Raw genomic sequence first — 121,896 nt, forward strand, 5'->3', positions numbered from 1 at the left:
AAATAGTGCCGATCCTTTTAAGGTTTATGACGCGAAGAAAAATATTTCATTGTACTAGACAGGTCGAATAATCAATATAATCAGGCCTTACTTCGCGGAAATCCATATTAATTAAAACAAAAAATATTACTTTGCTTATCCGCGAACAGATAACGTGCATGTTAAATACGCAAATAAATATAACGGGTTAGCACTGATGGGGATGCACTGACTAGCACGTTATCTTTTCGCGGATAAGCAAAGTAATATTTTTTGTTTTAATTGAAATAGGTCGTCCAACTCGGCCAACCCTCCATACAAAACCAAAAAATTCTTTGCATGAAAAAGTTTTTTTTTTCTACTTTTACCTAATTGCAACACGATACCGAATATGCTCTTAAACGGATCATCACTATTTTTGTTATACCTTGTATATTACTATATTAGGGATCGATAATTTTATAATTCAGTACTTTGGCAAAATTGGTACAGTCGAACACAATACAATGAAGCACGTATCTGTTCTAAGCTGTGTACAAGTCACGAGGTCCAAACTAACTTACACGGGAGCCAGTCGGTCCTAAGATAACAATGTACAGTCAGATTGCGAATGACATTGAGGATGTACGTTTGTTAGTTCCCTTTGTAGTCTCGTCGCGGTGGTGTATGAATAGGGTCTGACAGTACTAGTGATGGGTAGTGAGAATGTGCAAGTTGCGGAAAGTTAAATAATTTTTTCGGAAATTTCACATTGTTTTCACAGAAAGTTAAGGAATATTATTTAAATGGAATGGAAATATTTCAATGTGAAAATTTTGAAATTTCGGAAACTTCATTACTTTTCCAGGTGATGAGAATGATGAAGAAAAAACTTTATTATCTGAGTATTATTTTCTCGTATCTATTTTTCTTCATAGGCTCACTTTTATTTATTTTTGTTATTTAATGGTTTCATTTGATTATACCTACTTATTCGAATCTCAAACCTTACAATCATTTTTCCTTACAGAAGATTAATAGTTTAGGTATATGATCAACCTAATGCTAAAATTTCGTCATCTTTCCTCAGAAGACAATACAGGATGTGTAATGTGGAATATTTCCATATTACCAGCAACGTGACGTCACTAGACATCACTTCAAATTCATGCGTAATTGTTAAGCAATAGCGTAAATTACGATATGGCGGTGACCCTTCATTTGTAAGATAATAATGGTTTAGTATAAAGGTCAGGACTACAATGATATGCTGTTCATGAAGCTTCAATAAGGGTTGTATTGTAGCTAGACGATGATATATACGAGTATCACACAAATATAAATCCTAATAATATAATATAAGTAATGTATATATGTACCTACGCCGTAGCGTTTGTGCGGCTGCTTGGGAGTTTGTATTCCTCAATCAATTCTCATAAAATATTTGAGCAGCTTTGATAGTTTATATACTTAGATATTAGTATCAAATTATAGTATTTTTCAAACTCGATGGGTAGGGCATTGACATATATCTAGGACGGGCCTTACGGGCACTAAGAATGGTGCTAGGTCAGTGGTGTTACTCACGAATTCGAGCTGATCGTGCAGTCTAACGCAACTAGTTGCGCCCAATCGCGCGCGTGATGCGAATTCATCAACCAATCGCGTTGTTGTTAGATTGCACGATTGCCTGGAATTCGTGTGCGTGACACCGCTGTACTGCAAACTGGCCCCAATCTTATTGCCGGTAAGGCGCGTCCATAGGTATATTTCAATGGGGTAGGGTGACAGGTATCATCTCCATATAGCCTAAAAACGCCAAATCTCGCAAATTTTATTGAAATGACACCGTGTCTCGTTTGACAGTAGGAAAAGGAGATTCTGTGCGGACAACTACGGGGAGTGATATTTGCTTTTGTATCAATTCAAGGACTTTCTTATGGTATTAGTAGAATAATGATATGTCTCTTGTAGATTGTGACCAACGTATTACTGATGTTCACTCGTAATACTGATGTATTACGAGTGAACAGTGATCCAAGGGAATCGTTGATAGGTAACACGATATTAAGGTAAACTTAGTGTGAGGAATAGGGTCGCTATAAGGGGAGGTTTGGAGGCGATTATTAAACTCTAAGGAAACCGGTAGGGCTAAGATGGTCGGTTTTTTACCATCTGTCATCATGCCTGTCACGTTATAACAAGTATAAAATAATAAATAAATATTATAGGACATTATTACACAAATTGACTAAGTCCCACAGTAAGCTCAATAAGGCTTGTGTTGAGGGTACTTAGACAACGATATATATAATATATAAATATTGATAAATACTTAAATACATAGAAAACACCCATGACTCAGGAACAAATATCCATGCTATTCACACGAATAAATGCCCTTACCAGGATTTGAACCCGGGACCATCGAGGAGTATGTAAGTGCGATAGTGACGCATGATATGACAAGTGATAAAAATGTGACCATGATACCGCCGCAGATGGATAATCATGTAAACTAATGTTATATGTTAGTAATAAAGTATGACACCAGTAATAAGTTATCGTCATCTCACCGACGTCCAGCGGTGGCAGCATGGTTCCATTTTTATCACCTGTCACTATGCCCGTCACTTTCGCGCTTACATACTTGTTAGAACGTGACAGGTTTTATGACAAATGATAAAGAGCCGACCATCTTAGCCCTACAGCCGTGGTAGCATGGTTCCATTTTTGTCATTTGTCACTATGCCCGTCACTTTCGCGCTTACATACGTGTTAGAACGTGACAGGAATGGTGACAAATGATAAAGAGTCGACCATCATAGCCCTACTGGCCTCGTATATGTATGTAGTATGTTTACATATCGCTTTCCTGTATCAGTAAAGTAGTCAACACATTCGATAGGTTAATAAGTATGATGAGGTTGACGACAATATGTGCTCAATCGTATTCTAGTCGCGGTTTAATAATATCACTTTCTCAAGTCAAAATAGGAACGCCAACAATACCAACAGTATCCTATAAATTATCGACCCTCGACTATTCTCCTTGTTTACTGCCCCGTGATAGATTTTCTGCGCGAACTTTTTTGAGCGACGGTTCATATTCCCCTTTTCAGATCCGGGCCTGTCTACAATGCTTGTAGTCAGTCAAGGGTAAAATCGCAAGTAGGTATCATAGATTACTTACTTCGATAAAACATTTAAGGCGACTCGCCTTATTCACCCAAAATGTTCTTTTTTAAACTTTGATATTAAAATGTCAGTTCAAATACCACAATTATTCCAATCGATCTGTTACTTAGTAAAGTACATAATTGGTACAAAAGCAGAAGGATAAGGCAATCAAATCTCCTAAAATAATCATTTTAATACCTAAAAATATATTAAAAACCAGCTTAGACGCTCCCATATTAACCTCATAAGGCCCACCATAGACAATTTTCCTTATTGTAATTTAAATATTGTTCTTTAGTATTTATCATGCTCTGAATGTAGGTAGTTGTTGTTCTAAAAAGTGTGCAGAAAATGATACGTTTCTGCTCTAGGGCACTGAACTTTCTAAGTATGTTTTTTCTATTTTTTACGATATTCAATTAAAAATTTTGGTTTTAAATGGATTTGTTGTACAACTTCCATTATGATAACATAATAAAGTCTTTATTTACAATATCAATATACATAATGGATATATACAGGTGATTACTATAACTAGCTTATATCTAAAATAGGCCCTTGAGGTATTGTACCAAGGATGCTGGCGGCATTTCCTCGTTGTATCGCAATACTGATACGTTGTGCGAGGAAGCCGCTAGCTCTTCGGTCACCAGTTACGTCAATCAGACGTTTCGCGATTTGTCCAAAAAACTTGTGTGCGCTGGGACCCCATGGGTACAAAATGGTACTCCCTACCGAGGCTCTTATATTTATTACGTTTACAATAATTAACTCCTCATTCTATAAATAAATATATTTTTACCTTAATTGTTAATTCAAATTACCCTCAAGAAAAACTACAGATTTTTTTACTTAGCCGTAGCCGTGTTTGTTAAATGCATATGTATTTTACTTTCCTCGTATTCGAAATAAAAAGTAGAGTGTTTAACTCGGGTGAAAGGCACTGAGTTCGAGCACCAAACTTCCTCGGCAGAAATGGGTGCCTTTCATCCCTTGGTTAACAATCTACTATAAATGTGGCGCCACAATACACTGCTAACAAATTTTTGGCTTAGATAAACAAATCAAATCACTGACAGCGCACTTCACTCCGTCAAAAACATCTAAGTTCATGTCGTGTCCTTGTGCTACCCTAGTTCCACCGGAGAAATTTATTTACAGCTGCCAGCTGAACACTTGCAACGTCTCTCCCATATGAGATTGTTCTCCTTACCTCTACGCTCCATAACTGTAGGTATATGATTTCTTCACCTGTCAAATTTAGGGAACACAATGTTTTCTTAGATTTTACTTATAATAACCTATATAATCAATGAGTCTTTGGTAGTTATTACGTGTCGCCGTCTCGTCTATACTTCAAGTTTCAAGAGTCTAGAGGAGGAGATCTTTTGTAGAAATGTACGACATTTTACGAAACAGTTAGGTACTTGACCTATATAATATTTATAAACTGAAACAGAAATCATATACCTACTAAATAAAACGCGGAAAGCCCTCAATTTCAGTTTATAATTTATATATAGGATTGCTATGTGTGATTACTTAAAAAATACAAATTATAAATAAATTGATTTGTTCCACAATATTTTTTTCATAGAATTTGTATTATTTTTTATAGAGTTTCCATTGTGTATCGTTTTACGTTTTCACGCGAATCTATTTTAAAAGGCTTAGTAATTTCACTTTTTGGAATCTTTCTCTTGCTCGGGTATCAATATTAACGCGCGAGGTTAAACAACAACTTTGCCCCCTTATAAAACAAATAACTATTATCAAAGTTGCGTTGTGGCTTTGTGGCTATTGAATTGAATTTACACACTGTATACTGCTTGCGGTCGAAATTGGACCAAGCGACGAAGAGGCGTCTATCAGAGTACCTAATAATTACCTATACAAATAGAATTAAAAAAGCCATTTGTTAATTTAGTTAGAGCTCTAAAACCTTATTACATTACGCGTAGCGGCTATAATGCGATTTCGCGCTATGTATCCAGGTTCCTATTTTACATCCCAACTTTTTAGACAAGACAAATTCGACCTAATTGTGATTTGTGCGCGACCCCGCGCCCCGGGCGATCGGCCGCAGATAAGGCAGCGTTTGCACGTTTCATAAATGACACCTTTTTGTAACTATCAATCGTGAAAATGGGTTAATTTGACCCATGTGACTGTTTGACTATGGAGGTTGTCAATTTGTCCAAGTATAAGTAGTGAAGATAGTGTACCGAAATGTATACCTATAATATGTTACACTTAGTATTTTCCTAGCGTCGTTGGTGTGGAGAAAAATGTTGTGTTACTCGATAGCAAAATTTGTTTCCCCTTCATGCCCTGAAACTATTGCAACGTTTAAGATTCCAATTTCGCTTGCTCGGTTATCAATATCAAGACAAGCGGTTAAACATAAACTCCCCCCTACCCTCCCCAATTATTTTATATTTAAAATCTTTATCCCAGGTATATCACAAATAGTGTACCTTTCTGACAGTAGTAAGATTGTTCATTTATCTCTTACTGATAATTATATATTTACATAAATATGATTTAGCCTATGTAAATTCTAACACTGAATTAGCAGTGAAAATCAATGTTTATTTTTTTCCAGAAGCAGTAAACAATTGTGTAACACATATATTAATTTCAGGCAAAAAGAAAAAATCATGCATTTAAGGGTTAAGGTGGTGGAGGAATGGTGAATGAGTATTAAGTAGTGTGGTTGAGGCCGCAAGCTAACTACATAATTAGTCGAATAGATACAGGTTCGCAAGGCGCACGTCTTTCATTTCCTTGCCTCGCTCCGTACCCCGTCTAACAGTTTCAAAACCTCTTTTCTTTATTAGCATTTCACCTTCTAGTTACGCTAGGTAACTTGGTAATTCGAGGAACCAACAATTGTGCCGAACATAGATTCCGCCGACGCGTTACCGACTATTTTACACCCTTGACAAGGGTTGTCATGCATCAGCCCTTGTTGGGAGTAAGCTTGAAGCCGCTAGCATAGTGTGGAGTCCCGCTGAGAGTACGTATGCCTTGCTTCTAGAAAAGGTACAGAAGGCATTCCTAGGATTCCTGTACAAAAATGTTTACAAGTGTTTTCCATTTTTGTACCCTACAAAATTTCTGTTAGGATCCCTGGGATTCAACTCTCTGCAAGGTGAGGCGTAACTATCATCTTCTGGAAAAGGCTTGTGCAACTTTGCGTGGAGATTCCGACTTCATTTTCATTCATTCATTGTCGCTTTGTACGTCATTTTTTTGTAGTTTTTATTTGACCATTCTGTTGCCATGCATGATTTATGTATCCATGCCAAATTACAGCTTTCTAACGATCACGGAGCAAAGCCGAGGACGGACGAACAGACGGAATGGCGAAACTATAAGGCTTTCTAGGTAACTACGAAGCCCTAAAAACGACTACATACAATCTCCCCTTTTATCTCTTTATCATAACCAACGGGAAAAAAGGGTATCTTTGGAGAAATCTATCCATCCAGGAAATGTCAGGATTTTTAAGATAATGTCCGAACTTCTGTCAGGATCTTACATTTTTTCATATGCCTACCCTACCCTTGACTCCTAACAAACTTTCTTCACACATAACGGTCACAGCAGCTGCAGACTCCAAAATTTTCCAAATGAATAAATTATCCTGCGCTCAAGCTTTTCTTAACTAGATAACAGTCTTCTCATTAAAACTGAAGATGAGCAGATGAGCACGATCATCTCGCTGTACATAATTAAGCACCCGGACTCGAGCGACGAAATAAAATATGCACATCTGTCGTAGATTGAGAAATCCCAATTCCAAAGAGAAAGTTTCAAACTGAGAACCTGTTGAAGACTTTCAAACTACTTTAACAGCTAGAATTGCCGTTTGTTCCTAACTTATCATGTAGAAATATTCTGAGTGAAATTCGGAATTGCAGAATTTGTGGTCTGTCAGTTTGGAACTTGTAATCTTCAGTTGGGTCTTAAATTGTTTATGTACAAATATTCTTTTTGCGAAATAAACTGTCGACTTAACTAATTGGGTACTTGACACATGTTGAATATTATAACAAAATTTAGTTAAATGGATAGAAAATGAGCCATCCATTATAAAAAAGTGGAATTTAAAAAATTATATTGAGCTTATAAAACAATACAAGGCACTGAAATCTCAAAAAAAAAATGTTTTTGTCTTTCAAAAATAGAAAAGAAAATGGTACTATTCGATTCTTTACATTTTATTGAAAAATAAATTGTATGACAACTATGCACATAAACGCAATATTTCAGGGCCAAAATGGCAATTTCCTTGATCTTCCATACATTTAGGAAAAACTTATATGATGTGACGTCACATCACCTTATCATTTTGTTAGAGGCGTTTCAATCGTCGAGTGCGAGCGTCAGACTTTAACTCTCATTTCTGATCTTTGTGTTGCTTAAATGCTATGAGTCCTATATAGACATTTGATCCTCAGGAAAATCAAGATCGCTTGACATTATTTACAAAAAACAATCAAGTAGCCAATTATAAACAATATGTGTCAATTTTCTCATCATCTCTTTTCACATACAGGTGGCAGGAACAGGCAAGTGGCAGAAGTGTTCGTGAAGACCGGACGCTCCATCAAGGAGTTAGAAGATGAGATGCTCAATGGACAGAAACTGCAGGGCCCCATCACCGCCGAAGAGGTCAACATATTCGTGTGGATTTTATAGCCTATAAGACTTTTGGATGTGTCCACAGGAAAGACGTGAACATGGTTTTGAGTTTGACTCAAATCGACCTATTATATTATTATTTAGCTTTATTTTCAACAGTTAACTTACTTTCGAGCCTTGGCGTTCTATATTTATTTACCATTTAGTGAAGTACTTTTTACTGCCAACAATCCACTGCCCAATTCCAAGTGCAATAACCGAAAACGCTCAAACGGGCTTGTATAAACATAAACAACTTACGTTGGAGTCGGATGCACAAATATTTTTGAACAATGTCACTGGTCCGAGGGAGTCATCTTCCTCGACAAATAAACCTAGGAAGCAACGGATATAAAGAACATGGCGAGTGCAGGATTAAAGTGGATTTTAATTAAAAGTTTTGGAAAAATCTGAATGATAAACATGCCAAATCCATTAAAATTATTTTTAGTCACTTGCGCGACATGTTTCGGAGTGCCTAGGACTCCATTTTCAACTACCAACAGCGCATGAGCGAGTACGTTCACGATGGGCGCGAGTTGCGTACGCGATTATTGTAAGTACTGTATAGTAGCAAGAGATTGATAGCCGCCATACCTTTGTCCTATGATCTGTTAGATGGCGCCACTTTTTCATATTTAACAAATTAACCACATATCAGTGAAAGAATAAGGATCAAAATAAAATGGCGTTCTGAAAGTTTTAATCGTGTGTCGAAAGATGGCAGTAAATTTACTGTGGCCACAAAGTTTTCTTTGACAATCCACCTCTATTTCAAATCTCTTTGGTGGTAGTACTGTGAGTGAAACCATAAAATTATCTTAATGTTAGTATGTTTCACGACAGTTTAGACGACGACTTTCTCATTGCATCCATCTTACCATTTCTGTAGAAAATGCCATTTACTGCGCTATTAATAAATCTATCGAACAATTAATTACCTTTGTAAAGAAGGAAAGGAAGTTAATGATCTCAATAAAATGAGCTTGTATCCTCAATTAATTGTTATCATTATGGAATGTAGCCGGAATAATAAAGGAATTAAATGGAGACAGCACATCATATACAACTAGGGTATACATTTAACTATTTTCATTAATTAATTTGAATAAACTGAAATCATAAACTGAAATAGATGTCAAATACTATAGAAAAATTTACTAAGTCCTCCAGCGCTCACATATGGAAACATTGCTAAAACGCTTTATATATTCAGAGAAACGAGGACGAAGACTAGACATGTACACAAGTTTTAAGACACCTACTAACAGAAAATTCCCAAAAATTTTACCAATGCCCGCTATTTGTCCATATCCAGCAATCGGCAATATTTACCGTGAGTCGTAGTCGAAGTTTAAAATGTATATGTTTAACTTGTTATAGATATGATACGAACATTACATGACACAACTCGCAGTCGCGACTCGCTACTCGCGATCAAGTCTCGTTAATATCATATTCGATTCAATATCTTCGAATAAGCCTAATCGTTATCTTTTTTGGGAGCGTCCAGTACGCAGTCGCCACTCAAGAAACTTTCTGCCCTAGCAGCCATCAGTTCTACGGGCAATGTACACCGCCCACTGCCACTTAAAGTGTAGTAACTCGGAGCTATGTCCGACGCATATTGCTTTTATTCCACTGTCCATGTGCATTGTCTCAAGACATTAGCAATAAGCTTATACTTACATGAAATAAGTATGTTTTTTTCTCTGTTTGCGGGATTTTTCAAATGAACTGGCAAGGCAATGGCCTTAAATGTAGCTATCAAGCAACTTCGTAAGTTGATCAGACTTCAGAGTCATCCTGAAGAAAATTAAAGAGGTTTCTTCGAGGGACTTTATTATGGCGTTCTTGAAAACAGGAGTTTTAAAAGGTGAGTAACGTGGTAGGCTTTCATAGGCTAAGGTTATCATCAGACAGAATGTATGCGTATTTGACACTGATGTATAGGAAAAAAGAGCCGAGCAAATACGAGACGCTAGTATGGTTTTTTTTTTTTTTTTAACTATGAAGTACTTACTGCCCATATGAAAACGATTCGAAGAATGGGAACCGAAAAGTTCTGGTTTAGATAAGTTCTCATTTAGATATCGTATAATTGACAGAAGCAGCTCGATTCGAGCAACCAATGTCACTTTGACGGTAGAAATATCGTAGATAGATCTTATTGGGATCACAGCGGAATCATAATAAACGTTAATTTAGACATGTCAGTTAGTTATCGATCTTTCCAAGATCTTAAACGTGTCTTAATCATTCTTCGAATCGGGCCGATAGTAGGAGTATTCAACGCTTATGCTCACGCTCAAGAAAAACTGGGCGTTCCATAGACTTTCATATGGGCAGTACTTCATACTCGTAGTTAAAAAAAACTCGCATCTGCTTTTGCTCTTTTTATTATATAAAATATATTGCGTTTAGTATTTTATTGTGTTAAATCTCTTATAGTCTGCTATAAGTAGGTATGTGTGATATCCATTTAAACGTAGCTTAATACGGATCTCGTTATAGGCCTGAGGCGATCCACAGGAGTGATATGAATAACGTCTTGAATGCAGTCAATCCAGAGACAAGCAAATAACAAAGAATGGTGGTGGAATACAGTACTATGCAGTATTCCGTAACTGTGACTACCACGGTATTACATGAACTGGCAACCACGTGAACAGGACGTGCGTGATTTTTGTTAACAGTACTGCAATGACAACAAAAAAAACTGTGGTTTTCATTCGATTGATTTTTATATTTAATTGCAATTAAAACACTAAAATAGTAAAAATGATAATAAGTAGAACATTTAAAAAGGGTTAAGAGGGAAGAATAGCTTTACGATCCTAGCGGAATAACGGTACTTTTTCTATGAAATTCCATTTCGCGAGAAAACGTTTTCCACTAACTAAATCTTAATGAAAATGATTTGCACTTTGATTTTGATGTCGATCGCTTCAGCATAATATAATCTAGGCCAAATTTTGAAAAAAAAAGATAGCCTATATACCTAGTTATCATTCTGTCAATAATATACTAAAAATCATCGGGAATGGAAAATACTCGTATTTAGAAGTGGAAAAACGTTTTGTCCTTTTTTATGGACGATCACGTGGTGCCTATACTTCCCTCTTAAGATAGTTACCAGTTTAAAATTATGTAAAGCAATTAAACAGGTAGATATATAACTTATTCAAAACTTATATTTTTTATCGTTTTTATTTGCTTAAAAGTTATTGCACAACAAAAATAAGTACAAATGGCAGGCTCAATGCCTTAAAGCATTCTCTACCAGTCGACCATCGGGCAAAATAATTAACAGGATTTACAGTATATTAGGATGTTTTATTACTTGGGGTGGATTATTAATTTAATCTTTTGGTTATCTAATATAAATATGTAGTATGTGTATATGTAAATACTTATGTAGTTAGTTAATAAGTGTGTGCACACTAACATTAGTTGTGAAATTTAATGTGTTACTAACAATATTGATCCTTAGTTGGTCTTCAATAAATGCAATTTAATTTAATATATGTTTTTTCTTATCAATATACAATATTAATAAGCAAAAACATATGACACTGAAGAAAGCAACGTTGTTTCCATATTTTGGCCTGGGGTGTGTATCGCTCCAGACTTTTTATGAAATTGGCAATCTTAATTATTACCTCGTCACAGCCCGTGGGTAAACAACGGAACATTGCCCTGTGTGCCCAACTTGACACAATGAACGTCCAAGTTTAAACCAGCCTGAACACAAATAAGTCCTCTGCTAACATTTGCGGCGTTACAAACCACTGCCTAAATGTTTGCTGGTTACTCATCAAGATTGCATTCTGAAATGTAATTAAGACAGGGCTTACGCAAAATTCAAGTTTTTATATTGATTTTCTACACATTTTTACACAAACACAAAGACAGATGCCATGAAGCAACTCTCACGAAAACTCAACTATATTTACAAAAGCCAATAACTCCAAAATAGTGGTCACTCCATACATCAATTTCTGTACCAAAACACTTATTTTCGAAGTCAACATCTAGCATCGAGTAGTGGAATTATCAGTACCGCTCAAAGAAAAGGTACCCGCCTGCATAGAAATTTGGATGTAGGGGGGTACTTTTTCTCTGCAACTGGCCGTACCAAAATAGATGTTTGAAGTGAGCAGACTATGCTTACTTCTTATTTCTTTATGACTCCAATCAAAACCTCGAAATGTTAAAGATGCCTCGATGGAAAAAAATACGAAAATATGTCTAATTTTCATTTATTTCCAGTTGTATATCGTTACTCTACAGACCAGGCCGCGTAGCCAACGTGCATATCGTTCACGCTCCGTGGCGAACGAAACGCAACTGTCAGTCGCACTAATATGGAAGAGTGATAGAGAGAGATAGCTACGATACGCTACGGAGCGTGAACGATTGTAACGTTGGCTACGCGGCCAGAGATTTCAGTAGCGGCTAGTGATTATAGCCGAGGGATCTGAGGAGCAATATTATATTCAGAAGCATATTTTCTGAGTAATTGAGATAAATGGTAAAAAAACTTGTGCGGTGGCTATATCTTCCGTTGCAATTTCGCGCGGCGCGCCATATGTTTTGTTTCCATCTAGTTTCCTGGCATTTCTCCCTCTTAAAGTGCCGTAGGTTAAGAGCGGAGGTGCGGAGTTTTTGAAAAATCGTACTGCTTTTTTAGATAGTAATACGGTTGGCAAAAAATTCATTAACAATCTTGAGGATTTTGTCTAGAGATTACAGTGAATTCGAATTCAGATTTTTTGACTTTCGCTCGGTAAAAAATCACGAACATCTAAAACCCACTTTAAATTTTTTTTTAAATTCATGCACAAAAAATATGAAAATTCCTTCTAAACATGCGCAATTTTATCCTTTATTGTTGAAGATTATCTGCTATCTGGACATTAACCGGGCTCCAACTTTGTATAAATGAAGGATTAAACTGCCAAGGGCGCTCCTTAACTTCCTTCCTTGTCTCTTCCTGCTATCCTTCATCTTTGTAGACCCTATTGGCTATCTGCTATCTGGACATCTGTGCTCCAGTGTTTGCTTTTCATTTCTCGCAGCACCAACGCAGGGTGCGCGCGCAGCGATCGCAGCCGCGATAGCTTTGAGCTCTTATCTCGATCGCGACGTGGACGCGCGCCCTGGATGCTTACGCATAAGTGGCCAGTGTTTAAGCCCTTTTTACCCGACAGCGCGACGCTAAGGAGAGTAATGTGTTTAGCAGTTTATGTATGAATGACCCTAAAGACCAAACGCGTGTGCCGATTTTGATGATTTTTAAATAAATCGATTTGTCTTCAATTAAGGATTTCATCCTTAGGTTTCGTTGATCGTTTGTCATTTTTAAGTACTATTTACTGCCGTCATACAGTTTTTACTAGTACGGAGGAATCATTTCCTACTCTTACGAACAAAAAGCTGTAAAGTTATAATTGTATTAAAAGGAAATAAATAAATATTTAAAATCCATAACCATTGACATATATCTAAGGACGGGCCTTACAGGCACTAAGATTGGTATTATTTCAGTGATATCACTGACGAACATTTTTGGCAAATAGAGACAAAGTATTTTTTACATTTCATATGTTGTTAACGATGTGCTGATATTCCGTGAAAAGAAAACGATTATCAGACCCGAAATCGGGGCTGATTTCGGACATCGGGACTGAAATCGGGAAGGGTGGATATAATTGGCGCTTTACACTGTAGGGCTAAGATGGTCGGTGTTTTATCATTTGTCACTATGCCTGTCACGTTCTAACAAGCATGTAAGCGCGCATGTGACGGGCATAGTGAAAAGTAATAAAAATGGAACCACCGCCACCGGTCATGTAGGCAAAATTATACGAAATTTTTTTAAATGTTTTTTTATCGATCTTATAAGATCGAGAAAAGGCAATTTCGAACTTCAACATTCAATCCCCAGTACATTGTTAACGATATAACTTCTTCAAAAATAAAAACATTTAAAATCTTGACATATTACTTGGTTTATTTTCGCTAAAGAATCGCCGGTGCTAAATCAACATAAATGTTGGTACTTACTTTAAATTCGTACCTAGAGTGAGACCAAGCTAAGTTGGCAACGATTTTGATAGCCCAGCCTGTGCAAGCGTTAATTAAACGTCATAAATTCATAGAAGTTTGACGTTTAAAATCGCTTGGCTTGATCTGACTCTAAATCCTTCCCTTTTACAAAATAAGTGTTTTAAACAGCGACTTTATTGTCAAACAAAGTATGACTATTTTTCAATAATGCAAGTCTTCACTCAGTTGCTTACGTTGCTGTCCAATCCGTCCACTATTCGTGTCAACTTCTTCATTTCTTTGATCAGTAGTTCGTAAGGATAGTCGTCAGTATTGTTTGAATTGAGAGCTCGAATATATGCTTTTTCACTCGCAGTCAAAGGTTTTTTCCTTGCCCGCCAATCCTGAGCTTGTGCATGAAACATAGGTATATTCTGACATACACAATTCATCCCACGCATTATCCCATTATTCATATTCACACGATAGTTATTTGGTCTGCTCCCACAGTCCTTGTTGAAACAATTGAATTGACTTTCGTCTATTCCTTCGTTATGTGGTGAGTACTTGTTATTTTCTTTAGGTTTTTTATGTTCGTATAATACAGTAGGTACAATAACTGTTGCAGAAACTGGCGTTGCATAAGGAATTTTGTAATTACCGCGTTGATACGGAAAGCGGACACTTTTATTAACTTTATGCTCAATTCGTGTTTTAGTATTTTGTCGTTGTGGAGGATTTATTTTGTAGGGTAATTGATATCCTTTATTGGCATAGTAAGGCTGTGACGCATCCGTTTTAGAGGCCTGCATAGTTTTATCATTATATGGGACGTATCGTTGCATTTCATCCCAATTTTTCGCTCCTTTTTTATTTTCTATATTCGATTTCACCGGGAAAGAAAAATTTCTCGAAACGTATTTATTTTCGTTTTTATTCCTTCGCGAGTTTTGAGCCGGTGTGGATTCTTTGTAATAACTGGTTTTTATTGGTTGTGATACAAATTTGAACGGCCTTAAATTGTCATTTCCACCACGAACAACTGCTTTGGCATTACTAAAATCGTCTATAAAGAATGACCCATGTGTCTTAGTCTTCCACGGCAATCGAGATTTAGCATTTTGTATATATATGAATGACCTTTGGTGATCTTCTTTAGCTGTTTGGCCATTTTCAAATATTTCCGAGTCGTTGATTTTACTCCCAGTTAGATCAACGTTTGCTTCGGTTCGGTTTAAGTATGACGTTTCTTCGGCAGACTCAGTTACAGGAAATTCATCTTCAGTCACAGTTAATTCTTCATTTGTAAGCTACAAAAAATTATGTAATTATAAAGTTAAGTCAATCAATGTTCCTACTTTTAAAATATGGTGAAATTTAACGATCTTATAATTTTATAAATATAAAATCCTAAATTTCTAAGGTCAAATAAGATAAAAGAATAACGACCTCAGTAACGAAGTTATTTGGAAAAACTACGAGTACGTGTATACGTACTCATAGTTTAACACGCGTTTTAGTTTAGTTTAATGTATATTCGGCGTCCCGTCCACGTCGTGTCGGCGGTCCGTATGATGGTTTCTTGAAGTCTCTGTTGGTTTGGCTTAAGGGGAACCCCGCGGTTTTCATCGATTATTGACTAGTTTTCAGTTACTCCTACATTTGCACTATAGAAGAATTATAAGACAAATGGCTATCGGTTATTCAACTTTTTATCTCCATTCTGGTCTGCCAGATTTTGAAATAAATGAACACTTATTTATTTATAATTTTTTAAAACATTATCTAAAAAAAATACTTTTTTCATTATCCGATTGCTGTAAATGATTTTACATGTACGAAATCTACACATTTGGGTTCGTCTTTGACGTTTCTTAAAAGTGGTCAGAGAATTTAATTTTAAACTAATTAACACAAAAGTTATGGCCAGTAAACCAGTTTTTTGGCCTATAATTGACCAACTTTGATGGCAAATACCTCGAAGACAGTGAACTGTGAAGTAAATATGGGATATAGGATTATATTGCTTACAGCTCTTGCTGTTAATATGATACGCTACAAAAACATTAGAAAACTAAGGGATTCAGATCGACGGTCATTGGCGCTAGGGAGCCCCTTCATTTAAAAATAATTTAAGAAATATGTTCTTAGCTTCTTTTCATTACCTATAAGTTTTATTTCTAAATAAATTAATGTGCGAAACTTCAAAAAAAATCTACAAATATTTTACACTAATCCATATAAAAAGGAAAACTGTCATAGGGACTGTCATTCGCTGTGAAAGGTAACCCACATGGGCCGGGGACTAACCTATTGCCATAAGAACGAGATTTGCTTGTATATTTATTCGAATAACCTGACAAGCCGTCCTCAAGGCAAGCGACAAAGTGGGACGTTTTGCCGGCCGTGATCACAAATATTCGTATAAATCAAAGAGTTACTTACTTCCGTTTTGCTCAAGGAAGCAGTGGATCCGACGGAACAAAAAACGTGGAATCCGAAAAAAACAGCGTACGCAATTTTCATTATCAACGCCTGATCGTTCACCGATGGACTAAACATTACTGATGGACGCAGCGATCTGAACGCAGATAGAATGTTGTTTTTGTTGAAAATGCGTTGTTTACAAATAAAATGTACCTATTGCATGCCGGCACTAGATGCTGATGATAATATTTTATGTTTTAGTAAACAAGTGCTATAAATAATTGAGACTTGTTGTGAAAAGGTCAATAATTTTGTTGCTTGATACTGATAACCGATGATGAGGCTTTCTCAAGTGCAGCCTACAATCGGTATTGGATATGGTCACATAACTATAGTGCGGCAAGGACTGACAGATGAGCGTCGCGGCAATGGCGGCGCTGTAGTGGAGTTTCCCAAGTTATGTCAGTTTTTAGGGTTCCGTAGTCAACTAGGAACCCTTATAGTTTCGCCATGTCCGTCTGTCTGTCTGTCTGTCTGTCTGTCTGTCCGAGGCTTTGCTCCGTGGTCGTTAGTGCTAGAAAGCTGAAATTTTGAATGGATAGGTATATAAATCAATAAAGCCGACAAAGTCAAACAATAAAATCTAAAAAATTTTTTTTTTAGGGTACCTCCCCTACACGTAAAGTGGGGGTGAAATTTTTTTTTCGATTCAACCCTAGAGTGTGGGGTATCGTTGGAAAGGTCTTTCAAATCTAATAGGGGTTTTCAATAAACATTTTTTGATAAAGTGAATATATTCGGAGATAATCGCTCCGAAATAAAAAAATTGTGTCCCCCCCCCTCTAACTTTTGAACCATAGGTCCAAAAAATATGAAAAAAATTGTGGAAATAGAGCTTAAGAAAGACATTAAATGAAAACTATAGCGGACATGATCAGTTTAGCTGTTTTTGAGTTATCGCAAAAAGTTTTCCCTTCATAATAAAAAGACTTACTTTAATTAGGTACTGATTACGCAAATTTGTCTATTTGTTTAACTCGGGTGAAAGGTACCGTTTCATCCATTGGTTAACAATTTACTATACTTTAAGCTCCAGTTTAGCTTATTGTGACGGAACCCTACACTGAGCGTGGCCCGACATGCTCTTGGCCGGTTTTTATTGTATTAAATCCTTTATTTGATGATGACTGGTGTATTTAGTTTAACAATACATTATTTTCAACTTAAATATAAGATTGAATCAATTTAAAAGTGTATTTTATCTCGTTGTGTAAGTATGTACTTCATGAAATAGTTTACAATCGTAAATGATATTTCTACCTTTAAAACTTCCTATTACTCGTAATAAATAACAAATTACTTAAACAAATAGGAAAGCCGATTATTATCAAGTGCGTTTATTTCTTGACATACTGTTTTCTATAAGCCATTAAGTATTTAAGATGTAAGTCATCATAGAAACTATATTTTTAACCACGGCCAGCAAAACGTCCCACTTTGTCACTTGCCATAAGGACGAGACTTGCTTGTATACAATAACCTGACAAGGCGTCCTTATGGCAAGTGACAAAGTGGGACGTTTTGCCGGCTGTGGTCACATTTTTGGAGTTTAATGCGAATTCTTCGATCCCGTCGTCAGATCATATGGAGGTAGGGTTAATAAAGCAACAAAACAGAATAAATGGTTAAAAAATAATTTAGTCATATTAAAGCAAGACAAGACGTTCTTACTTTAAGGAACTTTTGAAAATTTACTTGTTCTGCCCAAAAATAGCAACAATTTCGTCGAACACAGCATGAAGATCAATTCCATTTTCGAGCAGAGTATCAGCCTCCTGTTGGAATTGAGGAGTCTCGAGCAGAGCGCTGAATGTAGTTCTCCATTCGTCAGAGAACAGGTTGTCGATGGCGTTCCTGAACTCCTCATCGTCCTCCTTCTTCTGATGGAAGAGAGCGTCCAGCTTTTCTTTGGGGAAGAAGGCAATGCTGTCCTGAATGAAGGAGGTTAGAGAAGTGCCGGAGGCCTGGCGAGTGCGGCGGGAGCTGGGGATGGCGTCTGTGGAAATATAAAAATTTAGTGTCCTTTTAGGACAACGGCGCTTACTTGATGATGATGATACAATGACGGCATAAGGATTAGATATTATACCACAATGGCAGGTTAACCGGCAAAGAAACGGAAATTGCGGCCACGCTCAATCTCAATTCGTCAACTAGGGGCATCATCGAATTCGTCTTAGGGGCACTTGCCCCGACTGACTTAGTGCGTTATTTTTGCAAACTCGACTATCATTTGAACTTTTGTCCAGAGAGCAAACTAATAGACGCTGTTATGAATAGTCCGGTTTTTTCCGGCTAAACAATACCCAAGGATTACGAGTATATCAAATAATATTATATTATATCAATGGGGTTGGCAACTGTCAAAGGTTTGCATAGATGGCGCCATCATAGCTTGCCCCTGTCTCTAGTTTTTTTCTATGAGATTTGGCTTAAAGTACCTACTGGAATCCAGGTCACAAAATTCCAAAAAAAAAAACAAGAATTTGACACAATTCTAGGGATTGACAGGGCAAGCTATGATGGCGCCATCTGTTTAATACTTCGACCGGCCAACCCCATTGTCGACGGCGAGTATTATGTACTATTTAAGACGAAGGTGGAGGATGCGCGCGAAAACACCTTTTCATACATACGTAGTCCTCATTTTCCTCTCAGGATATTAACATTATTGAAAATATTTTGACACAATTTGTTGTATATCGACCACGGCTATGCCACTACGTTTGATTTTTTTCGAATTTTTAATTATTATAATTTAAATAATTGCATGAAAACTGTTTTCCGCTCCTAATTTTTACAATAATCAAAAAAAAAATTTTTTTATTCTACGTCGGTGGCAAACAAGCGTACAGCCCGCCTGATGGTAAGCATTCTCCGTAGCCTATGTACGCCTGCAACTCCAGAGGAGTTACATGCGCGTTGCCGACCCTAAACCCGCCCCCCCCTCGTTGAGCTCTGGCAACCTTACTCACCGGCAGGAACACAACACTGAGTGAGTAGGGTCGAAATCGAAAAAAATCAAGCATGCATAGCTATTGTTAATTTACTTCAAATTATGAAAAAAAAAACTATAATATCAATATACAGAGAAGAAAATGGGGACTAAGTTTGTATGGAGAAGCGGCCGTCCCCTTTCTTCTCCTAGCTTAGTTGGCAGTGACCCTGCCTACGAAACAGGAGGTCCCGAGTTCAAATCCTGGTAACGGCAATTATTTTGTACGTTTATCACATATTATGTACCTGTGTTATGGATGTTTTCTATGTATCTATATCACTATATCTACATATGATATACATCGTCGTCCAGCAGTGTTGCCCGAAAGTTAATTGCAATTGACCATTAAACTTTGCAAATTGAACCGTAAACTGTAACCGTCCGTTAGTTCAGTGACATTAACGTTTCGGCCACCACTGTCGTCCAGTACCCACAACACAAAATTTATTGAGCTTACTAGAACTTACTAGATCGATTTGCGTAAGATTGTCCCATAATATTTTTTTATTTGTATATATTTAGATCAAAATATCAGCAGACAAATCGCCTGATGGTAAGCGATGAACGTCGCCCATGGACGCCTGCAACACCAGAAGGGTTGTAAGTGCGTTATAAATTACTTACTGACAACTTCGTCAAGTATGTCCAGGAAGAAGGTGATGTCAATATTGTCAGCCTCCAGGAAGTCAACCACCTGTAAAAATTAGCAAAACATGAAAGTCAATCTCGCTTGGGTAATAAGGATAAAAGGCCGGTTCGAGAAATTTGCTTTTTTTTTCACATATGACGCAAGCCACGGTGTTTGTTAATGCAGTGGTATAAGAAAGAGATTCGTCAAAAGACCTAAATACCTCCGTGTTTCTGTTCTCATTTTGTTTAAATTGAGTAGATAGAACAAAAATTATGTCTTTCATTCGTCCAAGCGCACTACATATCTGAACCAACATATAAGATTATATGAGGGAGCAACTTACAGCTTGGAACTCAGGCAGAGACTCCATTTCCGCAACAATTTCCTTGAAGCCGGCGGACTGCACGTAGTTCATCGCAGCATTAAAATCGTCGAACTGCTCGTAGGTCGCACTCAGTTCCTCCATTTGCTCCCCAGCCTCTTGTATGATCAAGTCAAGGAAGTCCCGGAAGTGTTCGTGGAAGTCCTTCCTCGGCTGAGGTGCCGAAGCGGCCAGGGCAACTAGAGCGAGCAAGCAAGCGGCTACCTTCATTTTGGAAGACTTTTGACTGATACTGAGCTCCCTTTACATCGGTATTTATACTAAACAGATGAGATTTTATCTAGCCATATCTGCTAACCCAGCGTCACTTGAGATGTAACTTATCAATCTCGATACATTCTTTATGGCTTTGTACACAAGGTTTATTTTAGGAACAATAAAAAATTCTGGCTTTGCAACTTATCCAAAATTCAGCATGATAATGATTGTTATTATCAACTGACAGACACTTGAGCCAGAGCGTGCTATCTTACTTATTTTGAATTATCATCTGCAGTTTGTTATGTAATGCAAAAGGTGACTCATGATCACATATTAGTAGAGTGAGCATTTTAAACTGTCGTAAAGAGATAGTAATATGGCCCCAGTTGTCAATTTAGTTTGCGAATATAACTCATACTACTTCTTGGTATAACTCCACAGATTTCGAGATGAAGAATTGGAAGGGTGTGCAACTGTACACCGAACGAGGAGTGTAACGAGCAAGCGGAACTACCCCAGAATTCCTCAAACCTTATGCACTGACTGTACTTATAAGTCATGTGCATTTGACAAGTTTGGGAAAACCGGACATGAGCAGAGAGTGATAACATATTGTTTCAAGCATTATAGAAATTTCGATAGTGTTTTGTTGTGCCGCTCTGCGGTGATAAGATATTGTCGTGCGTAGAAATTGACATGCAACTGTTAGTCTTTCACACCTCACAGTCTCACACTTCGTATTATTACAAAATCATTAGTTTATTTAGTAAATATTAGGCCATAATGGCTTGCATAACATTTTCGTTCCCATTCAATAATTGAAATATAACTTTGAAACTTTGAAATAGTTGAGGAGTAGCAACCCCACGTACCCGAGGAGGACTCCTGGGGAGTGCAGTTACCCGCAAGGAGGGTGGGTGGGACAGGATTATCTGCCTCTGGCTTGCCTTAGCCGGCCGGCCAGAGTGGAATCGTTAGAGCTATAAGCACCAGGGGTGGAAGTGAAACATGCATAAGACGCGAGTTGGCACAGTGGCTGCTAGCAGCCACATGCTGGTATCACATGGGTATAGTTTGGAGTCCACATAGTCACCTTTGAGACCCTCTGCCAAGCAAATGCTGACAGATTTCGCTTTTCTGTTTCTACCAGTACTATTATTTCGGCTGCTGCAACTGCTGTCATAACTATTATTTCGGTATCAAATGGGTTAAATCAGCCCCCCTTTTTCGCACCGGAAGTGGCCTCCTGTTTTGTACTTTCAGCAAGTTCCACCAGGGCAGACTATCAAATTCAGACTTAGCATCACGTTTAGTTATGGGAAACCATTGTGCAGTCGGCTCTTCTACCAGTATGTATGGTATGTTTTATATATATTATATTTTGTTTTTTTGTTAAAGAAACACCGCCCACAATCTCTCTGTTTTGCCGTAAGGTTGACTGGTAGAGAATGTCTCATTGCATTAAGTCCGCCTTTTGTACTGTAAGGTTTTCTTTTGTGCAAAAAAGGTTAAATAAATAAATACTTACACGAGTCAAAAATACAAAAATGTAAATATCAAAAAATACAACCACTAATAAATACCTACCTAAAAACTAAGAAACCAACAAGTGAGATTGATCAGATTGAGGATCTGCAAAATTTTAAAATGTACTTAAGTAGGCATATACTGTGTTTTTATTTCATCGTGAATTAAATAAATAATAGTAGCCATAGTAGGTAAATCGATGTTATTGGATTTGCAAACAATTTTATTTTTATTTATGGCAACAACATTTCTAACTAGATAAGTTAAAACACGACGTTTGAATATAAACTTTAACGATTACTGAATACGCTCTAAAATGCAATGTGTCACTAACGGAATCCATAAAATAAGGGTAGATAGTGATATTCATAATTTCAATCTGCCCACAAGTATGTACCTGATACATTTTTTGCAGATATAATTAAACATCAGAATAAATAAAACTAGTCAGCACCGGTAAATTTCCCGTGAACGTGGTTTTTGAAAAACATTAATACCCATCCACGGATTTAATACTAGGAAACTGGAAACAGGAATATGGAAAACAGTGAAACATCGAATAATCAAACAGCCAGCGGCTTCATAGACGATTATTCCCATCTCCGCTTATCCTATTATCAGCTACGAGGAAGGAATAATTCATTATCATTCGATCAGTCAAACCGTAAGTCTCAAGATACCCAAGATAACTCAACACTGAATCATACCGCGAGAATGGATGTTTCTGTATGTGAATCACCCGTTGTGCAAGATATATCAATAAAGAATCATGGCTGCACCGAGAGAATGGGTGTATCTGGATCCGAATCATCCGTGCAAGATATAGAAATAGAACGGCAGCGTCGACGTGAATATTACATATCCCAGATACCGGATTTGCCTCATCCATCGTACACTATGGCGTCAATAATAGCGGCTAAGTCTCGCCAAATGGGCGGTAATTTTGCCTATAATAACAGAATTGAAAAAGGCAACGCTGAGATCGAGTTTTCGCCGCGGGATAGGTCAACTATGCTGCCTTGTCAGTTTAAACGTGAGAATTGAAGCTATTTTTATGTGTATTAATATTGTTGGCTTGCTTTTTAGTGACAAATTATGTTGATATATTTTCGGATTCGTAGAAGAAAATTATAAGAAACGGAAATGATAATTAATTACACTCGGCCCGATACTAACTTTAATATACGTCAATTTTTTTTAAATATATATAAAGATACGATATGGATTGGATATATCAGTGTCAAAAGGACGTTTTTGTTTGAGGAAACGTCACTTTTGACACTGACATATTTAATCCATATCGTATCTTTAGCAAATATTTGACGTATCTTAAAGTTATCTTAAAGTGACAGGTAATCTTAATAATTGATATTAAATTCAGAAAATAGAATTATGTATAAGAATAATTATGTTGGGAATGTTAATTATAGATGAAATAATATATTACGACTTTTAAATTTATTTTGATTTGTGTCCTTATGTTACCGCTTAAGTATTTCTTTATTTAACTTAATATCATTACAATAAAAAATACAATACAATACAAATTACAAGGTTAATTTTAAGATGAATAACGACTTTTTTTAAACAAATAATAAAATAAAATTGTATCTAGCATTTATCTTTTTTTACTCATAATACCAGTAAATACTAAACCAGCAACGTCATCAAGATGATGAGACAAAAAAAACGTGTAGTAATTACTGCTTCCGCTGATTTCCCCCGGCGCTGCGGTGCTTTTATGTTTCCGCGTTATTTTGTCTTTTTAAATAACAAAACTTTGAGATATTTCCTTTACTTTTGTTTTATTTAACGCTAATGAGTCTTATTCTCAGTGCCGGATTAAGATATTTTGATGCCCTAAGCATTTCTAAACCATGGTGCCCCCTCATCAAGATTACATTGAATTTTCTTAGTAAATTGAGCGACGTTTATTGCCGCATTACTGCTGAGAATAGACTTTCAATCCGTCACATCATTTTATCACGGAAATTGACAGTACTGCAGCAGTAATGTAACAGTAGGTAAGGTCAAGTGTAAGTAAATTCGAAGACAGTGTTTCGCATAAGGCCGGAAGCCAAGCCAACCAATATCGAAGTGTAAGCGAAGACGTAAGACAGGCGACAGGCCGTACTCCGTACAGGGTTTTGCAACCTCTATAGCTAGAGCTTTCCTGCGAAGCTCATTCATGTGAGGGCAAAGGCCTTCAGTAGGGGCTTAGCCATGTCTTAAATAGCAAATTATTGACCTGACCTGACGTTTCAAGGACGGCGTTGTCCCCATGGTTTCGGAGAAGACTGGGTAAAGTCGACATCATTATCTTGACGTTGGAGGTAATTTTGGAACTTAATCAAACGCGATTAAGTCCCGTTTTCTTAAATAATAATGTGTCACAATTACCTAGGCCAATAAAATTAGATTTTTTCGAATTTGGTCCTAAAAATGCGTATAATCCGAGTTTGCTCCATCCCAGGAGGTGTGCTGGTAAATGTTTCCTCTTTTCAGTTTTTTTCTTGTAAATCGAAAACGGTACGTCCGTTGGAAAAATTGTTCTAATTATGACTCAAATTGATATCTGAGGATCCGAAATGTAATTTAACTATGTTCTTGCAATAAAATTTATTGATTGATTGAAGATACCTTAATATGTATTCGTAGTAAATTGTAAAAAAAAGATCCGAAAACGCCTTACCAGTGTCTGGTCCACCAAGTGCTATGGTTTAGCAATCCAAAGGAAAAAATATCTCCTAAGGATCCCAAAAGGTATGCACACCTCTTGGGATGGAGCAAACTCGGATTACACGCATTTAAGACCAAATGAAAGTATTAAAACAATTTCCAGCTTGCTGGGAATTAATTATTATTTATTATCATTTTTCGATCTAAGTAATTTGATTGGCCTAAATCATGAAACTTTAAATCAGTGTTTTTAAAAGCAAAGGCTGAGCTTTCCACGGACTTTTGACGGATAGGCCAAAGGTCGCGCTGGCCAGGCTTGAATTTGACCAATGACGAGGTAAGAATGGCTGGACGTCTGGAGCGTCCGATCGCGGCGCGTTATCATACAATACAACCAACGGCGAGGTGTGAGCAAAGCAGAAGGCCCAGCTGCGAGAGAGGACTTGTATTTGGATCCATAGCCAAGTGAAAGTGAGGCAGTTTGCATAAAGTAGAAGGCCTAGCGTCGCATAAGACTTAACGCCGAACTGCAAAAGAGTGGCTTGAAATCGAACCTATGTAATCACGGTTCTCCTACTGCTCAGCCTTTGGCTTACCTCGAAAGCGCAACTTGATAAGATACTTTTAGTTTTCGGCCTTCGCGGGGCCCTTTATAACACTTTGACAATTAGGTCGCAGGATCACGGCTCTGCAGAAACTCGGCCTGGCCGACACATCTGGTGTGCAAGAGAGCTAAATTCGCTATCGGTAATCTACGTCGAGAAAATCAGTTGGCCACAAGCCCGACGGTAAAATTGTTTGACCATGAGCTTTGAGGGCCTCCGCGTAAGGTTGGAGATGTGCTTACGTGTCCTCACTCTCTCACGAACCTTCGTTATTAGATGGGTAGACACATACCAAAAAGTTTCGTGTACATAAGTACTACACTACGACTGCGATGCTGATGCAGCCTGTGCGTTTTTTTTCCTACGATTTTGGTGCCCCCCTAGACGTGGTGCCCTAAGCAAGTGCTTATTTTGCTTAATGGTTAATCCGGCACTGCTTATTCTTAATTTGTGAAAACAACGAAGTGACCTATTGTAACAATAATTAACGTACACAATGTACGTAAGTTAAAAGTTTTTTTTCTTCATCTGAACCAGAATAAATTGTGTTAATTGGATTTAAGTAATCAGGCGAGATGTTAAATGAACAGACTAGACCTGAAAACCTAGTAAAAGCAAAGTTTCAAATCCTTAAATACGAATATATTCGTATTTAAGGATTTGAAACTTTGATGACCCCCATTCCAGTAAATATGTTGCAAGTTACAGGCGTATTAGAATTTTAGTTATTTGATCTGTTTCCGATACGATACTGATCAGTCAGTGTCAAAACTGACATCTTCAACCAAAAACGTCACTTTTGACACTGATATATCATTATCATATCGGAAATAGATCGAATAACTAAAATTCGAATACGCCTGATAAAATAAACAAACAAGACATTTAACCGAAAGTTGTAATTTTTTCATACCTAATAATTAAATTTTAAATATTCACCCTTTCTACTGTCTATAGTTAGGGTGTTTTATTAAACACCGTGGGCCAATTAAACCCGACAGATTTTAACCACGCATTCCTGAGTTCATAAGGAGCAAAAAATGTTAAGTATATAAGTTTTGGCCAAATTCGCCAAACAAAATTGTATCTTTTGCCTCACTTTTTTTCCATTTTCTGCACACTTTCCGTTTTTTTTTCACCGAAGTGTTAAATTAAATAACGTGTATTTATTTTTACACCTTGGTAAAAAAAATCAACAAATAAGTAAAGATTTTTTTAAATTACTGATAAAATTGCGAGTTTACTTAAAAACTTTAATGTGACATACATTAAAGTTTTTAAGTAAACTCTTAATAATACTTTAATGTATGTCAGTAGGTATGTCTCAACCAAGTCACAAATGGCAGCGTCACAGCTAAAAAGTCGTTTTCACTTAGTTATAACAGAAACAAAGTTTCTCAAATTTTGTCATTATCTCTAAAACAAGATCGATTTCAGAAAACTTTGTATGACATTTTAGTTTCTAAAGACGGTCAAGAGAACACCTTTAAATATGTTGAGTTTATTTGGCCCACGGTGTATATAGGTAAAAAACTTAAGTAAGTCACCTGTTGTATGTAGTTGTGACGTGTTCGAATAGACATTTGTTTTGTTTGTGTGTCCTTTAAACATGTATTGTCTATTCGAACACGTCACTACATACAACAGGTGACTTACTTAAGTTTTTTACCTATACGTATGTGAGCGTTAGGCTATCTACACTATTCTGTCTCGATATAGTAATCATAATATTCATAATACACAATCGAGTAACTCAATATAAAGTTAAACTACGATTAAAAACCCCGTCCACGGCCATAAGTCATTTCGAGTCCCAAAGGCCCTTTTACTGTTTGAAAAACACTCGCCGAGGCCAGATATGGACTCCACCGGGAACACTATTTATACGGTTTAAGTTAAAAACGAACTGTCAAACAAGTAACTCGGGGGACAAAAGTTCTGAATAACACTAAAGTTTAACGGGTCCTTATTTCTTTTCTGCGTTACACGCTATGGTGAACCTTGTTCCATCGTGGGAAGTCTTTTTTTGCAGTGAAGGAAAACTAGATTGTTTACTAATCCTTTTTGGGATGCTGGAAAATATGTTTAAAATGGATATTTCGTTGCAGTATCTAAAAATGGAATAAAAAGTGGTGCGAATACCTGGCGGCTATAGCAGAACGCTGTTATCCGAATATACTGACACACCTATACAATTTGTCTCCATATACTTTTGACCTACCAGTTCCATGCGATATCGTAAGTATAAATATATTGTAGCTAAATCATCAATCATCTGAATGTTAGCTGCATTAGCAGCGAATGAAACAATGCTCCAAAAGTGTCTGCCATCCCGGAATTATTTTCCAATTAGATATACAGGGTGAGCTTAGCCATTGGACAAACCCTGAAATCCCACGTAGGGTTACTTCTCGGGAATGCTCTGACGTTAATATATTTTTTAATAAGAACAAAAGATAAAAAAAAAAAATTTTTTGAACTAAAGTTATTTGCAATAATCGACAACAAAAAGAAACATACTGTGTGAATCTTTGGCAGTGTTTTTGACAATTTGTTCGAAATATTTGATAATTATGACATTTTTCAAAAGTCAGAAGCTTATTAATGTCATAAATAAAAAAGATAATCAAAAAGGTCGAAGAAGGTTCCATACTATTCTTTGAGGATATTACCTTAGGAGCTACTAACACATACAGGCAGCACCAAAGTAAAAAATGGTAATTTGTTAATTTCTTCGAAACCGCTACACCGGTTGTTATGATACTTTACTGGTTCTAAATACCCATATGCATATGTACATTTCGGCTTTGTCCAATGGCTAAGGACACACTGTATAAGTATCTCTTCAGTTCGCGTTCTAAAAAATCTGTCATATACATGGTTTTATGTCTGTTAGAGTATTGTAGATACTTTTGACACTTAGACTGATCCGTTACTTTTGATAATGACTGTACTGACATATCATTTACGCCTACTATCAAGTCTTTATAAACTAATTATACATTTAAGAGTATCAAACCATTAAATACCTGTCCTCTTCACACTTAATCAAATTAGCATAAGTGCGTGAAAAGCAAATTGCGCAATCAATGGGAAAACCTAGTTCCCATAATTAGACTCGAAACTCGAACTAGGGCTAAATTCAGAAACTGGTATTGATATTAGGACAATACCATGAAATCAAATAACTATACTCCAGTATAGGTAGTGTAAGTACTCATATAATCGACATGTTGCAAATGTAAATTAAAAAAATAAAATTAAATTAAATTTTCAACGTAGTATTAATGCAATTTTTTTTTTGTTTTAATTTTTTTCATCCATCTATAGAAATATTTCCACCATTTCATTATTTTATTATTTATGTGTTTTATCCCTGCCGAACTTATTTAAATAATAGTCACATCATACTTGAACGAAGATATTTAAGTTAATTTTTGACTATAGTTCTGTGATTTTGGACTATACCCAGTTAGGTGGTTTTCATCAGCTAGGGCCAAGGAGGGAACAGAGGCTCGGGTACAGTGCCTCACTCAACCGAATCTCAACATGAGAAAGGTGATATTTGGGCGACTGAGCCGCTGTTCCAGCTGAGCCACTGTTTCCGCCTTGACCCTACTCTTTATGAGATTACAAAATAATTGTTATGGAGTTGTATACCTCTCGCGTCGAATGGTGGTCCCCATGATAGTTCATTTCTAGGGTTCCGTAGCCAAATGGCAAAAAACGGAACCCTTATAGTTATATGGAATACTTGTCACAAGAAACCCTGGTGGCCTAGCGGTAAGAGCGTGCGACTTGCAATCCGGAGGTAGCGGGTTCAAACCCCGGCTCGTAGCAATGAGTTTTTCGGAACTTATGTACGAAATATAATTTGATATTTACCAGTCGCTTTTCGGTGAAGGAAAACATCGTGAGGAAACCGGACTAATCCCAACAAGGCCTAGTTTTGCTCTCTGGGTTGGAAGGTCAGATGGCAGTCGCTTTCGTAATATCTAATGCCTGCGCCAAATCTTGGGATTAGTTGTCAAAGCGGACCCCAGGCTCCCTTGAGCCGTGGCAATATTCCGGGACAACGCTAGGAAGATAGAAAAGATATGGAATACTTGTCACGTAAAACGTTTGTAGATTTTTTTTTTTAATTTAGCACATTTTTTTTTTTTTAAGACATATATTTATATTTTTTTAAGACATAGTGGTCAAAAAGGATCTATCATATTTTGTAAAAAATATGTTTTAAGCAAGTATATGTGCTTAAAACATAGTTTATTGTTAAAAATACTTTTACACAATTTCTAATCGTGGCTCGATGTCAAATATTTAGCGTCAATAAATAAGAAAATGGCAAAACCGCTGTGTACTTGTATGGAATACGAGAGATATTGTAGAATGATTTTTAGATTATATTTATTGTATATATGTTAGTCTGTAGGTATGTATAAACGGGCCTTTGTTGCCTGATAATAATTTATTTTTTATTTGATTTAAGGACTTTTTGGCGTCCTTTTGAGAGAGCTGTGTGAGAGCGCGACTCATTATGAATATCACTACTAAATTACATTTTGAACGTTTCTGAACGATCCTAGTCCCATAAATTAAAATCACTCGGCGCAGTGCGTCGGGCTTTGTGGAGATAGCACCAATTAGTTTCCACGTCCCGCGTAGCCATTCCACGGAACGCGACGCCATTTTCAGAGTCGAATGGAATCGCCGATCGCTTTGGCTGAACGACGCGGGAACGACGCGGTTGACCTGCCTATGACCGATAGTAAGTGACCCTATCTAAAAAGCAGGAGATTCCGGATTTTAATCCCGGTAAGGATATTTATTTGAATGTTTATCACGAATATTTATTAACTGAGTTCCTCATGGATGTTAGCTATGTAGGTACTTACTTTACTTTTTAGCTAAGTATGTATCTAAGTACTTATATATTTATCTAGGTAAGAGTATGTACGAGTATATCGCCGCCTAATATCCATAAAGCTTCGCTTAGTTTATCTAGGGGCTAGGTGGATCTGTATGCAGGTTTGCCCTCAAATATATATTTTTATTTATTTCAGTTTTAATTCTGTCTAATATCTGATGTTAAATGTCGGAGCATATAAAGCGTCATAATCGTGGCTTCGCCTGAATTCCGGCGATCATTAGAGGCAGCCGCGTCGATGCAATTGTCTCACGTGCGCTCCGAGCGATATCATTGTCGCTGGTTACGTTTAGAATTATAGTTTGGCATGCCATTTCCATCAGTAGAAAAAGACGGAAATATTTGAAAAATGTAGACGGGAACTCTATTGTGGGGGCCCCACTTTTGTGGAGGCCCCGGGGCTGTAGCCCCGGTTGCCCTCCCCTTAATCCGGCCCTGACGGGAAGGGTCATACTTCCATACAAAATATGAATTGCGGACCTTTTTCTACTGACAGAGTGGGTTTGCCAGAGTGTAATAGGTCTTCACATTGGATGCTTCGATGTGCAAAAGAGACATCACTGTATACGTGCATAGCGCTGTCTCGTTCTCGCCTCTCGCTTGATTCCATTTGATTGATATCATTGCTCGGAAGCCTCTAATTATCAAACCCCGTTCTCAACCTGCAATTCATAGAAATAGTTGAAAAGTAAATAATAAAAATTCTAAACTAACCAATATCTATCAAAATATCTTTGCCACCCCTCCCCAACTTCGCCTTATATATGCGTATGCCTGTGAAATTAATATAATTCTAAAACACTAACTATATTAATTAGCTGTACCTATTTGTCATTGACCGAGCGTTATTAGCGAAGGCTTCCGTTCCATCTTGGGCAAAAATGCTTTAGTATGTCCGGAATGTCCGGATATTCCCTACACGTCGCGATACTCAACCGATTGTCGTGAAATTCTGTGAGCAGGTGCAACAATGATTTGCTAGATTTTTGGTAGATTTAGTTTTTGTTTTTTTTTTTTTCAAAATGGTGAAGCCATACATTTAATTATTTTAAGCTATGCTCGTGAGGTCTACAGCTCACTGAGCCACTAGTGTAGTTGTACAGTTAGCTGCTGATATTTATGAGTCACTTCAAACAATCATCTATATATTTAGGGTTCAAGTCTATCTGTAGCCGATTATAGGTACCTTAAAGAATGACACCCTAGACCGGGGTGGTCCCGCCCGGAGCTTCCGGCGACTCGTTTTCTACGGAAAACATCACGTGATCACTGGTCATCTGTCATAGAAAAGTAAGCGCTAGAATATCCGGCCCGGACCCGGCCCGGACCCAGCCCGGACTAACGTATGTCATCATTTAAATAAATATTATAGGACATTCTTACACAGATTGATTATGTAAGTCCCACAGTAAGCTCAAGAAGGCTTGTGTTATGGGTACCCAGAGAATATATATAATATATAAATACTTAAATGCATAGAGAACACCCATGACTTGCCCATGGCTCAGGAACAAATATTTGTCCCCATCACAGAAATAAATGCCCTTATCGGGATTCGAAACCAGGATCATCGGCTTCATAGGCAGGGTCAGTACCCATTAGGCCAGGTCGGTCGTCGACTTTTACAATTTAGTCTAACATCAAATCTCCTGTAAGTTCCAGACTATTTATAGGTTACCCCTGAACTTTCGTGTAGAACTCTGAAATCGCACTTACATACAGCTTCCAGTCCTCAATTTCGCCTCCTTAGGGACCAACTTCAAGAATAGAAAGTCTATTCTTAGTTACAGCCAGTAATCTTGGTGCAAAACTCCAGATACATTCAGTTTTTGTGTGCTCGTGAATTATCAATTAGTGTGAAAATGTCATATTTTCATTCGTTTCCCTGAAAATAGTTTCTGCTAAAGCTTAAATCTAATGTAAATAATTCAGCCTATATACGCCCTACTGCTGGACACATGCCTCCTCTCATACGCGAGAGAGCTTGGGCTATACGCTGACTCCAATTCGGATTGGGAACTTCACATACACCTTTGAATTTCTTCGCGGATATAGGTATACAGTTTGGATCACGGTATTTTCCTTCACCGAAAATGTTATATAAGTTCCGAAAAACTCAATGTGTACTCATGGCTACCACCAACCACACTGATATATGTTAACTGTACATCGATGGACAGTTGCAGTATGTTTCCAATTTTATCACTGGTCACTATGCCCGTCACTTTCACACTTACATACTTGTTAGAACGTGACAGACATTATGACAAATGATAAAGAGCTGACCATCTTAGCCCTACAGCAGGATGTAAGCCCGCGATCTCTGCTGCAACCGCTTATAAAGCTTATAACGTTATAAAAAAATAATTGTTCTCGAAACATGTATGAAATAGCAACGGAAGCAACCTTAAGTTTCCGTCTGACGCATTTCCTGCTGTCAATTAGGTGTAGGAATCTACGGAGCTACCTGCTTACACAGAGACCTATATTGGAACGAGAACACCCTTAGCTAGAATAGCTGAGGAGTAAGACATTAGACCGAATACATAATTTAACCGAATTAAAACTGCCGTGAGACATACTAACATTATAGACGAGGGGGGTAAGTAAAATTTTGGATACGAGGGTGGTATTAAGAGGGTGGTGGGAATTAAAGACCCGAGTTTGCAATATTCTTACCCCCAGAGTTACACATAATGTTTTTCATAACACTTGCGAAGAAATAACCAAAATTAAATACGGTGATATATCAAACATTCGTCTGCCATTATATAATTTCTTGATAGGTTAGGCATCGAGGCACAAACCTATTCGGCATTCAGCCACGATTGAAAATTGTGTAAAAATATTTCAAACGGCTGTTAAATTAATCAAATTATATAATTTTAAACATAAATAAAATAATTAAATTACAAACGTCAGTATTTTAAAAGTAATACTCATTTATGCTACTTGGCTTGTATGAATAAGTGACATAATTTAAAAAAAATAGTTATAACTCCCTAGGGAGTTATAGCTTTTTTTAAACAATCCATAACTCCCGCGGGAACAATATAGGCCTTTGTCCACCAGTACACCTGCATGAAATAAGATCTTTTTCGAGCAAGTGTGATGAAAAGATAATTTTACGGCGAGTGAGTTCGTTTTGTTCATCGTTACAAGTGTTGGGTGACCCTAACCTGCAACCATTCCCGCCTGCGCCTACAACAACGTAAAACCTCCCTCAACCAATTTCTATCCTGTAACGTGACAGGCATAGTGACAGGCGATAAAAATGCAACCATGCTGCAGGGCCTGATTAGTACAAAAAAAAGTACAAGAAAATAAAATTTTACGCAAAAAAATGTTGGTCTTTGTATGTAGGGTTGGCCGATGGGGCTTAACCTGCGCCATACAAAAAAGAGGTTTGCGTAAAAAAAAAATCTTCGACTTTTTCCTAATCAGAACACAATACCAAGTCTAAGTATGCCTTAAACGGATCCCCACTATTTTTGTTACATTCTGTATAATCTCCATACTAAATTTCATTTAATTCGTGGTTACTAGAAGATGTAACAGATACAGTGACTTTGGCTTTTAAATAAATAAATATATAATATAATATAAATAAATAATTTAGGTAACAGATTTGGGGGACTCTTTTTGTTAGTTTTAAGTTAGTTTTTATTTATTTGTAATTCATTATATAAATCAAACTTTAGATGTTAAGAAATTATTATTCTTTAAAAATATATATATATGATAAATTAATATTAATTATTTTTATTATTATATTGAGTTGTGGAATTAAATAAAGCTTCTTTAAATAAATAAATATTGCTAATTAAGTAATTCTTATATTAATCTAAATTGTATTTTTTCTTATTTAATGCATGTTCATTATAAGATGTAATGTTTTGAAAAGATGTGTCCCGCAGAGTTTCTTGCCGGTCCATATTGGGATACCCTCCTCCAATTGAGGGGGGATTTAAATCTTCTCGGGTCAGAGGTATAGGGTTAGAGCCGGTGTAGCTTTATTTGACATTGCCTACTTGAATAATAAACTATCTTTATATTTATTTTCATCTTAGACAAATTGACTAAGCCCCACAGTAAGCTCAAGAAGGCTTGTGTTGTGGGTACTCAACAGCGCAATTATCTGGAGGCACGGCAGTACGCCGCCAAGTCGAGCAAAAAAACGGCACGGCCGTACCATCCTTTTCTCGAAGCAGTTCAGGCCATTTTCGACCCCCCTATAAATTCGTTGTGGATAAAACTAGAAGCCTGAATTTTCAGTAACCAAGCAGGGATTGTATAAACACAGTATATTTCAAATTTCATTCAATTTAAACCAGTAGTTTAAGAATTATAACTAGTCAAAGTTTTTTAATTTTGTCACTCACTCATTGTCACTGACCCATAATCAAAACTCTAAGGCACTTCTAGCAAACATAGAAGCTTCAAATGTGGAATACAATTAGTGTTTAGTGTCTAAATCAAGGAAAAACTCAAATATTTTGCAATTTCGGTCCAGTTTTTATTAAAAATGTTTTAAATAAACAGACTTGGCGATCGTACTAAACAATCTTATTTAATATTATATGTATTACTTGTGAGATACATAATGTATTCATGCGATGGACAAGATATTCTGTTTATTTAAAATTCTCTGTTGTGCTGTATTGTAATTTTTATATTAATGTCTCTCCTCACTTGCACTAACACATGTAATATTGACATAACTTATCCTTAATAATTATTTGTAACTTTGATATCATATATTATTTGACTTATGTTGTACACAGACCCTAATTTATTACATGTAAATTTGGTTCTTGATGTGTACATATATTTAGGGTAAGAGTCCAGCTTCAGAACGCTGTAAGCCTCTAATATGCATGTAAACGCAATGACTGTAACTTGTTTTGTGAGCGTAAATAATAATAATAATAATTACGTTATAACTTAAGACAGAAGGTCCCAACTTGGTATTACATGGATCTCACAACTTTTTACGGTAGAAGAACTGAGTTGCGAGACCGAGACTTGTTTTTTTTACAAGTCATGTTATTACCTTGTATAAACACAAGTGCTGCGATATACACGTATCAGCTCCAAGAGCTGCTAGTGTATCAAATAAATAAATAAATAAATGTTTTTGATGGCATACTAAATTAGTCGGAATAACTATGGGTTATAAATGACCAAAGCACCAGTGCTTCTTGTTGAGAAATTTGACAATTTGAAGACAGCCAATTTTCCTTGAATAAATCGTTAAATACTCGTTATTAATAATATGTACTAATCGCAAAGGTCGTGAGTTTTTGGATTCAATAAAACTTAGGAAGGCAACAACGGCAAATTAGTTGGGTCTCTATAACCTTTTCCTACAAAGATTCCTACATAGTTACATTTTTCACACTTTCATTACTTTCCCCGTAAACGCTTAGCTCTAAGAATGTTTACCCACGTAATATCTAATATGCAAAATAGTTAACACTACTCGTGAGCGCATAATATTACGTTGATGTAATAAAAGTTGACACGACACTAATTTAATTCTACGGCGTACAATCTCCCTTAAGAGGAAAGTGGACGACCGCTGCGCCGTACAACATAGTTCCGATTTTCCTCTTTAGATATGAATATTATAGAAACACTCAAAATAGGCACAATGGTTGTCGATTTGCGGAATCTGCTGAGTAAAACTGATGTAACTAACTAACATTTAAAAAACCTAATTATGGTAACACAATTTGAGGTATATCAACTATAGCTAGCATAGCTAAGCCCCATCGTTTTTAGGGTTTATTCGTTTTTAGGGTTCCGTACCTCTAAAAGAAAAAACGGAGCCCTTATAGGATCACTTTGTTGTCCGCCTGTCTGTCTGTCAAGCAAGACCCTTTATCCCGGGAACGCCTGGAGGTAGCGAGTTCAAATTAAAACCATATACATAATCAGGTCTACAGCCCCTTGAAGCTGTGAAAATGTCAAACTTCTAAGCTAACGTAAAAAAAAGATACGGCTGTGTATGCCGCAAAAACTTACATTTTGACACACTTGGAAATCAAATTTTATAGGGTACTTTTGTAATATCTTCTTATACTCTTGTAGTATAAAATCTATGTATATACACAATAAAATCTAAAATCTATAAATTTGTAAAAAATAAATAAAAATAAAAGATAAGTTAAATTTGTATGAAGCCCTCGGTGGGCGAGTCCGACTCGCATTTGTCCGGTGTTTATTTATTTATCGACGATATCGGCCTGTCACTTAGAACAAAAATTTGACAGTTCCGAACAACTGACCGGCCGATATCGTCCGGCAGACTGTTAGTCAGTGGTCGGCTTAAGAGTTATTTACGCGTTTCCTAAAACTATTCGGCCATTGGTTTCTTGCTCCTATCTTTTGTAATGATTAAAAAAATTCAAACGGAAGGGCATATCAATAGTTAAATACTTATATCAAACTGTGTTAAAAACATTACTAACAAATTGGGTCTAAGTTTGTATGGAGCAGCTGTCGACCACTTTCCTCGTAAGTGTTCGTAACATCGAGTCTTATTTAAAGTTAAAAAGGTGAAGTGCTAGGTGATCAAAAGCGAAAAGTAAGAGGGTGGAGGGTCGGGCTCCTCTGATCTTTGATACTTGGTGTTTCGAGTCTCCTCTTCCTGTAATATTTTTACTGAACTCACATTAGCTCCGATATTGGAATTTGGATCTTTGCATACGCGAGTGTGAGTGGTCCTTTATTAAATTTGATATACGGAGGTATGACACAAGAGAGGTTACCGTGAAAATTGAAAATCGAAACGTTATCTCCGTCTTTATCGCACTTGTGTTCGTGAAGGTGACGCAGATATCGAAATTTCGAGTTTCGTTCGCGGTAAGCGCTTAGAATGTTGAGTTTCGATACAGGCGGTATTGAGTCGCGGTTTGAATTTAATAACGAGGTAATACTCGAACATACATTAGAATAATCAAGAGGAAACATGTGTAAGGTGCCTTTTTACTTGTTAAGGTAAACGTGATGGGATGCGACGTGTTATTCCGCAATGTTGTGAGAAATTAAATTTGCTTATTATTTTTTGCTACATATCTATAATGACGGTTACACTTAAACATATTTTTTTTATTTCCAATAGGGAAGCCATCCCCAGGGTACCCATAGTACAAGCTTTGCTTAGTTTGAAGCTAGGTCGACCTGTGTAAGGTTGTCCCCAAATATTTATTTATTTATTAAATATCCAACAAAAGTTCTTGAGTTTTTCAGGGTGCTTAGCCAACGTGCCAATTGTTAACGCTCCGTAGCGTAGCGTAGTCATCTCTATCACTCTTCCATATTAGTCCGACAATGACAATTGCGTTTCGTTCGCTACGGAGCGTTAACGATTTTGGTTAAATGGCTACACAAGCAGAAGAGCCACCTGTATGAAAGTAAGGGCCATACTGGGGCCATACTATATAAATATTGATATTAAATACATTCTCAGTTTCTAAATGCGCCCCGTGGCTGTAGTTTTTTACATTTTACCCTCTTTCTGTGAGGGATGGTCGCTTGGCTCCAGTTTAAATCAGCTCAATCTACCCATGTATCGTTGCAAAGCCTCCTTAGTTGAGGATTTGCAAGGTGGGCCTCATTAGCTCACTATTTGTTTTATTTTTATTTTTTTCAAGCATTCATTTAATATGATCGGATGGAGGGTAAGATCGTATGATCGCAATTGCTACCAAAATAGCAGTAACTTAACATCACTAGCAATACAATGTGTGATGCCTTTCCAACTCGCCGAAAAATAGTACTTACCCGGGTATACCTTGATGGTATGTTGGTTGGTTAGTTCGTGTGGGTAAAATAGTACTTACCCGGGTATACCTTGGTATGTTGGTTGGTTAGTTGGTGTGGGTAAAATAGTACTTACCCGGGTATACCTTGGTATGTTGGTTGGTTAGTTGGTGTGGGTAATATAGTACTTCCCGGGTATACCTTGGTATGTTGGTTGGTTAGTTGGTGTGGGTGAAATCTTGGAAGCTAAATTTGACCCACTTACCGATTTCCGATTGAGCTTAAAATGTGTATACATATGTAAGTCGGGTGAAAATTTAATATTATGGTACCATCAAGCTGATCTTATGATGAAGACAGGTAACCATAGGATCTCTGTGAGGAAACAACGCAACCTAATTGTGTATGGACTTTTAGTATTCATATTTTACAGAAACATTTAGTAATATAAACAACAAAAAACAATTTAATGCATAATATAGACGGACAGAGTGACACCATAAGGGTTCCTTTTTACCTTTTTGTACGACATCCTTAAATTAAATTCAAATTATAAAACAATTTATAACACATTGGTATGTAGGAAGCCACATACGATTGAAATGATGCCCTTACCCAACATAGTTTCAAAGATAACATGGAAAAAACTTATACAATAACGGAGTACGTCGTAATTTTATCGCGGCCTTTTAGGTCAGGCGTCCAATTGCGATGTGACGCGAATAGGAATAGCATCGGACAATATCCTGCCCCTGGGAGCTGGGAAAAAATCACAACAATCCCGCCAACGCCCGCCACGGATTAGGTAAATCCATAGATCTCTTCCTACTAGATCAACCATCAGACTGTTGGCAACTACAACAGCATTCATTCATACATCGCTCTTGCCGATATCATACTGTCGGAGCAATCCGCCGCCATGTACGCCAACTACGCAATTTAGTGTCTCTAATATATATATATATTGTGACCGCTGGCTGCTCGATGATGAGCTCCATGGCGCGATTCAGACTGCCTTTCCATTGAGGTGGAAATGAGTATAGATAAGAGGAGAAGTGCGGGAATCAAGCAATAACATAATTTTGTTATTGCTTTATTTCCGCAAGACTCCTCTCATCTACACTCATCTCCGACTGAAAAGGCAGTCTAAATCGCGCCATGGAGTTCGTAATATGCAGAGAGTTGCAGCTGTGTCACATATTACCACAAATTGGCGCTCACTTGGTCAATTCAGTTGCGTCCACTTTACGCAATGTACTCATGTTAGTTACAAATATACCACGCCTACCGCGAGTCCTCGTAAACGCTTCATAATAAAATAATAAATAAATAACTTGAAAATGGGCTTTTACGTGTTAGCTTCTCCGAAATGTCCGAAATACCATTGTTCCGTGATGGGTTGGGGATTTCGACCAACTTAAGATCACATTCCGTTACATGCAATAATTATGTTAAAATTAAGGTTAAATCATAATTCTGTGGCCCTAGTGAAAAAGGGTACAAGTCTCTGGCAGCGCAGGTGTAAAGGGGTGTAAGTTCCACGTAACACTTATGCCCTTATATACCTAAACTGCCAGAGACTTGTACCCTTTTTCACTAGGGCCACAGAATTATTGTATCAGTCAACCTAACCTCAATAATAACACCCAGTTTGTTGGCAACAATAAAAAAACGTCACTGACTGCATCTTCCGGTGGCGCTATGGCGGGTAAGCTGTGGTTCCGGTCGACAGAGGGCGACACTCCGTCAAATAAAACCGGCCTGCTCGGCGGTGCGTAGCTCTTGCGGGGTTGTCAGTCGACACTAGAACATCGTCTATACTGGAATTGATATTGTATCGCGTGATTTAAAAGCATAATTGTGATTAATATATTGTTCAATAAGATAACTTTATTAGTTATAGTAATCATCTGTATATATCCATTATGTATATTGTTATTGTCAGTTCTAATTAGATTGGTTTAAGTCCTACTTTTAATAGGTATATATTGGGGTTCTTGGTTTAATTAAGTTATCTACCGGCAGTTTTCATCAGAAGTGGGATTCGAACAAAATTGGATACTGTGAATCATGTGACATTGATTCGGGTTCACAATGCGACGTCTATCGAATGTAGTCAACGGGTAGATCGGTCTTACAGATTTACATAATAAGGATGCAGCCTCTCAAAAAAGATCGGGAGCGATATTAGCATTTAGATTGTGCGTAGAGCAGTAATCAATCAAGTGCCTAACTCGCAGGTTCCTAACAAGGTAATCTCCTGGAACAAGTTTATTGTTCTATTGAAAGTTTGGGCAATCGATCATTTTCGATATTGACGCTTTCGATTGTTTGATTCCAGTTTGAGTTGACAAACTTTGGTGTTGATGCTAAACACCGCCAACTTCCTCAACATTGTCTACCATTTGTCTGGCTTAAAAAAAAACGGATGTCTATATCTGATTATCCGTTTACCGTTTCTTAAGTCAGGTTGAAGAAGTTGACAGTAGATTTTACGGTTTAATTGAATTGGGTTAATAGAATAGAAATAAGTAACCTATAAATAGTTACTCTATATCCACGTTGCCATGTTTTTAAAGTATAAACATACATACTTATACCGGTAATCTTCTAAACATTTTGTGTTCTGTTTAATTTGGTTGTTCGAATTATCCCACAGATGTCGTTGTTCCTGACGCAAACTAGGAAACGGTAGTATTTTGCAGAGCCTACATAAGAGCATGTCAAGCGCTGGTGACCTAGCGGTACGGTAAGAGCGTTCACCTTGCAATCCGAAGAACGCCGGTTCAATCCCGGCTCGTACCAATGAGATTTTTGGAACTTATGTATGAAATATTATTTGATATTTACCGGTCGCTTTCCGATGAATGAAAATAATCCCAATAAGGCCTAGTACCATCTGGGTTGGAAGGTCAGATGGCAGTCGCTTTCGTAAAAACTAGTGTCAACGCCAATTCTTGGAATTAGTTGCCAAGCGGATCCCAGGCTCCCAAGAGCCGTGGCAAAATACCAGGACAACGCGAGGAAGATGAAGATAGTTAGCGTAGCAACTTGTATAAACAGTTTCAAAGGACCAGCTCTGAACATACAGATCTTATTTTTTTAAACCTATTTAAGGTAAATGAGATGAATTGGTATTTATTCATCAATCATCACGTAATTGATAGATGTTTTTAGTTCTCAGAAGGCAGTATTGTCTTTATTATGTCAAAAGGAAATTCCTTAAACGACTCTGTTGGTTAGAATTACTTATATTTCAAAGTATACTAAATATTATTAATTTTATAAAGCAATATCATATTTCCCGGAAAAACTGGTTAAATTAGAAACAAAATAACATTCAATATTTTCATCCGTTGTTAAGCTAATTAAGCTACAGTAACATTTTAAATATCTACATAAGAGGATACAGCGAGGAAATGCTGCCAGTATCTACGGCACCATGCCGCAGGGGGATATTTTTTAGTATTTTATTTTAAGTTTAGTATTATTTATTTTTAGATTTAGGTTTTAAGTTTTATAGTGTATTAATTAATATTACTATTTGTAAGAATTGTTGTACCGTTTGTGCCCAAATCTACATAAGTATTTGTATAATAAGAAGCTTATTGTTAATGTATGAATAAATATATTTAAGCTCATTGGAGAACTTAATACTCATTATCTTCGACTGAACTTATAAACGAAAATGTACTCGATATTTTACCTTTTCGGCTACTCATTATATTGAAAGATTTTTATTTAAATACTTATATTATATATTACCGAATATTAATATATTTTTTACATGTTCGAAGTCTAAACCAGACCAAACAAAGACAAAACCAACCATTTAGAGAAGACTGCTGAGCGCTAAAGGTAACGATGCGCAAATGGTTTCGTTTATAGATTTCGTGTTTACACTTTAAATAATGAACACATTTTTGTAGATATTTCTAAACAAACCTTATTATTTTCATAGTTCTTGAGTGTTGTTTAAGTAATTCATCCAAACCACAAAGTAGCCACTTTAATGTATCTCACGAATAGCCTCAGATTACCTTACAAAATGTTCTACCTTTTGGTCTTCGACTCAACCAAAATCCAGTCATTATAGAAATTGTGGTAACTAACAACTTTCTTTAGGCCCAGTGAGCTCAAATAAGGCTTGTGTTGTGGGTACTACTTAGACGACGATTTACATATACAGCGTGTATTTTTGATACGACCGCGTATCCAAAAGGTAGTTGGCGTTTTACACACTTTTATAGGTTTTATAAAAAACAAACGACTTTTGGTTATCTATGTAAAAAAAGTTCAGCAAGCAATGTATCACTACTTTGTTTTAACTCCAAACGTCGCATTTAATAAGGCGACGTCATAACTGTCATAAGTGATCATGATGTACGAAATACATTACCGCTCGAAAAAAAGAAAAAAATAATTATGCTCTGGTAGTTAATACTATATAATAAAAAAAATCTTTCAGACTCGTTTTGTTGCACTAAAACCTACGTCTAGTTTAAGTTTGAGGTTATACCAAAAATACACACTGTATAATAAATCTGTATCTGTGTATGTATCTGTGTGCATTCTGTATGTATGTATCGTCTCCGCTGGCTTGGCCATCTCGAAAGGATGGGTGACGATCGGGCAGTCAAGAGGGCTTACTTGAGTCGACTAACTGGACGCCGTCCTGTTGGTCATCCTAAATATCGTTGAGCGGATAGAGTGGAAGCAGATCTCCGTGAACTCGGCGTTAGCGAACGCTGGCGCGAGTCCACTCTGGAGCGAGCAAAGTGGCGTGCTCTTGTGTTGAAGGCCAAGACTCATTTTGTGTCATCGCGCCAGACAAGTAAGTATAATAGATAGATAAAAACTACTTAGAAAATATCCATAACCCAGGAACAAATATCTGTAATAAATACACAGACAAATTCCATTACCAGGATCCGAAACCGAGACCTCCTGCTCTGTAAGCAAGGTCGATCGCCACCAACATGGCTGGGTGGCCGTTCTATGTATAACGAAATTTCGATTTTAGATGTACGCGGTGGTAGCTCTTGAGTCCATTCATCCAGAAATAACCCGCGATCTTCCAATTGTCGCCATGACTGGCGTTTCTCTCTATATATAAAGTGAGACAAACCGACAATCACAATATAAATTCCTAAGTAATTTACCACGTGTAGTTTTAAGTGAAATTGTATATTGTGAGATAAATAAATCATATCATATCATATCATATATCCTCCCCATCGATTTCGAGCGTTACAATAAAGTTGACCAGATGCATTGTACGTATACGCGTAGGAGAGCTTCGGTCTCTCTTTGTTGTTGGCGTTTGGCATCCAAGCTATTGAGGCGGCTTTGCTCAAAAGATTTAACGTGGTTAAAGATAGGAGAACGCCAAGATGACCTATCTGTAGCAAACTCCTCCCAACGCTCAGGGACGATGTTGCAAGCGTTCAGGTGTCGTTTGAACACGTCCTTATAACGCAGATGCTGACCGCCGTGGTTCCGCTTGCCTTCCACCATCATCTTATTTCATGTAAAACACTTTGGTACCCTACCTAAATACTACTGCCGGGCTACAGACATTGATTGGATCATAAAAATTCGAATTCAGGAAAATTAATCGTCCATCTCAATCTGTAATATTTGAGTGACAGGGAAGCAGAAAGCCAAATGGCGATAACCCCTAAGGTACCAATTATTAGAATGATTAAGGTACGTCTATTAGGAAGCCCTATTTAAATATCTACGCGGCGACACTCATGCGTTAGATGATTTGAAAATTACATAGTCACTGAGCGCTTCATCGCTCATTGAAGAGCGTAAGAATGTAACCAGTGTCTTATAATTAACACTCGATCATCAAGTCGATAATTCGCAAGTGCGAACGAGGCGTTATTAGCTGTAAAACCGACCCCAGATATGTGTGATTTATTATTGGTACTATACTAGTATTTATATTCTAGCTAAAATTATGATAAATACTTAAACACTAAACCCTAATACAAATACATAAATAAAATACAAAACTAACAAAACAAAACTAAACTGGCAAAATAATAACAAATGCTTATTGTAATTGTAATCAGTGTCTGTCGCTCCTTTTGTGACGTGGAATATGTAAATAAAATGTATATAGGTATTTAACCGCGTATATAGGTATGTTACCGCGAATATTCCTGCCTAAGGAATAGGTACTTCCGGGAATGGCACAAACATATCAGGTATTTCGTCTCTTGCACTTGCTTATATAGTTACAGTGAAACCGGCATGATTGAAATCTCAAGGGACCGGCAATTTTGTGTTAATTAATCAGGTTTTCCATTTAAACAGGTTGTACCAATTATGCAAGTTTAAAAAAACGTTGTGTTTTAGAGGTTCTCGTTAATAGAAATATATTGCGTTTTAACAAATTTCTTTTATGGAGGTGCTGTTAAGCATTGAAAGACACAAATCGTATTTACATATACAGGGGATGACTATAGCTAGCTTAAATCTAAAATAGGCTCTTGACGCATTGTAATAAGGATGCTAGCAGCATTTCCTCGTTGTATCGCAATACTGATACGTTGTGCGAGGAAGCCGCCAGCTCTTCGGTCACCAGTTACGTCAATCAGACGCTTCGCGATTTCTGCAAAGCAGAGCATTGAAAGTCGATTTACAAGCTTATGTTCTGGGTTTCTGGGTGCGTAGCTAACTTGCCAATTGTTTATGCTCCGTAGCGAACGAAACGCAACGGTCACTGTCGCACTAATATGGAAGAGTGATCGAGAAACACAAAGCGTTTCTTTGTCGTAGCGCAAGCGATTTACACCTTGGCTTGGCTAGGTACCCTGGTATACATGTAGGTACGAGTATTTCGCCAATCGTTGGCTCTCGGCGAGTTGCGATAAGTGGAACAATGTTGCGCGCAATTTATCAGTAGTATTTTCTAGAAGAGAATGATTCCAGGAATTACTTTTTTTATTCCGCCAGTCGTTGACATTCAGCGAGTTTCAGTAAGTGTTCGTCGGCTCGTATTTGTAAACATGGATGTTCGAAGTTTGAAAGAATCGAAGCGAAGTCAAAACACTTAGACCGCAGACCAGGAGCATATTTCGTCAGTCATCGCCTCCCTGGTGATACTTTGTCAGATGAGTTTAGATCATCATCTTGCTAGACCTTGTTCCCATTTACTTGGGGTCGGCCTACTCTGTTCTTGTCTTCCATTCTGCCTGATTGAGTGCAAGGTCAGCGTCTATATTGAGATCTTTCAGGTCTCGCTGAACCGTCGTTAACCAGGTGGTAGGCCGTCTTCCACTTCCTCGCTTCGTCGTTGGAATCTCGAGGGCTACCTTAACCATGTAGTCTTCTGGTCGCCTCTGTACATGACCGTACCACCTCAGACGTTTTTCCGTCAACTTTTCTGTTATTGGAGCTGCTTTAAAACTACCCCGGTGACACCCGCTGACCAGCGTAACATGCGCATCTCTGTGGTGTGAAGCTTGTTCAGGTTGGGTTTATTTGTAGCCCAGCAGGGCTAAGATGGACGGCTGTCTATCATTTGTCACCATACCTGTCATGTTCTAACAAATATGTAAGTGCGAAAGTGACGCATAATATGACAAGTGACAAAAACACGACCATGATACCACTGCAGCACTCGGATCCGTACAAGATCGCTGGTCGCTTATCGGAGAGCGCACCTACACTGGTTTTTAAGCGTTGGACTAGCCCGCGCTCAGGTGCCAATTAGAATTATCCGACCCTTTTTTTGCAGATAGTGGCACGCGCGGTTGTAGTTAACAATAGACAAAGGATAAGCCGTTGCGGGCCAGCTACAGAGCTAACAACTATACCTATACCTAGGTTCTTCTGGCAATATTTCGGTATCTTGCAAAATTAACTATGGAAAAACCTCAATGCCCTATTAGTATATGTATTTTTCCAGGCGTTTACATCATGTTACGAGTGGTGCGTTATCAAAGGTGAAGCCCAAACACTGTCGTCAACATTATACGTCCGGATATCGGATAGAAGTAAAATGTATAAAACGCCATTTTTTTGTATTTATTTATTCATATGAGATATCCTTATTGATAAAATAAAACGGACAAGTGCAAGTTGGACTCGCCCACCGAGGGTTCCATACTTTTTTGTGTTTGTAGCGGCAACTTAAATACTTACATCATCTGTGAAAATTTCAATCACGGATTATAAGATACAGCCTGATGACGTGATGACAGACGGACAGACAGACAGACGGACGGACAGCGGAGTCTTAGTATTAGGGTCCCGTTTTACTCTTTGGGTACGGAACCCTAAAATCTTAATGCAAAAAAGGCGGACTTGATACCAAAGGGCACTACTCTAGCACGTCTAGGAGCTGTTTTTTTCATAGGTACCATATGACATCCGATATCGGGGAGGTACGTCTATCGGATATCGGATAAAACGGTGATACTGCGGAAGCGAATGTAGTATCCTACATCCAATAGTAGTTCCAAATCTCTCCAGAGTAGCGCTAGAGTAGCTAAGAACCTAGGCGTTATTGACGAACTGAAGTGCGCTGTCTATGATTTGATTTTTTTTTTTTTCAAATATTCTAGGTAATGTAGCGCCGCCTATTTAAGGTTTTTTGACGGACACTTTTTGGTACATAGAGATTGTATTCCTTACAATACCTACCATACCACCATACCTTCCATACTTAACAGTCTCCTGGAAACAGTGGCAGGACGGACATCAATTGACAGTTCAATCGACAACTTTTTTTTGTAAAAAAAAACTTTGTAAGATACGGTCCGATTTGCTGATACTACTATTTGTCAACTATAGTAGAGATCGTTAAAAGTAGTTAAGTACAATTATTTACTGCGTAACAATTGCGTAAATTTGTATAAGTTCATTGTTTTGATTGTATAATAAAATACGTAAAATATGATGTTTTTATTAAATTTTAAACTTTTATTTCATTAATTAATTGTTACGAATGAAGACTCGTAGGGTGTTTTGGAACGATGCGGTCTGACTTATTTCGGGGGTCTATTATAAACCGTTGAATTACGTATGCACTTTTTTTGTCTCTTTCTTTTTGCTAATGACGTGAAAGGGATAAAGACAATAGAATCCAAATATTTCGAACTTGTATTAGGCCCCGCTTGTTGAAATGACATTCGAATCTAAAGGTCACTTGAATGTTATTTTGTCTCACTCGGTGAGCAAAATGCAATTTTGCTCACTGTTTTTAAGCAGCAAATTACCCTTGTTTGAGCTGCTGACGTGAAAATAACTATTTCCCAATAGTAATTTCTAGGTGAGAATAGTTCCGGAAACCTCACTGGCCTTGTAGGTATGTATTTTACCAGGCGTTGGCATTTACGTATTACGGGTGTTGCCATTAGTGTTCGTCGGCGCGTATTTGTCTGCATGGATGCCTGGTGCATCGCAGGCGAGGCCAAAACACTTTCGTCAACAATTAGAATATTAATTATCATAAAAGTATTTATATTTTAAAAGTAGGTAAAGCATAGCGTAAACAAAAGCTCGCAGGTTCGAACCGTGGCTCGTACCAATGAGTGTCTGTGAACTTATGTTCAATATATATATATTATAATATAGTAGACGGCAAACGAGCAGACAAATCGCCTGATAGTAAGTAATTAATGACGCCCATGGGCACCTGCAACACCAGTGGGGTTGTAAAGTGCGTTATAAGTAGTTTTATTTTCGCGCCGCTTTGTACAGTATGGATATCTACCGTCTCCAATTCTCCCTTAATTGCTCAGAGGATAACTGGAAGAGATCCCTTGAAGGGATATAAGTTCGCCTTAATTACTTACTTACTCCGTTGGCTCAGCGACCCAAAATGAGACTTGGCCTCCGACACAAGATAGCGCCACTTTTCTCGGTCCTGTGCGACCTCTCGCTAATTGTCGACTCGAAGCTCGCGCAGATCCGCCTCCACCATGTCGCTCCAGCGATACCTAAGGCGTCCGACAGGACGTCCTCCTGCTAGGCGACCCAGGTACGCTTTTTTTACGTTCCGATCTTCGTCCATTCTCTCAAGGTGGCCCAACCAACGGAGTCTGTGGGCTTTACTTTCTCCCATGATGTTAGGTTCAGCCACTAGGTCTTCAATCTCAACCAAGTTCGCCTTGTTACTAATTTAATGACGAGTGTTTTTTCCTATTTTGTTTTATTTTTTGTAAATTAAGTAAGTGTTTTATTACAACTACTAAATACGTAGGTACGGTAAATCGTATATATTTTATACACATGTCTGGAGCGGGCATTATCACGCCTCCGCCTGAAAATGGCATTTCATCCAAGAAAATCAGTACCTAGTGTTAATTCCGCGAATTAATTACCGCTAGTGTTAAACGTGTGTCGCATTATAGGAATGGGCGTGTGATGAGCACATAGACTTGAACCAGACTAGACTCATCAAATGATAAAGATAGTTTAGGTATTTTTATCTTTATTTGATGAGTCTAGTCTAGAAGCGCTGGTGACCTTATAGTTCTTTTTTATTAGGATTAGAAAAAAGGTAAACAATCATGACATGTCATTTTATTGGAAAACGCTTTTCAAAAATCAATAGCTATTACTTATGAAAGCAAAATAATGTAAATGATCGTACTTGATTTATAATTTTTCAATAAATTTAAAAAGTCACGTCAAAATCCTTTATCTTTTTTTAATACAAAAAAAGTCCGCGACTTCGTCAGCGTGAAACTTAGACCATAACCAACCAGAGTCGCCTTTAAGAGCTTCCCTCTCTGTCGAAAACCTCGACCAATGGTCATACTCACGTCATACTTATTGTATGGACTGATGTTTATCTGGCATGGCTATTTGTACGTTACGTACAAATTGCCGTAACGTGCCCAGCCGCCGCAAAAATCTGCAGATTGTTTTGTACCTACACAAAATTACAGACAAGGCGTAAGCGTCTTCAGTTGCTTGAATGCTCTAAGGCGTGAAATGATGATGATTGATATAACAATCCTATGTCCTTCCTCGGGCCTGAAACTTTTTTCATACCAAATGTAAATGGGCTTTCGTCAACTGTACTTACTACGTCTAGTTCAATGTATGGTCTGTGAATGGGCGTTTTCTGGCGATGGTAATAAAACGGGTTGGAAGCAAAATCGTCACGCTAAAAACATGGAGTGGTTGATGGTGTTATGTCTATTGGCTGTGGGCGTTCGGGCTGAGGTAACTAAATATTTTATTGATAACTACTAAATCAACCTTTATTTACATAATGGATATATACTATTAGATACTACCTTAAATCTAAAATAAAGGCCCTTGAGGCATTGTACTTAGGATGCTGGCGGCATTTGCTCATTGTATCGCAATGCTCATACGTTGTGCGAGGAAGGCGCCAGCTATTCGGTTATCAGTTACGTCATACAGACCAACCCCTATAGACTAAGCTTATAGGACGACTCGCGGTCACCGCCCGTGTGGGGCGTGTGGTTTATAGGGCACATATAACTTAGCACGCACGCCGCAGCGTGCAGCAGCGCTCCGTTCAGTTGCGCCCAATTTTACGACATTTCGAAAGGCTATGCCTGGATAACCTAAGTGAATCTGCCCCCAGCGAGTTTTAGCTTGTAATTTTTTTTTTTTGATGATATGGCTTTATGTTATCATTTTGGTAAATCAAAAAGAAACAAAAAATGATCTTTCTAAAAATATAGGACACATTGCGATAAAGAAAAAAAAAAACGTTTTTTTTTTAAAGTACTTTTACGTCAGCGACAAGCTTTTCATCGAAGTTAGCCTCTTTAATAATCTACAAAAAGAATGTATTTACTTAATTTTATCTGTGGTATAGCAGCGTGTTTCTTTAAATTGAATACATTACTATACATTTTCTTTACCCGCTCGTTAAAACTGATAGATAAAAAAACTTTTTAGAGTAACGTGTATGTTTATAATGAACACTGGCCACTTACAAAAAAAAAAAGTATTAATTCCTTCTCTGCCGGTTATTCACATAAACTTCAGATATTTATCGGAAATAATTTTAGTTAAAAATGGATTGCAGGAAAACAGCAAGTAATAGTAATTAATCGGCACAGAAGGAATGAATACTTTTTAAAAAGTATTAATTCCTTCTGTGCCGGTTTAAAGGAAAAATCTAAAAATTTACCGCTTGGGGACATCATAATGTATTCTAATAATATCAAGAAACATAATACAAGGAATATATTAACAATCCACTGCGAAAAAACTCTTGTTTTAAGCTCATTTAGATAATTTTGAAACGTCACTTTAAACACTCGCGGCGGTACGCCATTTTCTTTGCCGCATAGATTAAATTTCGCAGATGTAACACGTAGGTACTAATGATTATCTATCTTATTGTTTGCAGAATATATACATAATAATGATATGTTACTCTTTATCTCGTAATTTTATTTAGTGTTTTTCTCATATTTTAAGAGTATATTATGCTATAAGCGCCATTTGATTATAAATATTATAATTGCTACGAGTACGAAAGTCATTAGAGAAAGAGTTTCATGACTATTTTTATAAATTTTAATGTCGTCCGTGTCACATATGTAAAACAATTTCAATACACTTGTAAGGAAATAAATACATTTTATCTAGATTCTTCACAGTGTGTATGTAGGCAGAAAATGAACAGTTGTCATAACAGTTTCGCCTCTGGCTAGCTACACAGCTATGCTTATTCTTTAGCTTAGTGACAGACGTCAAACGCTGAAAATGGCGGACATAATTTGTTCTCGATAGCCTGTCTAGTATATTTATGTCAGTGCTTGGGATAAGACTTGAACTTGAGACCTTTTAGAACACCGGTCCAATCGCTGAGCTGAGCTACCGCTTACCAGAGACGTGCGAAATTTTCATTCGTTCCTTCATGTGAAGCAATAATTTTTCCCATATTTCCTTTATTAAAAAAAATATCGATAACAGACGTATCGCCTTGATAAAAAAGTGGTTCTTGCAACTAATTTTTCAGATCACCAATTTATATCAACTATTGGCAACAATTTATATCCGAGTATATAACAATATACTCCCCTATACTTACAAATAACTGTAGGCTACGGTTTACCCTTAATGTTACGCGAGCTGCTTGTGATGTTTGCCATCGACGTAGTGTAAACGATGGTGTCTTATTAAAACTATCTTTCCACGTATAAAAAAATAAGTAGTAGGTACTTCTGTATATCTGGTTTTGTCAGGAGTGTGTTTTAAAGTCGTCGCCATTGTATAAATTCTTCCATTTATTTTTATTACAGTTTCCGACTCAAGAATTCCTCGAAGCCCTCAAACCTGTTGTAGCAAAATGCGAAGCGAGCACCGGGGTGGATAAAGGTAACTTTTATACACTGTAGAAACTAAAGTTTTGACAACCGGTCTGGCCTAGTGGGTAGCGATCCTGCCTATGAAACCGATGGTCCTGGGTTCGAATCCCGGTAAGGGCATTTATTTTTGTGATGAGCACAGATATTTGTTTCTCAGTTACAGGTGTTTTCTATGTATTTAAGTATTTATACATTATATATGTCGTTGTCTTGACTAACCACAACACAAGCCTTCTTGAGCTTGCTGAGGGACTTAGTCAACCTGTGTAAGAATGTCCTATAATATTTATTTATTTAAAGTTGTGCATACGTCCGGATTTCTCCTGACTCGTCTGGATTTTTGATCCTTTGTCAGAATTGCGGAGGGACTTGGCAAGCAAGGCTCGGAAACCGGTTAAATTTACTAACCGTTATCATGTACTTGGCGCAAAATCTTTTAATTCCGGTTTCGTTCATTAAAACGTTATTTTTAACCGGTTTTTGGAGAACAGAATTTATTATCAGATTAACCGGTTTAGAGCAATAAAAACCGGTTCCTTCCTATGTCGGTGTCTTTGTTTACGCGGCACACCACTAGGCCGGCCGCCCGTCTCGTCACTCGTCGAATGAACTAGTTTAGATTACGATAAAGTTCATAAAACGTTCGCGTTCTTATGAAAGATCCGAGTAAAACCGAAATAAACCGGTATTTACCGCTATTTTTGAAACCGGTTCCGAGCCTTGTTGAGTTGGCGAGTGTTGGGGTTTTTTAGAATCTTCAACTAGCCCCTAGTCAGTTACAATTTTTGAACTTGGGCAAATGAAAGCAAAGCTTATGCCATATTATGGTACAAAGAGTGGGGAAATAGGTTATCTTCATACAAACGCACCGCACGCGGCTTTGTGCGCTATAGTATCTTTACGTCGCCGCACGCACACTCAAACAAAAGCCCGACTGGTGCACTGAGAAACGGGTCGAGATTTTGTTTGAGTGTGCTGTCGGCGACATAGATACTATGGCGCACACATACAAGCCGCGCTCGGTGCGTTTGTATGAAGATAACCTACTTCCCCGCTCTTTGTACTATGGTGATGCTGTAGCTTCAGCATAATTATGATGACGTACTATATAAAAGGTTTTAGAATACGGAATTTATTTATGACTTAAATGACCGTCTAATGTTGATTTGTTACGAAGATCTTTTATTGGGGTAACCAAATCTGTAGCCTGTGCTACGCTTAGCCATCAGCGACTGCGATTCGATCAACATTGAAGTTATACATACACAAAATTGCATGGCTAATTTATGATTGAACTCATTGATAATATATCCATGTAAGCTTGCACATTAAATAATAGAAAGTCAGTAAAACAGGTATTACCTATTTTCAGCACTTGTAGATGACTTCAGCAAAGGCACTATGGTCGACGATGAGAAATTAAAGGTAATTAATTAAATACATAAGCAATTAAAACTTACAGCCCACTCAACTCAGATGGTTGATCTGAGTTTAGTGGTATACTTTTCTAGTAAAAGATTGCTTACTTTGGGACGGCTTGCTTACAGTATTTAACATTTTTAAGACCTGTAAAGTAACACATGTAACACCTCTGGAGTTGCAGGCGTCCATAGGCTACGGTGACTGCTTACCATCAGGCGGGCCGTATGCTTGTTTGCCACCGTCGTCGTATAAAAAAAAAACATTGACATATATCTAAGGACGGGTCTTACGGGCACTAATAATGGTGCTAGTCCAGTGGTGTCACTCACGAATTCGAGCCAATCGTGCACTCTAACGCAACTAGTTGCGACCAATCGCGCGCGTGATGCGAACTCATCAACCAATCGCGTTGTGGCGTTAGACTGCACGATTGGCTCTAATTCGTGTGCGTGACACCACTGTACTGGCCCCATTCTTATTGCCCGTAAGGCCCGTTGTTAGATATACATAGGTATATCAATGTTATTTAATTTTTAAATTGTTCGCATGTAGATTGACCTTTACTTTCTTCCTTCCACACTGCAGCCAACGATAAATAAAGACGTACATCTACCGTCTTAGTTTAGTGGGATACTTTTACAGTCGCCATCAGATCGGAGCGGCCAAGGTGCTCATAAATATCTGAACACGTCTCTATTGTCATAGCGTTAAGAGTGCGTGTTCAGATATTCTTAACCCCCTCGGCCGCTCCGATGTATCATTATTTGATGGGGGCTGAAACCGAAATTCGCAAATTGCGGGGATCTTTCTCTTTTACTCCAATTAAGACGTAATTAGGGTGACAGAGAAAAACGCCCGCAATTTTTGTACTTCGATTTTCGCGGTCATAGCCCTGAACTCTGCATTGATATGGTTAAATGTTATTTGAGGTATCGATAAATTGTATATGTAAAATCCCAAGAGCCGATTATCTCAAAAATATAGGTACGTTTAAAAATAACAACATGTTCAAAGTTTGCGATGTAATGCTTTACCTATACTTTGTACGGGGCTCTTGAGATTTTAATCTCATGTAGTTAAACATTTTGTTACCTACCTACCGTGCGATAGAGCGCCCCTGGGACATGATGTGAGAAATTACATCCACCTAGTACCTAACAATTCCGTTTAAAGCAAGAATTCTACTGTCACAGATTTAAGGCTTTATGCCACCCGTAGATACATATAGTATAGTTTCTATAGATATATGCAATACGTGTGTGAGGGATAACATGAGACGAAATTGAATTAATTGTAAATACGTTTTAAGATTTCTGACAACATACCAAACATAACCTACGTAATTTGGTCGGGTTGTTTGTTATCCACCATTAACTATGGAGTGTGGAATAAAAGAAGGAATATCTCTATGTATGAAAAGTGTCCATCAAAAAACATTAAATAGGCGGCGCGACAATACACCGAAATAAAATGTTATAGACCTAGTATTTATATAGATGTGCTATACGCGTGCGCCAATAAGGGACAGAACATACGCAATGCGACAAAATTAAAAACACATTTTAACATTCCTGACAACATACCCAAAACAACCTACGTAATTTGGTCGGGTTATTTGTTGCCCCTCCCCCATTTCATCTCTATAATATTATACGTCTATGGTTCATGTAATCCATGAGCCTACCTAGCGCCACCGGAGAGATTAAGAACTATTATTTAAACCTGAAAGCTGGTCACTTTTGCAATAGTTCTGCCATAAGAGATTTTCCTGTTTTTAATTCCACACTTCATAACCATAAACTATTCTAAGTTCACGGTGGGGAATAAAAAAGTGAGACTGTGACAAGGACAAACAATAATAAGTAATTAACGCTTTCTCTCTCTACTACATTCATGTTACTCATTACATTTGACATTACTATTGAAAGTAGTAATTTGAAAATTGGAATGGAAAAAACCACGAAATAACGACGGAGTGAGTTATATTTATTAAGACATTTTTACCAAGCTTTAGATCAGATCTGGTCTGTTTCAGTTGAGATAATCAAATTTAAAGTTTAGTTAGTACCTAAACCATGCAATCTTTGAAATTATATACACTTCTTTTCGTTCGCAGTGTTACATGAAATGCATTTTTCTGGAATTTCAAGTGGTAAGTACGAGCTAATAAGGTACGTAACTATTAGAGTGAAACAAACTATTTTTAGTCAAATTCAATTTTCATATTTTTAGTTTTTGTGCAAAAATTGTTACTTACACATTTATAAAGTGCGTTTTCGACCTTTTCTTCTTGATGTTTTTGTCTATCGAGCGAAAGTCAAAAAAATTGGATTGCAATCGCTAAAGTCTCTCAAGATTGCTAATTAAATTTTTGGCAACCGTATTGTTATCTAAAACAGCGGTACGATTTTTCAAAAACTCCGCTCTTTAAACCTACGGCACCTTAATAAGTGTACCAATTTCCAGCTAGACGAAACAACAGGCCACTTTCGATACGAGAAGATGCTGAGCGCTCTACCCCAGGAGATGAAAAGCATCGCGTATGAAATGGGCCGCAATTGCATCCACTTCAAGGGGGAGGGGGGCGCGAATCTCTGCCAAGTGTCGTATGACCTGCATAGATGCTGGCAGCAAGCCGACCCTGAGGTAAGCGATAAGATACTGTAGATACAGATACCCTTAGAAATTAAATGCCTTGAAGTAAGTTGTGAATGTATTTAGGTAGAAGATGAAAAACATCGCGTTCAAGATGGGCGGCGATTGCATCCACTTTAAAGGAAAGCGGGGGGGGGGACCTCTGTCAAGTGTCGTATGACCTGCATAAATGCTGGCAGCAAGGGTAAGTTATATGTAAGATGTACGACGTGTACGTGATGGGCCGCAATGGCCGGTCAAAGTAAGGCGCCTAGGTTTGGTAAATTCTAAGTAGTTCTTTTTATCATCTAAAACTTATGCTGGCGGCACCTATGAAAACCTTTAACAATTGCCAGCCCCATTGCAACCACTATCTATCAATAATATTCGAGACACCTTTCTTGCTATAAAAATAACGTACCTAAAGCGCACAAAGAATCACGAATCTCAGATTTGATTAAAATAAGTCGAATTTCGCTTTACACTTTGATCAGTTACGAGAATCCTCGAAAGGAGCACCTCCCAGTGAAATTATCTAATTGGCCCGTTAAGGTACTCATAGACTTAAGCAATCTTAAGCATTCACTTGTACCGTACAAGTTGTACGTAATGAGTATTTTCGCGAACAGAAGAATATAGATAGAACACAATTCGCCGAATATGCTTGTAACACTGTGAATGCTACAAACACTGTGGTAATGCTACACTAAGAGTCTATTTTACAAAGTATTGGATAGCTAATGCAAAACTTAGCACCTTTTATCTACCAGTTGTCCAGTTAAAATTATTTGTAGATTGTGAAACGCTAACGATGACTTTATTCGACAGATAAGTGGCAAGTAGCTGAATATTCAAGACTTTGGACATTGTGAAACAGGGGCCTTGTACCTCCTAATGAGTATTTTCATGAACAGAATAATGTACTAGCGTTCTTGGAACAATTCGCCGAATCTGCTTATGAAACTGCGAATGCTACAAACACTATGCTAATGCTACACTAAAAGTACAATAAAAAAACCAAGGAATAGTGCGGTCACAAACAAAAACAACATTTTTCTTATACTCGTCGACTGTAATTGTTGAATTAAGATTTCGTATATCAAACTATAATTGCGTACTTATAATGTATGGGCTCCCAACTCAACTATAATATTCCTTTCGATACGCTGTAGTAAACTTTTAATTTTTTTTACCAAACATCACGTAAGTACTACATTTTTGTCTACTGAGATACTTACCAATTTTCATTAATTATTTAGTTTTTATAGTAAAAAAATATTATTTTAGATGACTCGTAGATAAAGTATTGTATACAATAGTAATATAATCAAGCCTTTCAATCTCGTACCTTACTTAAGTAACTCAGCAAGCTTCGTTGTTATGTAAAATTACTATATAAGTTGATGGTGACTTTTACATGCTAACAAAGTGTTTTAGTGCATTGAAGTGCCAACATTACACAATAAAATCTTCTGCCTCAGCGTGTGCTCGAAGTTCTTCTCGAGTGAATCATCAGCATCTTTATGAATATACATATTTGAATTGGTAGTCATGTCTTGAGTCTCACCAGAGAAGTCTTAGCCTTCTGTTTAAAATGAATAGAATAGGTTATATAATTGTTCATTCAGCAAACGAGTAGGAACGCAATTAATTAGCTTAATGATGTTCCCTAATTGCACACGACGAATCACGTAACATAGCAGGAGTTGCTCTGAATTATTTGCTTTTCATTTGTAAAGTGGGTTGTGGAGTGGATATGCTCTGCAACAAGATGCCGCAAATCGTTAGCTCGTTGGGGTATTACGGGGTTGCAAGGTACAACGTCAATGACGAAAATAATCTAATTGTATGCATGTATGTGATTTTATTGTTGCCGCTTAGAAATATTTATTTATTTATTTATTAAACTTTATTGCACAAACATATACAATTACGTATGGCATACTTAATGCCAAAAGGCATTCTCTACTAGTCAACCATAGGGCCAAACAGAAACACTAAATATGATGCAGGGAAAAACGAACAATCCAGTAAAGAAAATTGACAAATAGAGACTCTATTTGTCAATTGTGCGGAAAGAGAAGAATCGTGAAATGCAAGGGAACTAAGGAAACCCATACATTGTACAACTCTTCGGCGCTCGGGTTCACAAACTTGAATTATTAATTGGGTCAACATCATAAACAAGTCTGCAAAAAATCCTACCAGATTTGACGCAAACGAACCCCATTACAAAAGGCGACAAAGTTACTGGATTAATATTAAATCGGGTCACTCACGTATTTCTAGTCGAAGATTGCTCAACATGTTTCGATCCATAAGAAGGAGCATCAACGGGAGCACGCGTTGGCGGGCCGACGCAGACCCTGCAATTATAGATTTTTTTTTTTGGCAGATTTGTCAAATCTAACCTTAAATAACATGACAATACGTATGGACGCACGCGTCTTCGTGAATGACACGATCAATATATAACTTTTTTTTTTATACGACCGCATATTCTAAGCGTAATTCATGTAGGTACTATAACTGTCATAGGTTTTACAATAAAAAGTACAACTTGTAATTTTGCTTAAAAAACAAGCAATTTGTTGCTATAACTGAAAACGTCACATTTATGGACGCGACACAACTGCAACTTTTGTATGATAAGTTTTTCTTTTGTGCAATAAAGATTAAAACAAATAGTTACTAGTTAAGACTAAATTAAAAATTTGCTTTGGGAATCGTTTAAATTTGCGTTGCCTACATCTCGTATAAATTTGCGGTTATATCAAGAGTAAACGCTGTATATTCGAAATAGGTGTACTTTACTTAAAACTAAAATGTATTTTACTTCAAAAAAAATTAAGCTTAGAATAAAGGCCGTGGCCGGACTAGGGAACATCTTGTGCCTTAATAGATTTTTGACCTGATTTTTTTTCTGGTGATGTACCACGTCATTAGTAAGTTTCAGTTAGGATCGCAAACTTCCCTCTTAATTGAGACCCGCAATATGTCATTATAAACAGATTAAGACTCCATATAAATACATGTCAATATTTTTCAAAGCATTATTTTTAACTTCTAAAACTGAGATACCATTTTTTTAATGTTCCTTTATCCTGCCACGGCCTTTAAAACTCACCCACAAAAGGCCCATAAATATAGTGGAAATATTTTCTGCCCCTGGATGAGGTCCTGTTAGCCCAGATGGCAGAGCTGGGCTAGCCGTCCAGTGGTTCAGTCTCCATCAGTTCAATTAAAATTTATTCTAAGCTTAATAGCATCGTTAGCAGACTTGTCTGCTTCATAATCTACATAATTTAATTACTATTATTTATTTAATTTATTCATAATTATGACTTGTTAAGAAATAAGTGAATGTCCTTTGTATGTATTTGAAACCTCATCTCCTGCTCACTTATTTCTGTTTCCCTTCCAAATAAATAAAATAAAATAATCCTTATCCATTGATCCGTACTCTATATAATGTTTAACTACCAACAAGGTATCTCAATTATTTAGAGTAACTCATCAATACTGTAAGATAATATAACTAGACAATCAATTATCTACCCGCGTCGGCTTGATTAAGGATAGATTACGAGATTAATATGTAACACCTACGCAACGGTTTCACTATCAGGATGTTAGACAATACAAATAGATAATGCTCTAATAGTCTAATTATAGTAATTATTTATAAAGGTATCGTAACTTAAGATGCCACACCCAAAACTCACAACACGTCGTGTACCTATACAAATCAAGCATGAGGAAGAAACTTCACAGGGCTTTGTACATCTCTTTACTTAGAAGAGAAGGCTTTTTGCAATAACTCAAAAACGGCTGAACCGATCATGTACGCTGTAGTTTTCATTGAAGGTATTTATTAAGCTTTTAGTTCCCTTTTTTGGACACATGGTTCTAAAGTTAGAGGTCCTCACATGTTTTTTTTTTCTTTCGGAGCGATTATTTCCGAAAATATTCACTTTATCAAAAAATGGTTGTTGAAAACCCTTATTATTTTTCAAAGACTTACCCGCACCATTGGGTTAAAGCGAAAAAAAAAACATTTTGTACGGGAGGTATTACCCTGATTTTTTTTGTAGTTTTTATTTTACCGTTCTGTTGCTATGTATGATTTATATAGGTAGGTACATATCCATGCCAAATTGCAGCTTTCTAGCACTAACGATCACGGAGCAAAGCCGCGGACGGACAGACAGACGGACATGGCGAAAATATAAGGGTTCTTAGTTGACTACGGAACCCTAATTAAAAGAAATTCAATTGTTTATGGAAGATCGAACCTACTTTTTTTTTATTTGCCGCCTGCAACAGCGCGGCGGTAGTGGCGGCTACTCTTTAGACCAAAACAAAAGATGCACCAATTTTAGATTAAAACATTTTGAAACTCCTTCCACATGCAATAATTAAATTGCCATTCAAACCAATAGCGTCGAAAATTAAACGATTAGCGTCTGCCTCCCATGCCTCACATTCCGTGCTGCCTCCTAGATTTGATAGGACAGAATCAAAACAGTTTTCCTATTCACATCGTACAACTACTTACAATTAGAATACGAGCTGGCCCCGGAAAGTTAATTCTGATGACAGAAAGTTTCCAAAATTGCAAAATTTCCACATGGAAACATTTCTAAAACTTGTCATATTTTTATATAGGAATCGAAATTGTACCTAAATTAGACTTTACCTAAATGTTGAGTCATTTAGGGCTCAACCTAATTTGGTTGTCAGTATATAATGGTATGAAAGGTCCAATGTAAAGTAAATGGTAGTAAATTAAAGTCCGTATTGTACCTACGTACTTGCCACAGTCAAATCATGACTTTGGGCATTTCATAATCTGGCCAAAACCCGGAAAGAAAAGATTACCCATTTTCCTTGTATTTACAGAGGGTAGATTTTTGTCTCTCGTATACTAATGTTTTATTTATTTGTTTCAGCATTATTTCCTTATGTGAGGTGCCGTCTTCTGGTTGTAAAGGATAATCTGCACTAATTCTTTCACTAATACGAATTTATGGATCATTCCTTAGGATGGAGCAATAAAGACCAAGTATCATATTCGTAATGTTGTTTATTGTTTTGTTGTGTGGTGTCCCATGAGTCGTGTTCATAGCGCCACGAACGTTTATTGACCGAAGCGATAGCGAAGGGCCTCCGTTTCTAACCATAATATATAAATAAATAATAATAATACGTCCCGCAGTAAGCTCAATAAGGCTGGTGTTGTGTGTACTTAGACAAAGATGTATATAATATATGAATATTTATAAATACTTAAATACACAGAAGAGCAGATCCTGGCAAAGGCCGGGATATCGCTAGGTAGAAGAAGAGACTTAAATACACAGATAACACAACAAATATCCGTGCTCATCACACGAATAAGTGCCCTTACCAGGATTTGAACCCGGGACCATCGGCTTCATAGCCAGGATCACTACCTCACTACCCACTAGGCCAGACCGGTCATCAAAATGCTTTCGTACTTGGGCAAAATGCTGGTTGGGCAAATGGTTGAGATACGCGTCATACTCATGAACAGATGCTGTTTGTGGAGACTGATCTGTTTAAGCTAACTTTATTCTTGAGTACAATTACAGTGAGACACCTCATTCGGTTCTCGTATGTTTCTTTTATCCTAATGAATGTTTTAATTATACGGAATTTTGACTCTTAGAGACTCTATACATCTCTAAGGATAATTTGATATCAAAATCATTTAGTTCTGACATTTAGAGATATTTAGACTACACCTCTAAATAATTTTAGATTTTTTTTGTAAGTATCTGTTTGTGTTTTTTATTATTACTATTATAGTTTTTTTTTTGTAATTCGACATTTAGAGACTTTATACATCTCTAAGTAATAATAATATTTTACTTAATGATAATATTTTCAATTAATTTTATTTTATAATTCTTGATGTGCTTGTTTTTGCTTGTATGTAAATTTCATGTTGACGTGTAAAAGTGCCCTTGTGGGTTATTTGCTGAATAAATATTGAAGTTGTTGAAGTTGAAGTCAATTCTCATGAAATTTTATGAGCAGTACCCCTAGTGTAAATTTATTCGATAGCGAAACGTGACGTACGCGTTTGCGTTAAGTCTCATTTTGTATGGGGTTTTGAGTTTCCAAAACGTCCCGCTTGGCGCGCTGTTTCTAAATCCCATACAAAATGAGACTTAAGAGGCTGGTAACACCCATTGTCCTTGAAATTGATGTTACTTAAACAGTTTTTTAAGAAAGACTATTTGTTTTAGTCAAGTAAGAAAAATATATGTTCATATTAATTATATTTCAAAGACCGCGGTTGTACTCGATACATGATTGAACGAAATCGGCTTGATAGAAAATAATTGCAAAGATTGGTCTTAAAATCACAATTAAACGGTTGTATGTCTTTATTGTTTTGACTTATGGGTCTGCAATTAAAATCACAATTTCAAAACATTTATATCTAAACCGCTGTTGAGTAAAATATTACACTAATAATCCACTTTTTAGGGTTCCGTAGCCAAATGGCATAAAACGGAACCCTTATAGTTTCGCCATGTCCGTCTGTCTGTCTGTCTGTCTGTCCGAGGCTTTGCTCCGTGGTCGTTAGTGCTAGAAAGCTGAAATTTGGCATGGATATATAAATCAATAAAGCCGACAAAGTTTAATTTTTTTTAGGGTACGTCCCCTACACGTAAAGTGGGTGTGAATTTTTTTTTGGCTTCAACCCTAGAGTGTGGGGTATCGTTGGAAAGGTCTTTCAAAAGTAATAGGGGTTTTCAAGAAACATTTTTTGATAAAGTGAATATATTCGGAGATAATCGCTCCGAAAGAAAAGAAAAAATGTGTCCCCCCCCCCCCCTCTAACTTTTGAACCATAGGTCCAAAAAATATGAAAAAAATCGTGGAACTAGAGCTTAAGAAAGACATTAAATGAAAACTATAGCGGACATGATCAGTTTAGCTGTTTTTGAGTTATCGCAAAAAGTTTTCCCTTCATAGTAAAAAGACTTACTTTAATTAGGTACTGATTATGCAAATTTGCCTATTTGTTTAACCCGGGTGAAAGGTACCGTTTCATCCCTTGGTTAACAATTTACTATACTTTAAGCTCCAGTTTAGCTTATTGTGACGGAAGAGTAACTACGGAACCCTACACTGAGCGTGGCCCGACATGCTCTTGGCCGGTTATTTTTATTTAAATATTTTTCTTATTATTCCCTTGCCCAGGCCCAGTAACATGCGACAGTGCTATCTCATTTACTCCGATACAAATAGACAGTGTGCGCGCTTTAGGTACCTATTGACAGCCTCTTAACGCAACGCGTCTTACGTCAAGCTATCGAATAAATTTACACTAGGGGCTCAGGTTCGGTAGTACGATATTTTTGAAAAAAGTTCAAAATAGCGAAAATTGTCATAAAAGTCTTGTCTTATTAATTGTCTTAAAACTATTGTATGTTCGCTGTGATTATTGATAAATGAGTCAACGAAGTATGTCTTTACATTTTTAAGTTAATCGCGAGGTAGTAGAGGTCTAAACTCCCACTTTATCGTTTACTATAAGGACGAGATTTGCTTGTATCTTTATACGAATAACCTGTCAAATCGTCCTTATGGCTAGCGACAAAGTGGGACTTTTTGCTTGGAAATGACAAATTAACTTCATGTTAAGAGTCTCACGAACTCTCCGCTACCATACAAAGTTACTAATTTTAAAACAACATGCTTAAATTACATGAAACTTGGCACAAGTACACATTTACGTAACATACATATCTATGTCTGGTTCTGGTACTACTTTTCGCTGCTAAAGGGCCAATTAGATTCACAATTGCTAAATGGCCCGATGTCGGCCCCGAAGTCGTTCCAGAGCAAGTCTTTTTCCGTTTTACGAAATATCAGCAATATTTATAATGTGAAAAAAAAGTTCAAGTGTTAAAATAACAATAATTTAACATTTTTGGCAATTAGAGACAAAGTATGATTTACATGTCAAATATTGTCAAAGATTTTTTGGAATTTTGTGAAACAAAAACATTACAAGTGTCATCTGGCCCGACGTCGGATCCCGATAGAAAGTAGCTGAAGACTGGATGGGTTGAATTGGCCTATAAAAATTGTTATACCTACATAAAATGTAGTACGAATAGAAGTTTTGTACATGTAAAACTTAGAAGTCGGCTAGGTTTGAGTGACTTTAAGGCCGACAACGTGTAATGCTTAGGTACTTACTCCTGGAGATTTATGTATCCACAGGCTACGGTAACCACGTACTATCAGATAGGCCATATACTTATTTCCCACCGTTGTCGAACAAAATCTCTTATCTTGCTACTTAGGTCAAACTGAAAGTTCCCGGAATCTTATAAAATTAAAAAAAAAATCCCTGACATAATTATCAAACAGCATTCCTAAAATACAAATCATCACCGAACAAATTGCATCTAAAAATAGACAATAAGTTATATTTTCAACCAATAAACATTTTCATTGCGTGACCTCTAAATGGCTCATTCCAGAAACTTTCACGTATTGTTTTGTTTTTTGCGATTTCAAAATAAGAACAAGTTATTCAGAGTAACAATAAGTTGTTCAGTATGAGCTTCACTCCTTACAGCAATTACTTATGGCCAAAGAATTATTAATTGTAGAAGAGGTGTAAGGTCTCCGGAAAAAACGTGTCCTCCAGCTTAACAGTCAATACTAGATGGAGCTAAACGGCTACGTGTTTTGCGAGTTGCCGCATTATTTATGGGATTATACAGCGACATTCGAGGCTCAGATTTTTCTTAAGACTCTATACCTCATTTACTATTAATAACTCTTTGGTATGGCTATGCATTGAAAAAAACATGGTACTTAACTGTAAAATAAATAACTCAGACCATAACTCAGAGATTCTTGGCCTATTGAATGAAAAACTTTCTGAATTAACTATTTCATTTATTTCTTACAATTTTGAGCACGACTTAAATTTTTTGAGTCTTGAAAACCTTGAAATACCTTACATTATACATATCTCTTATATATATATAAAAAATTCTAAGGTATATACCCCTTATAACATAATGATTGTTCTAAGTTGATTGACTAGACACGAATATGGTAACCACTACTAGTTTCTAAATATTTTATAATCATAAAGGACATAAAGGAATGTTTCTGACAATAAAGATACATTATATTCTTATTAAATAAACACCTAAAAGACTAATACAGTAATTTTCATAATACAATGAAACACATAACTTGTTTTATAATTAATGGTTTAAATCGTAGATAAAGTATTTCAACAGTGACTATTTTTCATTAATCTTTCAGCTCGTACTTTCAAAGTTGATGACTGAGTCTAAATATGACTGAAGTTATACGCGGTGCCCGTGAGCATTGCGAGAGATTTTAACAGTAGGTATATTCCTGATCATATTTAAAGACTAAAATGTCCTATAAACTTTTTTGGAATTCGCCTAATTTCAGAGTTAAAGCCAGTTCCAAAAAAAAACATATTTTTATTGTTACTTAGTGCAAAACGCCTTTTTGATGGAGATGTTGCCACTATGGGACCTAGTCAAAATATCCTTATTGATAGATGTCAAAGTGTGACAACCTTGTATTAGAGTATTCCCATTTGTCCCCGCCAGGCACAGATGGGAATAGGTGCATTCATATGTCCCTACCTCATGTATGGTTGCAGAAACAACACCATTCTATTGAGTTACACTACATTACATACCAAAGAGGCTCAAAAAAGTACTCTACTCACAACTCAAGTTCTATTAGAGTAACGTTCATAACCTCATAAGGCTAACACACTCGAAGGAGATGAAAAGCGCAATGTGGAAAGGGCTTATAACTTATAAATGTCGGCGGCCCATCGTAACATCAGGCAGATCATGAAATTCCTAGGCATTTCGTGAAACTACGAAATGCCTAGGAATTTCATGATCACTACGAGGGGCTATTATTTCTGGACATTTTGCCCTTCGGGCATCTGAAGCCACATAACGAACCTATCCTTCCTTTGGTTTAATCAGACTACCGTCAAAACATTACACAGGAACATTACGATCTGCCTGATCTTACGATCGCCCGACGACATAAATACCACAAAATGCATGTTCAATTCATTAGATTCAATTTACGATTACGATGAACTCTGCGTATGGGGCGCCACTACCACAATCCATCACAATTTGAGGGTCTACCGCGAAACAAGAAAATCGAAATTTTGTTATCTAACCTCTCTATCACTCTTGCATATTCGAGTAATAAAGAGATAACTAAATTTAGATTTTCGCATTTCCCTCTTGTAAACAAACTGCCTTGATGCATCAATGTCATATTTTATTATCTGTGAAAACTTATCAAAAAACAGCTTAAGGTACAGTATGTATAAGTTACTCTATGGTTTACGAAAGGTGGTTTGCTGCACTCTGGCGGCAGAACATTGCAGTAATACTCCCTATTAGTGACAAAAAAAGTTTATGCACCAATATGCTCCATCTTGTTACGGTATTTGACTGTGTTAAATTAGTCTCCTATGTCTCCAGCACCAATGGCCTGTTCTGTTAGTAGATCCTGGATCTCCTTGTAAATGCTCTCCAACATCAGAAGTCGTGGCTTGGTGTACTGTAAAATAATTGAAATAAATTAGCTTGTTGCCTTACAGGACTGCAATGTAAGAACTAAGTTATCTTACAAATAATTATCTAATGCAGTGATACTCAACCTGCAGCCCATTGGGCTATTTTAGGTGACCCTGGTATAGATATGTACATAATTTTGCCATGCCCAGAGCACCCCCGGAGGCTACAGTAAAACAGTCTTTGTGGACCTCATTAAAAAAGTTTGAGATTGGCTTTTTTAATGCAAGAATTCCCAAATGTTTACGCTTTACGGTTCAGTGGGTATAGCAAGCAAAGTTTTTCATTTCAATACAATATTGTGAGATTTGGCGTTTTTAGGTTATAAATTAGATGGAGATGACATGACACCTGTCCATTTAGTTTGAAAATTCTATAAAGGGAGAAATTGCTATAATAAGAAAAGGGTTATAATATTAGTTGCTCACCTTGAATAATGGTATTAATTTGACTGGCTCATAATCACTATTGATTTTAACTAATAACGTGAGGAAATACAAGACACGATTCTGAAACACAAAAAAGAAATATCAAGAAAAAAATGTTTTTTTTTACCCCTTACCGCATGTAGTAAAAAATATTTGTTGAAATTTTAACTTTAATAGTCAATAGAATTGAATATCATATCCGCCATATATGGCTTCGTATCTGGTATGTTTCATCAAATGTTTATTTCCTAGCTCACTTATATTTATTGTTACAATAAAACCACCTACTTAACTATGAGTTATTTTTTTTTTAGAAAAATGGTGAACTACCTTGACATGTCTTTTTATTGAAAAACGATTTTTTAAATCATTTTTTATATGGAAAAATAAGTTTATAAATGGAAGAAAAATCTCGGACAAAACCAAAAAGAATATTGGAAATCTAATCAAACGCAGAGACACTTTCCCAATAGATTTTCGTATATTGACCTGCCGGTTGCTATCTCTATTGAACACGCATAATTATATTGCTGTCCTGCCCATGATGCGGGTTGTCAATGTCACTGTGTGAATTTGACAGCAATAGAGATAGCACCAGGCAGGTCAATGTCTGAAAATCTATCTGGAAGGTGTCTCTTCTTTAATTAGGTACATATTGAGCTTGTGGACCATAGTTTTTGTACTCTACTATAATTGGGTGATTTTCCTGTACTTACCAACTTAATAGCTTCATTTATAATGATATCATCTATTTTGATCCAAGGCACAAAATTATCTTCCCGGCCAACTACATATTGCACTGAACTTTGTATGCCCACAGTTGGAATGACTAAAAGTGTCTCTGAAAACATACGCAATAATAAAATACAGGCAGTAGTGGATACCAGCAGCTTATATGTGGCATTATCTATGAAACCTTTTTGTCGATGGTGCTTACGCCGCACTGCGTCGTGCAGCATTGTATTTGTATCGGAGCATCGTTTATAACAGCGGAAGCACCATTGACAATAAGGTCCCTTTTCACGTCAAATATTTAATATATATAAATAATAATTCAGCCTATATACGTCCCACTGCTGGGCACAGGCCTCCTCTCATGTGCGAGAGGGCTCGGGCTATAGTCCCCACGCTAGCCCGATGCAGATTGGGGACTTCACATACACCTTTGAATTTCTTCGCAGATGTATTGCAAATATTTAATGATCTAATAAAAAAGGTATCACTTTGTTGGTGACAGTAAGAAGTTTCTAATTGCATATTTATGCCAATAGCTCCTTAATAACTAAGTGGCTCCTTTTGCAAAAAAGTGTAATTTAAAGTAAATAAAATAACGTACCTGACTGAACACTATGTGTAACCCAAAAGAATACTATAAATGATAAAACTGTAACTATCACTACCAATACAGTCAAATTGATTCGCACGTAAATAAGAAATACAATATTGGCCAGTATAGCTACGAGTAGCGAAATTATGGACCACTTCGATCTACGTTCCTCATTGCAGCTGCTGTATGATATAGTAAATTGTCTGGATTTCGGCGAACTGTTTCTACCGTCCACTCTGAGTGATAACATGACACCGTTAACATTCTCGTACTTCAGCGTTTTGTCGCCTTTCGACATATGGCAGTGCTTTTGCTCAGCTTGTTAATTAAGTAAGTATTTTAATTAAATATAAATATTTATTCCTGATTTGTTTTCAAAACATTTATCAATATCAGACAATGTCATGTTGACAGCTAAATGACGTTGTCGACTTGAGTTTCACTGAGTCCAAGTCAGCTACATTAAGTACAGGATATTATTTTTGACGAGATATTAAAGTGTAATTTGCAAATCAAAACCATTATTAAAGATTTTTATGGATTTGACTATTTAGTAAACTGCCAGTGACTCACCATTGGATTAAAGATATATATGATAGTATCTTAATTTGTACGGCTCGAGAGTCCACTACTACAATTCGGACATAAATTTGCTTACAGCAGAAAAATATTCTTTACATAAATTCAAGTAAATGTTAATCGTCTACTCGAACATTATATTTCTTTTAAAAACGATTATTTAGATGCAGTGTATTTGAGCCAAAATACTTCAATAAAAAAGTGTACTTTATTACAATGGATTCATTGATGAATTTACAATGAGCTATAAATTATTTTAAATAAAATGAAGGGGTACTAAAATTGATGCGGATATTAGACAGTAGGTAACCATAACAACTTCTAATACAAATACATACACATTGGCGTAAAAGTATTCTAGGAGGAAAGTAAGAAACTAACTGAAAAGGGATTAGTAAAGATTTGGTCATGTCGACGGACAGTTCAGATGGCAATGCGTGGGTATTTGACTCTCTTGTGGGGTTTCTACACGGTCCTGTATGGAATGTCCCATTGCAGACTTTTATAGAAGAGAAGTCTCTGCGTGAGTAATCATCTCATACAGTGATTTTTTTTATGGTAGTTATAGACTAATTCTTCTTACATGTGGTTCATTTTTCAAGTAGCTTTTGAGCCTACAGACAATGGGGATGTCTTGGACAGGCCAGAATACAAGAAGATTCATGATGAATATCGGAATCTGGTATGTAACACCCTAATGGCACTACGTTTATTCATTATGTGCACTCCTAACAGGTACCTAGTACCATCCACACAACACTACCAAATGCTGTTTTTTTAACCTTTTCAACGCCAAAGACCACTAAAACGGTCATCGTCTGTCGTGCCCGCGATGCCAATGACCATTAAAAAGGCTATGGCGGACGTTGTCAAAGCGACTTTCCTACGACTACCTGTCAGTTAAGCTTCATATTCGCTCTTCACCAGTTAACTTTTTGGCGTCCATGGCATTTCTTGATACGTGTGGAAAAGCGTTGAATAGGTTAATTGCGTTGAATTTAAATGTACCAAAGACAAAATTAAATTAAGTAATACGACAGGTAGATGTGATGCTTGGGTCCTTCATGGATGACATTGGCATCTCCGCGGACCAGTTCGAAGCAGCATGCCGTCTGTCTGCTCGCGATTTGGCGGGATTACCCGCACAGTTTCACCGGCGGCTGTTTGAGCAGATTTGGGCTGCCAACGACTACGATATCTTCGTTAAGATGATGACGCATAAAAACGTTGAGCTACAGCTGCAGGTTAGTGATCGAAATAGTAGGTATACCTCGTTAAAATCCGACGACTACATTAGGGAAACATTTATGTATAATCAAAGATTTCCCTGCTCACAGGGTCTCGCTAAGGCAGCCTGGGTCCTGTCAGCATCTTACTCCCAAGTATTGAGGCAGGCTCCGGTTTTAAGAAAGCGACTACTACTGCAATCTGATCGTTGAACCCATAGAGAAGACTAGACCATTGCCTAATGAGATTTGAGTAGTTCGGTTTCCTCGCGATGTTATTCTTTTCCTTTTTGAGAAACTCATGGTGCGTGAATTAGATACCGGTATCTGAACCCATCACATCCGATTTGGGAGTGCCGCGCGTTACAGCTAGGTTAACGACGCTTCATTCCATGTAACTACCTTGTGGCTTTAAGGACGTATAGGTACCTATCTAAACTAAACATGACCTTGATAACAACAATGTTGTTGACAATGTTTTCTGTCGAAGGCATTAGAGTTGATCGAGAGGCGTTTTGGAGCATTGCCCAACATATTTGCAACCGTACCGGAGGACCTGGAAACGTCCCGAAGCGACGAGAGCGAAGACTGGCCTGATGCTGATGACGTCATGACTGAGATTAAAGAGTAAACTAATTTTTTATTCTTATTCCTAACGTGGTTGTTTTAGCCTTGTCCTTTGGAGTATAGGCAAACTACCTAAAGTCAGACCAAGATAATTTAGCAGTGATTTTGATAGTCCAGACTGTGCAAGTGTTAAGTAAACGTCATAATTTATAGAAGTTTGACGCTTAAAATAACACTTGCACTGCCTGGGCTGTCAAAATCGCTGTTAACTGATCTCGGTCTAACTCTACTTACTCAGAATATGATTAGGCACGAACATAAATCTAAACACTGGCGTCCCGCAGTCTCGTACTATCCCCAACGCGATTACAGTTGTTTATAACACGTCGGTGGCAAACAAGCATACGGCCCGCCTGATGGTAAGCAGTAACCGTAGCCTATGGACGCCTGCAACTGTTGTTCATTAGAGACTAGTCTATGTACACTCGCCTGCCAAGGTGCCTATAAATAATTGAACACGTCTCTATTATCGAGGATTATGTTCCACTGTGTTTGAAAGACAATGTCAAAAAACTAAAGCACGTTCAGTATTTCAATCTCTTGAGAGGACAAGTTTACACATCCACCCTTAAATAAAATTTTGGTCCTACGTACATAGTTTAAAGCGTGTAATTTCTAGATTACAACTCGAAGATTTTGAAGATAACGCCGTCGTGAGCGTCCCTCCTGAAGAAGTGGTGGCTGAAAAGAAAACCCTCTTAACTAAAGCGTCCAAGCTTCAAAGCTTTGAAAGGAAGGAGGCTCCAGCTGATAAAACGATTAGTCCGCCAGAACTCACTATTCTGGAACCACCAAAACCCGCACCGAAAAAAGTTGAGGTAGGGGTAGTATTAGGTAGATAATATGATTGCGTAGTAAAAGTCATTCTAATTATAGCGTCTTTTTCACCATTGTGATATAAAAATACCTACTTACATTTTTGGGTTTCGTAGTCAACTACTACCCTTATAGTTTCGCCACGCCTGTCTGTCTGTCCGTCTGAGGCTTTGCTCCGTAATCGTTAGTTGTAGTTGTCTTTTAGGTGAGCGAGGAAGAAATCCGTGCGCGCCAGGAATACTTGAAGCAGCAGCGAGACAAACTTCTAGCACTGAAGAAGCAGGTTCGCGAGAAAAGGTTGGGCGCCGCCGAGATTGGGGCAGAAGGAAAAGGTAGATAATGCAGCTATAACAGAACTTTACGTTCAAATGACTTATCAGAGAACCTACCGCGCCCGAAGAACAAAATTTCGTCATCTGCCTTTACTGCTCTTGCATATTCGAGGGAGAAATAAAGAAATTTCAATTTTCGTGGTAGTGCCTCAGATCCACCCGAAGAAATTAATCTTGATCTAACTAGTAACCTTACCTTACACCCCATGCCTGATTACAGGAGAAGGTCCAAGCAGCCAAGCACGGCCTCGCTCGGCGCGCGTGGCGCAGGCCGCGCTCGCCGGCGCGCCGCCGCCGCCGATGCCCGACGCCATGCAACTGCGCAAGGCCCTCGCTTCTAAACTGAAGACTGAAGTCGTCGATAATCACTAGCTGAATGTACTTTATGACCGACCGTTACAAATGTAATATTTAAAACAATGAGATTAAAAACCCACAGATTATAAATGATTCCAACTGTCCAAGAACATAGTCTTTAGGCCGGCTATAGACATCCGTTGTTTTCGCCGGAAACCGGACCGTTAACGCGAACACCGGGCCAATTCTAGTTTTAGTTATTAGATCCGTTTCCAATATGATACTAATCTGTCAGTGTCAAAAGTGACATTTCTTTGGCCTCATCGTCCAGATTTGTACTTTGTTACCGACAGCTACAACTAAGAAAACGAGGCATCGTCCCCGGACAATTGTCCGGCGAAAACACCGGACGTCTACAACCGGCCGAGTCTGTGGATTGTTACTTTGGATTTGGCATGAATAAAGACACATTTTTTTAAACGTTTGCAGCACTATTGCGTTAAGCACTGCGCGTTTATTGATCAAGATACCCTGATACCCGATAGGTACATGTGAGTTGCAGGTCTCTCGTAGACTTGTCAAATCCTAATCTCGTACCCTCTGTGCAATAGTATAGATCGAATCAAGAGCACTTCCTTTCGCCCCTGGAACGTATTATTCGCAAAAAAAGTTCCTTTTGTCATGCATTTAAGGATGACTCAGGCTAGACCGTGCCGTTCAACACGTTATTTTTTATGACGGATGATCAATGATCACGTGGTGCTTTTCATAGAAAACGAAGCTCCGGCCCGGCCCAAGCCCGGTCTAGCGTGAGTCATCCACTCCAATGGTTCGTGTCATCCACGATGACGCGCAAACTTGTCAAATCTAACCGTTAATAACATGACAATACGAATCAAGGCACGCGTACATCGAATCTTGTAAGGCAACCATATTATGTATACTTAACTATCTTATTTTAGTAGCAATGCCACTCCTATTAGTATCAGAAGGCTCATAATTTTTACCATATAAAAAAGAAGAATCCAGGGCATTTAAGCAAGATAGTTTAATCCCCTTAACAGTTGTCAAACTAGCGGAAACAGCCGCTTTACTTTATAGGTATTGTGATTTCAGGATAATAAGCTAACTTGATTGTGATTAGGTATTGGAAAATAAAATAAAACTTGACGTCGTATTTACCTTATATTTATATTGCTTACTTAACTAGTGACATCATAATAATAGCATTATGTATAGTAAGCTTATTATTTTACACAACTTGCCAATAGGTAAATCTATTTTTCACTTTAATTTGTGTATAAATTAGTTTGATGGTTATCCATCGAGAGATAAAAAATATTCATCGTTACAGTCTACGTTCACCTACGACTTCGTGTTTTATTCATTTAAGACGTTATTTCAAGGAATATAAAGGTTTAGACTAGCAAGATCTTGCATGCAATATTCATTACATTGCGGTATCTGATCAAACTTTAATACAGTTTACCTTAGTAGTCTGCAATGTAACGTAAATTGCATGCGGGTTCTTGTTAGTTTAATCTTCGCTTATGTGTAAGACCTGAGTGGACGCTCTCGCCGGGGCGTGCAGCGTGGCGTCGGGCTCACGAGTGCTGTGAGCAGCGTGCACTAAGGCCGCTCCTATACGTTTGCATTTGTTTAAAATGCACGCCGCACGCCCCGCCCCGCTGCACGCTCAACTTGAGCGTCCACTCTGCCCTTACACTAAGAGTTGCATGTATAATATAATCTAATTGACGGCTCAATGCTATTAACACGCGGCTGTTGGCAGATTTGAAATAAAATTATTACATAAACGCTTCATATTTACAATATACTCTGTCAATTCATACCACGTATGTAATAATGAATTTCCCCTCTCGTTTACTGTGCACTTTTTATTTATGAACGCCTAGGCTTTTAAATAAATAGCTTTATAAGAAAATGTCCGAAGGACTAGCAATAATTTACAAAGTGTGACCATTTTTCCGATGTAGCAAATTGGATGCAGAGATCAAATATTGTGGTTCCGAAAATTGATATGTATTGAGAGCAATTTGCAGTAAAAGTGTTGTTGTTTTTGAAATTGTGTCTTTATATTCGCAACATCAGTGTTGAATAATCTCCTATTATTTTATGTAGCGTTATTACAATATGACACGGTAACCTTACAAGACGCAATTTCTGAAGAATGGTTTTTTAGTCCTTTGGTAGCAAAGTCTTTTCGTTCCTCTGAACTAGTTCAAACTACAATTTAAAGCCATCAATTGCATAATGAGCATACTAGTAATAAAATTTAGCATGTGTTTGATAACATCAAGGACGTGATATCGCGTCGAAAAAAATATATGATTATTGAATTAGTTACCAAGACATCTGACACAGCCTTTTGGTGTCAAACGAAGGAAGAAAGTTGGTTATCAATTATAATATAAATAGTGCATTGCGATACAAGTGCGAAAAATAGGAAATTCGAAACGAGTGGCGATAAATTAAAACACGACCGAAGGGAGTGTTTTAAATCGACACGAGTTGCGAATTACCTATTCGCACATGTACAACGTTTTACAATACATAGTCCCTTTAAGTTTTCGACATAGTTACGTAATGTACTTATTATCGCATTAGTGCGGCAAAGTAGCAACATTAACTATAAAATATTTTCTAATAATTTAGAATCTGCTCAGTAGTTTCAGAACTAGACGATTGATTCAAATGAAATGCGAACAAAGGACAATAAAATCAATCCTCGACTCAGTTCTAATACACCGGTCTGCATACATTCCACTAAATGTATCAAACTCACATTTTAAATAAACCGAAACATGGCTTTTTAACTATGCTTTATACTAACTCGCATACCATTAACGATTATATGCAACAATTAATAAGATGTATAAATAATTATTCGGGGCAAAGTTTATATGATCGCATACCATTGCCCCTAGATAGCAAAAGCCGAAATAATGCTTTGGTCCTGAATTTTATCGATTCCTTACAATTTATTAAATCTAAATTTCGTACCGAAAGTGTAGTACTTAACAAATACTATTTGTAACGATTATATGATGCCGTGTAAGTTTACTGTACATAATAACGTTTGTTAATATTTTTACAAACTTATGGCTACGACTTAAAACCCAAATCCTCTTCCTAAACCTTCGAAATGATTGGGTAAAGAAGCGAAATTTTAGCGCAACGAAATATCGTCGCTATACTTACTCAAACTAGCATCTGATATACAAATCTAATATACAGATACGAGGTTGAGTAAGTATAACGACGATATGCGATAAAGCAATATTATAAGATCATATTTCTATTATTCTCGCCTGTTACGTTGTGCTAACTTTTTGCGTTGTCGTAGCGAAGTTTTCTCGCTCATTATAGACGTTTCGTGACGCTACATAGCACTTCAAGCGTTCTATTTAGTGCAAATGGTTTAGTGCGATTGTATTAAGTATATAAAATTATTAAAATAATGCTCTGTTACGCTGCAAATACTAATGTAGCGTTCCGTACCGTCGATGTTAAGTCGATTGACTACGCAAGTCAACGAAAATGGACGTGATTTTTCTATAAAACTTTCTAGTACTTTTACAGTAAAAGACGAAACTGTTCGTTGGTTTGCGTAGACAGCGACATCTACGATTATTCGTCTCGTTCAATCATTGTCGAATAAATGCAGGGACGAAAACAGCTGTGTTCTGGAGAAAAACATTTTTTTTTTATGAATCAGATTATGACGAAACGTAATACATGCAAAATGTCGTGGTCAAGCATCAATCATAGTTGATGAAACAACTTGCCAAAACTATGTGCCACCCTCGATTACTTTTCCAAGTAGATATATGTATGTTTATCACTAGAATCAGACCATGCTAAATTAGCCACGATTTTGATAGCCCAGCTTGTGCAAGTGTTAAGTAAACGTCATAACTTCATAGAAGTTTGACGTAATAACACGTGCACTGCTTGGGCTGTCAAAACCGCTGCCAACTTATATTGGCCCGACTCTACAGTTCTCGACCAAGAGTATCTGCATTGTTCTTCATATAGAGACATACTTATCTCTTTTGGTCAACCTTTTCGACGCCGTGTCATACACGAAAGCAATTACTCAGACGCCACGCCACCGAGGTGTCAAAACTAAAATTGAACTTTATACTTATGCATGTAGGTCTAAGTTGCTGTGACGTATTATTCCGTCGTTGGCGTTGGACCTGCGGTTCGCATATATCCGGCATCGAAAAACTTAAGTAATTAGAGAATGGTAGATGGTTTTGAAACGTAGTCTGATCCGCTACTTTTGATGCTGATTGATGAAATTCTTGGAGGATTGGAAGATACGGCAAAAAAGACGAGATCTTATTGACTTCTAGGTTTTTCTTCGGAACACAGCACCAACCAGTAACAAGACCCCAGCTGACATAACGCAACATAAAAGTAGTAGTGCGATATCTGATCTTTCGTAACTGCATTGGAGAAGTCATTCAATTTTGTACCTCGTGCTAATATCATAAGATAAAATGTTCTAACCTCCTAAGGTCCAGCTATACAAATGAGCAATCCAAATTTTACCACTGAAATTTGAGCCTTTAATGGAGAAAATAGGGTTTGATTTTTCGTCGATCGACGAAACAAAGCAAGTGCAACTCTGTTCCGATTGAATATTCATCGAACTGAATAAGTAGGTAGGTAGGACTTTGGGCCTTAGGAGGATAAAGATGTTCATGTACTGCTGCATATTTGTATGGCAGATGCCCACTGCAGCACAGGTCACTGTTTATGTTAAAATGTTGATTATAATTGGTGCCCAATCATATGTTGTTGGCTATTAACTTGGAATTTTTAATCAGTATAAAGAGTATAAAATAAAAAAAGATTTTGTATATTACACAACATGCAATGTCGATATTTAGATAAAATATTTTTTTTTTATAATTATCGATAAATCATTAGATGGCTCCAGTTAAAAATAACTACCTAATAACCAACATAAGTATGCCAACTGGGGGCTAAATTATGCCAAAACGTTTTTCAACAAAGATATTTCCCTTTTCCATCGCGGATTTTCATCAGTTACGATAACGTACATTACAAAAATTAATTTTATTTACAAAACACGTACCGTAAAACTAGAGGTTAACAGTAATAAAATGAAATGGACCTTAATCTGATACAATTATCACATACACATTACTTTCTGCAGTATAAAACCTACAATCACCATAAACAGACATGAATAAGAATTCGTTGAGAGTACAGAAAGAATCGTATACAATTTGAATGTTGGGGTTGACAAAATAAAACTAGTAATCTATAAAAAATCATTTGACAGTTGCAAGGCTTGGAACCGGTTTTAAAAATAGCGGTAAATACCGGTTTATTTTGGTTTTACTCCGAACTTTCATAAGAACGCAAACGTTTTAAGAACTTTATTGTAACCTTAATATACCGGTTTAATCAACGAGCGACGAGACGGCCGGCCGGCCCAGTGGTGTGCCGCGTAAACAAAGACCGTAGGAAGAAACTGGTTTCTATTGTTCTAAATCGGTTAATCTGACAAGAACTTTAAGGAAATGTTCTCTTAAAAACCGGTTTAACAATAACGGTTTTACGAACGAAACTGAAATTAAAAGGTTCTGCGCCAAGTACATAATAACGCTTTGGAAATTAACCGCTTCCCGAGCCTTGCAACTGTCAAAGTTTTTTTATATATCACTAGTTTTATTCTATGGGATCTGGCTTAAACGCTTAAAATTCCAAAGAAAAAAACAAGACTGACACTATTTATAAAATTGACAAATGCCAGCGCCATCTGTAAAATACTTCGACTGGCCGGAAGCAAGAAGGCCGACATGCAAGTCTTTCTTTATTCGATAAAATACAAAACCATCTTGCAAAATATTATTCCATGTTCAATACTTTGCTTAAAACATTGCTGTGGTAAACAAGGGAAGTATCATAAATGTTGTCTCTTCTGATATATTTATAAACTAATGGATTAGGATGGCAAAATATGATTTATAGAATACTATAAATCATACATCTGTATTGAACAGAGGTTACTTATAGATGCCCAGTAGGACAGTAAGGGCGGTCACAGACTAGCGTTTTATACGACATGTAGGGAAAAGTCACGCGCGTGTAAACTCGTAAAAACTAAATGTAAGGAAATATAACGCGCGTGTAAGCTAGTGTTCAGACCTAAGGAAAACTAGAAAAAAATGTTTCAAATAGTGTTCTAACTTACTACTAGGACAACTGCTGAATTTTGAAATCAACCTTGTGTAAAACGACACAATAGAATATGTGTAGAATCTGACCACGCTAACTTTGCATACTGTTAGCCGTTGTTATATACATATTACCAAAGATAATTGAGTATAGAGGCGGATTGTCAAATTAAATTTTGCAGTCTACTAAATTTACTGCCATTTTTCTACACAGGATTAATAATCTTAGTTTGACATACAGCTATATGACCCATGTTCTTTCACTGAAATGAGAAGAAATCAAACGGTGTCGCCATTTACACGAGTATAGGCCAAAGGTATACTTTCTTGATTTTTAGAGGCACGTTTTTTTTATTAGACTTTATTTATCTTTTACTGCGTTATATATATATTTGATGTCACATACATATCCCTAAACGCTCCATATACTTGACGTAACACTTGGCATGAAAACTTAGTGTGGTCCGATTCTGTGTATGCTAATTAGAGCATTAGCGTTTGAACTCTTTGAGCACCCCCTTAAAACTGCAGCGACTTTGTAAGGACAAAGTGTGGTGTGCCACTATAAACGCCCTCGTTTTTTTTAGGACTGGCGTTTGTGGCGACCCACACTCTGTCACTAGCCAAGCCGATGCTGAGTTAGCTTGATTAGAAGACTAAAACCGAATTTATGTTTCTGTACTCTCAACAAAGAGCGCCTAAGATTAAATTTAGAAAAATAAAAGTATTCTCACAATAAATAAGTCATCGTATATTTACAAAATGGATGTTTTTAATATGAAGGTCATATCACCTATTGGACATTCACCTTGTTCAACGCCTTCTTACATAACCAAGAACTAAACTTATGACGTATTTCATAGTGGCGGTTATAATTAATATTTTGTCATTTGAGTAAAAACAAAATGATATTGGCTTTCTGCCAAATATTGAGAACTTAGTCTAAGGTGACTGTAGCAGAAGTGTTTGTGTCGAAGTCTAGTCCCATTTTGTCGCTTACCATAAGGACGAAATTTGCTTTTATCATTATACGAGTAACCTGTCAAAGCGTCCTTATGGCAAACGACAAAGTGGATTGGACTTTTTGCTTGGGAACGACACGTTTATCCTTCTCACAGCTTTTTGTGGAGAGTGATGGCTAAATTAATATTCTTATGCAACTGTTGCATAATTGAGGTCATTAAACGCGAAGCGTGAGTTGCGTAAGTCACAGGCGAGCCTCATACAGAAAAGTGCCAAAAGTGTGTTTATATAGTGCTGTACATAGGTGTAAGTTTCCACAAAAGGCTATAAGAAAAAAAAAAAATCAAGGTACAGTTGCCATCATATACATCGGAGCGGCCAAGATACTCAAAAATATCTATAGACGTACCTGACAATCGGATGCAGTGTGCACTGCGCCTAGAGGTGTGTACATATATTTGTGAGCACCTTGGCCGGTCCGATATATCTGATTGCGCCTGCAGTCCCTTAGCCAAATTAGCCTCGTTTCCTTTATTATTTGAATCACGTTTGAGAGCTGCACATTAACATTGGTTACAAATAAACAAACTGGCCTTCATTCACGGAAATATGTATGTAATATGTGAACGGAATAGTGAACTATAATTTCTACACACATTTTTACACTTGCATCTCACATTCAATATGTATCCAAATACCACTCAGTTTTCTCTTTGTACTTTTGCGATTTTACACCTTCAGAAAAATGATCTAAACAAAAAAAAACATTTCACATTAAATACGTTATCCTACGTTTTAAATATATTTGTTCTAAACTGTAAATGTGTCAGTGTGGAAGCATTTGATATTTTTGTACAGCCAAGGTATTAAATATCGACACGGACGAAGCGACAAAAATATGTACACACTACCTTGATGTATGGCCAATGAGGTCGTGTATACATATTTTAGGCACTTTGCCCGTGTCGATATTTAATACCTTGACTGTACCTAGGACCCTCCGTAAGTAAAAAGTTACTATGTTACATAATGATGGATACAACGGAGACTGATGTTGCGCAGCGATATTTGTACGACTGTATTTGCGTTTACATAAGGAACTTTATGATACAATCTCTAACTGATTTGACAAATTGATCTGCATGGAGTGTCTTTAACCTTTTGAACGCCAAGAACCTATAGGTTTTATGGCGGACGTTGTCAAAGTAACCTTCACACTTTCGAGTTAGGTTTACATTAGCTCGCTTGCGCCCGGGAGCTTGGCGTTTGAGTGATGTTTATGACATAAAGCGTTCAAAGGGTTAAAAAATACATAGAAAACATCCATAACACAAGAACAAATATTTGTGATGATGAACACACTTCTAAATGTTTTCCATTCTCAATAATTTAAATGTTATTGACACAATGAATAACTAGGTTCATAGGTTATCCTTTTTTTTTTTCAAAATTTGAAATACATTTTTTTTTATATAAAAAGCGAAACCTATAAACCTAGAATATTTTATGCTGAAACTATCGACATCAAAATCAAAGTGATTTGTTAAGAATTCGTTAGTCGAAAACGTTTTCTTCCGAAATGGGTCAATCATAGAAAAATTACTGTTATTTCGTTAGGATCGCAAAGCAATTCTTCCCTTTTAAAGTCCCATAAGCCGTGGGCTTAAGCATCGTATAGTTGATTTAAAAAAAACCTTAGTCGAAACTTAAATGATTACTAGACCCGCCGCGGCTTCGCACGGGTTACCCAAAACCTTTTTACAAATTATACACCTAAACCTTCCTCAAGAATTTCTCTATTGATAGTTGAAAACCGCATGAGAATCCGTTCAGTAATTTTTGAGTTTATCAACAACATACGCGACAGACGCGGCATGCAAAATCAGATTTAACTAGTGATACCTGTTTATATCTGTTCATATTGACCAAATTAGTAACCCTCATTCTTTCATTGATTGACATGCTCATAGTAGATCTGCTGATCGAAATTACATAGACGTAAGGCTGCCTTCCCAACGAACCAGATGAGGAAAAGTGCGGGAATCATCCAATAGCATTGTTTGTAACCCAACCGGAGAAGAGAACCAATGCTATTATTATTCCTGCACACTATTTCTCTGCCACAGTGGAAATGCAGCCTAACATTCTTCATGTTAACGCAAATACTTTTCAACAGTTAACACTATTTATGTATAAAATAAGGCTACGCTGCAAGTACACTCAGCCTCGTTGGCCATCAAAAACAATTCCTGCTCCACATTTGATAAACATAACGTCCCTAACACTCTGAGATGCCATACGAAGTTAATTTTAATTAGTATGAAGATTTCATATGCTAATTAATTAGAATTACTACGTTACATGGGCGCAACACGGCTACGGCACTTATTTATGAACGTTCCGAATAATAACTACTCGATGGATCATAACGTAGTCACACTGATGCAAATTCGCATGTCACTCTGGAGTTTGAGCGTGACAGCGCTATGCACGTATATAGCGATATCCCGCTCGCCAACCGGAGCGACGTGTGATTTTGTATCCAATGTGAAAACCACCTAAAAAAAGTTTCTGCCAAATGCCTACAGACATTCATAGAGTTCTAATAGAGTATCTATTTAATGTTGTAAGTTAGAGCGCGGTCGTCATGACGCAATCTGGAAGGTTAAGGGTCTCCACAGATATATCGACGCGGAATCGGTAAAAACCGATAAAAAAAAAGCTTTAAGTCTACGCAATATCCGAACGACGTCTTTTTCGCTCTTATCGTGCAGACATAAGGTTTACGATATCGGCTTCTGCTGATTCCTCGTCAATATATGTAGGGAGACCCTTATCCTGCCTTCAGGAGATATCCTTGTCAAAATTAATTTATTTCTCAGCCGAGCTCTAACTTGCAATACAAACTACATCCTCAGTAAATCAGGCACTTCGCATATCAACATGTATATGTGTATCGGACCCTTACTTTTTTATTTCATTAAGATACTGTATTATAATTCTTTACTATCTTTATTCCAGCCAAATTCCTAATTCCAACGCATATCCGCTCCAGCGAGTTTTCGACAGCGAACATTAACACAACCCATCATGAGGATTCTACACTTCAGGTGCGTCCAGACCGGGCGAACGCACCGCTGGCGCGTTTCACGAACGCGTACTATACAACGTCGCGTTCGTCAAGTCCAAGCCCACTTTTAGCCTCGCTCGATCTGCAAGCATCCGACAGCCGCTACTCTTGGGCCCATGTCACACCTCTATAGTAGTGCATCCTTACGGCATCACTGATAGTGCACAGCTGGAGGGGGAGGGGAGGGTGTGCCGGTCACGGGGCAGCACTACGCGAGGCGCGGCCGCTTGGCGTCGCGCTCGTCGGCGCCGGCGCCCGCGCCGCCCTCCTCCTCCTCGTCCGAGTCGCCGTCGTAGTCCACGAGGCCCTGCGCGACACTAAACGTTACCTCACCGTTCGACAGAAGCTGGAGATCTACCGTAAGATCGAACCCCCTTATTCATAAACGTGTACTAAAGTTGACAAGCCGCTAATAATCGGTTGTCCCTTTCCGACGTATTGGTATGATGGATTGGTACGATTATTAGCGGCTTGTCAACTTTAGTAGACGTTTATGAATAGGCGGGTCCACACAGAGCGTGCATACGGGCGAGGCAATTTCCTCACGCACAAAACGGCCAGTGTAGACGTGCCTCGCACGAGGCGGTGCGCGCGTTTTCCTCGCCTGAGCGTGCCGCCTTGGCCGAGGCACGTCTACACGGATCGTCTTGTCATCGCCTAATAAGGGGGTAAATCATGACCACCTGACATGACCACATGACCTCTAGCGGCGTGTATGAAAAATTGGCGGTCAAATTGGAATCAATGATATTACAAAATAGAATTGAATTTGTTTCGTTTTAACCCTTTCCCGCATATTGTTATGCATACTATTCGAGTTCAAATTTAAACAAATAATTCTATAATTATCATGCAGTAAAAGTTTAAAACGAACGAAACAACACAAATGCAACTATCTTATACCTTTAAACGAGCAATTCTTGTATATATATAAATATATATATTTCTGTAATCTCGGAAAATAACGATTTCGCTGAAATTTGGTATATGGGGGTTTTTGGGGGTATACAATCGATCTAGATTAGTCTTATGTATGGGAAAACGCGTGTTTTCGAGTTTTCATGCGTTTTTCTTTCGACGCAGAATATGGTCGCTAATTTCGTGTTGCCGGCCGCTGTCCGTCTGGTCCAGCGGGTTAAGACGCGGACTGCTAAACGAGTGTTACGGGTTCGAATCTCGCCCGGTGACTAACTTTTGTTTTTTTTTTTATATGTTCAAGTTTATATATAATTTTTTAATTTTTATTGTTTTAGACAAGTTTAATTTAGTAAAAAAATGTAGTTAAGATTATCACCTGTAGACCACCATATTACAATAAATAGTTATAACCGAGCAAAGCTCGGTCGCCCAGGTACTGTTCCATTAAATAATGAAATAAATTTCATTGTAAGTACTTTGTACCAGTATTAGGACCGTGGGACATTAGAGGTCAAAAATGATGTTGGAAGTATAAAATCGAGCAAAGTCAAAATATAATAAAGCTAATGTCCAATTGCCGACTAAAGGCCGCTTTCTAATAACAATACAATGATTGTAATAAGTCCGTGGCTCCATTCACAATAAATAATTGAATATGACCAAACCACACGAATCATTAAATGAGCTGACAATTCAAGGTATTGTTGACGAACGAGGTCATTACATTTACAACTAAATGCCAAGGGCTTCAATCTCAGTTAATTTTAGGTTGCAGCAGTGTAAAGGTTATTCATATTGAATTATTCAGTTTATTTCTATATAATAAGTATGGAGTTCTATAAAATTGTTACGCAAGAAAATGACATGATAAACAACGCGCTTTTCTCATGGTCCAGGATAAAATAAAATTGTGGCTTTGTGTTTGAGCTTAGAAAATGTAAAAGTGAAATACTTAGTTCGTTGAGTCGTTACCAAAGATAAATGGTCTTAAGCGCCATAGACGCTATTGGTGCTAAGTCCTGTATGTCAATTACCGCGTTTTGAAAAATTTTCGACAAAATCTGTTTCATAATAGAATCTGGTGACAAACTTTCACAAGAATCGGTTAAGAATTGCGACCTGTAAAAGGAGAAAATCCGGACATACATACGAAATCAAAATGCCCGTTTTAAGAAGTTCGAAGACTTTCGAGACGCTTCAGTCATTAATTATTAATACTTTGGTAAAAATTTGATTTTTTAAAAGTAAATATTTTTCCAAAAACAGGGAATATGCAGAAATTTACTCGCGAATCGGCTCGCTCTGTGGACCCTCCTGATGTTCTCGAGAAAGGTACAATTTAGATCACATTGAATGGACATTTTTGAATAGGCGGGTTAACACAGAGTGAACATACGCGCGAGGCAATTTCCTCGTATGTTCGCTCTGTGTGGACCCGCCTAATAATAAATAATTAAAGTCGATTTATCTTAGTGCAGCAGTTCTAGCATCACTAGACGGCACGAAACTAAATATAAAACATATTATCAAGTCGAAGCATACTTCAGATCTAGCTACTGCACTTATGCACTTCAGCCATAATATATTACTCAAAAGAAAGTAAGGGTCTCTAAGAATTATAGAAGAAATATGTGAATAAATAAATAAATATTATAGGACATTATTACACAAATTGACTAAGTCCCACAGTAAGCTCAATAAGGCTTGTGTTGAGGGTACTTAGACAACGATATATATAATATATAAATATTTATAAATACTTAAATACATAGAAAACACCCATTACTCAGGAACAAATATCCATGCACATCACACGAATAAATGCCCTTACCAGGATTTGAGTCCAGGACCATCAGCTTCGTAGGCGGGGTCACTACCCACTAGGCCAAACTGGTCATCGTGGAACATTTGACTACTTATTTATTTTAATAAACTTTATTGCACAAAAGAAAGAAAAACTTAATTCCCTACTAGTCAACCTTAGGGTAAAGCAGAAATGATTGTAGGTGGTGCATTTAAAACTAAAAGAAATAAAATGTATAAGCCTTAATAACAACCAAAGCCTTGTTTTACTGTTACAAATAAAATACAGGATGTTTTTTGAAAAATACAGGCTGTGTAGAATGTAAGATAGGTTGGGAATTTGATATCTTTTATCTATCTAATGCCCACGGATTTTTAAAATTAACGATCAAACCCATATGACATTTCAATTTGGCAAACGAGGCACCAAACACCCTGACCAGAAATATATGATCATTGTCAATAGGGCGCTGTTATTCTCATGTATAGTATGAACAATTTAGTTCCAATGAAATTCCGCAACATGGCGCGTGATCATATTACTGGTCAGGCTTTACTTTATTTTGAGCAGTATATACTAGTATTATTTTACAGCTAAAACATGCAAAAATTATAAGCGCATAAAGCATACAATATGTTGTATATCTTGCAGTAAAAAGCCAAGCACCACTCTATAACTAATAAAACTGTTCCCTCTGAAATATTTTGTACGCCTTTTGTCCACAATATTAAATAGACTTACAGACATATCATATATTATATATTATCAGATATATCAGAGCGGCCAAGACGGTCACAAATATCTGAACACGCCTCTATTGTCAAGATGTTAGAATGCGTGTTCATATATCTTTGAGCACCTCGGCCGCTCCGATATATCTGATGGCGTCTGTACATGCAAAAACATAAATAAAAAACGTATTACGGCGTGAGCCCGTGTAAGCTGACTAAAAAATAAGTGTTTGGGAGAAAGAAGAGAGGGAACCAAAAGTCTTCCTTGGCTCGGATACCTAATCGTCGGTATACGCGGTGTTCAGAAAATATGTACGACAAACCTTAACGCATGTTACTGACATGATTGCCGAATTTACAGATTGCTGGACATGTACAGCTTTATCCCGATCCCAGCGAAGCGAAAAAAAAAAAAGATGATCCCAGCGAAGCAAGTAAGGCAAGAGGGAATCAAAAGTTTACCTTATAGAGTAATCTGGGCTCGGATACCTAAACGTCAGTATGCGCGGGTATTTTTGCTGAGTAAATAGGTACAAATAAGATCCTGGTCCTAACGCATTTAACAGACACCTAATTACAAATTATGTGACATGTACAGCATATACATAATAAGATGATCCCAGCGAAGCGAGTAAGGCGAGAGGGAACCAAAAGTTTACCTTATCGAGTAATCTGGGCTCGGATACCTGAACGTCGGTGTGCGCCGGTTTGGGCGACGCCGTGTTGAGCAGCACTCTGCTCGGCCCGTTCGCGCTCTCTGTACTCGTGCAAACTTTCTTTTCTACTATTTTACCTGGAAAATGTTGACAGTTTATTCATAACATATAATATTATATAAATCAAATATAAAAGATATAATATAGATATATCTGTATATGGGTGGCCAATGTCAAGCTGAAATTGGTAATTTATACCAAAAGGTTATATCTCGTTTGTGAGTTATAAAAAAAGAAAAAAGGTAAACAATCTTGATATGACTACTAGCCGCACAAGGGTGCGTTTCTGAGCGGTAGAGCAACGCCTGCCAAAGCGTCAATGTCAAGTTAAAGTTTTCGATTTAGGCCATGAGATAGTTAAATTTGCCCACATTTACGTTTAGAGCAAGGACTCACTGTCGAGCTACGCTTCTAGGCCAAGAGTCGGCAAACTTTTGACAAGAGCCAACCGCGGTCGGCTTAAAGAGCCGCAAATGTGCCTAGCAGCCGCATGCGGTTCGAGCGTCGTGGTTTGCCGACTATTGTCCTAGTCGTGCATCGCTATACTCTGTTTCTTTGGGTAGTTAAATAAATGTAAACAATGTGTTTTTACATTTTCGGGTACTTGAAACATCAGTTAAACATCCAAATAGAAAACTGCCTGGATCTGTCCCTCATCGTCCTGGGTTTATCTTATTTAATTTAATCGTGTAATGTTTTCATTTACCCTCAAATGGCTAAACATTCCGTCTCGTTTTAGGTTCTTTACTAGGAATAAGTAATAGAAAATATTACAAAACGAAATTATTATTGATTAATCAGATCATCCTGAGATATTCCTAGCACGATTATAGCAGCTTCATTGTTACAATGAGTAAGTAATATATCGTACTAAAACTTCTCTAAGTGTTGACTTATAATATTCTGGTCCAACGAAATACCTCACTGTGGTTTGTTTACATTTTGTTAAATACCTAAAGAAATACATGATATAATCAATATAGTCGTATATTACCGATGGCGTCGAGCGCGTGGTGCGGGTGCGGGTGCGGCTGCGCGGGCTCGAGCGGCGGCTCGTCGTCCAGCTCGTCCTCGTCGTTGAACCACATCTCCTCCTCGTCGTCGGGCGCGCGCGCCTCGCGGCGGTAGTAGTGCGTCACTAGTCAGTATATATTACCGATGGCGTCGAGCGCGTGGTGCGGGTGCGGGTGCGGCTGCGCGGGCTCGAGCGGCGGCTCGTCGTCCAGCTCGTCCTCGTCGTTGAACCACATCTCCTCCTCGTCGTCGGGCGCGCGCGCCTCGCGGCGGTAGTAGTGCGTCACTAGTCAGTATATATTACCGATGGCGTCGAGCGCGTGGTGCGGGTGCGGGTGCGGCTGCGCGGGCTCGAGCGGCGGCTCGTCGTCCAGCTCGTCCTCGTCGTTGAACCACATCTCCTCCTCGTCGTCGGGCGCGCGCGCCTCGCGGCGGTAGTAGTGCGTCACTAGTCAGTATATATTACCGATGGCGTCGAGCGCGTGGTGCGGGTGCGGGTGCGGCTGCGCGGGCTCGAGCGGCGGCTCGTCGTCCAGCTCGTCCTCGTCGTTGAACCACATCTCCTCCTCGTCGTCGGGCGCGCGCGCCTCGCGGCGGTAGTAGTGCGTCACTAGTCAGTATATATTACCGATGGCGTCGAGCGCGTGGTGCGGGTGCGGGTGCGGCTGCGCGGGCTCGAGCGGCGGCTCGTCGTCCAGCTCGTCCTCGTCGTTGAACCACATCTCCTCCTCGTCGTCGGGCGCGCGCGCCTCGCGGCGGTAGTAGTGCGTCACTAGTCAGTATATATTACCGATGGCGTCGAGCGCGTGGTGCGGGTGCGGGTGCGGCTGCGCGGGCTCGAGCGGCGGCTCGTCGTCCAGCTCGTCCTCGTCGTTGAACCACATCTCCTCCTCGTCGTCGGGCGCGCGCGCCTCGCGGCGGTAGTAGTGCGTCACTAGTCAGTATATATTACCGATGGCGTCGAGCGCGTGGTGCGGGTGCGGGTGCGGCTGCGCGGGCTCGAGCGGCGGCTCGTCGTCCAGCTCGTCCTCGTCGTTGAACCACATCTCCTCCTCGTCGTCGGGCGCGCGCGCCTCGCGGCGGTAGTAGTGCGTCACTAGTCAGTATATATTACCGATGGCGTCGAGCGCGTGGTGCGGGTGCGGGTGCGGCTGCGCGGGCTCGAGCGGCGGCTCGTCGTCCAGCTCGTCCTCGTCGTTGAACCACATCTCCTCCTCGTCGTCGGGCGCGCGCGCCTCGCGGCGGTAGTAGTGCGTCACTAGTCAGTATATATTACCGATGGCGTCGAGCGCGTGGTGCGGGTGCGGGTGCGGCTGCGCGGGCTCGAGCGGCGGCTCGTCGTCCAGCTCGTCCTCGTCGTTGAACCACATCTCCTCCTCGTCGTCGGGCGCGCGCGCCTCGCGGCGGTAGCGCGAGCGCAGCAGCGACGGGACCACGGCCTCGGCCACGCCCACGCTGCCGCTCACTGACAAACATATCCTTATTTTATATCATTGTTGAATTACCAGCTAGCACTGGTGGCCTAACGGTAAGAATGTGCGACTTTCAATCCGGAGGTCGCGAGTTCAAACCCCGGCACGTACCAATGACTTTTTCGGAACTTATGTAAGAAATACCATTTGATATTTACCAGTCGCTTTTCGGTGAAGGGAACATCGTGAGGCAACCGGACTAATCCCAATAAGGCCTAGTTTACCCTCTGTAGTAGATAGGTATAGGTAGATTGGCATAGGCATGCCAAATCTGGGGATTAGTTGTCAAGCTTCCATGAGCCGTGGCAAAAATGCCAGGACAATGCGAAAAAGAAGACTGTAATTACAAGCAAAGTTGTTAAACTAACGTACTAGCCTAGACAATTATGTCAACAGGGTCATAAAATCGAATCAGTTAACATCCTATTGACTAGTACATTTATTCGTTTTGAGTCTACTATGGAACACACAACACAAACATACATAAAATGCCCTTAATCAGCTAAAAAGAAATCACACTGTAGTTAACAAAGTTATACAATCCTAGTCTGCATCCAACTGTACTTTAAAGCCTAAGTATAAACTACGTATAATTTTCCATTTTGTAACAAAGATGTTACGATTTATGTTACCAATAAATAAACACATGTAATAATATGTCCTATCATTAACACTCATTATTTTACCTACATTACCTAAAATTATCTTGTTACAAAATATAAGGATATATTAGTGATACATGTATACTATAATAGTATTTTATACAATTATACGATATACTATAATAGTATTTTATACAATTATACGATATACTATAATAGTATTTTCAATCGAGTACCGTGTTTAGGCATTGAAGCTTGCTGAATTGCCTAAGTAAGGTACGAGATTGAAAAGCTTGATTATATCACTATTGTATACACTACTTTTTCGACGAGTCATCTAAAATAATACTTTCTTTACTATAAAACCTAAATAATGTATGAAGAAAAAAAAATGTAGTGCAAGACATAATGAAATAGTTGCCCGTTTATCTTTTCTATGGGAGTGCAGCAGCATGTGATAGGTCAATTTTTTTATAGTTGACTACAGCATATCGAAATGAATATTATAGTTGAGTTGAGCCTACGCCCTTGGTTGGGTTGGGAGCCCATACATGAAAAGTATGCAATTATAGTTTGGTATACGAAATTTTAATTCAACCATTACAGTTGACCAAGTAAAACAATTTTTTTTTAAATTTGTAAAAACAAATAACTTACCTCGGTCCCGCTCTTTTAGTTTATCCTGATGCTGATCATATCGCGTCTTCAACGCTTTAAAAGTCTGTACATATTCCACGTCTTCTAAAATTTTGCCGTAGTTTTCGACCACGTGTGAACAAAGCGACTTGATATCCTCCAGCTTTATGAACTCGAATAGTTCTAGTATAGCAGAGTCGAGTAGGTTATACCTGAAAACAGTGTAACAAACATAGATTATAAAATACAATGCAGTATTTTTCCATCAAACGTCACTGGATGGAATTGAATTCAATTTATTCAGAATGACGATTCTGGAATTGTTTGCATTAAATATTTACAGATTTTGTCGTCGAGAAACAAAAAATAATTTTACAGTTTGTGTATGTTTTGGCACAGTTTAATTCACATTCAATGATTGCTGTTTTAGGATAAGAAATTGGTAAAAGCTTTCTATAATATCAAGAATAATCTCAAGGTCCTGCACATAATTTCTTTTCGTATTCGTCCGTTATTAGTGCATTCGTGCTCTGTAATGAGTTTATTTCATGGTCCTGGGCAGATATTTTCTTTTCAAACTCGTCCAAGCTATGATACTAACAAGGAAGGGTACCCAACTGTCCGACTCCGATTTGATTCATTTTGATATATGTTATAGAGTAGTCTAAAATAACGGACACGTATTTTTTTTTAGCTGCCCAAACTCAACCTATTGGGAGAAATTGTCCACCAAAGTACTAAAAAGTTACTAAATCTTCTAACTCCTATAGAAAGTGATGCTCGAGCAACTTCCTAGTTAATGGCTTATTTGAGTATATGTTTGAGAACAGGAAAAAATAATGTACACGTGTTTTGTTATATCTGCTTAAACTCAAGTTTTCCTAAAAAAACACCCGTCTTAATGTGTAACTTTAGCGATAAGGTATTATAAAACTTCGAATGTCGATTTTTTTAGGAAAAAATGAGTTTTAGCTGATATAACAAAACACGTGCTCATTATTTTTTGCTGCTTTCAAACATATACTCAAACCAGCCATTAACTAGCAAGTTGCTCGAGCATCACTTTCTATAGGAGTTAGAAGATTTAGTAACTTTTTAGTACTTTGGAGGACAATTTCTCCCAATAGGTTGAGTTTGGGCAGCTAAAAAAAATACGTGTCCGTTATTTTAGACTACTCTATAACATATATCAAAATGAATCAAATCGGAGTCGGACAGTTGGGTACCCTTCCTTGTAAGAAGACTGCAAACAGGTGAGCTCTTGCATCTCATTCCAAAGAAGGCCTCATTGCGCAACTCACCAATTTCTACCAACAGACACGTCTTCACTGTGCATCACATTATCACTTACCGCGTTATTTAAGTTATAAATTGTGCGAATCGGGGTGTTATCACCTCTCAAACTTCTCCTATTTTTGTAAGTCTTTCCTGTTCAGTTTTACAGAAATTTCTGAAAAATTTATCTTCTTGTGATACATACCTGCCATTATTTCTAAGGAACGCATCTATAACCGGCGCAAAGAGATTTCCCTTGATGATGTACCGGTTGTAGTATTCGTCCTTCAGCGCCGTGATTTTGCGCATGAATCTGAGAGCACCCAGCACTAGGAAGGTGTGTGTTGATCGCATAAGAACCAGTATGCGGCGAAGGAGATCCTGTGAACATGAAATAATAGGAGAATACATCAAACCTTGTATGACGACCGGTTTGGCCTAGTGGGTAGTGACCCTGCCTACGAAGCTGATGGTCCCGGGTTCAAATCCTGGTAAGGGCATTTATTCGTGTGATGAGCATGGATATTTGTTCCTGAGTCATGGGTGTTTTCTATGTATTTAAGTATTTATAAATATTTATATATTATATATATCGTTGTCTAAGTACCCTCAATACAAGCCTTATTGAGCTTACTGTGGGACTTAGTCAATTTGTGTAATAATGTCCTATAATATTTATTTATTATTTATTTATTTGTAGTTTATTATCGCATCAGATAGATAGTGACGGCCTGAGTGACCAAGTATATTGTAATGCACCTTTTTGACTTAGAAATAATAATAAAATAATAAATGCACTACTTGACGCTAAACGTAGACTACGAAAATAATAAGCGTTTTGGTAAGAAAACTGATGTATTGAGTGAGCACTCTATGCTTACTTATTTCTCTAAAAGGGACATTAGACAAATACCGAATGCAGCTGGTCCTAATACCATCTGAGCTTGAATTCTCTATTTAAGGTGTGTTTGTTAAAAGTTTATTTCAATTGAAAGGAATTTAACCCTTTGAACACCACGCCCAAATGCTGTACGGCGCGTCAACGTCAACCTCGTCGAAATGCACAATTGGGCTGTTGCCTCGCGCGTTAATTGACGTTATTGGCGGTCAAAGGGTTAAGGAACTTCTGCTTGCAAGATTTCATTAAACTGGCACTAGGTCTAGGTCTCAACTTCATCCGTCATCACCGTCGCGACTATAAAGGCGTATAAAGTTTCGGTAACTAGGATTCTTTGGCATGGGATCAGAAAATCAATTTTATTATCATTGCTATTAGTTTTAAGATCCCAAATGAAAAGAGTTTATTGTTCTATCTTGACCGGAAGTCTGGGGGCACAGCAGTGCCCCCACCAAGTCGAGCAAAAAAGCATCACGGCCGTACCATCCTTTTCTCGAAGCAATTCAGATTTTTTTACAAGTATTGTTTTTGATGGGATTTTTTTTTCTTTTATTAAGAAACAAACGGTCATTTACATTAAATATTGCATTTTGAAGTTTAACAACTTTTCCTTAAATTTTTCTTTTAAAACATAACTGACAACCAGCACTTGGAGAGGCAATATAACGCCCAAATCAATAATTTTGTCAGGGTTGCCCTTCTGGCATCTAAAGGACCTAATGTATGTACTCCACAAAATTCCATTTTGTAACTTGTTTGGAAAACAAGCTAAATTTTGTGTAGAAAACGTACCTTGTTCAATATGCAAGTTTTGATGTGATAAGTGTGATGCTCGACACAGAACGAGAGCAATTCCAGGACCAGCCCCAGTAGCTGCACAGTGTGATAGTCTTCCCTCAGGGGTTTCTCTCCAGTTGTGTTCTGTAGTAATGGTGCTGTGGAAAAGAAAATAATGTTATCGATTTGCAGATTTTCAGGCAAACTACCTAATTATTGGCCTCTATTTTTGACAGGGAGTCACCACTATTGCCTATAAAAAAACTCCACTCTCAAACTTGCTTGTTTGCGACCGACGTAAACGTGACCTGACGTAAAACTCATCTGGTGAATGTAGGCAGTCTGGAGTAGATCACTTTATAGCAATAAGACCGCCTGATGTCTACCTCATTTTTTTATTGTGTCCTTTTACTGGGGTATGATATAAAAAGCATTTGTATTTGATGTTCCCATCCTTGAATATCAGATAAGATCATAATGATATTCTATGAATGAAATTTGAATACCAATTATTTAACAAATAAAATTATTATTCAAACAACTCATTACAATAATAATTAGCACATTACGTTGTATGAAACAAGTAATATACTATATCATAACAATCTTCCATATTACATACCTATAAGTGTCTGTATACTGTGTTTGTAGAAAAAGTTTAGGAAATCTGCTTTTTCACTTTTATTGACCGAAGCTAGCATGCTCTCCGGGTCCAGGAGGATACGTAAGACGCCCATCAGCTGCACAGCACCTCCGAGTTCAGGGTCACGGTCCCGTAGCATCTGTTCTATCACTATGTTAAGCAGCATGTGCTCCTGAAAAGTGTAAATAATCAGGTATGTAATCTTAGGTCATTGTCAAGGCCAGATCTTGATAAGATAACTGTATAGGTTGTTTTTAAAAACACCTGTGTATAAGATTAATACAGATTGGCCCAGAAATGTTAATTTTTAGAAACATTTTAATTACCTAACTATGAATTAAAAAGCTCATGGCTTCAAATGTGCTTAGAAATGATAAAATTTATGTTTTTATCTACACATATGCCTGGTAAAAAAAAAAATTACAACATATTTTAGGACCATCCTTTATTACTAGTAGCTCTGGCAGAAAGCTGTGTCCGACTTTTGAAGGATTACAGATTAGCTAACTTATTTATGGTTAACCTTACTAGGAAGTAAGTAATAAGGAGAATGCCAAAATCTTAATTATTATTTAATTATTAAATTGTCAGTATTAATATATTTAATGGTCAGTGTAGACGTGCCTCGGCCGAGACAGCGAACGCGTTTTCCTCGCCTGAGTGCACCGCCTCAGCCGAGGCACGTCTACACTGGCCGGTTCGTGCGCAAGGAAATTGCCTCGCGCGTATGCTCGCTCTGTGTGGACCCGCCTATTCATGTTATGACAAATGATATCATTGCTAAATAAGGTTTAATTTGAATTTTACCTCTTCTGTGTTGTTAGCTTGCTGTAAAGTGTAATCTCTCACTACCGAAGGTGAGAATTCCACAATATAAGTTAATATATCTATAGACGCAGTCTTGGTCTTCTGGTCTTCTATACTTAATGTAATTTCTAACGCTGGCAGGATCCCCAATGAAACTAACGTTTTATAAAACGCATCTTTATCTTGCGGCTGAAGGTTTTGCGAAAAATTACAAAACTCTTTTAAAAATAAAACTAAATCTCTCCTCTTAGGGTTTGGTGTCTTATCATCCATTAGCAACTTAAACAAATCTGTCAGAAATCTGTCATCTTCCTCTATAAGTTTTACTATTTCTACCTTATTAAAAAATATAAAACTAGATAATGTGCTAAGCAGATTATCCTCAAAGACTGTGGGAGTGGGTAAAACAATGTCCTGGATGTATTGAACTCTGTATGTTTGATGTATCTTTGCCAGTAAATCCTGATTTTTAATAGGAATGGCCTCTCTAAATTTTGCTAGCTCCCGCAGATATTCTCTATGTTTTTTGGGCTGGGGTAGACTTGGGTCATACTCCAGACAGCCAACAACATCAAATATAGTGTCATCTGCAAACATTGTGTCAAACAAAGTGTTTTTATTGAGAAGGAATATGCTTTTGAATATCTCATAGAGATGATGTAAGCCCTCAATGTTTTCTATGTCTTCACACATATGGAAGAGATTGAGTAATTTCTTTATATAGTGCTGGGTTTCTAGAGCAGCAGCCAATTTGTCTTTTCGAGCTGGTGAAACCAAACAGCTGTTGACCAACTCGCTTATGTCTTCCAGTCTTCCCATTTCACATGGTGGAAGTTCCACAGGTTGGACACTGTCTGACATCTCATCAAAACGCTCATCTTCCGATTCTTCTACAATATCTTGTGTGATTTCAACTGATGGATCTTTTCCTTGAACCTACAAAAATCATATAACAAAATTAACACATTTGTCAGAGGTAATTTCTTATTCAAATAATGTAACACATATGTCATTGTGACTTATAGTCTGAAAAATTATGGAACATTTCATCATAATGAATGATCAATGTGACAGTAAAATAGTTTTATAAAACTATTGTTTCATAAAATATAGAAGTATTTATGAAATAAGCATAAGAAATGTTAGTAATTATTCAGATTGGTGAAGGTATTAAAATGATTATAACAGGTATATTGTTACTGTACTATACATGTTGAAGTAGTATAGTGCTAATCATGTTGCAACCTGTCTACCTTAGTCTAGATTTTAGTTTAAACTAGAATAACCAAGACCTAAGTAATTATATACAGCTTTATTGAAGGTGAAGGTACAATGCAACTGGTCACAGTAAGAAAGGCTTACCTGGCAGATCTTCTCCCATATTTCATCACATCCAGCTTTTTCTTGAAAACTTAAGGCTAAGTCAAAATTGTCACCTTCTGACCATACTATTAGTGTGTCCTGTTGCTTCTGGTAGGCTGTGTCTGGTTGAATTTTGCTTTCTAAAAGAAGAGATCCATCAGACTCTGCCCTCACAAGTAGTGAGGTGCCCTTGAGTCTGTCTACATAACACGAAGAGACGTGCCCTGTGCCCCTGTCGTCCCATTGCCGGTCAGCGTTCAAAGCGTACAGCTTTACTCTTCTTCTCGTGTCAGTCATTATAGTCAACGCTCTTTCCACTATGTATTCAAATAGTGACTCAATTATTAGGCGCTACTTTATTGCACCGTTGTATTCTCCTATTTAACTCCCATTTGTATGAAAACATGTGCACTTCTGTAACACAAATAAAACACTGATTCTTCTATGAAACATAAAATTTCCACTTCTAATTACCGTAATTACATTCAATTTTACTTTTGGGTTTTATAAGCAAAGCAGACTATTTAGGAATAACACATCGGTTTATAACGAATATATAACAAGGTGGCAAGAGAATAAACACTACAAATACATTTAATTTGTTTGAACGACAATGGATTGACCATTAAAATTATCGGGAATCACAAACAAAACAATACAAACTGTACGCCTTTCACAAAACCACAAGATCGCAATAAATCACTACACCTAAGCTTTCTAAGCTCTATTAGTACACACTTTGGCGAAAAATAAGATATTTACCGGACGTAACATTTATAGAATCGTCAAATTGACGTACCTTTAAAATAGCACAACATCAAATATCGCCATATTGGATTCACAACAACGCTTCGAGGACGGGGTTCTCAAAATGGCCGAAAGGGCGGGATATTCAAACATTAAAGAGTTTAGTGCTATATTATGAGGGTTGAATTGTGATTTTAATCCCAAAAAATGTATTTAAAAACATTTAGTTAGGTTATTTGTTTAATTTGAGGTACTTTTATTGTATATAATATGTTATGTTAATAATAGATTTTAATTGCAAGTGAAATATTACTAGGTCTAATGGGTGCGTTCGACATAAATATTATTGTTTTATTTTAATGCTATATTTTATCATCTTTCCTTTTTAAAGTTGCTTTTTAGAATATAATGTAATTAAATTGCAGGAATAATTATATAGTCATAGTCAGTTATACACTTTGGCAAAATGCATTTAAAATGCAGATGAAAGAAAAATTATTTTAGATAAATGACCTTCAGATTAAGTTTTTCATTTACATATAAAAACGATTTCATTTCTTACAAAAGTACAAGAAACGAAAGTAAAAAGCATAAAAAATATAATTATTAAATTAGGGCGTAATTCAAAATTAAATATTACTAATTTTGAACGCAGCCGCATTTTGGCTGCCATTTGCTGTAATCTGTCATTCATTTAATGTTATTGAATAGGTGTGTTTTTAATTTGTTTTGGTATTAAGAAGCTTAATTTTGTCCTAAATTTAAGTGGTTGGTGTACGAAATTCGTTAACAAAGTAGTTCTAAAGCCCGCCATGAGCAATATGTGCACGAAACAGTCATAATTAAAATGTAAGTAACCAGTCATAATATCGGCATTTGTTTAAGTAAAAATACAAAAAACAATGGAATGTTAACTTCCAATCGTTCCTAATATCTTAATTTATCCCTCAAGCTGGCTGTTAATACACGGAAAAAGGAGAAAATCTCAAATAAAAGTATTAATTTTGACAGATGTCATTGTAATTGTCAGTACTATACAAGAATTTCTTTCCCTTATGAATAGTAGTGAAAATACATCGAAGTTATTTATTAATACTACTTGTGATACTTATCAACAACACCTCCTTTATTTGTCTCATAATATATATCATTATTGCAGTATGAAGCTGTGGGACCAAGTTAATTTAATGGCATTTCCTGTTAGCAGACAAAATAAGCATTGTTTGTATCTATAAGTTGTAAAATGAACACAGCATGTCTTTTTTGAGTACTACCGAAAATGTGGGGTGAGTAAAATAGCTGTATAAATCTGGTGTTGTGTTATCTTTTTAACGAAATTTATTCATTATATTTGTTATAGTTTCAGTGGCATTCCACAAAATATATCAGATGCAAGCTGTGCAACTCAATACAAGTTGGCAGTGGAGGGTGTCTCGGGGAACTGTGGAGATGTTAACATGTTCATACAGGACAGCTCTGGCGATGAACAGACTTACATACCACACTTGAATGAAAATTTCTTCCAAACCAAATTTAAAATAGATCCCAACGAGCTTTACACATTTCATGATTCTGACATCATTGCCGGCGAAATAACTGTTAGTCATACGGATGATAATTTTATGTTCCCTGATAATGTAGAAGTTAAGGCCAAGTTCTTGGACAGCCCGAATAATGAGGTGGATCTTCAGATCAAAGGCTCTCTTCCGAACGGGGAGGTCATCAGGGATGAGATCAAGCTTGAGATTGTGCCTAATGGGCATTTCATGCCCGAGCCTAAGCATCCCATGACTCCCAACTACAAAGATGTGAAGACTGCTAATACCAAAGTTCAGAAAGCAAAGAATCCAAGCCTCGGAAAAGAAATCAGTCGGAGTAACTCTGTTGAAGCAAGACGGTCAAGTGTTCACAGCCCAAAGGGCCAATCTAATAATGTAGCCTCATGTAAGAAAGTCAGTATTAATAGTCTTAATACTAATCATAGTAAGTCCTCATCAAATCCCAAACTGTCAGGGTCGGAAACATTTCTGGATGTTTTTAAAAGAGAACAGGGGCTGAATGAGAATGCCCCGGCAGTTATAAAGACTGAGTCTCCTGCTGCACCCCCACCTAAAGCACCACCATCTTCAGTGAAGAAAGCACCATCAGGTATGTTGGTTATAAGTCTAGTAGTTAGTCTTCTTCACTTGTTTATGGATTAATCAGATACATTCTTTACATTTACAAATTGAAGGATTTTTTAAATACCACTTTGGTGGCAATCAGTTATACAGCCCACCTGGTGGTAAGCAGTCACTGTAGCATAAGGAAATGTGGAACTCCACATAAAACATTATTGTGCCCTGTTTTTGTAACAGCCAATAAAAGGTTATTAGTATAGTACAAACTATTTAAAAGCAAATATTTTTGTCAATCTACTGACTAAGGATTTGTTTCAAACTGTATGAAAGGATGCGTTTACACATTTGCTACTAAACACAAGTAGCATATGTATGAATTCAAATGTAGAGATAAGTTTAAGAGATAAGTTTATTAACCTCAAAAGTTTACACCTAGTACATAATTTCTTATAATATATTACATAGGATTCATTGTCCAAGAGTTTTTCGCTGATACTTAAAATAGGTATGAACCTGTGCTATAAGTACCAGTTACCTTCCATTTGTCTCTATATACTTTATACATGTATTATATCTAGACGGGTGTTATTATAATCATACTGTAAAGAAAGTTATGCACAATCTATGTAAAGATTAGGAAATATTACTAATAATCTATAATAATATTAGAAAATAATCTAGAACATCAGAAACAAAAAAACAGCGTGCGTGCGTGTGTGTGTGTGTATGTGTGTGTGTGTGTGTGTGTGTGTGTGTGTGTGTGTGTGTGTGTGCATGTGTGTGTGTGTGCGCGCGTGTGTGTGGTACACTAATTAAAATAATAATAGTTATCTCATGGGTTGCAAGAGGTTTTCAGTGTCGATGTATGTTTTGTCCAATAACCATTTCGTCAATACCTGTTTGCATGAGTATTTATTAAGGTGATAAATGTTCAGTAACGGATTTAACTTATTGTACAGGAAGCTACCTAGAAAATAATAAAATCTTTTACTGAAGGCAGTTCTACAGATTACATGTCGTGGAACCATTATTTTTCGTCTACCTCTATGTTTTCTGTGGATATTAGTCTCTGTGGAAGAAAAGCATTCGGAGTGTTTCTTTAATACTACTTGGAGTACAAATAATTGCCGGACTGTGAGAACTTCGCACGTTTTATATAGATCCGCAGTGGAATGACGATATGGTTTACAATAAGCTACCTTTAACAAGGCTCTTTGAGCACGCTCCAGTTTGATAAGGTGGCTTTTGGCAGTACCTCCCCACGTGAGTATGCAGTATCCTATCAGTGATTGTGCTAAGGCAAAATACAGCATTTTTATAATTTTGGAGCCGGCAACATGTCGCAGATGTTTAAAGATGAAAATTAATTTTCGCACTCTACCAGATAAGACGTCTATGTGTGGTTGAAAATTTAATCTATCATCTAATGTTATGCCTAAGTACTTTACAGTATCAGTTCGGCTGAGCGTAGGACAGTTGCATTCCAATTCAATATGTGTTAGGTGATTATGTGCAGTTAAAGAATAATCATTGAGGCACTTGGCACCACTTGCTGTGATAGAAAAAGCCAGGTATTTTGTTTTGTCTATATTGAGAGATAACGAATTATTTATAAGCCATGCGTTAACTTTATCGAAACCTAACTGTGCTTTGCAGAAAGTATCTTCCCATGAATGACTTGAAAAAATAAGTGCCGTGTCATCTGCAAATGCTATTATTTTGCCATTAGGTAGATCGATGTTGCACATGTCATTAACATATAACAAAAAGAGAGTCGGTCCTAGAATACTCCCTTGGGGTACCCCGTATTCAATCACCAGCTCACTACTTGTATGTTCACCTATCTTGACACTTTGTATCCGGTTTGTCAAGTAGCTCTGAAATAGCTTAAGTTGGTGTAAATGTAACACTAATCAATGTGTAAAACTGTAAACAGGCCTTAAGATGAAAGAATAGCTTTTTGAATCTAGCAAAGTAACAGTAATTTTTCTATTAAATTCCATTTTGGGAGAAAACGGTTTCCACTAACTAAATCTTAACAAATCACTTAGATTTTGATGTTGATTGCTTCAGCCTAATATATTCTAAGCTTATAGGTTTCGCTTTTTCATATTATGTCAGTGCCGTCACTGATCAGTTGAAGAATGAGCTTAACCTCTTGTTGTGTATGATAATTTATAAGTATACTAACATATACATATTTTAGTCATCTTATTGCATTTTTTTCGAGTACATTTTTTTCTGCTCTACACACTACCAAGGTTTTTAATCCATGATTTTTGACCACTAAGACCATATAAAATTTTGAAGAGCAACAGTCTCTTATTCTCTGGGGATGAATAAAACTGTACAAAATTGTTAGAATCAGACCAAGATAAATTGGCAGCAATTTTGACTGCCCAGACAGTGCGTTATTTTAAATGTCAAACCTCTATGAAATCATTATGTTTACTTAACACTTGCACAGGCTGAGCTATCGAAATCGAGCTTGGTCTGACTCTACTAAATAACAGAAAATTTACGTATTTTCTCCAGCTGGATAGCATAAGTAATTAATGACTAACAGTCTTAAGAATAACATTAAATTAATGCGTCATACCAGTACTGTTAACAAACCTGTTTATAGACCACCATTTTGATTTATTGGTATAACCAATGCTGTTAACTATGTCCAATTAAGTTCTTAGTCCAGTATGTAAATCCAATAATTGTGAGGTAGTTAGTAATCTATTACAAGGTTTACATTCGCTTTATTTATGGGGCGTGCTTATTTTGATGTCGAATTTTTTGGATAAAATTAACTGGTTTGAAGAGCTCCTTATTCAGGCCGGGTTGGTTACGAAATAACAACTTGTCATGAAAAAAATGTATGTAACAGTGAAATTGCGCTTATATTGTACAGAATAGGGAACTCCATCTATCCTATCCACCAAATTTTATCGAAATCAGACGAAAAAAAAATCGGCCCTTATGGCCAGATTACACCTAACGACCATATTGACCTTAGTATAAGGGCGGTAAACAAGAATTTACGGTGGGAATTAGGGGGCGTTGATGAAATAGGGGGGTTGATTACGTGAGGGGTTTTTGAGGAATTTTTGACACTCGCCACCCCAAGAAAATAAACAATTGATTAAATGTAGAGACAGACAACAGGCGGTCTTATCGCTAAACTTTTGGGTAGCGGAAACAGAGAAATTGTTGCTAAAACGTTATGAAGCCTACGTTCAAACACACAATTACAGTGAATACTAAACATTGTTATTGATATTTGACCAAATACTTGGTTTTGTTAGTTTGCTTAAAGCTCTAAATGATATTGCTGCCCATGACAATCCAAGTAGTCGGTCAAAAATCAACAACAAAGTCCGAATGATGGACTATTACACTTTGAGACGAAGATCCTCTTATAGAAAAATGATTTTTTTTCTGGATGCCATGGGTTTAGATTAAAGCTTTGATTGGAAATAATAGGCAAGATACAAAAATATAATTATAGTACACAATTGAATTTTTTTCGTATAGGGTTTTACGTTTTTATAAGAATTTCGGCGAGTTAATATAAAAGCCGGTTCTCACGATATTTTTTTTTTTACTTCCAATATTATTTAAGTAAAGGTTACAGTTAATTTTTAAACAATGTCAAGTAATGCAGAATAATTATTAAAAAAAAAGATCCAATATAATTGATCCAAAATTATAGTTTCCCCCTAATTTTCATTTTCTTATGAGCTGCTATTATATTGCACACAACTGTATTATTATATCGCATTATAATACATTTGTGACCAATATAATAGCAGCTAATCTAAAATATTGACCAATACGTTTACAGATAGCGGAACAGAAACTGTAGTAAAGTACATAGTTAGAAGTGTTAGAACCCATTTCTATAGCCCACTGTTGTGGCATTTTTTTTACTCCATTGTTTTTTTTTAAAGTTAAAATGCCGAAAACTGCATTGAAATGCTCGCCACGCAAATCAAACACGCGCTTAATAACTATACTTAGTTTTTCAACTCCGGAAATGTGTGTCTTTTTCATTCTAACCATACATTACACAGTTGAGTGACAGGTGAATGACCTGAGGTCGTTTCTCACACGAATCCTTGAACAAAAGAATGTTGAATATTATTTGCAAACTGTAGTTCTTTGACCTTTTTTAGTGTAACAAGTGAACATAGTGATTTTAGTTTAGTTTGTATACTAAGACGCGTTAAGTTGTGTAAAATACTGTAGCCGCAGTATTGACAGCTGAAATAGATAGGCCCTACTTGGCCCCGTACATTATACGTTAACTTAAGTTGTCAAGCGCATATGTATGACAATGTGGACACCAAAAATGTATAGCGCCGTTCAGCGCCATCTACTTTAACCGTCGAAACTTCAGCTACAATAATTTCCACTATTTTCAGCCTCTTAGAATTCCGCAGCCTATGGTCTAAGTATGTAGGATACTACATAGCCTACCTATCTGCCTACCTAGTATAAGGATAGGATATTATCAGTTGCGGCGGAGTAGAAGCACAATTCGTCTCTTTATGCCTATAACATAACAATCAATATCGTACAACAATGTACTATAACAAGTACTAGATAGAACTTTGTACTTTTCCTACAAGTTCACAATATTTTCCAGCCAAGTCCTCCCAAAACAAAGTCCGGCGAGGCCGCGGGCCGGCGGTCCACGAGGCCTTGCAGCGGATACCCACACCTCGCGCCGTACCCGTCCCCAACCGGGCCTGGCATGCCCCTGGGGACAGCTTGTTTGACTGCGGGCCCCTTGACGATAGACAACCGAGGTTCCGGCAACTTGAAAGCAGCAGCAGTGACGATGATAACATACCTGAGTTTGGTAAGTTTATTAAGTGCTACATTGTATCAATATCAATACACCCTTTTTTTTAAGAGGGGAAATGCGTTTCGCATACCACCCAGGCGCGGGGACGGGCCTGGGATGCCTCCGTGCTATAGGGCGAGGTCCCAGGAATGCCGAAGTACTCTTCCGCAACCTCGCCAGCGGCCGTCCGGGCTCGAACTCGACTCAGTACACCCTGCACTAACTGCAAGTTTCTGTTTGATCCAATTTTTGACTGGTAGAGAATTCCTTCAAGCATTAAGTCCGCCATTTGTACAACTTTATATCGTGCAATAAAGTTTGAATAAATAAATAAAATTCTAACCAAGAAAATATATCATAAAAAATACAAGAATAAATGTCCTAACTGGGCCTGGCACGACACATGCGATAGCCTATTTGACTGTGAGATCCTTGATGATGGAAAACCGGGGGTTCAGACAGTTTGAAAGCAGTAGTTGTGACGATGATAGTATACCTGAGTTTGGTAAGTCTTCTAGTAGTTTGCAAGCAAGCAAAGTCTGGATACTCACCTCACGCCGTACCCGTCCCTAAGCGGGCCTGGCACGCCCCTGGGGACAGCTTCTTTGACTGCGGGCCCCTTGATAATAGAAGACCGGGGTTTAGGCATTTAGAGAGGAGCAGCAGTGACGATGATAAATATACCCGAGTTTGGTAAGTTTATTACTACATTCTAACTAGGAAAATATGTTCTCAATTGAGGTTGTTGCCTCCTTGTTGGGAGGCGGGCCAATTGACGATATGAACCGGGGTTCGGGAAGTTTGTAGCAGTGACTGTAATAACCAGAAGCCGGAATTCTCGTGGCATTTTTGAACTGTCATAGGGACTTCTCATTAATCGACTACCGATATACATACATCGATACAAAGTGGAACACAACATATTAAAGAAGATTTAAATTAGAGGTAAACAACAGGCGGTCTTATCGCTAAAGAGCGATTTCTTCCAGAAAACTTTTGAGTAGTTGAAAGCGTGATTTAGAGATACGCAATAAAAACAATGAAAAGTGAATAGTTAATAATTTCATATTTAATTAGTTCAGTTTTTTTTTCAATTGCATGTTCATAATCTGTTTTCGTGCTAACAAGTGTTGCATTAATTTCTTTATAAAAGAAATAGGTAGTCATAATTTTCCATATTATCTTGTTAAATTATTTCTTTTACAGTCAAATATCCATTAACTATTAACTTTTAATATGTTGTGTTCTTAAATTGTATCGATATATGTATATCGGAAGTCGATAAATGATAAGTCTCTATGACAGTTAAAAAATGCAACGAGAATTCCGGCCTCTGGTGATAACATACCTGAGTTTGGTAAGTTTTAGATTCTAACCAAGAAAAGACCGTTTCGTACTTGTTACAAAAAAAAACCGGACAAGTGCGAGTCGGACTCGCCCACCGAGGGTTCCGTACTTTTTAGTATTTGTTGTTATAGCGGCAACAGAAATACATCATCTGTGAAAATTTCAACTGCCTAGCTCATGAGATACAGCCTGGTGACAGACGGACGGACGAACGGGCGGACGGACAGTGGAGTCTTAGTAATAGAGTCCCGTTTTACCCTTCGGATACGGAACCCTAAAAAGAGCCTGGCGTCATGATGAGATAGCATTGTTTGACTGTAGGCCTCTTGACGATAGGAAACCGCGATTCAGCCTGGTTGGCAATCTTGATCCCGTACCAAAGATTTCTAGTTACCGAAGCTTTATACGCTTTAAGGGTCGCGAAATGGGTATAAACCAATTAACAGAAACATGTTTTTTTTAATACTACATCGGTGCCAAACAAGCATACGGTCCACTTGGTGGTAAGCGGTTACCGTAGCCTATGGACGCCTGCAACTCTGGAGGGGTTGTAGTACTCGTACATGTACATGCGCGTTGCCGACTTTATTTAACACCCCGTACCCTGGTTAAACGCTATAGGAGTTGCTACTTGAGAACTATATGGGGTGTCATTTTTATATGATGTTGTAAATTCTCTCATCATGTATTGGTCGCCTTTCGAGCAGCATATATTACCTATAGCTGGCCCTTCTCTCATGATTGTATTATATATAGACAGCTGTTTAGTAGAAAATCACTGTAATTTCAAAGCGCGTCATTTTAGCATGGTAGGCAATCTCGAGAAAGTTTACGGTACTTAAATACTTGATTACATATATGGGTAATTATGTTGATTTTCGGTTGACATACCTACGAACCGAATAGTCACCAAAGTAGCGATCGGTGTAGACATTTGTCCTTAGATATCGTTACCGTCAAAACGCCTAACATTTGTATTCTTGTTTAGAATTAGGCACTGGTCCCGTCTGCGTAGAAGAAAGCGCGGCAGAGTCCCGAGGGGCTCGCCTAGCGCTCCGCAGAGCGGCACTAAGGAGGCATGTCGTCAGGGCAGACACCTCTTTACGCCTCGCAAGGGACTTTCGGGAGCACAAATCACTTGCTGCTATCATTAAGGTACGTATTGGTTCAGAGTCGGATCAGGTGACACGTATATACTCGTAAATATAAAAGGAATCCGTACGTATGCAGCAACACTTAACAATGAAAGAAATGTCTGAAATTACGAGACTTCGGAAAATACGAATATATTTGAAGAATGAAAATCTAAGTTTTTCACCCAAGGTCTCAAGTGCTTTTTCACAACTCAATACAACATTTACAGTGACATCATATAGTAACATGGAAAATACATAGCAAACATGTATAAATACAACAACCAATACCTGGGTAAACATTACATTATAATAATCTTAAAGCATGTTCCATCCTAGACTGCATCGGCACTTTCCATCAGGTGAGATTGTGGTCAAATGCTTACCTTTTCGTAATAAAAAAAAGGTCCCCAATGTCAGAGAAAATACTTATAATGATAAGATTTAGAGGTGTAAAGGCTCTTCAGGCATTAAAATGAAATGTATATGATTTCTTGTATACAATCTCCTCCAATTTATTAACAACGGGTAATCGGCCACAGTCACAGTCAATGTTAATGACAATATTAGCCACTATTTTATCAGTCAATAAATAATTTCGACACCAAATAGAACACATGATAATTATAATAAGGATACAAATATAAACACACACATACTGGTTACTACTACAGATGCTAAAATTATAACTCCTGTATGTGTTGGCTTAGTCATACAAAAATAAACAGATTAATAGCAAATTCGCGGTTACATACTCACGAATTCTTATAGTATTTTTCTAACAGGAAGGCTACGTTGATAGATCTCATCTCCATACAAGTTATAACCTAAGAACACCAAATTTCACAAAATTGTATTGAGATGACATCTATCAGCGTACCTGTTTAAAAAATACTATAGTATAGTCCATGTCATCCATGATGACGCGCAGATTAGTCAAATCTAACCTTTAATAACATGACAACATGAGTCAAGGCACGCGTCTTCGTGAATGACACGATTTATAAGTGCGATTCAATCGATGGAGGGAATAACAATATTTAAAATACTAAAGCACATGTTTTAAAATGTGAATCTGATATACGATAAACCATTGAAGGAAAACGATTAGACAACCACGTGATTCATTATCTGCACCCAAACACTACCAAGCTTAGCATAACATTTGCAATAACATTATTAAACTTATTCAATTTTGCACCTTAATCTCAGTATATAAGTTACAAAATTGCACATATGCTAAGCTCAATAGAACAGCTGATTTCTGCTAAGGTCAATCATTCATGATATAGAACGTGTCATTCACGAAACGCTTGCCTTGACTCTTATTGTCATGATATTAGAGATTAGATTTGACAAATCCGCGCATCATCGTGGGTAACACGAACTATAGCATAGCCTTTGTATTGACGTACTGCCCACTGTTCTCTTATCAATAATTTTATCGCACTAATGTTTGTAAACATTCCGATAACTTATACAATAGTCCTAAAGAGTCGAATTATGACTCAATTCATTGGAATGATTATAGTATTTCGATTTTAAGTCTTATGGTGATGGAGTTTTGGTCGAGGTTAAAATAGAGCTTTGTGGTATGGTGTAATGATTCATTTGGATTGGAATGGAAGTAGCGAAGGCAGAGAGCTAAGTTAAAAAATAAATCTTAATATAGTTTGCCGACGAATGAATCAGTAAACACGTCGCATTACCATTAGTTAACTTAGTATTAGCTGATATACAGAGCCAATCGTTGTGTGTAAAATCAACAATAGATCAGGGTTTCCAGCCAGCTTCCAGGCCGCACCAATCTACAAGGTTTTCCAAAAAAACCCAAATATATTCCAGTTAATCTAGCTTTCATTTGATAACAAGTCATATTTTCTGAAAGTCAAATCTAATTTGAACCTTAAATTGCATCGCTAGGGTTAAAATTCTATTAGCGCGTATGTGGTCGATAGCTCAACTATGCCTGGGAAAGCGTTAACAAATCTCTACTGTTTTACTGAAAAATACAGATGTAGTGCATACTTAATTGTTTTCCCTGAAATTTTCTCTGAAACGTTCGTATTTGTCACGATGGGAAATAATTACGCACTACATCTGTATTAACTTCCAAATATAAGGTTTATTAAAATTCCATCTCACTTTCTGTTTGTCTGACATGAACACCAATTTACATATTGCTATGTTTATTGTCGGGGACATATTTAAATAAGCAAAGTAAAATATGTCTTATTTCTTGGTCATAATGCTTAAAGTAGATTTGTCAAGTCATGATACGGTCTAAAGATATTATTTCAAGTTATTGAAGACATGACCTTTTTTATATGCACGTATTAGACTTTTGACTTTTTTCATCACTTACAAAGAATTCGTACAATTTCTTGTAAAGCGACCCCGCCCGGCTTCGCACAGGTTAAATAAAACCTTAACAAATTATACACCTAAACCTTCCTTTTGAATCACTCTATTGACAGGTGAAAACTGCATTATAATCCGTTCAGTTGTTTTTGAGTTTTTCGCGAATATACAGACAGACGCGGAGGGGAACTTTGCCTTATAATATGTAGTAATGATGCCTAAATTAATGTAAGATATCTTTACAATTTTACATGTAATTGCTGGGATTTTTTTACATATTCGTAGGCTCAGTTTAAATCTTGAATTCTTGATAATTCTGCCAATATCGAAGGCATCTCATTCCTGAAATGGAGATTTGATTTAAATTGATTTTTTGGACCAGATATTTGTCTGCAGTTTCATGGTTTCTCAATAAAGTAACAGCAAAAGAAATGTAATGCCCTATAGGTGCAGAAAATTGCTGGTATTTCAAACTATTCTTATTCCAATTGGATGTGGAAATAATGTAATCAAATAAAAACACGTGTTGGCACGTGGGCGGATGTCGGAGGATTTTGAGGGAGTCGGAGATAAACTGCGTGTGGTTGTTATGGAATATATTGGGAAAGTGACATGAGTATATCAGTTAGCTTAAATTATAGTACATTGTAGGAGAGGCCGGAAAAACCAAAGATGGACGAGTGAGTTTGAGAGGTTAGTGTTATTTGCTCTAGATTTGGAATGGCATCCGCTGTGCTGTGCCTTACCACACAAAGCCAGATGACATTCTTAATGCCCATACCTCTCTTTTGGACGTAGGGTAGAGGAGTAGGGACCGTTACTGATTTTATTAGGTACGGTACGTACGGTGCGTTAGGGAATTTAATTTTTTTATAGTAAATTATCATATTTTTTTCTAGGTATGTTTAATATTGTCAGTCGATTTCTTTTCACATTGAGAATCCATTTATATAAAGAGAATGACCTTACAATATTATAATACAAATTTTAAAACCTCGATAGTAAAACTGAATACATTGTTTAAATATATAAATTGTGCACAAAATCTAAAATAGAATCATATCCGTGTAATACTTTCGTGAAAAAATTGCTACCGGTCGCCGATCACTGCTCATTATATCACTTTTTTTTTCAGAAACAACTCAACGGGCAAGGTTCATCGTGCCACCTTCCAACTCAGATGGTGAACCATTTGCTGGCGATGCGCGGCATGCCCGACGTCCTGTCTTCGCGGGAACGGCGGAGACTCAGGTTAATGTCCATCTCTAAGGATTTTGTTGCTCGACTGCCTCAGAAAGCAGTTCTGTTTTAGTATTGGTCGAGTAAGTAATGAAGGTATGTACCTATGTTTATTTTTCTTGCTATCTTGATTACCATTCAAATTTGAGTCCAATTTCCGACCACTTGTTGGTATAATGGAGACCGAAGGCAGCCATTTGAACTCTGTGGTAAAACACGCAACCTCTACGAAGTACACCATAACGAAGTATCCATAAAAACTTATAACCAAAACGAACTTTTTGGCAAAAAAAAATTCTTCATCAAAGATTACTAATAATTGTAGATAAATTTTGCCTAGTCTTACATTAACATTTATTAAATATGTTAACATTTACCATAACGTTCACAGAGAAATCGGTTGGTCTGGCGGCGAGAGTGGCTCTCTAAAACCGTGCCTCGGTTCCGCGTGCTCCGAGGACGGCTGCGGCGCCCCGCGCCTCCCGTGCGGGCGCTATTGTCTATCGCATGTTACTTTGGCGCCCGAACAACGATTGTACGCGTCGTGCGCGGCGGTGTTCGCCGGGGGAGCGAGGTGTAAGCAGCCGATATTGCCGCTCCAAGAGCAGACGCCGCTGTGTGCTGAACATGCGTGGAAGCGAGTAAGTATTACTTCTCTTTCTTTCACTATTTCTATAGGAAGCGACACTTGCGGGCGTTACTGCTTATCGCACGTTATTTTGGCGCCGAATCAACGGTTATATGCGTCGTGTGCGGGGGGAGCGAGGTAAAAGCAGCCGATATTTCCGCTTCAAGAGGAAACACCGCTGCGTGCTGAACATGCATGAAAGCGAGTAAGCATTATATTTCTATCTCTCGTTGTTACACGATATATTGGCGCCCGAGCAAAGATTAGGTATATACTAAGGGTCGGTTGAACCAAACCGTCTGTCACCGTTAAAGCGTTCGCTAAATTTTATTGTATGATAAATTTCATAGCACACTGCAAATTGACGTTGATCAGTCCGCTAAATTTGTTTGTCGCAACTGGCCCTTAGTGTGCGCCGGTGTTCGCTAGCGAAGCGCGATGTAAGCAGCCGATATTGCCGCTTCAAATGCAAACGTCATTGTGAGTTAAACATGCGTGAAAGCGAGTAACGCTGCCGTCTCTCCAGAGGCGGAGATGAGAGATGTGTGGGAAACAACCAAATAGCATTGGTTCTCTTCTCCGCTCCGCTGGATTACAACTAATACTATCAGCGCCTCAGAGACAGCCGAAGCATTGTATTTAGGTATATCTCTAGTCGTTACACGTTACATTAGCTCCTGAACTACGATTATGCTCTAGAGAAATTCTATAAAAACTATGTTTTCATGGAAGCGAGGTGCAGATAGCCCCTACTCCTAAAGCAGCATTGTTTTTTCAGCACTAAGTATGCAAGATACAAGATACAAATCAAAGGTGTATCACGTAAATGGACAGCATTTGCTTTTTTTTTTTTATATACTACGTCGGTGGCAAACAAGCATACGGCCTGCCTGATGGTAAGCAGTCTCCGTAGCCTATGTACACCTGCAACTCCAGAGGAGTTACATGCGCGTTGCCGACCCTAACTCCACCCCCCTCGTTGAGCTCTGGCAACCTTACTCACCGGCAGGAACACAACACTATGAGTAGGGTCAAGTGTTATTTGGCTGCGGTTTTCTGTAAGGTGGAGGTACTTCCCCAGTTGGGCTCTGCTCTAGATCTGGAATGACATCTGCTGTGCTGTGCCCGACCACACAAGGCGAGATGACATTCACATTGCCCATACCTCTCTTGCTAATATTACCCAGGTTTCATAGTATCGCATGTACAATCTCGTGTATTCCTTACAGGATAACTACGACAAGCTGAGCCGCGACAGCAGGCCGAAGAAGCTCGCGAGGAAGCGCGTGGCGCCGCCCACGCCGCGCCGCGCCAAGCGCCGGCGGCGCCTGCCCAAGCGGAGCCTGCCTGCGCCCAACCACTCGCTCTCAGGTAACTGTCTGTCGCAGGTAAGTCTCTCTCTAGTAACGGTCTCTCGGGTAAGTGTCTCGCCTAACCAGTCTCTTTCAGCTACTAGTCTCTCTCAGATAACAATCTCTCTTGGGTAACTGTATCTCTCAGGTTATAATCGCTTTCATCTAACAAGCTCTCTCAGGGGGGGTTTGCAAGAAATTTGCAATAAGAAACTCATCAGGATCTGCAAGAAGTCTCTTTCAGCTTCTAGTTTCTCTCAGATAACAATCTCTCTCGGGTAACTGTATCTCTCAGGTAATAATCTCTTTCATCTAACAAGCTCTCTCAGGGGGGGTTTGCAAGAAATTTGCAATAAGAAACTCATCAGGATCTGCAAGAAGTCTCTTTCAGCTTCTAGTTTCTCTCAGATAACAATCTCTCTCGGGTAACTGTATCTCTCAGGTAATAATCTCTTTCAACTAACAAGCTCTCTCAGGGGGGTAACTGCAAGAAAATTGCAATAAGAAACTCATCAGAATCTGCAAGAAGTCTCTTTCAGCTTCTAGTTTCTCTCAGATAACAATCTCTCTCGGGTAACTGTATCTCTCAGGTAATAATCTCTTTCATCTAACAAGCTCTCTCAGGGGGGTAACTGCAAAAAAAATGCAATAAGAAACTCATCAGGATCTGCAAGAAGAAACTGCCACCCACGCCGCGCCGCGCCAAATGAGCCCTCTACCACATCCTTCCACAAATTCTAAATATTGTACCGAACATTCTCCTCACATGTGAAAGTCAACACCGACCTTGGCAAATTCACCCTATGCAAATTGGCAGGGAGTAACAGCCAGAAGAAAAAAAAATTAGCCCTCCCTGCGTCTACCCAGCCGATCTCAGATAGGACGACTGTCTTTACACTAGAGCCAAACATATACCGTTACCATATACCGGTAGAGCCATAAGTTACTAAGTCGCGCCTCGCTCATACTCGTTTCCTTTCGATGAGGCGAAAGAGAGGTCCGACTTAGTAATTTATAGCCCTATCGGCATGTTGTTTAGCCGCCAAATAGTAACATCATCTTCCTAACTTTATCCCGGCTAATTTACTTCGCGGCCTTGGTCTACGGTTCGCGTTATAGATAGCATACAATTCATGCTTAATGCGACTACCGAGTACTTATACTTAGTATAGAAACGAAACTGAATCGTGTTATCGCGGGAGCAACATGATGTGACAGTACTGGAAGATTGAGACAAACAAACATTAACAGAAGTGACACTCCCATCGAGAAACGTTTATGCTGCAGACGTTGTATGCGACGCCTCTAGTTTTTTTTTTCAAGCATTGCGGCATTGGCGGCGTCAAATCCAGGTTGGTGGACCGTCAAAGAAAAACAATCACAAGTGACAGCAGTTAAAGGACAACGAACGCTTGGTGAACGCAGTATTGTGTCCACTGATGGTATTACAACTGGCGTATAGAGACCGATTACGCTAAAATAATACAGATGCTGGACGCTGCGCCTTATACCGGAGACCGAGACTTAAGCAAGTCTGAGGTTCGGTCTGAAAACGAGGCCTTAGGCCTTATTGGGATTAGTCCAGATTCCATTCCATTTTCCAGCACCGAAAAGCGACAGGCAAATTTAACTAATGTCAAATTTTATTACCATTATTACTTTTTAGAAAATCATTTGGTATAAGCCAGGATTAGAGCTCGATACCTCCAGTTTAAATTCACATACCATTCCACTAGACTACCATCATGTGTATATTAATTAACTGCATTATGTTTATAGAAATCAACGTGTGCTCGAATTCGTCGGCATACGACAGCTCGGAGGACACCGGCATGGGCGCGCTCAGTGAAAACGAGTTCATTGTTTCGGCCAGCAACTCGCATGAACTTGGTAAGTTGGTAATCCTGTTTCATAATTCTTTTTTTAGTAGAATAATTTTTAAGAAAAAATACCGACTTCAATGAGGGAGACCGGTGAAAGAAAGATTATTATATTATATTAAAAAATGCCTTGAAAATCTAATTTACTTAACAAACACAGCGAAGAGGACAAATCGCCAAACGTGAACTATGCGTCGTTGAAGAGTTCTATTCTGATCATCATCAGCAGTCCCACTTCATCAAATGTCACTTTTTTAAATGTAAATGCTTGATTTGTTAAAGAAAATGCAAAAATCACTATATGTATCCCTTTAACATTTGAGGAGTTTTTTTCGATTCCTCATAGATTCTACCATCAGATCTCGTACTTGACAAAAATGTATCTTGAAAACCTAATTTGCCTAACAAACATAAAGAGGATGACAAGTCGTCCAGCGAGAACTATGCGTCGTTGAAGAGTTCCATTCTGATCAGCATCAGCACTTCCACTTCATCAAATGTCACTTTTCTAAATGGAAATGTTTGATTTGTTGATGAAAATACAAAAATCACTATATGTACCCCTTTCACATTTGAAGAGTTCCCTCGACTCCTCATAGATTCTACCATCAGATCGCGCGCTTGACAAAAATTTGTCTCGAAAACCTAATTTGCCTAACAAACATAAGGAAGACGACAAATCGCCAAGCGGGAACTATGCGTCGTTGAAGAGTTCCATTCTGATCAGCATCAGCAGTTCCACTTCATCAAATGTCACTTTTTAAATGTAAATGCTTGATTTGGTGATGAGAATATAAAAATCACTGTATGTATGCCTTTCACATTTGAAGAGTTCCCTCGATTCCTCATGGATCCCATCATCAGAACTGTGTTTTGTCAAAAATGGGACCAATTTATATATATATATATATATAGATTCAATCAAAGAAATAATACCGAATTGATAACCTCCTCCTCGAAATCTTGAAGTCGGTTAAAAACATAGTCAAACATTAACATTAGATCTAACATTAATTAACAAACATTAACATGACATTAATCGTTGGGGCTGGATGTTATCTGCACGGCTAGCACATGATTACACGCGGGATAACTCGCGCCGCGAGAAACAACAGTCGCGTGTCACAAATTTCTATCTCGACCTGTCAGTTTCTCGATTTTGGTAGCATAAGTTGGCAGATCGAGAAAGGAATTCCACGCGAGAGAGCCATCCCGCGCGCGACTTAGCCAGTGTGGCCATTTATACTTGGAACAAACTTTTCTTTCGTGGCAACACTGAATCGGTACTAACATAATCGGGAAAATAATGAATAGTCAGCTTTAGAAACGGAACGTCCCTAATCACGATAACTTTGTCTCCTTCTCGCAGTATTAAGATTAAAGAAATAGCAAATATTATTTTGAAGTCGGAAATGTCAATGTGTCAATCATAATTTGATTAGCTTTGTCGTTACAAGTTGGAGTACATTATTATATCTAAAGATAATTACCTACCTAATAATTAAATACCACTCCTTACGAATGATTGGTGTTTTTTTAAGATAATTGAGATTACTCGAAAGTGTTGGCAAATAAGCTACCATCTTTACAAAGAAGACTGAAGATCTCATGATAATCCCCAACATATCTTCCTTGTGGCTGGCTAGTTGCTGCACCGCTGGCTTTGAAGATAGATTGATGACATGCACAAGTCTGTCATCAAACACGGCGCCTATACCTAAGCATGCTGCTGCTGGGCGCAGCCATCCTGCCACGGAGGACATAGAAGGGCTCAAGTTGGGAACCTACTCCATACAACGACACTCGAATGTTTAAAACAATGAGTTATTATTGCGTGTTTTGTATTTTAGCGATCTATGGATGCAGCGTTAGTTTTTTAAGTTTTCTCATATTGCAAATACACAAAAACATTAAGTTATTTTATTTACTCTGACCTCTTTTAGATATTTAGATTTAAGTACGACTACTACGACTCCCACCGAACGGGCGGAGTCGGATCGCATTTCACATTTATGTGGCCGCAAGCCGGTCGGCTGCTCGCGGACGCGGAGACGCCTCCGGACGGATTCTATCGCTTCTGCGATATATAATATATAGGCACATTAAAAATGCGCTCCGGTGCGGCCTGACTCCAGCCAGTCGGTAGTCGGTGGGAATCGTACATTAGGGTGGTAACTACAGAATACTCGTATTACGGCCGTGGCCTTTTGTAAGGGGGAGGTTGAGTTGGGCTGCCAGATTCATTATTTTGCATTATTTTATTATCTGCGTATAATAAAATAATGCATATAGTAACAAAAGTGTACTCAGACACCTACTTAGGGTAAGTAATAGGTACCTAAGTACAGTAGGTGTAGGTTACCTTACCCAATCTGAAGGCTTTCTCCAAAGTTTTAAAATACATTGCGTTTTTGTACTACTACTACTACTTCACTCGCTCAGTGACCCAAACAAGATCTTGGCCTCTGACGCAAGAGAGCGCCACTCTGCCCTATCCTGCGCCACTTCACGCCAGTTGGTATTCCGAGGGCGAACAGGTCTTTTAGGACTTCGTCACTCCAGCGGTATCTGGGACGCCCAGACGGACGTTTTCCACCCGGGTGCACCACATACACTCTTCTCACAGCACGATCCTCTCCCATCCTCTCTAGGTGGTGCGTTTTTGTACACATATTATAAATCATTAGTACCCGGATATACCTATAATTAAACCCCAAGACCGCGGTTTATATCCCACAATCAATTGAAGCACGTGACGAGTTTTTGTACTTAGGTGGTGCTGGTGGTTTAATTAACTATTTGCGTATATATTTTTTAGGTGGTAGGTTGCATGCATTGACTGTAAAAAACACGCGTGTAAGTGTAACGGGTTAGCACTGATTGACTAGCACTTAATTATTTCGTGAATTAGCGAAGTAGTATTTTTGTATCAATTAATACGGATTTCCACAAAGTAATTTCTATTAATCACCCTCCAGTCAATTCGCCATCAAACTGTTTGCTTTATTGATGTGGTGGCACAATCTTAGGCTTTTTATTTTTCTGTCGGGTTTTCATTTAACTTAAGAGAACAAACAAGTAAATGTGAAAAAATACAATCATTTTGTTATTACCGGCATGATATAGATATAGGTATCTTAATAGGTATGTTATAAAGCAATACCACGTACCTACACCTAACGGTCAAATCATAAAACTCAGGATTCATATTAAAATTACACAGAAAATTGCTGTACTATGAAATAAATACAAAATATACAAAAATTAACTTTCTTTTAGGACCAAAGTCAACAAAACTTCGACAAAATATGCTTCTCGCGACCCTCTAGCCTCGAAGACAGTTTCTCTCCTTTTGACGTTGAAACGCGGGATATTTTCTCTCCCATAGCGCACTTGTGCTACGAGTTTCGAGAGTATCCCGCGTGGAACTGTCAAACGACAAAATTATGTCGCTTTGACATTTGTCCGCGAGACAGCGGGTTGTCGCGCGCGTCTTATGCTACCGATTCGCGAGAAAGCTCTATGTCGCGGCATTTTCTCGCCTGTCGACTGTCGCGCCCGTCATGTGCTAACCGTGCTGGTCCAACAAATATCTTTGGCTATTCAGCTTGGCAACGCAGCTAGCATATTTTGGACGTTTGAGTCAGGCAGGGAACAGTTCGAGACTTAATTGTTAGAATAACATTCCTTTTTCTTTTTTTTTACGTAGCATGTGGATACTACTTTTGTGTGTAGCAACTATGACGAAGCCAGCGCTGTGGATTGATATTGTATTTCATTTGGATCATTTGTTACGTAAACAAATGATCATTAGCCTAATATTATCTTAAAATTATTATTTTTATCTTCTACCTAAACTAGGGTATTTGTGTCTAAACGACAAAAACAAACGATTAGGCGAGACACAGAGCGAGCATACGCGCGAGGCAATTTCCTCGCCCACAAAAGGGCCAGTGTAGACGTGCCTCGGCCGAGGCAGTGCGCTCAGCCGAAGAAAATGCGCGCGCCGCCTCGCCTCTATTAATAGCAAATTGAGGATTATAGCGCGTTTATGAATAAGGTTTAGACGTTATTACAAAATAGCATGAAGATTAACCCTTTGCGCGACTACAGCCCAATATTAACCTTCAGGCATACCCACAAGGTTCAACGTGAACTTATACGCACACTATAGGCGTAGGCAAAGGGTTAAAAAAAGACTTTTTTATCGAAACATGTTGAAATAAGCGAGTTTATAAGTTCGTGCCCGTTTTTCAGAAGTCGGTGAAGTGGGCCAAGTGCCCCCCGACGACATCCTGGACCCGGCCGTGCTCAGCCAGATCCCCGACGAGGCGTTCACGGAGTTCTTCAACCAAGGTGTTTATCACTACACTTTAAAACAAAGTCCCCCGCCGTGTCTGTCTTTATCTATGTATGTTCGCGATAAACTCAAAAACACCTGAACCGATTATCATGGGGTTTTGACTTATCAATAGAGTGATTATTGAGGAAGGTTTAGGTACATCATTTGTTTAAGGTTTTGTGTAACTCGTGCGAAGCCGGGACTGGAAGCGGGGCTGGGGCGGGAAGCTGGTACTGTAAATGACTCAGCGTGTTAACATTTACTATGACGGTACTTTGCCGGAAATGTTGCTGCAAAACTAAGCTACGACAGCATGGAGTGTAATTACAATTTTCTCATGCTAGTCCATGCTATTCATATATAATAGAGTTGTTCGAAATTTAAATGTAATTATATCTTCATCTTCTCATCTTAGCCCTACTGTATCGATTTCATACAGTAGGGCTAAGATGGTCGGCTCTTTATCGTTTGTCACCATGCCTGTCACGTTCTAACGAGTATGTAAACGCGAAAGTGACGGGCATAGTGACAAGTGATAAAAATGGAACCGTGCTGCCACATTTGATTAATAATAATTGACAAAACAGTTTATGCTAATCCTATAATGATAAAATATTTGGATTGATATTTTATTTAAGTCTTGTATCTGTTTTAACGATCATAATATGAATTCATGTAAATGGATATACCTGCAATTTATAATGTACAAATAAGTAAATCGAAATATAAATCTAGTCGTAATTTGTTTTATGATATGTATGTAGATGAAATACAATTTTATAATTTAAACAGGTGGTTCGTCATTTGCGGAGAGTTCGGAGCTGGCCGCAGCGCTGGAGGCCGTGCTGGACGAGCGCGCGCTGGACAGCATCGGGGACGTGTTCCAGCACTCACCGCACCAGCCTAAGCCTAAGGTAAGCTGCACTTTATACTAGGAACGCGTACATATCGTTATTAGCTCCATACTTGACGTAGCACTTGCCATGAAAACTTAGCGTGGTCCACAAGTGTGTCTCCACAGTTTGTTCTGTCCAAATCGGCGAAGAGCGAGCTTTGACGGTCTCTACTATGCCGGTGAGGACAGTTGCGGTACTGTCAGGGTCGCCATGTGAAGGGTCGTCTTAAACAAAGCTTCTAATATTTGTAACGTATGCAGGGTAAACGCAGTCGGTACAGTAGACGCGATATCGCGTTAACTTGAAAACACTTGGAAACAGACTTGTCAGCTAAAGCAGTAATTTTTCCACTTAAATTTAACATCTTTCGCAGACGTTTCTGCTTTTCTGTAATCGAAAGGTATTCGAGCATAATTTTTTCTTGATTTTTCGAGTCTCTATTTTTTCTTATACGGAGTTATATATATATATATATTATCTTTCGTGTATGACATCTATTTCAGTTTATAATTTAGACGATGTTTGGTCATAGAGTCCCCCAGAGCGTTTTTTTCCTATCATCACAGTATTTTAATAATTTCCAGATGCAAGTGCCAGCATCAGTGGCAATGGAGATGTCCTCGAGCGCGCCTTCATAACACACTAATCTAACTATGTTAAGCTAAAATATACTATGTACTACAATAGGAACAAATTCATAGTCTCAAAGAGTTGAAATTAATTTCTTCATGCTTTAAGTTTTGTATGTCTGTGTAATGAATGGATTGTGGAGTGCCGTGTACGTGATATTAGTTGGGGTTTAGGGTCCGTAGCTGAATGGTAAATAGCTTGGTCTATAAATGTACAGGTAAACTCGAAACTGTTTTCGATTGGCTTCGCAACGTACGCTTAAAGAATTACCTCATTTTCTAATTTAGAAAATAAGTAGTGATTTGTTGTAACCCGCTGTTTAAAATTCAGAATTTGACTTTGTAACATCGATCTGGTTTACTATTGGAAATTGAAATCTAAAGTGATTTTAGGATGCAGAAATAATTTAATACATTTGGACCTGTCAAGGCAGGAGCTGCGTGTAAATAATACATTGTTGGTTTAAGTGTAGTCATTCATATAATTTGTAGGTAGTTATATGCTTGCCTATTATTATTGCTCCTTATAATAAATAATAACTTGCACATTTTGGGAACCTGAATATGACATTTGAATTTGAACAGAACCATGTTGGATCTATGTCATAAAATTCGTTACACGTTGAAATGAAATTTGTTACACATTGAAACGAAATCCGTTACACATTGAAATGAAATTCGTTACACATTGAAAATGAAATTCGTTCCACATTAAAATGAAATTCATGACACGTGACAGTTGGTGCTACGTTGATATGACATTAAAGTCTAATTTGTTTCAATATTGTCAATGACACAGCGTTGCGTTGCGTGGCTATTCGAAAATGATTTTTAGACAGTGACAGAAACTTCCTTGCTAAATATGTAAAGTTTTTGCTTCGAATGGAAAGAATCTTTGTAAAATGTTGCTCATTCAAATGTTACTAAGGTTTTTAAGGGTCTGTTTTGGAGGCGTTTGATAACTTCGTTTTTATCTTTGATTCGGGTAGACCTAATCCATAGTTTCTCAAAATCAACATGAAGGTGAATGTACTGTCACTATTCGTGCTTCGTATTTTATTGCTATTCCACTCGAATGATGGTTCCTATGACAGTGCCTTCAAGTCTCGGTTTCTTGGGCTTGGTGGAAAAATAATGCTAGAGAAATGTTTTTACCGTATTTTTTTTTCTTAAAAGTTACACTTCTAAATAAATGAATGTGCTAAACATTTAACATGACAGCCATATGACGTCATTGTTATGTGTTAACTGTCATTGGGACCATCATTGGTCGCGCGAGGTATAATGTAGACGGCTGTCTTCGGCTTCGTACATTACGCGCTAACTCTGTCGACGTTAATAAATCTCAAAACAGACCCTGACTTACCCCTATTGTATTTATAATGCCCAATGTACAATATAATGTACATATTAAATGGTCTGGTTTAAATTCTTGAAACAGCTTTATTTTTACTATTATCAAATACATAAAAGAGATTCCACGACTAACATGACATTATGTGACAAATATTGTACATTGGGTTATGATTACGGGTACCATGAGTTGACATTTGACGTTTACGCTAGCGACTGCGTGAACTCAATCGCAGTCCATCTCGCTCGCATTGATGTATTAATGTGATCTAGAGAGACTGCGATAGAGTTCACGCAGTCGCTTGCGTAAATGTCAAATGCCAACTCATGATAGCCGTACAGGACAAAATACAACCGCAGTGTCTTCAGTCTTCGCATTATAAAAGAGATAGCATGCATGTACAAATCAAACACCAATACATTAATATAGCTAGGGCGTAACCCTTCCAATGTATCGTCGTAATTAGCTTAGGGGAATTGTTACTACGTAGAAAATGTGTGTTGTTACAGGTTAAGTCGTGGTTAGACCAGGATGGTAGCAAGATTTTCAATACTAGCATAAACTGAGGAGAATACTAATAACGTAAAGTACGTTCAAAAACATGTCACCGCAAGTGTTAGTTGGAGTAGATGGCGCCAATCTTTTGTGGTAACTAGGGGCCTAGCGGCCATGAAAATCTTATCTCCATGGACCAAAAAGTGTCCGTTAAAAAACCTTAAATAGGTGGCGCTACAATACCTAAAATACTTGAAAAAAAAAAACGGACCATAGACGGCGCACTTCACCCCGCCAATAACACCTACCTTCTTAGCTACTCTAGCGCTACTCTGGAGAGATTTGGAACTACATACTTTTGCAACAGTTCTGCCTATGCAGATTGTATTCCTTACCTCTACCTTCTACCTCCCATACTACAAACGCCAAACGAATAGAACAAATGTATCGGGGTGACATGATACGACATTTCACGAGAGTATTTATATACAGTTTCAATTCGCGTTTTCTGTCTACGAATGTTATCTTGGCTAAGCCCCCTGTACTGTCAAATGTTAGCACTTGAAAGTCTACTGCTTAATGTATAGATCGCACAGTGCCATCTACTGACTGACAAATTTGAGGCTACAATAGTTGTACTACTTTACGCGTTTTAGTGTTTTCCTCTAGGTACTATTAGGTAAACGCAAGTGGTATCGAAGTTGAAAATTACAAGTGGATTTTGTAGGTTTATCTCGATATAATGAAATTTCATGAATTCAAATTTCAAAAATTATTCTGCAAGGGTTCTTTTACA

At 37.8% G+C, this 121,896-nt stretch overlaps 8 protein-coding genes across 9 annotated transcripts; 4 read left to right on the forward strand and 4 right to left on the reverse strand.

Moving 5' to 3' along the window:
• Positions 1-13,823: 13,823 nt before the first annotated feature.
• On the reverse strand, positions 13,824-17,858 carry LOC133528177 (uncharacterized). The gene is made up of 2 exons (XM_061865439.1): positions 16,324-17,858; positions 13,824-15,188 (listed from the first exon to the last, which is right to left on the reverse strand). The coding sequence occupies exons 1-2, from the start codon at positions 16,438-16,440 to the stop codon at positions 14,121-14,123; spliced, it is 1,185 nt and encodes a 394-aa protein (XP_061721423.1). The 5' UTR covers positions 16,441-17,858; the 3' UTR covers positions 13,824-14,120.
• A 127-nt stretch (positions 17,859-17,985) lies between these two features.
• On the reverse strand, positions 17,986-20,670 carry LOC133528178 (uncharacterized). The gene is made up of 3 exons (XM_061865440.1): positions 20,338-20,670; positions 19,988-20,057; positions 17,986-18,361 (listed from the first exon to the last, which is right to left on the reverse strand). Exons 1-3 carry the CDS (start codon positions 20,584-20,586, stop codon positions 18,057-18,059), a joined length of 624 nt encoding a protein of 207 aa, XP_061721424.1. The 5' UTR covers positions 20,587-20,670; the 3' UTR covers positions 17,986-18,056.
• Positions 20,671-20,770: 100 nt separating this feature from the next.
• Positions 20,771-23,721, forward strand: LOC133528179 (uncharacterized). The gene has a single exon (XM_061865442.1). It carries the CDS (start codon positions 22,642-22,644, stop codon positions 23,146-23,148), a length of 507 nt encoding a protein of 168 aa, XP_061721426.1. The 5' UTR covers positions 20,771-22,641; the 3' UTR covers positions 23,149-23,721.
• A 25,432-nt stretch (positions 23,722-49,153) lies between these two features.
• LOC133528091 (general odorant-binding protein 83a-like) lies at positions 49,154-60,536 on the forward strand. Its single transcript, XM_061865307.1, has 6 exons — positions 49,154-49,275; positions 51,342-51,417; positions 52,780-52,832; positions 54,946-54,981; positions 55,296-55,475; positions 60,416-60,536. The coding sequence occupies exons 1-6, from the start codon at positions 49,225-49,227 to the stop codon at positions 60,431-60,433; spliced, it is 414 nt and encodes a 137-aa protein (XP_061721291.1). The 5' UTR covers positions 49,154-49,224; the 3' UTR covers positions 60,434-60,536.
• Positions 60,537-65,802: 5,266 nt separating this feature from the next.
• On the reverse strand, positions 65,803-68,343 carry LOC133528193 (phosphatidylinositol N-acetylglucosaminyltransferase subunit H-like). The gene is made up of 4 exons (XM_061865458.1): positions 67,883-68,343; positions 67,263-67,387; positions 66,547-66,627; positions 65,803-66,104 (listed from the first exon to the last, which is right to left on the reverse strand). The coding sequence occupies exons 1-4, from the start codon at positions 68,169-68,171 to the stop codon at positions 66,006-66,008; spliced, it is 594 nt and encodes a 197-aa protein (XP_061721442.1). The 5' UTR covers positions 68,172-68,343; the 3' UTR covers positions 65,803-66,005.
• Positions 68,344-68,491: 148 nt separating this feature from the next.
• Positions 68,492-72,230, forward strand: LOC133528192 (cilia- and flagella-associated protein 36). The gene is made up of 7 exons (XM_061865457.1): positions 68,492-68,975; positions 69,058-69,134; positions 69,493-69,696; positions 70,169-70,305; positions 70,925-71,123; positions 71,327-71,453; positions 71,674-72,230. The coding sequence occupies exons 1-7, from the start codon at positions 68,861-68,863 to the stop codon at positions 71,823-71,825; spliced, it is 1,011 nt and encodes a 336-aa protein (XP_061721441.1). The 5' UTR covers positions 68,492-68,860; the 3' UTR covers positions 71,826-72,230.
• Positions 72,231-78,625: 6,395 nt separating this feature from the next.
• LOC133528189 (serine/threonine-protein phosphatase 4 regulatory subunit 3) lies at positions 78,626-96,606 on the reverse strand. 2 transcript variants are annotated; one of them, XM_061865455.1, is made up of 10 exons: positions 96,537-96,606; positions 95,738-96,151; positions 94,376-95,311; positions 93,548-93,740; positions 92,941-93,083; positions 91,456-91,631; positions 89,997-90,187; positions 88,542-88,730; positions 86,195-86,328; positions 78,626-82,389 (listed from the first exon to the last, which is right to left on the reverse strand). In XM_061865455.1, the coding sequence occupies exons 2-10, from the start codon at positions 96,032-96,034 to the stop codon at positions 82,291-82,293; spliced, it is 2,358 nt and encodes a 785-aa protein (XP_061721439.1). In that variant the 5' UTR covers positions 96,035-96,151; positions 96,537-96,606; the 3' UTR covers positions 78,626-82,290. The 2 variants fall into 2 exon arrangements, with proteins under 2 accessions (XP_061721439.1, XP_061721438.1); XM_061865454.1 differs by lacking the exons at positions 78,626-82,389; positions 86,195-86,328 and having other exon boundaries at positions 87,348-88,730; positions 96,500-96,560.
• Positions 96,607-96,887: 281 nt separating this feature from the next.
• LOC133528191 (uncharacterized) lies at positions 96,888-121,512 on the forward strand. The gene is made up of 12 exons (XM_061865456.1): positions 96,888-97,333; positions 97,644-97,770; positions 97,845-98,632; positions 103,244-103,459; positions 105,780-105,946; positions 109,421-109,536; positions 109,916-110,165; positions 111,382-111,523; positions 113,284-113,394; positions 117,642-117,740; positions 118,519-118,640; positions 119,207-121,512. Exons 2-12 carry the CDS (start codon positions 97,739-97,741, stop codon positions 119,258-119,260), a joined length of 2,097 nt encoding a protein of 698 aa, XP_061721440.1. The 5' UTR covers positions 96,888-97,333; positions 97,644-97,738; the 3' UTR covers positions 119,261-121,512.
• The last annotated feature ends 384 nt before the right edge of the window (positions 121,513-121,896 follow it).

The sequence above is a fragment of the Cydia pomonella genome, chromosome 19 (genome assembly GCF_033807575.1).
Source record: "Cydia pomonella isolate Wapato2018A chromosome 19, ilCydPomo1, whole genome shotgun sequence".
In the NCBI taxonomy this organism is placed as follows: domain Eukaryota; kingdom Metazoa; phylum Arthropoda; class Insecta; order Lepidoptera; family Tortricidae; genus Cydia; species Cydia pomonella.

Excerpts from the sequence above, each read along its gene's own strand:
- LOC133528177 (XM_061865439.1), bottom strand. The coding sequence starts at position 16,440 with ATGTTTAGTCCATCGGTGAACGATCAGGCGTTGATAATGAAAATTGCG. Across the intron at positions 15,189-16,323 it reads CTTCCTTGAGCAAAACGGAA|CTTACAAATGAAGAATTAAC; the intron begins GTAAGTAACTCT and ends AATTTTTTGTAG.
- LOC133528178 (XM_061865440.1), bottom strand. The coding sequence starts at position 20,586 with ATGAAGGTAGCCGCTTGCTTGCTCGCTCTAGTTGCCCTGGCCGCTTCG. Across the intron at positions 20,058-20,337 it reads CTCTGCCTGAGTTCCAAGCT|GTGGTTGACTTCCTGGAGGC; the intron begins GTAAGTTGCTCC and ends TAATTTTTACAG. Across the intron at positions 18,362-19,987 it reads CATACTTGACGAAGTTGTCA|ACGCCATCCCCAGCTCCCGC; the intron begins GTAAGTAATTTA and ends ATATTTCCACAG.
- LOC133528179 (XM_061865442.1), top strand. The coding sequence starts at position 22,642 with ATGGAAAACAGTGAAACATCGAATAATCAAACAGCCAGCGGCTTCATA.
- LOC133528091 (XM_061865307.1), top strand. The coding sequence starts at position 49,225 with ATGGAGTGGTTGATGGTGTTATGTCTATTGGCTGTGGGCGTTCGGGCT. Across the intron at positions 49,276-51,341 it reads CTGTGGGCGTTCGGGCTGAG|TTTCCGACTCAAGAATTCCT; the intron begins GTAACTAAATAT and ends TTTTTATTACAG. Across the intron at positions 52,833-54,945 it reads TCGACGATGAGAAATTAAAG|TGTTACATGAAATGCATTTT; the intron begins GTAATTAATTAA and ends TTTCGTTCGCAG.
- LOC133528193 (XM_061865458.1), bottom strand. The coding sequence starts at position 68,171 with ATGTCGAAAGGCGACAAAACGCTGAAGTACGAGAATGTTAACGGTGTC. Across the intron at positions 66,628-67,262 it reads TAAATGAAGCTATTAAGTTG|AATCGTGTCTTGTATTTCCT; the intron begins GTAAGTACAGGA and ends TTTGTGTTTCAG. Across the intron at positions 66,105-66,546 it reads AATTAATACCATTATTCAAG|TACACCAAGCCACGACTTCT; the intron begins GTGAGCAACTAA and ends ATTATTTTACAG.
- LOC133528192 (XM_061865457.1), top strand. The coding sequence starts at position 68,861 with ATGTCGACGGACAGTTCAGATGGCAATGCGTGGGTATTTGACTCTCTT. Across the intron at positions 68,976-69,057 it reads TATAGAAGAGAAGTCTCTGC|CTTTTGAGCCTACAGACAAT; the intron begins GTGAGTAATCAT and ends TTTTTCAAGTAG. Across the intron at positions 69,135-69,492 it reads ATGATGAATATCGGAATCTG|GTAGATGTGATGCTTGGGTC; the intron begins GTATGTAACACC and ends GTAATACGACAG.
- LOC133528189 (XM_061865455.1), bottom strand. The coding sequence starts at position 96,034 with ATGACTGACACGAGAAGAAGAGTAAAGCTGTACGCTTTGAACGCTGAC. Across the intron at positions 93,084-93,547 it reads CAGTATACAGACACTTATAG|CACCATTACTACAGAACACA; the intron begins GTATGTAATATG and ends TCTTTTCCACAG. Across the intron at positions 86,329-88,541 it reads CCACGCGCTCGACGCCATCG|GTAAAATAGTAGAAAAGAAA; the intron begins GTAATATATACT and ends AACATTTTCCAG.
- LOC133528191 (XM_061865456.1), top strand. The coding sequence starts at position 97,739 with ATGTCTTTTTTGAGTACTACCGAAAATGTGGG. Across the intron at positions 111,524-113,283 it reads GCCCAACCACTCGCTCTCAG|AAATCAACGTGTGCTCGAAT; the intron begins GTAACTGTCTGT and ends TTATGTTTATAG. Across the intron at positions 113,395-117,641 it reads CAGCAACTCGCATGAACTTG|AAGTCGGTGAAGTGGGCCAA; the intron begins GTAAGTTGGTAA and ends CCCGTTTTTCAG.